This window comes from Balaenoptera physalus (genome assembly GCF_965194825.1).
Source record: "Balaenoptera physalus genome assembly, chromosome: 9".
NCBI lineage: Eukaryota > Metazoa > Chordata > Mammalia > Artiodactyla > Balaenopteridae > Balaenoptera > Balaenoptera physalus.
This window is the reverse complement of record NC_138888.1, coordinates 79386707-79530885: the sequence shown is the minus strand read 5'-3', so window position 1 is coordinate 79530885 and position 144179 is coordinate 79386707.

Sequence of the window (144179 nt, the reverse complement as noted above, 5' to 3'; positions counted from 1 at the left end):
CTACTCAACATTGTGTCATAACCTACATGGGAAAAGGATGCGAGGAAGAATAGATACCTGTATATGTGTGAAAGAACCACATCTGGCACACCTAGAACAAACAAACCATTGTAATCAAAGTTGCTGGGATAAAAAATTAAAAGTAAATTACAAATATGGACAAGAAGTAATGAGACATAAACTTAAAGGGCTTTTTCCTGGCATTTTCCATTCTAATATACAACCTACAACACCACTTCCATTAAGGCTCTGTTTCCCTAGTAACCAAATTTGGTAAAGGAGAAATGCTGCCACTTTGTGGCCGTTTCCTGCAAGAGCAGCTTTAAAGTCACAGCTAATGGTCACTTAACATTCACAAGGACTCAGGGCTGTAAAGGAAACTTGCCCTAAAAATTTGTGCTCAAGTAGAGAATGGACAAAAAAATTCAAAACAGGCAAATGTTTCAAGAAGAGATTATGAAGAGTTAAGTTTTACTTACACTCTTTTTAAAAAAAGGAAAATGGATAAAAGCTCAACCTCAGGGAGTGTTAGGCGCATGGAATCTAATCTACAAAAAGTTTCAACTTACACCAGTCGACTGACCATCAGCAAAATGTCTACAAACAATAAATGCTGAAGGGGTTTTAGAGAACTGTGTACCCCCTACCTGCTGGTGAGACATAAAGGGGTAACAGCCAATAGTGAGAACAGAAAGCAGCTGTGTTTAAAAGTAAAAATGGAGGTACCATTCAATCCAGCAGGGGCACCATTGGACCTCTCACCTGAGAACACAAGAATCGAGAAGACACAGGCCGCAAAAGCTGCAGTGCAGCCTTATTCACAATATCCAAGACAGTGAAGCAATCAAAATGTCCAACAACAGGTAAATGGATAAAGAAGAAATGGTCCATATACACAATGGAATATTAGCCATGGAAGACAATGAACCATTGCTATTTGAGGCACCACAAATGAGTCTGGAGATAATCACGAAAGATGAGGTAAGTTGGAAAGCAAAAGACCTGTATTCTATGATATCACTTATAGGCGTTATCTAATAACCGACACAAATGAACATATTTCCGCAGAGAAAGACACTCACAGATTTAGAAAACAAACTATGCTCATCTAAAACGAAAGGTGGGGGAATGGATAAATTAAGATTAGTGTTACTATATGTATACAAACACATATTATATACATATCACAAAAAGACCGACCATATAGCAAGGGAGGTCTGAAGAACCCTCAGTAACATTTTACATGGGAAGAGCATCTGTACTTGAATAGACAAATATAATGTACAAATGAACCAGATTGTGTACACCTCGGACAAATAATATTCTAAGTTTTACCCCAATTAAAAAAAAATTAAAACCAAGAAGAAATAATGAGACATAAACTTATGGGGGTTTCTCCACGCACATGCCACTGTAATTTACAACCTAGGCACATGACTTCCAGAAAGGCTCGGCTGCCTTACAACCCAGATTTGCGAATGGAGAAATGCTGCCTCCTTGAGGCCACTTCCCACAACAGCAGCTTTAAACCCATTGGTAAAGGTCACTAAATATGCACCACACTTGCAGTTCGGGAAATGAGACCTGCTCTCTAAAAAAACTCTGGGGTGGAAAATGGACCAAAAAATTCAAAAGAGGGCAACCTTCCAAGAAGACAATTTCAAGAGTTATATTGTACTCCCAATTGTTTCCTTTTTTTAACAGAAAAGAAAACGGAGGAGAAAAATGATGAGTTTTACGAATTTTCAAAGACATGCAAACCCATATTACAAAACCCTATCAGCTCACAGCAGCCAGTAGGGCCATTAGCATAAATGCTGCAAACAATAAATGCTGAAGCGATTGAGGAGAAATGTGTACCCTCGATTCTAAGGGGGACGTGCTAAGTGCCACTAATGAAACCACAAAGAAGGTGCTTGGAAAGGGAAAAACGGTGCTACCAGTCAGTCAATCACACCCACTGCTGGGCCTATCACCTGAGAAAATGAGAATCAAAAAGTCACAGGCTGGCAATCCTGCACTCCAACAATATTTACCATAGCCAACACTTGGAAGCAATGAAAATGTCCATCCACCGAGGAATGCACAAAGAAGAAGTGGTCCACGTACACAGTGGAAAATTACTTCAATAAAAAATAAAAATTAAATTTAAAAATCCAACAAAACTAAGGAGACATCAGCTTGTGTGGGTTTGTCCGGGCACACTCCACTCTAAATTATAACCGAGAAACACCACAGGCCGCAAGGGCTTTTCCCTAGTTACCAGGGTGGGGAACATAGAAAGGCTGCCGCCCTCTGGCAGTTACCTGCACAAGCAGTTTTAAAGCCTGTGCTAATGGTCATTTCATAGGAAGAAGTATTGCAGGACTGTAAATGAAACCTGCCCTCAAAATGTCTTCAGGGAGGTAATGGCCAAAACATTTCAAAATGTGACACATACTTCAAGAGAACACTTTGAAGAACTAAGGGGTAATCACAGCTTGAAAAATAAAAAGGACATGCCTTCCAGCTCAATTTCAACGGATCATGGGGCACATGCGAATTCAACCACAAAGAGGTATCAGCTCACACTTGTCAGAATAACCATCAGCAAGAAAACTACAAACAATAAATGCTGAAGGTGTTGTGGAGAAATGCATACCCTCAACTTCAAGGGGGACGTAAGCTGGAAAGGACCTCCAATGAGAACAGAATGGAGGTGCCTTAAAAAGGTAAACATTGAGCTACCATATGATCCAGCAGGCCCACTCCTCCACCTATAATCTAAGAAGAGAGAATTGGACAGACACAGGCAGGCAAATCTGCATAGCACATTATTACAATAGCCAAGATATGGAAGTAAACATAAAGTCTACCAACAGATGGGAGGACAAAAAGAACTCCTCCATGTACAGATAAAATATTCGCTAGTGAAAAAAATGAAACAATGCCATTTGCAGCACCGTAGATGAGTCTAGAAGTAATCACGCAACCTGTAGTAAGTGAGAAAGCAAAAGACACATATCCTATCATATCACTTTTAGGAGTTACTTAAAAATTGATACCAATGAAGATATTTCCACAGAGAAAGGCAGTCACAGATTCATTAAAAAACTTATGGTTCAACAAATAGAAAGGGATGAGGATTGGATACATTACCATATTGGGGTTAACAGAGATATACAAACCATGTGAAATATATAACCAGGAAAGACGTACGGAAGACCAGGAGAAGACTACTCAACATTGTGTCATAACCTACATGGGAAAAGGATGCGAGGAAGAATAGATACACGTATATGTGTGAAAGAACCACAACTTGCACACCTAGAACAAACAAACTATTGTAATCAAATTTGCTGGGATAAAAAATAAAAAGTAAATTACAAATATGAACAACAAGTAATGAGACATAAACATAAAGGGCTTTTTCCTGGCACATTCCACTCTAATTTACAACCTAGAACACCACTTCCATTAAGCCTCTGTTTCCCTAGTAACCAAAATTGGTAAAGGAGAAATGCTGCCACCTTGTGGCCGTTTCTTGCAAGAGCAGCTTTAAAGTCACAGCTAATGGTCACTTATCATTCACAAGGACTCAGGGCTGTAAAGGACACTTGCCCTAAAAATTTGTGCTGAAGTAGAGAATGGACAAAAAAATTCAAAACAGGCAAATGTTTCAAGAAGAGATTATGAAGAGTTAAGTTTTACTTACACTCTTTTTAAAAAAAAGGAAAATGGATAAAAGCTCAACCTCAGGGAGTGTTAGGCGCATGGAATCTAATCTACAAAAAGTTTCAACTTACACCAGTCGACTGACCATCAGCAAAATGTCTACAAACAATAAATGCTGAAGGGGTTTTAGAGAACTGTGTACCCCCTACCTGCTGGTGAGACGTAAAGGGGTAACAGCCAATAGTGAGAACAGAAAGCAGCTGTGTTTAAAAGTAAAAATGGAGGTACAATTCAATCCAGCAGGGGCACCATTGGACCTCTCACCTGAGAAGACAAGAATCGAGAAGACACAGGCCGCAAAAGCTGCAGTGCAGCCTTATTCACAATAGCCAAGCCAGTGAAGCAATCAAAATGTCCAACAACAGGTAAATGGATAAAAAGAAGTGGTCCATATACACAATGGAATATTAGCCATGGAAGACAATGAACCATTGCTATTTGAGGCACCACAAATGAGTCTGGAGATAATCACGAAAGATGAGGTAAGTTGGAAAGCAAAAGACCTGTATTCTATGATATCACTTATAGGCGTTATCTAATAACCGACACAAATGAACATATTTCCGCAGAGAAAGACACTCACAGATTTAGAAAACAAACTATGCTCATCTAAAACGAAAGGTGGGGGAATGGATAAATTAAGATTAGTGTTACTATATGTATAGAAACACATATTATATACATATCACAAAAAGACCGACCATATAGCAAGGGAGGTCTGAAGAACCCTCAGTAACATTTTACATGGGAAGAGCATCTGTACTTGAATAGACAAATATAATGTACAAATGAACCAGATTGTGTACACCTCGGACAAACAATATTCTAAGCTTTACCCCAATTAAAAAAAAATTAAAACCAAGAAGAAATAATGAGACATAAACTTATGGGGCTTTCTCCATGCACATTCCAATGTAATTTACAACCTAGGAACACGACTTCCAGAAAGGCTCTGCTGCCCTACTACCCAGATTTGGGAATGGAGAAATGCTGCCTGCTTCAGGCCACTTCCCACAACAGGAGATTTAAAACCCTTGCTAAAGGTCACTAAATATTCACCAAACTTGCAGTTTGGTAAATGACACCTGATCTCTAAAAAAAGTCTGAGGTGAAGATCGAACAAAAAATTCAAAAGAGGGCAGCCTTCCAAGAAGACAATATCAAGAGTTATATTGTACTCCCAATTGTTTCCTTTTTTTAACAGAAAAGAAAACCGCGGAGAAAAATGATGAGTTTTACGAATTTTCAAAGACATGCAAACCCAAATTACAAAACCCTATCAGCTCACAGGAGCCAGTAGGGCCATTAGCATAAATGCTGCAAACAATAAATGCTGAAGCGATTGAGGAGAAATGTGTACCCTCGATTCTAAGGGGGACGTGCTAAGTGCCACGAATGAAAACACAAAGAAAGTGCTTGAAAAGGGAAAAACGGTGCTACCAGTCAGTCAATCACACCCACTGCTGGGCCTATCACCTGAGAAAATGAGAATCAAAAAGTCACAGGCTGGCAATCCTGCACTCCAACAATATTTACCATAGCCAACACTTGGAAGCAATGAAAATGTCCATCAACCAAGGAATGCACAAAGAAGAAGTGGTCCACGTACACAGTGGAAAATTACTCCAATAAAAAATAAAAATTAAATTTAAAAATCCAACAAAAGTAAGGAGACATCAGCTTGTGTGGGTTTGTCCGGGCACACTCCACTCTAATTTATAACCGAGAAACACCACAGGCAGCACGGGCTTTTCCCTAGTTAACAGGGTGGGGAACATAGAAAGGCTGTCGCCCTCTGGCAGTTACCTGCAAAAGCAGTTTTAAAGCCTGTGCTAATGGTCATTTCATAGGAACAAGTACTGCAGAACTGTAAATGAAACCTGACCTCAAAATGTCTTCAGGGAGGTAATGGCCAAAACACTTCAAAATGTGACACATACTTTAAGAGAACACTTTGAAGAACTAAGGGGTAATCACAGCTTGAAAAATAAAAAGGACATGCCTTCAAGCTCAATTTCAACGGATTATGAGGCACATGCGAATTGAAACACAAAGAGGTATCAGCTCACACTTGTCAGAATAACCATCAGCAAGAAAACTACAAACAATAAATGCTGAAGGTGTTGTGGAAAAATGCATACCCTCAACTTCAAGTGGGACGTAAGTTGGAAAAGACCACCAATGAGAACAGAATGGAGGTGCCTTAAAAAGGTAAACATTGAGCTACCATATGATCCAGCAGGCCCACTCCTCCACCTATAATCTAAGAAGAGAGAATTGGAAAGACACAGGCAGGCAAATCTGCATTGCACAGTATTACAATAGCCAAGATATGGAAGTAAACAAAAGTCTACCAACAGATGGGAGGACAAAGAAGAACTCCTCCATGTACAACTGGAATATTCGCTAGTGAAAAAAATGAAACAATGCCATTTGCAGCACCATAGATGAGTCTAGACGTAATCACGCCACCTGTAGTAAGTGAGAAAGCAAAAGCCACATATCCTATCATATCACTTTTAGGAGTTACTTAAAAATTGATACCAATGAAGATATTTCCACAGAGAAAGGCAATCACAGATTCATTAAAAAACTTATGGTTCACCAAATAGAAAGGGATGAGGATTGGATACATTACCATATTGGGGTTAACAGAGATATAAAAACCATGTGAAATATATAACCAGGAAAGACGTACGGAAGACCAGGAGAAGATAACTCAACATTGTGTCATAACCTACATGGGAAAAGGATGCGAGGAAGAATAGATACCTGTATATGTGTGAAAGAACCACATCTTGCACACCTAGAACAAACAAACCATTGTAATCAAATTTGCTGGGATAAAAAATTAAAAGTAAATTACAAATATGGACAAGAAGTAATGAGACATAAACTTAAAGGGCTTTTTCCTGGCATTTTCCATTCTAATATACAACCTAGAACACCACTTCCATTAAGGCTCTGTTTCCCTAGTAACCAAATTTGGTAAAGGAGAAATGCTGCCACCTTGTGGCCGTTTCCTGCAAGAGCAGCTTTAAAGTCACAGCTAATGGTCACTTAACATTCACAAGGACTCAGGGCTGTAAAGGACACTTGCCCTAAAAATTTGTGCTGAAGTAGAGAATGGACAAAAAAATTCAAAACAGGCAAATGTTTCAAGAAGAGATTATGAAGAGTTAAGTTTTACTTACATTCTTTTTAAAAAAAGGAAAATGGATAAAAGCTCAACCTCAGGGAGTGTTAGACGCATGGAATCTAATCTACAAAAAGTTTCAACTTACACCAGTCGACTGACCATCAGCAAAATGTCTACAAACAATAAATGCTGAAGGGGTTTTAGAGAACTGTGTACCCTCTACCTGCTGGTGAGACATAAAGGGGTAACAGCCAATAGTGAGAACAGAAAGCAGCTGTGTTTAAAAGTAAAAATGGAAGTACCATTCAATCCAGCAGGGGCACCATTGGCCCTCTCATCTGAGAAGACAAGAATCGAGAAGACACAGGCCGCAAAAGCTGCAGTGCATCCTTATTCACAATATCCAAGACAGTGAAGCAATTAAAATGTCCAACAACAGGTAAATGGATAAAGAAGAAGTGGTCCATATACACAATGGAATATTAGCCATGGAAGACAATGACCCATTGCTCTTTGAGGCACGACAAATGAGTCTGGAGATAATCACGAAAGATGAGGTAAGTTGGAAAGCAAAAGACCTGTATTCTATGATATCACTTATAGGCGTTATGTAGTAACTGACACAAATGAACATATTTCCGCAGAGAAAGACACTCACAGATTTAGAAAACAAACTATGCTCATCTAAAACGAAAGGTGGGGGGAATAGATAAGTTAAGATTAGTGTTACTATATGTATACAAACTCATATTATATACATATCTCAAAAAGACCAACCATATAGCAAGGGAGGTCTGTGGAACCCTCTGTAACATTTTACATGGGAAGAGGCTCTGTACTTGAATAGACATATATAATGTACAAATGAACCAGATTGTGTTCACCTAGGACAAACAATATTCTAAGCTTTACCCCAATTAAAAAAAAAATTAAAACCAAGAAGAAATAATGAGACATAAACTTATGGGGCTTTCTCCATGCACATTCCAATGTAATTTACAACTTAGGAACACGACTTCCAGAAAGGCTCTGCTGCCCTAGTACCCAGATTTGGGAATGGACAAATGCTGCCTGCTTCAGGCCACTTCCCACAACAGGAGATTTAAAACCCTTGCTAAAGGTGACTAAATATTCACCAAACTTGCAGGTCGGTAAATGACACCTGCTCTCTAAAAAGAGTCTGAGGTGGAAAATCGACAAAAAAATTCAAAAGAGGGCAGCCTTCCAAGAAGACAATATCAAGACTTATATTGTACTCCCAAATGTTTCATTTTTTTAACAGAAAAGGAAACCGCGGAGAAAAATGATGAGTTTTACGAATTTTCAAAGACATGCAAACCCACATTACAAAACACTATCAGCTCACAGGAGCCAGTAGGGCCATTAGCAAAAATGCTGCAAACAATAAATGCTGAAGCGATTGTGGAGAAATGTGTACCCTCGATTCTAAGGGGGACGTGGTAAGTGCCACTAACGAAAACACAAAGAAGGTGCTTTGAAAAGGGGAAAACGTTGCTACCAGTCAGTCAATCACACCCACTGCTGGGCCTATCACCTGAGAAAATGAGAATCAAAAAGTCACAGGCTGGCAATCCCGCACTCCAACAATATTTACCATAGCCAACACTTGGAAGCAATGAAAATGTCCATCCACCGAGGAATGCACAAAGTAGAAGTGGTCCACGTACACAGTGGGAAATTACTCCAATAAAAAATAAAAATCAAAATTAAAAATCCAACAAAAGCAAGGAGACATCAGCTTGTGTGAGTTTGTCTGGGCACAGTCCACTCTAATTTATAATCGAGAAACACCACAGGCCGCAAGGGCTTTTCCCTAGTTACCAGGGTGGGGAACAAAAAAAGGCTGCCGCCCTCTGGCAGTTACCTGCAAAAGCAGCCTTAAAGCCTGTGCTAATGGTCATTTCATAAGAACAAGTACTGCAGAACTGTAAATGAAACCTGCCCTCAAAATGTCTTCAGGGAGGTAATGGCCAAAACATTTCAAAATGTGACACATACTTTAAGAGAACACTTTGAAGAACTAAGGGGTAATCACAGCTTGAAAAATAAAAAGGACATGCCTTCAAGCTCAATTTCAACGGATTATGAGGCACATGCGAATTCAACCACAAAGAGGTATCAGCTCACACTTGTCAGAGTAACCATCAGCAAGAAAACTACAAACAATAAATGCTGAAGGTGTTGTGGAAAAATGCATACCCTCAACTTCAAGTGGGACGTAATTTGGAAAGGACCACCAATGAGAACAGAATGGAGGTGCCTTAAAAAGGTAAACATTGAGCTACCATATGATCCAGCAGGCCCACTCCTCCACCTATAATCTAAGAAGAGAGAATTGGAAAGACACAGGCAGGCAAATCTGCATTGCACAATATTACAATAGCCAAGATATGGAAGTAAACAAAAGTCTACCAACAGATGGGAGGACAAAGAAGAACTCCTCCCTGTACAACTGGAATATTCGCTAGTGAAAAAAATGAAACAATGCCATTTGCAGCACCATAGATGAGTCTAGATGTAATCACGCCACCTGTAGTAAGTGAGAAAGCAAAAGCCACATATCCTATCATATCACTTTTAGGAGTTACTTAAAAATTGATACCAATGAAGATATTTCCACAGAGAAAGGCAATCACAGATTCATTAAAAAACTTATGGTTCACCAAATAGAAAGGGATGAGGATTGGATACATTACCATATTGGGGTTAACAGAGATATAAAAACCATGTGAAATATATAACCAGGAAAGACGTACGGAAGACCAGGAGAAGACTACTCAACATTGTGTCATAACCTACATGGGAAAAGGATGCGAGGAAGAATAGATACCTGTATATGTGTGAAAGAACCACATCTTGCACACCTAGAACAAACAAACCATTGTAATCAAATTTGCTGGGATAAAAAATTAAAAGTAAATTACAAATATGGACAAGAAGTAATGAGACATAAACTTAAAGGGCTTTTTCCTGGCATTTTCCATTCTAATATACAACCTACAACACCACTTCCATTAAGGCTCTGTTTCCCTAGTAACCAAATTTGGTAAAGGAGAAATGCTGCCACCTTGTGGCCGTTTCCTGCAAGAGCAGCTTTAAAGTCACAGGTAATGGTCACTTAACATTCACAAGGACTCAGGGCTGTAAAGGAAACTTGCCCTAAAAATTTGTGCTGAAGTAGAGAATGGACAAAAAAATTCAAAACAGGCAAATGTTTCAAGAAGAGATTATGAAGAGTTAAGTTTTACTTACACTCTTTTTAAAAAAAGGAAAATGGATAAAAGCTCAACCTCAGGGAGTGTTAGGCGCATGGAATCTAATCTACAAAAAGTTTCAACTTACACCAGTCGACTGACCATCAGCAAAATGTCTACAAACAATAAATGCTGAAGGGGTTTTAGAGAACTGTGTACCCTCTACCTGCTGGTGAGACATAAAGGGGTAACAGCCAATAGTGAGAACAGAAAGCAGCTGTGCTTAAAAGTAAAAATGGAGGTACCATTCAATCCAGCAGGGGCACCATTGGCCCTCTCATCTGAGAAGACAAGAATCGAGAAGACACAGGCCGCAAAAGCTGCAGTGCAGCCTTATTCACAATATCCAAGACAGTGAAGCAATCAAAATGTCCAACAACAGGTAAATGGATAAAGAAGAAATGGTCCATATACACAATGGAATATTAGCCATGGAAGACAATGAACCATTGCTATTTGAGGCACCACAAATGAGTCTGGAGATAATCACGAAAGATGAGGTAAGTTGGAAAGCAAAAGACCTGTATTCTATGATATCACTTATAGGCGTTATCTAATAACTGACACAAATGAACATATTTCCGCAGAGAAAGACACTCACAGATTTAGAAAACAAACTATGCTCATCTAAAACGAAAGGTGGGGGAATGGATAAATTAAGATTAGTGTTACTATATGTATACAAACACATATTATATACATATCACAAAAAGACCGACCATATAGCAAGGGAGGTCTGAAGAACCCTCAGTAACATTTTACATGGGAAGAGCATCTGTACTTGAATAGACAAATATAATGTACAAATGAACCAGATTGTGTACACCTCGGACAAATAATATTCTAAGCTTTACCCCAATTAAAAAAAAATTAAAACCAAGAAGAAATAATGAGACATAAACTTATGGGGCTTTCTCCATGCACATTCCAATGTAATTTACAACCTAGGAACACGACTTCCAGAAAGGCTCTGCTGCCCTACTAACCAGATTTGCGAATGGAGAAATGCTGCCTCCTTGAGGCCACTTCCCACAACAGCAGCTTTAAACCCATTGCTAAAGGTCACTAAATATGCACCACACTTGCAGTTCGGGAAATGAGACCTGCTCTCTAAAAAAACTCTGGGGTGGAAAATGGACCAAAAAATTCAAAAGAGAGCAACCTTCCAAAAAGACAATTTCAAGAGTTATATTGTACTCCCAATTGTTTCCTTTTTTTAACAGAAAAGAAAACGGCGGAGAAAAATGATGAGTTTTACGAATTTTCAAAGACATGCAAACCCATATTACAAAACCCTATCAGGTCACAGCAGCCAGTAGGGCCATTAGCATAAATGCTGCAAACAATAAATGCTGAAGCGATTGAGGAGAAATGTGTACCCTCGATTCTAAGGGGGACGTGCTAAGTGCCACTAATGAAAACACAAAGAAGGTGCTTGGAAAGGGAAAAACGGTGCTACCAGTCAGTCAATCACACCCACTGCTGGGCCTATCACCTGAGAAAATGAGAATCAAAAAGTCACAGGCTGGCAATCCTGCACTCCAAGAATATTTACCATAGCCAAAACTTGGAAGCCATGAAAATGTCCATCAACCGAGGAATGCACAAAGAAGAAGTGGTCCACGTACACAGTGGAAAATTACTCCAATAAAAAATAAAAATTAAATTTAAAAATCCAACAAAAGTAAGGAGACATCAGCTTGTGTGGGTTTGTCCGGGCACACTCCACTCTAATTTATAACCGAGAAACACCACAGGCAGCAAGGGCTTTTCCCTAGTTAACAGGGTGGGGAACATAGAAAGGCTGCCGCCCTCTGGCAGTTTCGTGCAAAAGCAGTTTTAAAGCCTGTGCTAATGGTCATTTCATAGGAACAAGTAATGCAGAACTGTAAATGAAACCTGCCCTCAAAATGTCTTCAGGGAGGTAATGGCCAAAACACTTCAAAATGTGACACATACTTTAAGAGAACACTTTGAAGAACTAAGGGGTAATCACAGCTTGAAAAATAAAAAGGACATGCCTTCAAGCTCAATTTCAACGGATTATGAGGCACATGCGAATTCAACCACAAAGAGGTATCAGCTCACACTTGTCAGAGTAACCATCAGGAAGAAAACTACAAACAATAAATGCTGAAGGTGTTGTGGAGAAATGCATACCCTCAACTTCAAGGGGGACGTAAGTTGGAAAGGACCACCAATGAGAACAGAATGGAGGTGCCTTAAAAAGGTAAACATTGAGCTACCATATGATCCAGCAGGCCCACTCCTCCACCTATAATCTAAGAAGAGAGAATTGGAAAGACACAGGCAGGCAAATCTGCATTGCACAGTATTACAATAGCCAAGATATGGAAGTAAACAAAAGTCTACCAACAGATGGGAGGACAAAGAAGAACTCCTCCCTGTACAACTGGAATATTCGCTAGTGAAAAAAATGAAACAATGCCATTTGCAGCACCATAGATGAGTCTAGATGTAATCACGCCACCTGTAGTAAGTGAGAAAGCAAAAGCCACATATCCTATCATATCACTTTTAGGAGTTACTTAAAAATTGATACCAATGAAGATATTTCCACAGAGAAAGGCAATCACAGATTCATTAAAAAACTTATGGTTCACCAAATAGAAAGGGATGAGGATTGGATACATTACCATATTGGGGTTAACAGAGATATAAATACCATGTGAAATATATAACCAGGAAAGACGTACGGAAGACCAGGAGAAGACTACTCAACATTGTGTCATAACCTACATGGGAAAAGGATGCGAGGAAGAATAGATACCTGTATATGTGTGAAAGAACCACATCTTGCACACCTAGAACAAACAAACCATTGTAATCAAATTTGCTGGGATAAAAAATTAAAAGTAAATTACAAATATGGACAAGAAGTAATGAGACATAAACTTAAAGGGCTTTTTCCTGGCATTTTCCATTCTAATATACAACCTAGAACACCACTTCCATTAAGGCTCTGTTTCCCTAGTAACCAAATTTGGTAAAGGAGAAATGCTGCCACTGTGTGGCCGTTTCCTGCAAGAGCAGCTTTAAAGTCACAGGTAATGGTCACTTAACATTCACAAGGACTCAGGGCTGTAAAGGAAACTTGCCCTAAAAATTTGTGCTGAAGTAGAGAATGGACAAAAAAATTCAAAACAGGCAAATGTTTCAAGAAGAGATTATGAAGAGTTAAGTTTTACTTACACTCTTTTTAAAAAAAGGAAAATGGATAAAAGCTCAACCTCAGGGAGTGTTAGGCGCATGGAATCTAATCTACAAAAAGTTTCAACTTACACCAGTCGACTGACCATCAGCAAAATGTCTACAAACAATAAATGCTGAAGGGGTTTTAGAGAACTGTGTACCCCCTACCTGCTGGTGAGACATAAAGGGGTAACAGCCAATAGTGAGAACAGAAAGCAGCTGTGTTTAAAAGTAAAAATGGAGGTACCATTCAATCCAGCAGGGGCACCATTGGACCTTTCACCTGAGAAGACAAGAATCGAGAAGACACAGGCCGCAAAAGCTGCAGTGCAGCCTTATTCACAATATCCAAGACAGTGAAGCAATCAAAATGTCCAACAACAGGTAAATGGATAAAGAAGAAATGGTCCATATACACAATGGAATATTAGCCATGGAAGACAATGAACCATTGCTATTTGAGGCACCACAAATGAGTCTGGAGATAATCACGAAAGATGAGGTAAGTTGGAAAGCAAAAGACCTGTATTCTATGATATCACTTATAGGTGTTATCTAATAACCGACACAAATGAACATATTTCCGCAGAGAAAGACACTCACAGATTTAGAAAACAAACTATGCTCATCTAAAACGAAAGGTGGGGGAATGGATAAATTAAGATTAGTGTTACTATATGTATACAAACACATATTATATACATATCACAAAAAGACCGACCATATAGCAAGGGAGGTCTGAAGAACCCTCAGTAACATTTTACATGGGAAGAGCATCTGTACTTGAATAGACAAATATAATGTACAAATGAACCAGATTGTGTACACCTCGGACAAACAATATTCTAAGCTTTACCCCAATTAAAAAAAAAATAAAACCAAGAAGAAATAATGAGACATAAACTTATGGGGCTTTCTCCATGCACATTCCAATGTAATTTACAACCTAGGAACACGACTTCCAGAAAGGCTCTGCTGCCCTACTACCCAGATTTGGGAATGGAGAAATGCTGCCTGCTTCAGGCCACTTCCCACAACAGGAGATTTAAAACCCTTGCTAAAGGTCACTAAATATTCACCAAACTTGCAGTTTGGTAAATGACACCTGCTCTCTAAAAAAAGTCTGAGGTGAAGATCGAACAAAAAATTCAAAAGAGGGCAGCCTTCCAAGAAGACAATATCAAGAGTTATATTGTACTCCCAATTGTTTCCTTTTTTTAACAGAAAAGAAAACCGCGGAGAAAAATGATGAGTTTTACGAATTTTCAAAGACATGCAAACCCAAATTACAAAACCCTATCAGCTCACAGGAGCCAGTAGGGCCATTAGCATAAATGCTGCAAACAATAAATGCTGAAGCGATTGAGGAGAAATGTGTATCCTCGATTCTAAGGGGGACATGCTAAGTGCCACGAATGAAAACACAAAGAAAGTGCTTGAAAAGGGAAAAACGGTGCTACCAGTCAGTCAATCACACCCACTGCTGGGCCTATCACCTGAGAAAATGAGAATCAAAAAGTCACAGGCTGGCAATCCTGCACTCCAACAATATTTACCATAGCCAACACTTGGAAGCAATGAAAATGTCCATCAACCAAGGAATGCACAAAGAAGAAGTGGTCCACGTACACAGTGGAAAATTACTCCAATAAAAAATAAAAATTAAATTTAAAAATCCAACAAAAGTAAGGAGACATCAGCTTGTGTGGGTTTGTCCGGGCACACTCCACTCTAATTTATAACCGAGAAACACCACAGGCAGCAAGGGCTTTTCCCTAGTTAACAGGGTGGGGAACATAGAAACGCTGCCGCCCTCTGGCAGTTTCGTGCAAAAGCAGTTTTAAAGCCTGTGCTAATGGTCATTTCATAGGAACAAGTACTGCAGAACTGTAAATGAAACCTGCCCTCAAAATGTCTTCAGGGAGGTAATGGCCAAAACACTTCAAAATGTGACACATACTTTAAGAGAACACTTTGAAGAACTAAGGGGTAATCACAGCTTGAAAAATAAAAAGGACATGCCTTCAAGCTCAGTTTCAACGGATTATGAGGCACATGCGAATTGAAACACAAAGAGGTATCAGCTCACACTTGTCAGAATAACCATCAGCAAGAAAACTACAAACAATAAATGCTGAAGGTGTTGTGGAAAAATGCATACCCTCAACTTCAAGGGGGACGTAAGTTGGAAAGGACCACCAATGAGAACAGAATGGAGGTGCCTTAAAAAGGTAAACATTGAGCTACCATATGATCCAGCAGGCCCACTCCTCCACCTATAATCTAAGAAGAGAGAATTGGAAAGACACAGGCAGGCAAATCTGCATTGCACAGTATTACAATAGCCAAGATATGGAAGTAAACAAAAGTCTACCAACAGATGGGAGGACAAAGAAGAACTCCTCCATGTACAACTGGAATATTCGCTAGTGAAAAAAATGAAACAATGCCATTTGCAGCACCATAGATGAGTCTAGACGTAATCACGCCACCTGTAGTAAGTGAGAAAGCAAAAGCCACATATCCTATCATATCACTTTTAGGAGTTACTTAAAAATTGATACCAATGAAGATATTTCCACAGAGAAAGGCAATCACAGATTCATTAAAAAACTTATGGTTCACCAAATAGAAAGGGATGAGGATTGGCTACATTACCATATTGGGGTTAACAGAGATATACAAACCATGTGAAATATATAACCAGGAAAGACGTACGGAAGACCAGGAGAAGACTACTCAACATTGTGTCATAACCTACATGGGAAAAGGATGCGAGGAAGAATAGATACCTGTATATGTGTGAAAGAACCACATCTTGCACACCTAGAACAAACAAACCATTGTAATCAAATTTGCTGGGATAAAAAATTAAAAGAAAATTACAAATATGGACAAGAAGTAATGAGACATAAACTTAAAGGGCTTTTTCCTGGCATTTTCCATTCTAATATACAACCTAGAACACCACTTCCATTAAGGCTCTGTTTCCCTAGTAACCAAATTTGGTAAAGGAGAAATGCTGCCACCTTGTGGCCGTTTCCTGCAAGAGCAGCTTTAAAGTCACAGGTAATGGTCACTTAACATTCACAAGGACTCAGGACTGTAAAGGAAACTTGCCCTAAAAATTTGTGCTGAAGTAGAGAATGGACAAAAAAATTCAAAACAGGCAAATGTTTCAAGAAGAGATTATGAAGAGTTAAGTTTTACTTACATTCTTTTTAAAAAAAGGAAAATGGATAAAAGCTCAACCTCAGGGAGTGTTAGACGCATGGAATCTAATCTACAAAAAGTTTCAACTTACACCAGTCGACTGACCATCAGCAAAATGTCTACAAACAATAAATGCTGAAGGGGTTTTAGAGAACTGTGTACCCTCTACCTGCTGGTGAGACATAAAGGGGTAACAGCCAATAGTGAGAACAGAAAGCAGCTGTGTTTAAAAGTAAAAATGGAGGTACAATTCAATCCAGCAGGGGCACCATTGGCCCTCTCATCTGAGAAGACAAGAATCGAGAAGACACAGGCCGCAAAAGCTGCAGTGCATCCTTATTCACAATATCCAAAACAGTGAAGCAATCAAAATGTCCAACAACAGGTAAATGGATAAAGAAGAAGTGGTCCATATACACAATGGAATATTAGACATGGAAGACAATGAACCATTGCTCTTTGAGGCACGACAAATGAGTCTGGAGATAATCACGAAAGATGAGGTAAGTTGGAAAGCAAAAGACCTGTATTCTATGATATCACTTATAGGCGTTATCTAGTAACTGACACAAATGAACATATTTCCGCAGAGAAAGACACTCACAGATTTAGAAAACAAACTATGCTCATCTAAAACGAAAGGTGGGGGGAATAGATAAGTTAAGATTAGTGTTACTATATGTATACAAACTCATATTATATACATATCTCAAAAAGACCGACCATATAGCAAGGGAGGTCTGTGGAACCCTCTGTAACATTTTACATGGGAAGAGGCTCTGTACTTGAATAGACATATATAATGTACAAATGAACCAGATTGTGTTCACCTAGGACAAACAATATTCTAAGCTTTACCCCAATTAAAACACTTTTAAAAACCAAGAAGAAATAATGAGACATAAACTTATGGGGGTTTCTCCACGCACATGCCACTGTAATTTACAACCTAGGCACACGACTTCCAGAAAGGCTCGGCTGCCCTACAACCCAGATTTGCGAATGGAGAAATGCTGCCTCCTTGAGGCCACTTCCCACAACAGCAGCTTTAAACCCATTGGTAAAGGTCACTAAATATGCACCACACTTGCAGTTCGGGAAATGAGACCTGCTCTCTAAAAAAACTCTGGGGTGGAAAATCGACCAAAAAATTCAAAAGAGGGCAACCTTCCAAGAAGACAATATCAAGAGTTATATTGTACTCCCAATTGTTTCCTTTTTTTAACAGAAAAGAAAACCGTGGAGAAAAATGATGAGTTTTACGAATTTTCAAAGACATGCAAACCGAAATTACAAAACCCTATCAGCTCACAGGAGCCAGTAGCGCCATTAGCATAAATGCTGCAAACAATAAATGCTGAAGCAATTGAGGAGAAACGTGTACCCTCGATTCTAAGGGGGACGTGCTAAGTGCCACGAATGAAAACACAAAGAAGGTGCTTGGAAAGGGAAAAACGGTGCTACCAGTCAGTCAATCACACCCACTGCTGGGCCTATCACCTGAGAAAATGAGAATCAAAAAGTCACAGGCTGGCAATCCTGCACTCCAACAATATTTACCATAGCCAACACTTGGAAGCAATGAAAATGTCCATCAACCGAGGAATGCACAAAGAAGAAGTGGTCCACGTACACAGTGGAAAATTACTCCAATAAAAAATAAAAATTAAATTAAAAAATCCAACAAAAGTAAGGAGACATCAGCTTGTGTGGGTTTGTCCGGGCACACTCCACTCTAATTTATAACCGAGAAACACCACAGGCCGCAAGGGCTTTTCCCTAGTTACCAGGGTGGGGAACATAGAAAGGCTGCCGCCCTCTGGCAGTTACCTGCAAAAGCAGTTTTAAAGCCTGTGCTAATGGTCATTTCATAGGAACAAGTACTGCAGAACTGTAAATGAAACCTGACCTCAAAATGTCTTCAGGGAGGTAATGGCCAAAACACTTCAAACTGTGACACATACTTTAAGAGAACACTCTGAAGAACTAATGGGTAATCACAGCTTGAAAAATAAAAAGGACATGCCTTCAAGCTCAATTTCAACGGATTATGAGGCACATGCGAATTCAACCACAAAGAGGTATCAGCTCACACTTGTCAGAAAAACCATCAGCAAGAAAACTACAAACAATAAATGCTGAAGGTGTTGTGGAGAAATGCATACCCTCAACTTCAAGGGGGACGTAAGTTGGAAAGGACCACCAATGAGAACAGAATGGAGGTGCCTTAAAAAGGTAAACATTGAGCTACCATATGATCCAGCAGGCCCACTCCTCCACCTATAATCTAAGAAGAGAGAATTGGAAAGACACAGGCAGGCAAATCTGCATTGCACAGTATTACAATAGCCAAGATATGGAAGTAAACAGAAGTCTACCAACAGATGGGAGGACAAAGCAGAACTCCTCCATGTACAACTGGAATATTCGCTAGTGAAAAAAATGAAACAATGCCATTTGCAGCACCGTAGATGAGTCTAGACGTAATTACGCCACCTGTAGTAAGTGAGAAAGCAAAAGCCACATATCCTATCATATCACTTTTAGGAGTTACTTAAAAATTGATACCAATGAAGATATTTCCACAGAGAAAGGCAATCACAGATTCATTAAAAAACTTATGGTTCACCAAATAGAAAGGGATGAGGATTGGATACATTACCATATTGGGGTTAACAGAGATATACAAACCATGTGAAATATATAACCAGGAAAGACGTACGGAAGACCAGGAGAAGACTACTCAACATTGTGTCATAACCTACATGGGAAAAGGATGCGAGGAAGAATAGATACCTGTATATGTGTGAAAGAACCGCATCTTGCACACCTAGAACAAACAAACCATTGTAATCAAATTTGCTGGGATAAAAAATTAAAAGTAAATTACAAATATGGACAAGAAGTAATGAGACATAAACTTAAAGGGCTTTTTCCTGGCATTTTCCATTCTAATATACAACCTAGAACACCACTTCCATTAAGGCTCTGTTTCCCTAGTAACCAAATTTGGTAAAGGAGAAATGCTGCCACCTTGTGGCCGTTTCCTGCAAGAGCAGCTTTAAAGTCACAGCTAATGGTCACTTAACATTCACAAGGACTCAGGGCTGTAAAGGAAACTTGCCCTAAAAATTTGTGCTGAAGTAGAGAATGGACAAAAAAATTCAAAGCAGGCAAATGTTTCAAGAAGAGATTATGAAGAGTTAAGTTTTACTTACACTCTTTATAAAAAAAGGAAAATGGATAAAAGGTCAACCTCAGGGAGTGTTAGACGCATGCAATCTAATCTACAAAAAGTTTCAACTTACACCAGTCGACTGACCATCAGCAAAATGTCTACAAACAATAAACGCTGAAGGGGTTTTAGAGAACTGTGTACCCTCTACCTGCTGGTGAGACATAAAGGGGTAACAGCCAATAGTGAGAACAGAAAGCAGCTGTGTTTAAAAGTAAAAATGGAGGTACCATTCAATCCAGCAGGGGCACCATTGGACCTCTCACCTGAGAAGACAAGAATCGAGAAGACAGAGGCCGCAAAAGCTGCAGTGCAGCCTTATTCACAATATCCAAGACAGTGAAGCAATCAAAATGTCCAACAACAGGTAAATGGATAAAGAAGAAGTGGTCCATATACACAATGGAATATTAGCCATGGAAGACAATGAACCATTGCTCTTTGAGGCACCACAAATGAGTCTGGAGATAATCACGAAAGATGAGGTAAGTTGGAAAGCAAAAGACCTGTATTCTATGATATCACTTATAGGCGTTATCTAATAACTGACACAAATGAACATATTTCCGCAGAGAAAGACACTCACAGATTTAGAACACAAACTATGCTCATCTAAAACGAAAGGTGGGGGGAATAGATAAGTTAAGATTAGTGTTACTATATGTATACAAACTCATATTATATACATATCTCAAAAAGACCGACCATATAGCAAGGGAGGTCTGCGGAACCCTCTGTTAACATTTTACATGGGAAGAGGATCTGTACTTGAATAGATATATATAATGTACAAATGAACCAGATTGTGTTCACCTAGGACAAACAATATTCTAAGCTTTACCCCAATTAAAAAAAAATTAAAACCAAGAAGAAATAATGAGACATAAACTTATGGGGCTTACTCCATGCACATTCCAATGTAATTGACAACCTTGGAACACGACTTCCAGAAAGGCTCTGCTGCCCTATTACCCAGATTTGGGAATGGAGAAATGCTGCCTGCTTCAGGCCACTTCCCACAACAGGAGATTTAAAACCCTTGCTAAAGGTCACTAAATATTCACCAAACTTGCAGTTCGGTAAATGACACCTGCTCTCTAAAAAACTCTGGGGTGGAAAATCGCCCAAAAAATTCGAAAGAAGGCAGCCTTCCAAGAAGACAATATCAAGAGTTATATTGTACTCCCAATTGTTTCCTTTTTTTAACAGAAAACAAAACGTCGAAGAAAAATGATGAGTCTTACGAATTTTCAAAGACATACAAACCCAAATTACAAAACCCTATCAGCTCACAGGAGCCAGAAGGGCCATTAGCATAAATTCTGCAAACAATAAATGCTGAAGCGATTGTGGAGAAATGCGTACCCTCGATTCTAAGGGGGACGTGGTAAGAGCCACGAATGAAAACTCAAAGCAGGTGCTTGGAAAGGGAAACACGGTGCTACCAGTCAATGAATCACACCCACTGCTGGGCATATCACCTGAGAAAATGAAAATCAAAAAGTCACAGGCTGGCAATCCTGCACTCCAACAATATTTACCATAGCCAACACTTGGAAACAATGAAAATGTCCATCATCCGAGGTATGCACAAAGAAGAAGTGATCCACGTACACAGTGGAAAATTACTCCAATAAAAAATAAAAATTAAATTTAAAAATCCAACAAAAGTAAGGAGACATCAGCTTGTGTGGGTTTGTCCGGGCACACTCCACACTAATTTATAACCGAGAAACACCACAGGCAGCAAGGGCTTTTCCCTAGTTACCAGGGTGGGGAACATAGAAAGGCTGCGGCCCTCTGGCAGTTACCTGCGAAAGCAGCTTTAAAGCCTGTGCTAATGGTCATTTCATAGGAACAAGTACTGCAGAACTGTAAATGAAACCTGCCCTCAAAATGTCTTCAGGGAGGTAATGGCCAAAACATTTCAAAATGTGACACATACTTTAAGAGAACACTTTGAAGAACTAAGGGGTAATCACAGCTTGAAAAATAAAAAGGACATGCCTTCAAGCTCAATTTCAGTGGATTATGAGGCACGTGCGAATTCAGCCACAAAGAGGTATCAGCTCACACTTGTCAGAATAACCATCAGCAAGAAAACTACAAACAATAAATGCTGAAGGTGTTGTAGAGAAATGCAAACCCTGAACTTCAAGGGGGATGTAACTTGGAAAGGGCCACGAAGTAGAACAGAATGGGGGTGCCTTAAAAAGGTAAACATTGAGCTACCATATGATCCAGCAGGCCCACTCCTCCACCTATATTCTAAGAAGAGAGAATTGGAAAGACACAGGCAGGCAAATCTGCATTGCACAGTATTACAATAGCCAAGATATGGAAGTAACCAAAAAGTACACCTACAGATGGGTGGACAAAGAAGTACTCCTCCATGTACAGATGGAATATTCGCTAGTGAAAAAATTGAAACAATGCCATTTGCAGCACCTTAGATGAGTCTAGACGTAATCACACCACCTGTAGTAAGTGAGAAAGTAAAGGACACATATCCTATCATATCACTTTCAGGAGTTACACAAAAATTGATACCAATGAAGATATTTCCACAGAGAAAGGCAATCACAGATTCATTAAAAAACTTATGGTTCACCAAATAGAAAGGGATGAGGGTTGGATACATTACCATATTGGGGTTAACAGAGATATACAAACCATGTGAAATATATAACCACCAAAGACGTACGGAAGACCAGGAGAAGACTACTCAACAATGTCTCATAACCTACATGGGAAAAGGATGTGAGGAAGAAAAGATACACGTATATGTGTGAAAGACACACATCTTGCACACCTAGCGCAAAAAAACCAATGTAATCAAATCTGCTGGGATAAAAAATAAAAAGTAAATTACAAATATGAACAAGAAGTAATGAGACAAAAACTTAAAGGGCTTTTTCCTGGCACGTTCCATTCTAATATACAACCTACAACACCACTTCCATTAAGGCTCTGTTTCCCTAGAAACCAAATTTGGCAAAGGAGAAATGCTGCCACCTTGTGGCCGTTTCCTGCAAGCGCAGCATTAAAGTCACAGCTAATGGTCACTTAACATTCACAAGGACTCAGGGCTGTAAGAGACACTTGCCCTAAATATTTGTGCTGAAGTAGGGAATGGACAAAAAAATTCACAACAGGCAAATGTTTCAAGAAGAGATTATGAAGAGTTAAGTTTTACTCACACTCTTTTTAAAAAAAAGGAAAATGGATAAAAGCTCAACCTCAGGGAGTGTTAGAAGCATGGAATCTAATCTACAAAAAGTTTCAACTTACACCAGTCGACTGACCATCAGCAAAAAGTCTACAAACAATAAATGCAGAAGGGGATTTAGAGAACTGTGTACCCTCGACCTTCTGGTGAGACATAAAGGGGTAACATCCAATGATGAGAAAAGAAAGGAGCTGTGTTTAAAAGTAAAAATGGAGTTTCCATTCAATCCCCAGGCGCAAAATTGGACCTCTAACCTGAGGAGACAAGAATCGAGAAGACACAGGCTGCAAAAGATGCAGTGCAGCCTTATTCACAATAGGCAAGACAGTGAAGGAATCAAACTGTGCAACAACAGGGGAATGGATAAAGAAGAAGTGGTCCATGTACACAATGGAATATTAGCCATGGAAGACAAAGAACCATTGCTCTTTGAGGCACCACAAATGAGTCTGCAGATAATCATGAAAGATGAGGTAAGTTGGAAAGCAAAAGACCTGTATTCTATGATATCACTTATAGACGTTATCTAATAACTGACACAAATGAACATATTCCACAGAGAAAGACACTCACAGATTTAGAAAACAAACTATGCTCATCTAATACGAAAGGTGGGGGGAATGGATAAATTAAGATTAGACTTACTATATGTATACAAACACATATTATATATATATATCTCAAAAAGACCGACCATATAGAAAGGAAAGTCTGCGGAACCTTCTGTAACATTTTACATGGGAAGAGGATCCGTAGTTGAATAGATATATATAATGTACAAATGAACCAGATTGTGTACACCTAGGACAAACAATATTCTAAGCATTACCACAAATAAAAAAAATTAAAACCAAGAAGAAATAATGAGACATAAACTTATGGGGGTTTCTCCATGCACATTCCAATGTAATTTACAACCTAGGAACACGACTTCCAGAAAGGCTCTGCTGCCCTAGTACCCAGATTTGGGAATGGAGGAATGCTGCCTGCTAGAGGCCACTTCCCACAACAGGAGCTTTAAAACCATTGCTAAAGGTCATTAAATATTCACCAAACTTGCAGTTCGGTAAATGACACCTGCTCTCTAAAAAAAGTCTGAGGTGGAAAATCGACCAAGAAATTCAAAAGAGGGCAACATTCCAAGAAGACAATATCAAGAATTATATTGTACTCCCAAATGTTTCCTTTTTTTAATAGAAAAGAAAACGGCGGTGAAAAATGATGAGTTTTACGAATTTTCAAAGCCATGCAAACCCAAATTCCAAGACCCTATCAGCTCACAGCAGCCAGTAGGTCTATTAGCATAAATGCTGCAAACAATAAATGCTGAAGCGATTGTCGAGACATGTGTACCCTCGATTCTAAGGGGGACGTGGTAAGAGCCACTAATGAAAACACAAAGAAGGTGCTTTGAAAAGGGAAAAACGGTGCTACCAGTCAGTCAATCACAACCACTGCTGGGCCTATCACCTGAGAAAATGAGAATCAAAAAGTCACAGGCTGGCAATCCTGCACTCCAACAATATTTACCATAGCCAACACTTGGAAGCAATGAAAATGTCCATCAACCGAGGAATGCACAAAGAAGAAGTGGTCCACGTACACAGTGGAAAATTACTCCAATAAAAAATAAAAATTAAATTTAAAAATCCAACAAAAGTAAGGAGACATCAGCTTGTGTGGGTTTGTCCGGGCACACTCCACTCTAATTTATAACCGAGAAACACCACAGGCCGCAAGGGCTTTTCCCTAGTTACCAGGGTGGGGAACATAGAAAGGCTGCCGCCCTCTGGGAGTTCCCTGCACAAGCAGTTTTAAAGCCTGTGCTAATGGTCATTTCATAGGAAGAAGTAATGCAGGACTGTAAATGAAACCTGCCCTCAAAATGTCTTGAGGGAGGTAATGGCCAAAACATTTCAAAATGTGACACATACTTTAAGAGAACACTTTGAAGAACTAAGGGGTAATCACAGCTTGAAAAATAAAAAGGACATGCCTTAAAGCTGAATTTCAACGGATTATGAGGCACATGCAAATTCAACCACAGAGAGGTATCAGCTCACACTTGTCAGAATAACCATCAGCAAGAAAACTACAAACAATAAATGCTGAAGGTTTTGTGGAGAAATGCATACCCTCAACTTCAATTGGGACGTAAGTTGGAAAGGACCACCAATGAGAACAGAATGGAGGTGCCTTAAAAAGGTAAACATTGAGCTACCATATGATCCAGCAGGCCCACTCCTCGACCTATAATCTAAGAATATAGAATTGGAAAGACACAGGCAGGCAAATCTGCATTGCACACTATTACAATAGCCAAGATATGGAGGTAACCAAAAAGTCTACCAACAGATGGGTAGACAAAGAAGAACTCCTCCATGTACAGATGGAATATTCACTAGTGAAAAAAATGAAACAATGCCATTTGCAGCACCACAGATGAGTCTAGTCGTAATCACGCCACCTGTAGTAAGTGAGAAAGCAAAAGACACCTATCCTATCATATCACTTTTAGGAGTTACTTAAAAATTGATACCAATGAAGATATTTCCACAGAGAAAGACAATCTCAGATTCATTAAAAAACTTATGCTTCACCAAATAGAAAGGGATGAGGATTGGATACATTACCATACTGGTGTTAACAGAGATATACAAAACATGTGAAATATATAACCACCAAAGACATACGGAAGACCAGGAGAAGACTACTCAACTTTGTGTCATAACCTACATGGGAAAAGGATGCGAGGAAGAATAGATACACGTTTATGTGTGAAAGAACCACATCTTGCACACCTAGAACAAACAAACCATTGTAATCAAATGTGCTGGGATAGAAAATAAAAAGTAAATTACAAATATGAACAAGAAGTAATGAGACATAAACTTGAAGGGCTTTTTCCTGGCACATTCCATTCTAATTTACAACCTAGAACACCACTTCCATTAAGGCTCTGTTTCCCCAGTTACCAAATCTAGTAAATGAGAAATGCTGCCACCTTGTGGCCATTTCCTGCAAGAGCAGCTTTAAACTCACAGCTAATGGTCACTTAACATTCACAAGGACTCAGGGCTGTAAAGGACACCTGCCCTAAAAACCTTTGTTGAAGTAGGGAATGGACAAAAAAATTCAAAACAGGCAAATGTTTCAAGAAGAGAGTATGAAGAGTTAAGTTTTACTCACACACTTTTAAAAAAAAAAGGTAAATGGATAAAAGCTCAACCTCAGGGAGTGTTAGACCTATGCAATCTAGTCTACAAAAAGTTTCAATTTACACCAGTCGACTGACCATCAGCAAAAAGTCTACAAACAATAAATGCTGAAGGGGTTTTAGAGAACCCTGTACCCTCTACCTGCTGGTGAGACGTAAAGGGATAGCAGCCAATAATGAGAACAGAAAGGAGCTGTGTTTAAAAGTAAAAATGCAGGTACCATTCAATCCAGCAGGTGCACCATTGGACCTTTCATTGAGAAGAGAAGTATCGAGAAGACACAGGCTGCAAAAGCTGCAGTACAGCCTTATTCACAATAGGCAAGACAGTGAAGCAATCAAAATGTCCAAAAAGAGGTGAATGGATAAAGAAGAAGTGGTCCATGTACACAATGGAATAATAGCCATGGAAAACAATGAACCATTGCTCTCTGAGGCACCACAAATGAGTCTGGAGATAATCACGATACATGAGGTAAGTCGGAAAGCAAAAGACCTATATTCTATGATATCACTTATAGGCGTTATCTAATAACTGACACAAATGAACATATTTCCACAGAGAAAGACACTCACGGACTTAGAAAACAAACTATGCTCATCTAAAAGGAAAGGTGTGGGGAATGGATAAATTAAGATTAGTGTTACTATATGTATACAAACACATATTATATACATATCACAAAAAGACCGACCATATAGCAAGGGAGGTCTGAAGAACCCTCAGTAACATTTTACATGGGAAGAGCATCTGTACTTGAATAGACAAATATAATGTACAAATGAACCAGATTGTGTACACCTCGGACAAACAATATTCTAAGCTTTACCCCAATTAAAAAACAATTTAAAACCAAGAAGAAATAATGAGACATGCACTTATGGGGGTTTCTCCATGCACAGTCCAATGTAATTTACAACCTAGGAACACGACTTCCAGAAAGGCTCTGCTGCCCTAGTACCCCGGTTTGGGAATGGAGAAATGCTGCCTGCTTCAGGCCACTTCCCACAACAGGAGATTTAAAACCATTGCTAAAGGTCACTAAATATGCACCACACTTGCAGTTCGGGAAATGAGACCTGCTCTCTAAAAAAACTCTGGGGTGGAAAATCGACCAAAAAATTCAAAAGAGGGCAACCTTCCAAGAAGACAATTTCAAGAATTATATTGTACTCCCAATTGTTTCCTTTTTGTAACAGAAAAGAAAACGGCGGAGAAAAATGATGAGTTTTACGAATTTTCAAAGACATGCAAACCCATATTACAAAACCCTATCAGCTCACAGCAGCCAGTAGGGCCATTAGCATAAATGCTGCAAACAATAAATGCTGAAGCGATTGAGGAGAAATGTGTACCCTCGATTCTAAGGGGGACGTCATAAGTGCCACTAATGAAAACACAAAGAAGGTGCTTCGAAAGGGAAAAACGGTGCTACCAGTCATTCAATCACACCCACTGCTGGGCCTATCACCTGAGAAAATGAGAATCAAAAAGTCACAGGCTGGCAATCCTGCACTCCAACAATATTTACCATAGCCAACACTTGGAAGCAATGAAAATGTCCATCAACCGAGGAATGCACAAAGAAGAAGTGGTCCACGTACACAGTGGAAAATTACTCCAATAAAAAATAAAAATTAAATTTAAAAATCCAAAAAAAGTAAGGAGACATCAGCTTGTGTGGGTTTGTCCGGGCACACTCCACTCTAATTTATAACCGAGAAACACCACAGGCCGCAAGGGCTTTTCCCTAGTTACCAGGGTGGGGAACATAGAAAGGCTGCCGCCCTCTGGGAGTTACCTGTACAAGCAGTTTTAAAGCCTGTGCTAATGGTCATTTCATAGGAAGAAGTAATGCAGGACTGTAAATGAAACCTGCCCTCAAAAAGTCTTGAGGGAGGTAATGGCCAAATCATTTCAAAATGTGACACATACTTTAAGAGAACACTTTGAAGAACTAAGGGGTAATCACAGCTTGAAAAATACAAAGGACATGCCTTCAAGCTGAATTTCAACGGATTATGAGGCACATGCGAATTCAACCACAGAGAGGTATCAGCTCACACTTGTCAGAATAACCATCAGCAAGAAAACTACAAACAATAAATGCTGAAGGTGTTGTGGAGAAATGCATACCCTCAACTTCAAGTGGGACGTAGGTTGGAAAGGACCACCCATGAGAACAGAATGGAGGTGCCTTAAAAAGGTAAACATTGAGCTACCATATGATCCAGCAGGCCCACTCCTCCACCTATAATCTAAGAAGAGAGAATTGGAAAGACACAGGCAGGCAAATCTGCATTGCACAGTATTACAATAGCCAAGATATGGAAGTAAACAAAAGTCTACCAACAGATGGGAGGACAAAGAAGAACTCCTCCATGTACAACTGGAATATTCGCTAGTGCAAAAAATGAAACAATGCCATTTGCAGCACCATAGATGAGTCTAGACGTAATCACGCCACCTGTAGTAAGTGAGAAAGCAAAAGCCACATATCCTATCATATCACTTTTAGGAGTTACTTAAAAATTGATACCAATGAAGATATTTCCACAGAGAAAGGCAATCACAGATTCATTAAAAAACTTATGGTTCACCAAATAGAAAGGGATGAGGATTGGATACATTACCATATTGGGGTTAACAGAGATATAAATACCATGTGAAATATATAACCAGGAAAGACGTACGGAAGACCAGGAGAAGACTACTCAACATTGTGTCATAACCTACATGGGAAAAGGATGCGAGGAAGAATAGATACCTGTATATGTGTGAAAGAACCACATCTTGCACACCTAGAACAAACAAACCATTGTAATCAAATTTGCTGGGATAAAAAATTAAAAGTAAATTACAAATATGAACAAGAAGTAATGAGACATAAACTTAAAGGGCTTTTTCCTGGCACGTTCCATTCTAATATACAACCTAGAACACCACTTCCATTAAGGCTCTGTTTCCCTAGTAACCAAATTAGGTAAAGGAGAAATGCTGCCACCTTGTGGCCGTTTCCTTCAAGAGCAGCTTTAACTTCACAGCTAATGGTCACTTAACATTCACAAGCACTCAGGGCTGTAAAGGACACCTGCCCTAAAAAACTGTGTTGAAGTAGAGAATGGACCAAAAAATTTAAAACAGGCAAATGTTTCAAGAGGAGATTATGAAGAGTTAAGTTTTACTTACACTCTTTTATAAAAAAAAGGAAACTGGATAAAAGCTCAACCTCAGGGACTGTTAGACCCATGCAATCTAATCTTTAAAAAGTTTCAACTTACACCAGTCGACTGACCATCAGCAAAATGTCTACAAACAATAAATGCTGAAGGGGTTTTAGAGAACTGTGTACCCTCTACCTGGTGGTGAGACGTAAAGGGGTAACAGCCAATAGTGAGAACAGAAAGCAGCTGTGTTTAAATGTAAATATGGAGGTACCGTTCAATCCAGTAGGGGCACCATTGGACCTCTCACCTGAGAAGACAAGTATCGAGAAGACACAGGCTGCAAAAGCTGCAGTACAGCCTTATTCACAATAGCCAAGACAGTGAAGCAATCAAAATGTCCAACAAGAGGTGAATGGATAAAGAAGAATTGGTCCATGTACACAATGGAATATTAGCCATGGAAAACAATGAACCATTGCTCTCTGAGGCACCACAAATGAGTTTGGAGATAGTCACGAAACATGAGATAAGTCCGAAAGCAAAAGACCTATATTCTATGATATCACTTATAGGCATTATCTAATAACTGACACAAATGAACATATTTCCACAGAGAAAGACACTCACGGACTTAGAAAACCTTGCTAAAGTTCACTAAATATGCACCTCACTTGCAGTTCGGGAAATGACACCTGCTCTCTAAAAACATTCTGGGCTGGAAAATCGACCAAAAAATTGAACAGAGGGCAAACTTCCAAGAAGACAATTTCAAGAATTATATTGTACTACCAATTGTTTCCTTTTTGTAACAGAAAAGAAAACGGCGGAGAAAAATGATGAGTTTTACGAATTTTCAAAGACATGCAAACCCATATTACAAAACGCTATCAGCTCACAGCAGCCAGTAGGGCCATTAGCATAAATGCTGCAAACAATAAATGCTGAAGCGATTGAGGAGAAATGTGTACCCTCGATTTTAAGGTGGACGTGATAAGTGCCACTAATGAAAACACAAAGAAGGTGCTTGGAAAGGGAAAAACGGTGCTACCAGTCATTCAATCACACCCAATGCTGGGCCTATCACCTGAGAAAATGAGAATCAAAAAGTCACAGGCCGGCAATCCTGCACTCCAACAATATTTACCATAGCCAACACTTGGAAGCAATGAAAATGTCCATCAACCGAGGAATGCACAAAGAAGAAGTGGTCCACGTACACAGTGGAAAATTACTCCAATAAAAAATAAAAATTAAATTTAAAAATCCAACAAAAGTAAGGAGACATCAGCTTGTGTGGGTTTGTCCGGGCACACTCCACTCTAATTTATAACCGAGAAACACCACAGGCCGCAAGGGCTTTTTCCTAGTTACCAGGGTGGGAAACATAGAAAGGCTGCCGCCCTCTGGGAGTTACCTGCACAAGCAGTTTTAAAGCCTGTGCTAATGGTCATTTCATAGGAAGAAGTAATGCAGGACTGTAAATGAAACCTGCCCTCAAAATGTCTTGAGGGAGGTAATGGCCAAAACATTTCAAAATGTGACACATACTTTAAGAGAACACTTTGAAGAACTAAGGGGTAATCACAGCTTGAAAACTAAAAAGGACATGCCTTAAAGCTGAATTTCAACGGATTATGAGGCACATGCGAATTCAACCACAGAGAGGTATCAGCTCACACTTGTCAGAATAACCATCAGCAAGAAAACTACAAACAATAAATGCTGAAGGTGTTGTGGAGAAATGCATACCCTCAACTTCAATTGGGACGTAAGTTGGAAAGGACCACCAATGAGAACAGAATGGAGGTGCCTTAAAAAGGTAAACATTGAGCTACCATATGATCCAGCAGGCCCACTCCTCGACCTATAATCTAAGAATATAGAATTGGAAAGACACAGGCAGGCAAATATGCATTGCACACTATTACAATAGCCAAGATATGGAGGTAACCAAAAAGTCTACCAACAGATGGGTAGACAAAGAAGAACTCCTCCATGTACAGATGGAATATTCACTAGTGAAAAAAATGAAACAATGCCATTTGCAGCACCACAGATGAGTCTAGTCGTAATCACGCCACCTGTAGTAAGTGAGAAAGCAAAAGACACCTATCCTATCATATCACTTTTAGGAGTTACTTAAAAATTGATACCAATGAAGATATTTCCACAGAGAAAGACAATCTCAGATTCATTAAAAAACTTATGCTTCACCAAATAGAAAGGGATGAGGATTGGATACATTACCATACTGGTGTTAACAGAGATATACAAAACATGTGAAATATATAACCACCAAAGATATACGGAAGACCAGGAGAAGACTACTCAACTTTGTGTCATAACCTACATGGGAAAAGGATGCGAGGAAGAATAGATACACGTTTATGTGTGAAAGAACCACATCTTGCACACCTAGAACAAACAAACCATTGTAATCAAATGTGCTGGGATAAAAAATAAAAAGTAAATTACAAATATGAACAAGAAGTAATGAGACATAAACTTGAAGGGCTTTTTCCTGGCACATTCCATTCTAATTTACAACCTAGAACACCACTTCCATTAAGGCTCTGTTTCCCCAGTTACCAAATCTAGTAAATGAGAAATGCTGCCACCTTGTGGCCATTTCCTGCAAGAGCAGCTTTAAACTCACAGCTAATGGTCACTTAACATTCACAAGGACTCAGGGCTGTAAAGGACACCTGCCCTAAAAAACTGTGTTGAAGTAGGGAATGGACAAAAAAATTCAAAACAGGCAAATGTTTCAAGAAGAGAGTATGAAGAGTTAAGTTTTACTCACACACTTTTAAAAAAAAAGGTAAATGGATAAAAGCTCAACCTCAGGGAGTGTTAGACCTATGCAATCTAGTCTACAAAAAGTTTCAATTTACACCAGTCGACTGACCATCAGCAAAAAGTCTACAAACAATAAATGCTGAAGGGGTTTTAGAGAACCCTGTACCCTCTACCTGCTGGGGAGACGTAAAGGGATAGCAGCCAGTAATGAGAACAGAAAGGAGCTGTGTTTAAAAGTAAAAATGGAGGTACCATTCAATCCAGCAGGTGCACCATTGGACCTCTCACTTGAGAAGAGAAGTATCGAGAAGACACAGGCTGCAAAAGCTGCAGTACAGCCTTATTCACAATAGGCAAGACAGTGAAGCAATCAAAATGTCCAAAAAGAGGTGAATGGATAAAGAAGAAGTGGTCCATGTACACAATGGAATAATAGCCATGGAAAACAATGAACCATTGCTCTCTGAGGCACCACAAATGAGTCTGGAGATAATCACAATACATGAGATAAGTCCAAAAACAAAAGACCTATATTCTATGATATCACTTATAGGCGTTATCTAATAACTGACACAAATGAACATATTTCCACAGAGAAAGACACTCACGGACTTAGAAAACAAACTATGCTCATCTAAAAGGAAAGGTGTGGGGAATGGATAAATTAAGATTAGTGTTACTATATGTATACAAACACATATTATATACATATCACAAAAAGACCGACCATATAGCAAGGGAGGTCTGAAGAACCCTCAGTAACATTTTACATGGGAAGAGCATCTGTATTTGAATAGACAAATATAATGTACAAATGAACCAGATTGTGTACACCTCGGACAAACAATATTCTAAGCTTTACCCCAATTAAAAAACAATTTAAAACCAAGAAGAAATAATGAGACATGCACTTATGGGGGTTTCTCCATGCACAGTCCAATGTAATTTACAACCTAGGAACACGACTTCCAGAAAGGCTCTGCTGCCCTAGTACCCCGGTTTGGGAATGGAGAAATGCTGCCTGCTTCAGGCCACTTCCCACAACAGGAGATTTAAAACCATTGCTAAAGGTCACTAAATATGCACCACACTTGCAGTTCGGGAAATGAGACCTGCTCTCTAAAAAAACTCTGGGGTGGAAAATCGACCAAAAAATTCAAAAGAGGGCAACCTTCCAAGAAGACAATTTCAAGAATTATATTGTACTCCCAATTGTTTCCTTTTTGTAACAGAAAAGAAAACGGCGGAGAAAAATGATGAGTTTTACGAATTTTCAAAGACATGCAAACCCATATTACAAAACCCTATCAGCTCACAGCAGCCAGTAGGGCCATTAGCATAAATGCTGCAAACAATAAATGCTGAAGCGATTGAGGAGAAATGTGTACCCTCGATTCTAAGGGGGACGTCATAAGTGCCACTAATGAAAACACAAAGAAGGTGCTTCGAAAGGGAAAAACGGTGCTACCAGTCATTCAATCACACCCACTGCTGGGCCTATCACCTGAGAAAATGAGAATCAAAAAGTCACAGGCTGGCAATCCTGCACTCCAACAATATTTACCATAGCCAACACTTGGAAGCAATGAAAATGTCCATCAACCAAGGAATGCACAAAGAAGAAGTGGTCCACGTACACAGTGGAAAATTACTCCAATAAAAAATAAAAATTAAATTTAAAAATCCAACAAAAGTAAGGAGACATCAGCTTGTGTGGGTTTGTCCGGGCACACTCCACTCTAATTTATAACCGAGAAACACCACAGGCCGCAAGGGCTTTTCCCTGGTTACCAGGGTGGGGAACATAGAAAGGCTGCCGCCCTCTGGCAGTTACCTGCACAAGCAGTTTTAAAGCCTGTGCTAATGGTCATTTCATAGGAAGAAGTAATGCAGGACTGTAAATGAAAACTGCCCTCAAAAAGTCTTGAGGGAGGTAATGGCCAAAACATTTCAAAATGTGACACATACTTTAAGAGAACACTTTGAAGAACTAAGGGGTAATCACAGCTTGAAAAATAAAAAGGACATGCCTTCAAGCTGAATTTCAACGGATTATGAGGCACATGCGAATTCAACCACAGAGAGGTATCAGCTCACACTTGTCAGAATAACCGTCAGCAAGAAAACTACAAACAATAAATGCTGAAGGTGTTGTGGAGAAATGCATACCCTCAACTTCAAGTGGGACGTAGGTTGGAAAGGACCACCAATGAGAACAGAATGGAGGTGCCTTAAAAAGGTAAACATTGAGCTACCATATGATCCAGCAGGCCCACTCCTCCACCTATAATCTAAGAAGAGAGAATTGGAAAGACACAGGCAGGCAAATCTGCATTGCACAGTATTACAATAGCCAAGATATGGAAGTAAACAAAAGTCTACCAACAGATGGGAGGACAAAGAAGAACTCCTCCATGTACAAGTGGAATATTCGCTAGTGCAAAAAATGAAACAATGCCATTTGCAACACCATAGATGAGTCTAGACGTAATCACGCCACTGTAGTAAGTGAGAAAGCAAAAGACACATATCCTATCATATCACTTTTAGGAGTTACTTAAAAATTGATACCAATGAAGATATTTCCACAGAGAAAGGCAATCACAGATTTATAAAAAAACTTATGGTTCACCAAATAGAAAGGAATGAGGATTGGATAATTTACCATATTGGGGTTAACAGAGATATACAAACCATGTGAAATATATATCCACCAAAGACGTACGGAAGACCAGGAGAAGACTACTCAACGTTGTGTCATAACCTACATGGGAAAAGGATGCGAGGAAGAATAGATACATGTATATGTGTGAAAGAACCACATCTTGCACACCTAGTACAAACAAACCATTGTAATCAAATTTGCTGGGATAAAAAATTAAAAGTAAATTACAAATATGAACAAGAAGTAATGAGACATAAACTTAAAGGGCTTTTTCCTGGCACGTTCCATTCTAATATACAACCTAGAACACCACTTCCATTAAGGCTCTGTTTCCCTAGTAACCAAATTAGGTAAAGGAGAAATGCTGCCACCTTGTGGCCGTTTCCTTCAAGAGAAGCTTTAACTTCACAGCTAATGGTCACTTAACATTCACAAGCACTCAGGGCTGTAAAGGACACCTGCCCTAAAAAACTGTGTTGAAGTAGAGAATGGACCAAAAAATTTAAAACAGGCAAATGTTTCAAGAGGAGATTATGAAGAGTTAAGTTTTACTTACACTCTTTTATAAAAAAAAGGAAACTGGATAAAAGCTCAACCTCAGGGAGTGTTAGACCCATGCAATCTAATCTTTAAAATGTTTCAACTTACACCAGTCGACTGACCATCAGCAAAATGTCTACAAACAATAAATGCTGAAGGGGTTTTAGAGAACTGTGTACCCTCTACCTGCTGGTGAGACATAAAGGGGTAACAGCCAATAGTGAGAACAGAAAGCAGCTGTGTTTAAATGTAAATATGGAGGTACCGTTCAATCCAGTAGGGGCACCATTGGACCTCTCACCTGAGAAGACAAGAATCGAGAAGACACAGGCTGCAAAAGCTGCAGTACAGCCTTATTCACAATAGCCAAGACAGTGAAGCAATCAAAATGTCCAACAAGAGGTGAATGGATAAAGAAGAATTGGTCCATGTACACAATGGAATATTAGCCATGGAAAACAATGAACCATTGCTCTTTGAGGCACCACAAATGAGTTTGGAGATAGTCACGAAACATGAGATAAGTCCGAAAGCAAAAGACCTATATTCTATGATATCACTTATAGGCGTTATCTAATAACTGACACAAATGAACATATTTCCACAGAGAAAGACACTCACTGACTTAGAAAACAAACTATGCTCATCTAAAAGGAAAGGTGTGGGGAATGGATAAATTAAGATTAGTGTTACTATATGTATACAAACACATATTATATACATATCTCAAAAAGACCGACCATAGTGCAAGGGAGGTGTGCGGAACCCTCTGTAACATTTTACATGGGAAGAGGATCTGTACTTGAATAGACATATATAATGTACAAATGAACCAGATTGTGTACACCTAGGACGAACAATATTCTAAGCTTTACCCCAATTAAAAAAAAATTTAAAACCAAGAAGAAATAATGAGATATAAACTTATGGGGCTTTCTCCATGCATATTCCAAAGTAATTTACAACCTAGGAACACGACTTCCAGAAAGGCTCTGCTGCCCTAGTACCCAGATTGGGGAATAGAGAAATGCTGCCTGCTTGAGGCCACTTCCCACAAGAGCAGCTTTAAACCCATTGCTAAAGGTCACTAAATATTCACGAAACTTGCAGTTCGGTAAATGACACCTGCTCTCTAAAAAAATTCTGGGCTGGAAAATCGACCAAAAAATTAAACAGAGGGTAACCTTCGAAGAAGACAATTTCAAGAGTTATATTGTATTCCCGATTGTTTCCTTTTTTTAAAAGAAAAGAAAACGGCGGAGAAAAATGATGTGTTTTATGAATTTTCAAAGACATGCAAACCCAAATTACAAAAACCTATCAGCTCACACAAGCCAGAAGGGCCATTAGCATAAATGCTGCAAACAATAAATGCTGGAGCGATTGTGGAGAAATGCGTACCCTCCATTCTAAGGGGGACGTGGTAAGAGCCACTAAGGAAAACACAAAGAAGGTGCTTTGAAAAGGGTAACACGGTGCTACCAGTCAATCAATCACACACACTGCTGGGACTATCACCTGACAAAATGAGTATCAAAAAGTCACAGGATGGCAATCCTGCACTCCAACACTATTTACCATAGCCAACACTTGGAAGCAATGAAAATGTCCATCAACCGAGGAATGCACAAAGTAGAAGTGGTCCACGTACACAGTGGAAAATTACTCCAATGAAAAATAAAAATTAAATTTAAAAATCCAATAAAAGTAAAGTGACATCAGCTTGTGTGGGTTTGTCCGGGCACACACCACTCTAATTTATAACCAAGAAAAACCACAGGCCACAAGGGCTTTTCCCTAGTTACCAGGGTGGGGAACATAGAAAGGCTGCCACCCTCTGGCAGTTACCTGCAAAAGCAGCTTTAAAGCCTGTGCTAATGGTCATTTCATAGGAAGAAGTAATGCAGGACTGTAAATGAAACCTGCCCTCAAAATGTCTTGAGGGAGGTAATGGCCAAAACATTTCAAAATGTGACAGATACTTTAAGAGAACACTTTGAAGAACTAAGGGGTAATCACAGCTTGAAAAATAAAAAGGACATGCCTTAAAGCTCAATTTCAACGGATTATGAGGCACATGCGAATTCAACCACAGAGAGGTATCAGCTCACACTTGTCAGAATAACCATCAGCAAGAAAACTAAAAACAATAAATGCTGAAGCTGTTGTGGAGAAAGGCATACCCTCAACATCAAGGGGGACATAACTTGGAAAGGGCCACGAATGAGAACAGAATGGCGGTGCCCTAAAAAGGTAAACACTGAGCTACCATATGATCCAGCAGGCCCACTCCTCGACCTATAATCTAAGAAGAGAGAATTGGAAAGACACAGGCAGGCAAATCTGCATTGCACACTATTACAATAGCCAAGATATGGAGGTAACCAAAAAGTCCACCAACAGATGGGTGGACAAAGAAGAACTCCTCCATGTACAGATGGAATATTCACTAGTGAAAAAAATGCAACAATGCCATTTGCAGCACCATAGATGAGTCTAGACGTAATCACGCCACCTGTAGTAAGTGAGAAAGCAAAAGACACATATCCTATCATATCACTTTTAGGAGTTACTTAAAAATTGATACCAAAGAAGATATTTCCACAGAGAAAGACAATCACAGATTCATTAAAAAACTTATGCTTCACGAAATAAAAAGGGATGAGATTTGGATACATTACCATTTTGGGATTTACAGAGATATACAAACCATGTCAAATATATAATCACGAAAGACGTACGGAAGACAAGGAGAAGACTACTCAACATTTGGTCATAACCTACATGGGAAAAGGATGCGAGGAATAACAGATACACGTATATGTGTAAAAGAACCACATTTGCACACCTAGAACAAACAAACCATTGTAATCAAATGTGCTGGGATAGAAAATTAAAAGTAAATTACAAATATGAACAAGAAGTAATGAGACATAAACCTGAAGGGCGTTTTCCTGGCACATTCCATTCTAATTTACAACCTAGAACACCACTACCATTAAGGCTCTGTTTCCCCAGTTACCAAATTTGGTAAAGGAGAAATGATGCCACCTTGTGGCCGTTTCCTGCAATAGCAGATTTAAACTCACAGCTAATGGTCACTTAACATTCACAAGGACTCAGGGCTGTAAAGGACACTTGCCCTAAAAAACTGTGCTGAAGTAGGGAATGGACCAAAAAATTCAAAAGAGGCAAATGTTTCAAGAGGAGAGTATAAATAGTTACGTTTTACTCACGCTCTTTTATAAAAAAAAGGAAAATGGATAAAAGCTCAACCTCAGGGAGTGTTAGACCCATGCAATCTAATCTATAATAAGTTTCAACTTACACTAGTCGACTGAACATCAGCAAAAATTCTACAAACAATAAATGCTGAAGGGGTTTTAGAGAACCCTGTACCCTCTACCTGCTGGTGAGACGTAAAGGGGTAACAGCCAAAAATGAGAACAAAAAGGAGCTGTGTTTAAAAGTAAAAATGGCGGTACCATTCAATCCAGCATGAGCACCATTGGACCTCTCACCTGAGAAGACAAGAATCGAGAGGACACAGGCCGCAAAAGCTGCAGTACAGCCTTATTCACAATAGCCAAGACAGTGAAGCAGTCAAAATGTCCAACAACAGGTGAATGGATAAAGAAGAAGTGGTCCATGTACACAATGGAATATTAGCCATGGAAAACAATGAACTATTGCTCTTTGAGGCACCACAAATGTGTTTGGAGATAGTCACAAAACATGAGATAAGTCCAAAAACAAAAGACCTATATTCTATGATATCACTTATAGGCGTTATCTAATAACTGACACAAATGAACATATTTCCACAGAGAAAGACACTCACTGATTTAGAAAACAAACTATGCTCATGTAAAAGGAAAGGTGCGGGGAATGGATAAATTTAGTGTTACTATATGTATAGAAACACATATTATATACATATCTCAAAAAGACCGACCATATAGCAAGGGAGGTGTGCGGAACCCTCTGTAACATTTTACATGGGAAGAGGATCTGTACTTGAATAGACATATATAATGTACAAATGAACCAGATTGTGTACACCTAGGACGAACAATATTCTAAGCTTTACCCCATTTAAAAACTAATTTAAAACCAAGAAGAAATAATGAGACATAAACTTATTGGGGTTTCTCCATGCACATTCCAATGTAATTTACAACCTAGGAACACGACTTCCAGAAAGGCTCTGCTGCCCTAGTACCCAGATTGGGGAATGGAGAAATGCTGCCTGCTTGAGGCCACTTCCCACAAGAGCAGCTTTAAACCCATTGCTAAAGTTCACTAAATAGTCACCAAACGTGGAGTTCGGTAAAAGACACCTGCTCTCTAAAAAAATTCTGGGGTGGAAAATCGACCAAAAATTTCAAAAGAGGGCAACCTTCCAAGAACACAATTTCAAGAGTTATATTGTACTCCCAATTGTTTCCTTCTTTTTAACAGTAAAGAAAACGGTGGAGAAAAATGATGAGTTTTACTAATTTTCAAAGACATGCAAACCCAAATTACAAAAACCTATCAGCTCACACCAGCCAGAAGGGCCATTAGTGTAAATGCTGCAAACAATAAATGCTGGAGCGATTGTGGAGAAATGCGTACCCTCGATTCTAAGGGGGACGTGGTAAGAGCCACTAAGGAAAACACAAAGAAGGTGCTTTGAAAAGGGTAACACGGTGCTACCAGTCAATCAATCACACACACTGCTGGGACTATCACCTGACAAAATGAGTATCAAAAAGTCACAGGATGGCAATCCTGCACTCCAACAGTATTTACCATAGCCAACACTTGGAAGCAATGAAAATGTCCATCAACCGAGGAATGCACAAAGTAGAAGTGGTCCACGTACACAGTGGAAAATTACTCCAATAAAAAATAAAAATTAAATTTAAAAATCCCACAAAAGTAAAGAGACATCAGCTTGTGTGGGTTTGTCTGGGCACACTCCACTCTAATTTATAACCGAGAAACACCACAGGCCGCAAGGGCTTTTCCATAAGTACCAGGGTGGGGAACATAGAAAGGCTGCCACCCTCTGGCAGTTACCTGCAAAAGCAGCTTTAAAGCCTGTGCTAATGGTCATTTCCTAGGAACAAGTACTGCAGGACTGTAAATGAAACCTGCCCTCAAAATGTCTTGAGGGAGGTAATGGCCAAAACATGTCAAAATGTGACACATACTTTAAGAGAACACTTTGAAGAACTAAGGGGTAATCACAGCTTGAAAAGTAAAAAGGACCTGCCTTAAAGCTCAATTTCAACGGATTATGAGGCACATGCGAATTCAACCACAAAGAGGTAGCAGCTCACACTTGTCAAAATAACCGTCAGCAAGAAAACTACAAACAATAAATGCTGAAGGTGTTGTGGAGGAATGCATACCCTGAACTTTAAGTGGGATGTAACTTGGAAAGAGCCACTAAAGAAAACAGAATGGAGGTGCCTTAAAAATGTGTACATTGATCTACCATATGACCCAGCAATCCCACTACTGGTTATACACCCACAGAAAACCATAATTCAAAAATACACATGCACCCGAATGTTTATTACAGCACTATTTACAATAGCCTGGTCATGGAAGCAACCTAAATGCCCATCAACAGACGAATGGATAAAGAAGTTGTGGTACATATATAGAATGGAATATTTCTCAGCCACAAAAAGGAACCAAATTGAGTCATTTGTTGTGACGTGGATGGATCTAGAGACTGTCATACAGAGTGAAGTCAGAAAGAGAAAAACAAATATCGTATATTAACGCATGTATGTGAAACCTAGAAAATTGGTACAGATGAGCCAGTTTGCAGGGCAGAAGTTGAGACACAGATGTAGAGCGCAGACACATGGACACCACGCGGGGGAAATGTGGTGGGGCGGGGATGGTGTTGTGCTGAATTGGGCGATTGGGATTGACATGTATACACTGATGTGTATAAAATTGATGACTGATAAGAACCTGCAGTATACAAAAACAAACAAAACAACTAATACTAAACTTTCATTCGTTTTTTTGTATGGAAATATGTTAATATAAATGTTTCAGACATTACATGAAATTTCTAAAAATCTTATATGTTCTGGTATAATGTTATAATTCATAATCCTAGTTATTACTTTAAAATGTATATCTCAGAAATAACTAATTTTCTTGTCAACTGCATTATTATAAACTTTCATCAAATCTTTAACCGTGGTCATTTTTAAGTCTTTTGTCATTTACAGACAGTTCTGGGTGTACTCTGATGCTTTTGCAAATATGTTCCTATAAAAGGGTTTCATCTTCATGAAATTCATGGAAAAGACTCTGACAAGTACAGGTTTCTGGTAACTCTACTGTACCGCTGAACTGAATAAATAAGCATTTTCAGAACTCTAATGATAAAACTAATGAACTCATAAAAGTGCTAACAAAAGATCAAGATGAAAAAAAATTAATTACATGGGACTGAGTGAATTGATGACGATAAGTATAATTTTTGTTACTTTCTGTTTGAATTAAAAAAAAATCCCACAAGGACTCAGAGGCAAAGAATATAAAAATCAATTTTCACTGCAAAGTAAAGCAGCTGCTACAGTGAAGGATTACTGAACTGAATGTCAATATTTTGACATAGTATGAGTGTGTTTCATGTTTGGTAATTGCAATCATTGTTGCTTTTGTTGTGATCATCCATGTACAATGCTTGATGTCAGTCTATTTATCTCTTATAAAAATAAAATACAGTGTGTGTGTTTGGAAAAAAAAAACGAATAAGAACTAATGAGACATAAACTTATGGGGATTTGACCTGGCAAACTCCATTCTAATTTACAACCTAAGACAACGACTTCCAGAAAGGCTCTGCTGCCCTAGTACTTAGATTGGGGAATGGCGAAATGCTGCCTCCTTTTGGCCGTTTCCCACAACAGCAGCTTTAAACCCACTGCAAACGGTCACTAAATATTCACCAACTGGCAGTTCTGTAAATGACACCTGCCCTCCAAAAAAATTCTGGGGTCAAAAATCGAACAAAAAATTCAAAAGAGGGCAAACTTCGAAGAAGATAATTTCAAGAGGTATATTGTGCTCACAGATTTTTCTTTTGATAAAAGAAAAAGATGTGGAAAAATGATGAATCTTAGGAATTTTGAAAGATATGCAAACCCAAATTACAAATACCTATCAGATCACAGCAGTCAGAATGGCCATCAGCAAAAATGGTGCAAACAATAAATGCTGAAGCGATTGTGGAGAAATGCGAACCCTCGCTTCTAAGGGGGACGTTGTAAAAGCCACTAATAAAAACACATTGGAGGTTCTTTGAAAGAGTAAACACTGAGTGACCAGTCCATCAATCACACCCACTGCTGGGCCTATCACCAGAGAAAATGAGAATCAAAAAGTCACAGGCTGGCAATCCTGCACTCCAGCAATATTCACCATAGGCAACACTTGGAAGCAATGAAAATGTCCATCAACCGAGGAATGCACCAAGAAGAAGTGGTCCATGTACACAATGGAATATTACTCCAATACTAAATATAAATTAAATTTAAAAAAACAAACAAACAAAAGTAAGGAGACATCAGCATTTGCGGGTTTATCCGGGCACATTGCACTCTAATTTATAACCGAGGAACACCACAGGCCAGAAGGTCTGTTTCCCTAGTTACCAGAGTGGGGAACGTAGAAAGGCTGCCGCCCTCTGGCCGTTACCTGCAAAAGCAGCTTTAAAGCCTGTGCTAATGGTCACTTCATATGAACAAGTAATGCAGGGCTGTAAATGAAAACTGCCCTCAAAATGTCTCGAGGGAGGTAATGGCCAAAAATTTTCAAAATGTGACACATACTTTAAGAAAACACCTTGAAGAACTAAGCTGTAATCACTGTTTGATAAATAAAAAGGACATTCTTTCAAGCTCAATTTCAACAGATTATTGGATACATGCAAATTCAACCACAAAGGGGTATCAGCTCACAACTGTCAGAATAACCCTCAGCAAGAAAACTACAAACAATAAATACTGAAGGTGTTTTGGAGAAATGCATGCCCTCAACTTTAAGTTGGACGTAACCTGGAAAGAGCCACTAATGAGAACTGAATGGTGGTGCCTTTAAAACGTACACACTGACTTACCATATGATACAGCAAGCCCACTCCTTGGACTATAACATAAAAAGATAGAACTGGAAAGACACAGGCAAGCAAATGTGTATTGCAGCAGTATTACAATAGCCAAGACATGGAGACAACCAAAAAGTCCATCAAGAGTTGCGTGGCCAAAGAGGAACTGGCACACGTACAGATGGAATATTAGCCAGGGAAAAAAATAAAACAATGCCATTTGCAGCACCATGTATGATTCTTGAGGTAATCAGGCAAATTGTACTAAGTCAGAAAGCAAAAGACACATATCCTATAATATCACTTATAGATCTTAGCTAAAAATTGATACCAATGAAGATATTTCCACAGAGAAATGCAATCACAGATTCACTAAACTAACTTATGGTTCACCAAATGGAAAGGTGTGAGGAGTGGATACATTAGGATATTGGGGTTAACATAGATATAGAAACAAATGTGAAATGTGTAATCACCAAAGACCTACGTAATACCAAAAGAAGATTACTCAACATTGTATCATAACCTACTTGGGAAAATGATCCAAAGAAGAATAGATATATGTATATGTGTGAAAGAACCACATCTTGCGCACCTAGAACAAACAAAACATTGTAATCAAATTTGCTCTGATAAAAAATAAAAATTAAATTAAAAAAAGAACAAGAAGTAATGAGAAATAAACTTAAGGGGCTTTTTGCTGGCACATTGCATTCTAATTTACAACCAGAACATGACTTCCATTAAGGCTCTGTCATCACTAATAAAGCAGCTTTATAATCAATGTTGAAGGTAGCTTAAAAGAAGCCTCACTAATTATTGATAGTAACAAGAAAACAAAGAAAAGTAAAAATCTCACTGCAAAAAGTATACATAGAGTAAGTCCAGGTAGATCAAACACTTATTAAACTTCTGTAAAGAATAAAAGACAACAGTAGTATGTTTTTTTTAAAAAGAGAGGGCCCAAATAAATCTGAAATGAAAGAGTTGATGTTACAACAGACCCCACAGAAATACAAAGTATCCTAAGATACACACAGGGTAACTCAGGGCTCAGATTGGACCGAGCCCACTCTCCAGTCCCCTGTACATGACTTACAGGAGCCTCAGGAACTGAGGAGGGGGTCCCTGAGGAGAGGCTCAAGATAGAATATGGTAGGCATTAACATGGCTCCATTCATCTTAAACATGCCTGAACTACATTCACACGAGATGATTTTGTCCTGTATGTACATCGGCAACTCTAGTTGGAACTGCAGATCTTTGGCTTCACCACCTCAACTGACAGCAATAGCTTCACCTGCTGTGGACCGTCTCCTATAGGATTTCTAGGACCACAAAGCATCGAAGCTTCACAGGACCCAGAGTCTGTGCGACTCCACGCAGAGTCTCAGAGTCTCAACTCCACTCAGATACTCCACTGTTGGAGGGCACACACAAAGTAGTGAGCACATCAGAACCCAGGGGAAGGAGCAGTGACCCCGTAGGAGAATGACCAGAACTACCTGATAGTTTTAGAGGGTCTCCTGCAGAGGCAGGTGGTAGCTGTGGCTGTGGCTCACCGTGAGGACAACGACACTGGCAGCAGAAGTTCTGGGAAATACTCCTTGGTGTAAGCCCTCCCAGAGTCCGCCATTAACCCCACCAAGAGCAAGGTAGGCTCCAGTGCTGGGTCACCTCAGGCGAAACTACCAACAGGGAGGGAACCCAGCCCCATGCATCAGCAGATAAGTGGATTAAACTTTTTATTAAAGTTTTATTTAATCTGCAGACAAGCAGATTAAAGCTTTGCCCACCAAAGCAACACCCAGCTCTACCCACCACCAGTCCCTCCCATCAGGAAGCTTGCACAAGCCTCTAAGATAGACTCATCCACTGGAGAGCAGACAGCAGAAGCAAGAAGAACTACAATTCTGCAGCCTGTGGAAGGAAAACCGCATTCACAGAAAGACAGACAAAATGAAAAGGCAGAGGACTTTATACCAGATTAAGGAACAAGATAAAACCCTAGGAAAAAAAACGAAATGAGGTGGAGATACGGAACCTTCCAGAAAAAGAATTCAGAATAATGATAGTGAACATGATCCAAGACTTGGCAAAAGAATGGAGGCAAAGATCGAGAAGATGCAAGAAATGCTTAACAAAGACCTAGAAGAATTAAGGAGCAAACACCTAGAAGAATTAAAGAACAAACAAACAGAGGTGAACAATATAATAACTGAAATGAAAAATACACCAGAAGGAATCAGTAGCAGAATAACTGTGGCAGAAGAACGGATAAGTGACCTGGAAGACAGAAAGGTGGAAATCACTGCCATGGAACAGAATAAAGAAAAAGAATGAAAATAAATGAAGACACCCTAAGAGTCCTCTGGGACAACATTAAACGCAACAACATTCACATCATAGGGGTCCCAGAAGGAGAAGAGAGAGAGAAAGGACCCGAGAATACATTTGAAGAGATTATAGTCGAAAACTTCCCTAGCATGGGAAAAGAAATAGCCACCCAAGTCCAGGAAGTGCAGAGAGTCCCAGTCAGGATAAATCAAAGGAGAAAAATGCCAAGACACATAGTAACCAAATTGACAAAAATTGAAGACAAAGAAAAATTATTGAAAGCAACAAGGGAAAAATGAGAAATAACATACAAGGGAACTCCCTTAAGGATAACAGCTGATTTCTCAGCAGAAAATCTACAAGCCAGAAGGGAGTGGCATAAATTTAAAGTGATGAAAGGGAAGAACCTACAACCAAGAGTACTCCACCCAGCAAGGATCTCATTCAGATTTGACAGAGAAATCATAAGCCCTACAGAAAAGCAAAAGCTAAGAGAATTCAGCACCATGAAACCAGCTCTACACCAAATGCTAAAGGAACTTCTTAAGTGGGAAACACAAGAGAAGAAAAGGACCCACCAAGACAAACCCATAACAATTAAGAAAATAGTAATAGGAACATACATATCAATAATTACCTTAAACGTGAATGGACTAAATGTTCCAACCAAAAGACACAGGCTCCCTGAATGGATACAAAAACAAGACCCATATATATGCTGTCTACAAGAGACCCATTTCAGACCTAGGGACACATACAGACTGAAAGTGAGGCGATGGAAAAATATATTCTATGCAAATGAAAATCAAAAGAAAGCTGGAGTAGCAATACTCATAGCAGATATAATAGACTTTAAAATAAAGAATGTTACAAGAGACAAGGAAAGACACTACATAATGGTCAAGGGATCAATCCAAGAAGAAGATATAACAATTATAAATATATATGTGCGCAACATAGGAGCACCTCAATACATAAGGCAACTGCTAACAGCTATAAAAGAGGAAATCAACAGTAACACAATAATAGCAGGGGACTTTAACAGCTCACTTACACCAGTGGAGATCATCCAGACAGAAAATTAATAAGGAAACACAAGCTTTAAATGACACAATAGACCAGATATAGTTAACTGATATTTATAGGACATTCCATCCAAAAACAGCAGATTACACGTTCTTCTCAACTGCACACAGAACATTCTCCAGGATAGATCACATCTTGGGTCACAAATAAAGCCTCAGTAAATTTAAGAAAACTGAAATCATATCAAGCAGCTGTTCCGACCACAATGCTATGAGATTAGAAATCAATAACAGGGACAAAACCGTAAAAAACACAAACACATGGAGGCTAAACAATACGTTACTAAATAACCAAGAGATCACTGAAGAAATAAAAGAGGAAATCAAAAACTACCTAGAGACAAATGACAAGAAACACACGATGATCCAAAACCTATGGGATGCAGCAAAAGCAGTTCTGAGAGGGAAGTTTATAGCAATACAAGCCTACCTCAAGAAACAAGAAAAATCTCAAATAAACAATCTAACCTTACACCTAGAGGAACTAGAGAAAGAAGAACAAAACCAAAAGTTAGTAGAATGAAAGAAATCATAAAGATCAAAGCAGAAATAAATGAAATAGAAGCAAAGAAAATGAAAGCAAAGATCAATAAAACTAAAAGCCGGTTCTTTGAGAAGATAAACAAAAATGATAAACCTTTAGCCAGACTCCAGAAAAAGAGGGAGAGGAATCAAATCAATAAAATTAGAAGTGAAAAAGGAAAAGTTACAACAGACACCACAGGAATACAAAGCACCCTAAGAGACTACTACAAGCAACTCTATGCCAATAAAATGGACAACCTGGAAGAAATGGACAAATTCTTATAAAGGGATAACCTTCCAAGACTGAACCAGGAAGAAATAGAAAATATGAAGAAACCTATCACAAGCAATGAAATTGAAACTGTGATTAAAAATCTTCCAACAAACAAAAGTCCAGAACCAGATGGCATCACAGGTGAATTCTGTCAAACATTTAGAGAAGAGCTAACACCCAACCTTCTCAAATTCTTCAAAACAATTGCAGGGGAAGGAACACTCCCAAACTCATTCTATGAGACCACCATCACCCTGATACCAAAACCAGACAAAGATACTACAAGGAAAGAAAATTATAGACCAATATCACTGATGAATATAGATGTAAAAATCCTCAACAAAATACTAGCAAACAGAATCGAACAACACATTAAAAGGATCAAACACCATGATCAAGTGGGGTTTATCCCAGGGATGCAAGGATTCTTCAATATACACAAAACAATGTGATAGACCATATTAACAAATTGTAGAATAAAACCATATGATCATCTCAATAGATGCAGGAAAAGATTTTGAGAAAATTCAACACCCATTTACGATAAAAACTCTGCAGAGTGTTGGCATAGAGGGAAACTACCTCAACATAATAAAGGCCATATATGACAAACCCACAGCAAACATCATCCTCAACGGTGAAAAACTGAAAACGTTTCCTCTAAGATTAGGAACAAGACGAGGATGTCCACTCTCACCACTACTATTCAACATAGTTTTGGAAGTCCTAGCCATGGCAATCAGAGAAGAAAAAGAAATAAAAGAAATACAAAAAGGAAAAGAAGAAGTAAAATTGTCACTGTTTGCAAATGACATCATATCATAGATAGAGAATCCTAAAGATGCCACCAGAAAAGCACTGGAGCTAATCAATGAATTTGGTAAAGTTGCAGGATACAAAATTAATGCACAGAAATTGCTTGCATTCCTATACACTAACAATGAAAGAACAGAAAGAGAAATTAAGGAAACGATCCCATTACCACTGCAACAAAAATAAAATACCTAGGAATAAACCTACCTAAGGAAGTAAAAGACCTGTACTCAGAAAACTATAAGACACTGATGAAAGAAATCAAAGATGATATAAACAGATGGAGACATATACCATGTTCTTGGATTAGAAGAATCAATATTGTGAAAATGACTATACTACCCAAAGCAATCTACAGATTCAATGCAATCCCTATCAAATTACCAATGGCATTTTCTACAGAACTAGAAAAAAAAATCTTAAAAATTGTAGGGAGACACAAAAGACCCCGGATAGCCAAAGCAGTCTTGAGGGGGAAAAAAAGAGCTGGAGGAATCAGACTTCCAGACTTCAGACTATATTACAAAGCTACAGTAATCAAGATAATATGGTAGTGGCACAAAAACAGAAATATAGATCAAGAGAACAGGATAGAAAGCACAGAGATAAACCCACGTACCTATGGTCCACTAATCTATGACAAAGGAGGCAAGGGTATACAATGGAGAAAAGACAGTGTCTTCAGTAAGTGGTGCTGGGAAAACTGGACAGCTACATGTAAAAGAATGAAATTAGAACACTCCCTAACACCATATACAAAAATAAACTCTAAATGGATTAGAGACCTAAATGTAAGACCAGCCACTATAAAACTCTTAGAGGAAAACATAAGCAGAACAGTCTATGACATAAATCACAGCAAGATCCTTTTTGACCCACCTCCTAGAGAAATGGAAATAAAAACAAAAATAAAAAAATGGGACTTAATGAAATTTAAAATCTTTGCACAGCAAAGGAAAACATAAGCAAGATGAAAAGAAAACCATCAGAATGGGAGAAAATATTTTCAAATGAAGCAAATGGCAAAGGATTAACCTCCAAAAAGCAGCTCCTGTAGCTCAATATCACAAAACCAAACAACCCAATCCAAAAATGGGCAGAAGACCTAAATAGACATTTCTCCAAAGAAGATATACAGGTTGCCAACAAACACATGAAAGGATGTTGAACATCACTAATTATTAGAGAAATGCAAATCAAAACTACAATGAGGTATCACCTCACACCAGTCAGAATGGCCATCATCAAAAATTCTACCAACAATAAATGCTGGAGAAGCATTTATTGGAGAAAAGGGAACCGTCTTGCACTGTTGGTGGGAATGTAAATTGATATAGCCACTAGGGAGAACGGTATGGGGGTTCCTTAAAAACTAAAAATAGAACAACCATACAACCCAGCAATCCCACTACTGGACATTTACCCTGAGAAAACCATAATTCAAAAAGAGTCATGTACCACAATGTTCATTGTAGCTCTATTTACAATAGCCAGGACATGGAAGCAACCTAAGTGTCCATCAACAGATAACTGGATAAAGAAGATGTGGCACATATATACAATGGAACATTATTCAGCCATAAAAAGAAACGAAACTGAGTTATTTGTAGTGAGGTGGATGGATCTAGAGTCTGTCCTGCAGAGTGAAGTAAGTCAGAAAGAGAAAAACAAATACCGTATGCTAACACATATATATGGAATCTAAAAGAAAAAAAGTTTATGAAAAACCTAGGGGCAGGAAAGGATTAAGGACACCGACGTAGAGAAAGGACTTGAGGACATGGGGAGGGGGAAGTGTAAGCTGGGACAAAGTGAGAGAGTGGTATGGACATATATACACTATCAAATGTAAAATTGATAGCTACTGGGAAGCAGCCACATAGCACAGGGAGATCAGCTCGGTGCTTTGTGACCACCTAAAGGGGTGGGATAAGGGAGTGAGAGGGAGGTGCAAGAGGGAGTGGATATGGTGTTATATGTATATGTATAGCTGATTCACTTTTTTATACAGCAGAAACTAACACACAATTGTAAAGCAATGATACTCCAATAAAGATGTAAAAGGAAAAAAAAAGAAAGCCCAGAGATAAACCTACACACCTATGGTCCACTAATTTATGACAAAGGAGGCAAGGATATACAATGGAGAAAAGACAGTCTCTTCAATAAGTGGTGCTGGGAAAAATGGACAACTACATGTAAAAGAATGAAATTAGAACACTCCCTAACACCATACACAAAAAATAAACTCAAAATGGATTAGAGACCGAAATGTAAGACCGGACACTCTAAAACTCTTAGAGGAAAACATAGGAAGAATACTCTTTGACAAAAATCACAACAAGATCTTTTTTGATCCACCTACTAGAGTAATGGAATAAAAAACAAAAATAAACAAAGGGGAGCAAATGAAACCTAAAAGCTTTTGCAAATCAAAGGAAACTACAAACAAGACGAAAAGACAACCTCAGAATGGGAGAAAATATTTGCAAACGAATCAATGGACAAAGGATTAATCTCCAATATATATAAACAGCACATGCAGCTCAACAGTAAAAAAACAAACAACCCAATCCAAAAATGGGCAGATGACGTAAATAGACATTTGTCCCGAGAAGACATACAGATGGCCAAGAAGCACATGAAAAGCTGCTCAACATCACTAATTATTAGAGAAATATAAACCAAAACTACAATGAGGTATCACCTCACACAAGTTAGAATGGGCATCATCAGAAAATCTACAAACAACAAATGCTGGAGAGGGTGTGGAGAAAAGGGAACCTTCTTACACTATTTGTGGGAATGTAAATTGATACAGTCACTATGGAGAACAGTATGGAGGTTCCTTAAAAAACTAAAAATAGGATTACCATATGACCCAGCAATCCCACTACTGGGCATATACCCAGAGAAAACCATAATTCAAAAAGTCACATTCACCACAATGTTCATTGCAGCACTATTTACAATAGCCAGGTCATGGAAGCAACCTAAATGCCCATAGATAGACAAATGGAAAATATGTGGTACATATATAAAATGGAATATTACTCAGCCATAAAAAGGAATGAAATTGGGTCATTTGTAGAGACGTGGAAAGATCTAGAGACTGTCATACAGAGTGAAGTAAGTCAGAAAAAGAAAAACAAATATCGTATATTAACGCATACATGTGGAACCTAGAAAAATGGTACAGATGAACCGGTTTGCAAGGCAGAAATAGAGACACAGATGTAGAGAACAAATGTATGGTCACCAAGGGGAGAAAGTGGCAGGGTGGTTGTGGTGGGATGAATTGCGAGCCTGGGATTGACATATATACACTTATATGTATAAAATAGATAACCAATAAGAACCTGCTGTATAAAAAAATGAATAAAATAAAATTTAAAAATTAAAAAATAATATTTAAAAACATAAAACAGAAAAAAAAGTTCTGTCCTTCCCATAGACGTATTTATATGAATGAATTATTTCCATGCTTATATCTATAAATACAAAAAGAGGAATAAAACTTACCTTGAACCAAAAAAGAAAAAAAAAAAACAGAACCCACTGGTCATACTGAGGAAAACCCTATCAGGGCACTTGCTCCAGTGGTAAACAATTCTGAAGTTGGTCAGAGGTGGGGAATCGTCTCCCATGCAGCCAGCAGCTCCCCCGCAAGGAGCGTCCTCATTGCAAAGCTGGGGGACCGTGAGGAGGTGTCTGAGTAAACGTGAGCTGAGCCTCAGGCCAGCTGCTGCTGAACTTTTCCCACCCTTCCCAGGTAAAACACCTGAATGTGTGCAAAGACTTTAAAGCCTAGAGGAAAGGGCTTGGAGTCACACCAGCGACAGCACGCAGGCCGACTTGGTGCCTGCAGGCCAGCCTGGATGGTCCTGGCCCCGGGCGCTCTTCTGGAAGCTTTCCATTTCCCTGCCTGAGGTACCCCTCCTGTCCCGGTCCCCACTGCTTTTTTCCTTCCTCACCTCTGCCCGGGGAGAAATTCCAGCAGCAGTTATTGGTGACACATCGTCTTCTTTAGCAGGTGGCAGCCCGGCAAATCCTGCAGAAAGTCCAGCAGAGCCCCACTCACACGGGGCCACTCATAGAGCCCTGGGCCCTACTCCCTCCCACCAGCACAACCCCGAGACTGCTGACGGGGCAGAGAATATGGCGTCAGGCACAGCTGCAGAGGCTTTTGCTGCCTGGAGGGGTATTTATATTGACCTCAACCCAGGCACACCTGGGAAGGGCTGGCCGGCCAGGTCAGGCTGCCCAGGTCAGCCAATCCTCGCCCCTCAGGGGCTCAGAGTTGCAGATAATGGGCCTTGCTGCACCGGCCAGATCCAAGGAACAGGTGTAGGGTCCCGATAGTCAGGACAGCCAAGGGGTGGCAGCCCTGGCTTGTTTTCTAATCATTTTATCTGGTCCATGAGTGGAAGACAACTTCAAGAACACCCTCTCCTAATGAGAGGAACCCAGGAGTCAGGGAGAGGAGGGTTGGTGGGTGGAGACAGAGGCCTGGTGCCCCGGCTGCAGTGGAAGCCCCTGGAAGACCAGGTGGAGGGAGGCCGCACAGAGTGAAGCCTAGGGTCACAGACATGTCAGAGCTGCTGTTTGTTAGTTCAAGCCCTGCTCTGAGGTGCTCTGTGTCAGCTCTGAGCGACAGGTGTGCTGGGGGTGCTCTGCAATGAGGGCTATGTGCACGGTTCCTGTGTGCCCAGCTCTGCCGGGGTACCTGTCCACGGGAGCTCCATATCCAGGGAGGGGCCTGCCCACGAGAGCCCCGTGAGCTGCTGGGTACCTGCCCAGGTGAGCTCCATATCCTGGGAGGGGCCTGCCCTCGAGAGCCCCGTGAGCTGCTGGGTACCTGCCCAGGTGAGCTCCATATCCTGGGAGGGGCCTGCCCTCGAGAGCCCCGTGAGCTGCTGGGTACCTGCCCAGGTGAGCCCCATATCCAGGGAGAGGCCTGCCCACGAGAGCCCCGTGAGCTGCTGGGTACCTGCCCAGGTGAGCTCCATATCCTGGGAGGGGCCTGACCACGAGAGCCCTGTGGGCTGCTGGGTACCTGCCCAGGTGAGCTCCATATCCTGGGAGGGGCCTGACCACGAGAGCCCACTGGGCTGCTGGCTACCTGCCCAGGTGAGCTCCATATCCTGGGAGGGGCCTGACAATGAGAGCCCCGTGGGCTGCTGGGGACCTGGTAAAGGACGCCAGGACAGTCAGTGAAGCCACAGAGGCTATACATCCAGTAGTTACTAATTCCTACACCCTGCTGGCCATTCTACCATCCACCAGGACATGGTATTCTGTATTAGACTTCAATGATGCCTTCTTCTGTATTCCATTAGTCCCAGAGTCACAAGAAATTTTGGCTGTGAGTGGCAGGACTCAACATACAACAAAAACAATACTGCTTGGCCGTCCTGCCCCAGGGGTTCAAAAATTCCCACACCATCTTTGGGGAAACGTTAGCTAAAACCCTAAAAGATCTACCTCTGGAGAAGTGAACCCTCCTTCAATATGCAGACGACATCCTGGGCTTCCCTGGTGGCACAGTGGTTGAGAATCTGCCTGCCAATGCAGGGGACACATGTTCGAGCCCTGGTCTGAGAAGATCCCATATGCCGCGGAGCAACTAGGCCCGTGAGCCACAATTACTGAGCCTGCGCGTCTGGAGCCTGTGCTCCACAATAAGAGAGGCTGCGATAGTGAGAGGCCCGTGCACTGCGATGAAGAGTGGCCCCCGCTTGCCACAACTAGAGAAAGCCCTCACACAGAAACGAAGACACAACACAGCCATAAATAAAAATAAATAAATTTAAAAAAAATATGCAGATGACATTCTGATCGCCAGCCCTACTAAGGAGGCCTCTGGACTACCTAGCCAATAAAAGATAGAAGGTGTCCAAGAAAAAGGCTCAAATGTCACAGACGAAGGTGACCTGCCTGCGCTTCATTCTCACAGAAGATCGGAGAAGCCCATCCCAGGAAAGGGAAGAAGCCATTTGCAGCCTCACCCTTCCTAAAACTAGAAGACAGCTTAGGGGTTCCTGGGGAGACTGGGGTTTGCTGCATCTGGATCCCTAACTACAGTCTAATACCTGGGCCTCTATATGAAACACTGAAAGGAAAAGATGATGATCCTTTTGAATAGAATCCAGAAGCGGCCTTTCAAGAATGGAAAGAGCAGTCAATTCAGACCCTTGCCCTGGACCTCCCTAATTTAGATAAACACTTTGACCTTTACATTCCTGGTCGAAGGCGAATCGCCCTTGGAGTTTTAGTGCCAAAACTGGGACCACTTGAAATGGAACAACGCAAGAATGCTCTCCAGGCATTGGCCAGCCACCCCATCCGACCAGGATACTGGGGGTATCTAAAAACCTGGAAATGAACAGCCCGCAAGGCCAGCTCCCTCCTAAGGGTAAAGGACGCCACTTGGTGATCCTAAACACCCACCATGCCCTGAAGTTGCAGGGATCGCTCCGTGGGCACAATGACCTCCAGTGAGGAGGCCCTCCAACTCCAACCTCCAGAGAGACAACCTGGGACAAAAGGCCCCCATGACGACTCGTGTGACCATCACTTGACCTGGAGCTTCTCTCAGAAAACCACAAGAGTGTGCCCCAAAAGAACAGACTATTGCTTGCAGGACTTACTGCACCCAGAGCGGACCTAATAAACCTGGCAGGGGACCCGTAAATAATGCTGCCACCATAGAAAAGCCTACAGACACCACGGTGATGGTGGCCAATGAGACCAGATGTACTCCTGGTTACTTCAAAAGGGCGGTGACTGAGTGGCCGTCATGGTCCTGGATCACCACCGGTCCTGGACTGTCTGGGAGTTGAGCAGGCAGGGCTCTGACACCTGGTGCTGTTTGTACGTTAATTCAGTGGCCTAACTGAAGAAAGCACAGAATACTGGTCAGAGCATCTAGGCTGGCAGAAACCGTCAGCCTAAGGGGTCCGAACCAATGTGGAGCAGGGTAAAACCGGCCCCCCCAGCGTCCCTGCGCATCTCTTTCCTGGACCCTTAAAGGTCATTAGAATCTATAAAACTTCCAACGCTGGTGCTCAGGCAGACGAGCAGTGAGGGAGGAGGCCTCGGGACAATCAACCTCACCTGGAGGCTGCTGGGGAGAAGTCCTGCCCCTCCCCCCGGGTATGAGGACACCCAACTCAGCACGAAGCATTTACAGAAGAGGTGTCTGCACCCTCAGCGCCCCAAGAATGTGGAATGGGACAAGAGGCAGAGGAGGGGTTTGTCACCGGCAAAGCCCATTAAAAATTCCTGGGAGATAAAAATAGAATCTGGGCAATAAAATAAAGTATAACCTCTTTTTTCCTTTGTGCTTATTCTAATTTCACTTGCTCCTAGGTTTCCACAGGCAGAGGTCCCACACCTGGCACTTCAGACCCGATTTCCTAGTGCAAAATGGCTGGGCCGACACCTCAGCTCTCGGGGCCCTGTGCAGACTCCGCCACATAGAGCCTGAGCTCCAGCCAACCCAGCCCTCGAGAGCTCCGCCCCGTCCCTCCTGCTGACGCTGACGGGATCCCTACACAGCAGCCCGGCCCACAGCCCGCGGGGGAGCGCACGCTCTCACCTCTTCATTCTCTGATCAAAATATAAAGTTTTCCTTTGCTTCTGAACCAAACTCAGTCTCGATCTGTTGGCTCCAATGACACTGGGCAGGGGGACCCTTGTTGGGGCCGACTCTGCAGGATCAGTAACAGAATTTGAGAACATTGTAACTTCAATGAACAGATGTGTGAGCCAAATATTGTAACTTCAATGAACAGATGTGTGAGCCAAATATTGTAACTTCAATGAACAGATGTGTGAGCCAAACTGTAGTTAACATAGAGCAGTGTATAAGGCTCGTGTAAAATAAGGTATTTCTAACACTTCCATTTGATATTTCCATCACTTTATTATAAGCAAGTTCAGTGGAGGGGTTTGTCATATTTGTCAGGTCAACATTAGAGAAATGCAGTGATTTCTTTCCAAGGATGTGGATCTACTAATCTTGGCTGAAGTTTCAATCATGTTTTGAATGATTTTCCATTGAAAATGATACCTCTCTTTCAGCTCCTAGATTTCTGAGAAGTATAAAATCTTGTATTTTTTTATTACCAAAGGGGAAAGGTGGGAGGAGGGATAAATTAACAGTTTCGGATTAACATATACACACTGCTATGTATAAAATATATCATCAACAAGGAACTGCTGTATAGCACAGGGAACTATACTCAATATTTTGTAATAACCACTATGGGGAAATAATCTGAAAAACAATAGATATGTATATCGACATCATCTATCAACTACAGATAAAATGGAAACTAAAGGAGGCTAATGGTGAGCGTTTCTGACCATGAAGACTTCAATCCTCTAAAGTTCGGACTCTGCCTACAGCCCAGTCACTTAATGAACATACATGTACCAGTAGCTTAAAAATTCCCCAGATTGGGGTTCGGGGAGACACTGATTTGAAAAAATCCCTGGTGTTCTCCTTACATACATGGGACCTTTCCTACAGCTAAAACATGACTGTGACACCCAGAAGATGGTACACGGTGGGATCAGGAAGATTTTGGGAAAGGCACCTCATCTCCTAATCCCCTGGTTGTCGGGTTAACCCCTCCAGCCTCTTTCCTAACATTCTCCACACTTGAGGATGTCAGCACCTTCAACATACTGCTGCACAGACTTTGGAATTTGTCCAGAGGATGAAGGGGAAGGAGGAGAAACAATGAGAGACAAGCCTTAGATGTTCAGACAGGCACAGGTCACTCTAATTTCAAATCAAAAAGAAGAATTAACCACAGGCGCAGCCTGCCCCAAAGAACCAGTATAAGGCCTAAAGAAATCCTGCGGTTTTGCAGCCAGCTCACAAAAAAGCGAGTTGAAAAATGGAGCTCAGGGGCACTGCAAATCACAAACATGCAGAATTATAAATGGTCACTCTCGTCCAAAAATATATTGAGGGAAGGCAACAAAGACGATTTGAAAGCAAGGCCGAATTGCTGGAAACAGATTTCAGGAGGGAGATTCGAATCGCCTTTAAAGCACAGGAAAAGCGGCAAAACCTCGACAATGATGCCCTTGGCCAAAAAGGGCGTATGCGTTTTTTCCTGAATATATTCAGGAAAAAACGCATACGTCCTTTTTGGCCAACCAAGCAACCTGGAAAGGCAACCCAGCGCTACAAAGAAGTCTCGCTTCCCATCGGTCAAAAGGGCCATGCTGAATAAAGTGTCAAAACCAGAAATGCAGGACAGGCCATGGAGAAACGGGAGCCTGGCTACGCTGATGGGCTGGATGTAAATTGCCAACAGCCACTCTGGAGAAGTGTACGGTGTGTCCTGAAACATCTAAGAAACTCAGCTTAGAGAGCATAGGGCACTTCCACTCATGGGCGTATAAATTGGGAAAACTAAAAATCAGCAAGACACAGGCACCCCAAAGTTTAGGGCTGCTCTGTTGACAAGAACCTCCACTTCGTTACACCTTAAATATCCCAGGAAAGAGAAAAATGGATAAAGAAGTTGTGGTCCTTATGTACAATGGAATATCACTCAGCCATGAAATCAACGTCATAAGGCTAGTAGCAGCATGATGAGTGGATTTAGGTACGACAATTCTAAGTGAAATAAGTCACACAGAAAACGACACTTATCATAAGATACCACTTATAGAGGAATGTAAAAACCGCTACCCTTGAACTAAATTTAAAAACAGAACAGAGTCACACGTTTAGAAAACACACTATGGCTGCTTAACGGGAAAGGTGAGGTGGGGTGATGCATAAAACAAGGGTTTCAAATTAGCTCAGATACCGTTCCATAAGGCCAATAAATAATAGACAAGACCTACTCCTTGCTCAGTGAATTGGACTCAACAACCCCTATTCACCGCCCAAGAATATATCTGAGTAGTAAGAATCTTAAAACCTATGTATTGATTTCTCTCTGTAAGTGAGTCAAGTGGGTGTAAAGCGGCAGAAACACAGCAGTGAAAAGCAGCTAAACCCCATTATAAAAATCAATTACTTTTAAAAACCCAAGAAACAAAGACAGTGAAAGAGAGAGAAATTCTTACAAAATTCGTTCAGGGGCTTTGATGCCAACTGGATTGACCATATCTAGACCCACAGCTGATGGAGACATAAGGGTGGACACTCTTGGGGCTGAGAGGTTTGGTGAGGTTGGGTGAGGAAACGCAGACCCTTTAAAGTAATACTGCGTGATATCCATCCCATGGGTCCCAAATCTCCAGGTTCAAGGGCATCTTCCTACATCGAAAACAGGCATGAGAAACCCAGAAGATGGTACACCGTGTGATCGGGAAAGGTTTCCAAAACGCACCTCATTTCTCATCTCCTTGTGCTCGGGTTCGCCATTCCAGCCGCTTTCCTAGCAATCTCCCTCCTTGGAGAATCAGCACCTTTAACCTCCTGTTCCGTACAGGTTGCAATTTGTCCTGAGGATGAACGGGAAGAGTGGGAACCAATGAGAGACTAGCTCTACGTGTTGGGACAGGCAAAGGTCACTCTACTTCCCCATCAGGAAGAAGAATTAACCACAGGCTCAGCCTGCCGCCCGGGACCAGAATAGGGCCTGAAGCAATCCTGCGCTTTTGCGGCCAGCTCCCAAGAAAGCGAGTTGAAAAATGGAGCTCAGGGGCACTGCCATTCACAAACCTGCAGACTTATAAATGATAACTCTCGTCCACAAATATATTGAGGGAAGGCAACGAAGAGGATTGGAAAGCAAGGCAGAATGGCAGGAAACAGATTTCAGGAGGGAGATTCGAATCGCCTTTAAAGCACAGGAAAAGTGGCAAAACCTCGACAATGATGCCGTTGGCCAAAAAGGGCGTATGCGTTTTTTCCTGAATATATTCAGGAAAAAACGCATACGCCCTTTTTGGCCAACCAAGCCACCTGGAAAGGCAAATCAGCGCTACAAAGAAGTCTCGCTTCCCATCGGTCAAAAGGGCCATGCTGAATAAAGTGTCAAAACCAGAAATGCAGGTCAGGCAACGGGGAAACGGGAGCCTGGCTACGCTGATGGGCGAGATGTAAATTGCCAACAGCCACTCTGGAGAAGTGTACGGTGTGTCCTGAAACATCTAAACAACTCGGCTTAGAGAGCACAGGGCCCTTCCACTCATGGGCGTATAAATTGGGAAAACTAAAAATCAGCAAGACACAGGCACCCCAAAGTTTAGGGCTGCTCTGTTGACAAGAACCTCCACTTCGTTACACCTTAAATATCCCAGGAAAGAGAAAAATGGATAAAGAAGTTGTGGTCCTTATGTACAATGGAATATCACTCAGCCATCAAATCAACGTCATAAGGCTAGTAGCAGCATGATGAGTGGATTTAGGTACGACGATTCTAAGTGAAATAAGTCACACAGAAAAAGACACTTATCATAAGATATCACTTATAGAGGGAATGTAAAAACCGCTACCCTTGAACTGAATTGCAAAACAGAAAAGAGTCACACGTTTAGAAAACACACTATGGCTGCTTAACGGGAAAGGTGAGGTGGGGTGATGCATAAAACAAGGGTTTCAAATTAGCTCAGATACCGTTCCATAAACCCAATATGTAATAGACAAGACCTACTCCTTGCTCAGTGAATTGGACTCAACACCCCCTATTCACCGCCCAAGAATATATCTGACTAGTAAGAATCTTAAAACCTATGTATTGATATCTCTCTGTAAGTGAGTCAAGTGGGTGTAAAGCGGCATAAACACAGCAGTAAAAAGCAGCTAAACTCCATTATAAAAATCAATTACTTTTAAAAACCCGTGAAACAAAGACAGTGAAAGAGAGAGAAATTCTTACAAAATTCGTTCAGGGGCTGTGATGCCACCTGGATTGACCATATCTAGACCCACAGCTGATTGAGACATAAGGGTGGACACTCTTGGGGCTGAGAGGTTTGGTGAGGTTGGGTGAGGAAACGCAGACCCTTTAAAGTAATACTGCGTGATATCCATCCCATGGGTCCCAAATCTCCAGGTTCAAGGGCATCTTCCTACATCGAAAACATGCATGAGAAACCCAGAAGATGGTACACCGTGTGATCGGGAAAGGTTTCTAAAACGCACCTCATTTCTCATCTCCTTGTGCTCGGGTTCGCCATTCCAGCTGCTTTACTAGCAATCTCCCTCCTTGAAGAATCAGCACCTTTAACCTCCTGTTCCGTACAGGTTGCAATTTGTCCTGAGGATGAACGGGAAGAGTGGGAACCAATGAGAGATTAGCTCTACGTGTTGGGACAGGCAAAGGTCACTCTACTTCCCCATCAGGAATAAGAATTAACCACAGGCTCAGCCTGCCGCCCGGGACCAGAATAGGGCCTGAAGAAATCCTGTGCTTTTGCGGCCAGCTCCCAAGAAAGCGAGTTGAAAAATGGAGCTCAGGCGCACTGCCATTCACAAACCTGCAGACTTATAAATGATATCTCTCGTCCACAAATATATTGAGGGAAGGCAACGAAGAGGATTGGAAAGCAAGGCAGAATGGCAGGAAACAGATTTCAGGAGGGAGATTCGAATCGCCTTTAAAGCACAGGAAAAGCGGCAAAACCTCGACAATGATGCCCTTGGCCAAAAAGGGCGTATGCGTTTTTTCCTGAATATATTCAGGAAAAAATGCATACGCCCTTTTTGGCCAACCAAGCAACCTGGAAAGGCAAATCAGCGCTACAAAGAAGTCTCGCTTCCCATCGGTCAAAAGGGCCATGCTGAATAAAGTGTCAAAACCAGAAATGCAGGACAGGCAACGGGGAAACGGGAGCCTGGCTACGCTGATGGGAGAGATGTAAATTGCCAACAGCCACTCTGGCGAACTCTACGGTGTGTCCTGAAACATCTAAACAACTCGGCTTAGAGAGCATAGGGCACTTCCACTAATGGGCGTATAAGTTGGGAAAACTAAAAATCAGCAAGACACAGGCAACCCAAAGTTTAGGGCTGCTCTTTTGGCAAGAACCTCCACTTCATTACACCTTAAATATCCCAGGAAAGAGAAAAAGAGATAAAGAAGTTGTGGTCCTTATGTACAATGGAATATCACTCAGCCATGAAATCAACGTCAAAAGGCTAGTAGCAGCATGATGAGTGGATTTAGGTACGACGATTCGAAGTGAAATAAGTCACACAGAAAAAGACAGTTATCATAAGATATCAGTTATACAGGGAATGTAAAACCCGCTACCCTTGAACTGAATTACAAAACAGAACAGAGTCACACGTTTAGAAAACACACTATGGCTGCTTAACGGGAAAGCTGAGGTGGGGTGATGCATAAAACAAGGGTTTCAAATTAGCTCAGATACCGTTCCAAAAACCCAATATGTAATAGACAAGACCTACTCCTTGCTCAGTGAATTGGACTCAACACCCCCTATTCCCCGCCCAAGAATATATCTGACTAGTAAGAATCTTAAAACCTATGTTTTGATATCTCTCTGTAAGTGAGTCAAGTGGGTGTAAAGCGGAAGAAACACAGCATTGAAAAGCAGCTAAACCCCATTATAAAAATCAATTAATTTTAAAAAACCGTGAAACAAAGACAGTGAAAGAGAGAGAAATTCTTACAAAATTCGTTCAGGGGCTGTGATGCCACCTGGATTGACCATATCTAGACCCACAGCTGATTGAGACATAAGGGTGGACACTCTTGGGGCTGAGAGGTTTGGTGAGGTTGGGTGAGGAAACGCAGACCCTTTAAAGTAATACTGCGTGATATCCATCCCATGGGTCCCAAATCTCCAGGTTCAAGGGCATCTTCCTACATCGAAAACATGCATGAGAAACCCAGAAGATGGTACACCGTGTGATCGGGAAAGGTTTCTAAAACGCACCTCATTTCTCATCTCCTTGTGCTCGGGTTCGCCATTCCAGCCGCTTTACTAGCAATCTCCCTCCTTGGAGAATCAGCACCTTTAACCTCCTGTTCCGTACAGGTTGCAATTTGTCCTGAGGATGAACGGGAAGAGTGGGAACCAATGAGAGACTAGCTCTATGTGTTGGGACAGGCAAAGGTCACTCTACTTCCCCATCAGGAAGAAGAATTAACCACAGGCTCAGCCTACCGCCCGGGACCAGAATAGGGCCTGAAGCAATCCTGCGCTTTTGCGGCCAGCTCCCAAGAAAGCGAGTTGAAAAATGGAGCTCAGGGGCACTGCCATTCACAAACCTGCAGACTTATAAATGATAACTCTCGTCCACAAATATATTGAGGGAAGGCAACGAAGAGGATTGGAAAGCAAGGCAGAATGGCAGGAAACAGATTTCAGGAGGGAGATTCGAATCGCCTTTAAAGCACAGGAAAAGCGGCAAAACCTCGACAATGATGCCGTTGGCCAAAAAGGGCGTATGCGTTTTTTCCTGAATATATTCAGGAAAAAACGCATACGCCCTTTTTGGCCAACCAAGCCACCTGGAAAGGCAAATCAGCGCTACAAAGAAGTCTCGCTTCCCATCGGTCAAAAGGGCCATGCTGAATAAAGTGTCAAAACCAGAAATGCAGGTCAGGCAACGGGGAAACGGGAGCCTGGCTACGCTGATGGGCGAGATGTAAATTGCCAACAGCCACTCTGGAGAAGTGTACGGTGTGTCCTGAAACATCTAAACAACTCGGCTTAGAGAGCATAGGGCCCTTCCACTCATGGGCGTATAAATTGGGAAAACTAAAAATCAGCAAGACACAGACACCCCAAACTTTAGGGCTGCTCTGTTGACAAGAACCTCCACTTCGTTACACCTTAAATATCCCAGGAAAGAGAAAAATGGATAAAGAAGTTGTGGTCCTTATGTACAATGGAATATCACTCAGCCATCAAATCAACGTCATAAGGCTAGTAGCAGCATGATGAGTGGATTTAGGTACGACGATTCTAAGTGAAATAAGTCACACAGAAAAAGACACTTATCATAAGATATCACTTATAGAGGGAATGTAAAAACCGCTACCCTTGAACTGAATTGCAAAACAGAGAAGAGTCACACGTTTAGAAAACACACTATGGCTGCTTAACGGGAAAGGTGAGGTGGGGTGATGCATAAAACAAGGGTTTCAAATTAGCTCAGATACCGTTCCATAAACCCAATATGTAATAGACAAGACCTACTCCTTGCTCAGTGAATTGGACTCAACACCCCCTATTCACCGCCCAAGAATATATCTGACTAGTAAGATTCTTAAAACCTATGTATTGATATCTCTCTGTAAGTGAGTCCAGTGGGTGTAAAGCGGCATAAACACAGCAGTAAAAAGCAGCTAAACTCCATTATAAAAATCAATTACTTTTAAAAACCCGTGAAACAAAGACAGTGAAAGAGAGAGAAATTCTTACAAAATTCGTTCAGGGGCTGTGATGCCACCTGGATTGACCATATCTAGACCCACAGCTGATGGAGACATAAGGGTGGACACTCTTGGGGCTGAGAGGTTTGGTGAGGTTGGGTGAGGAAACGCAGACCCTTTAAAGTAATACTGCGTGGTACCCATCCCATGGGTCCCAAATCTCCAGGTTCAAGGGCATCTTCCTACATCGAAAACATGCATGAGAAACCCAGAAGATGGTACACCGTGTGATCGGGAAAGGTTTCTAAAACGCACCTCATTTCTCATCGCCTTTTGCTCGGGTTCGCCATTCCAGCCGCTTTAGTAGCAATTTCCCTCCTTGGAGAATCAGCACCTTTAACCTCCTGTTCCGTTCAGGGAGCAAATTGTCCTGAGGATAAACGGGAAGAGGGGGAACCAATGAGAGACTAGCTCTAGGTGTTGGGACAGGCACAGGTCACTCGATTTTCCCATTAGAAAGAAGAATTAACCACAGGCTCAGCCTGCCGCCCAGGACCAGAATAGGGCCTGAAGCAATCCTGCGCTTTTGCTGCCAGCTCCCAAGAAAGCGAGTTGAAAAATGGAGCTCAGGGGCACTGCAATTCACAAACCTGCAGACTTATAATGATCACTCTCGTCCACAAATATATTGAGGGAAGGCAACGAGGAGGATTTGAAAGCGAGGCAGAATTGCAGGAAACAGATTTCAGGAGGGAGAATCGAATCGCCTTTAAAGCACAGGCAAAGCGGCAAAACCTCGACAATGATGCCCTTGGCCAAAAAGGGCGTATGCGTTTTTTCCTGAATATATTCAGGAAAAAACGCATACGCCCTTTTTGGCCAACCAAGCAACCTGGAAAGGCAAATCAGCGCTACAAAGAAGTCTCGCTTCCCATCGGTCAAAAGGGCCATGCTGAATAAAGTGTCAAAACCAGAAATGCAGGACAGGCAACGGAGAAACGGGAGCCTGGCTACGCTGATGGGCGAGATGTAAATTGCCAACAGCCACTCTGGAGAAGTGTACGGTGTGTCCTGAAACATCTAAACAACTCAGCTTAGAGAGCATAGGGCACTTCCACTCATGGGCGTATAAATTGGGAAAACTAAAAATCAGCAAGACACAGGCACCCCAAAGTTTAGGGCTGCTCTGTTGACAAGAACCTCCACTTCGTTACACCTTAAATATCCCAGGAAAGAGAAAAATGGATAAAGAAGTTGTGGTCCTTATGTACAATGGAATATCACTCAGCCATGAAATCAACGTCATAAGGCTTGTAGCAGCATGATGAGTGGATTTAGGTACGACGATTCTAAGTGAAATAAGTCACACAGAAAAAGACACTTATCATATCACTTATAGAGGGAATGTAAAAACCGCTACCCTTGAACTAAATTACAAAACAGAACAGAGTCCCACGTTTAGAAAACACACAATGGCTGCTTAACGGGAAAGGTGAGGTGGGGTGATGCATAAAACAAGGGTTTCAAATTAGCTCAGATACCGTTCCATAAACCCAATATGTAATAGACAAGACCTACTGCTTGCTCAGTGAATTGGACTCAACACCCCCTATTCACCGGCCAAGAATATATCTGACTAGTAAGAATCTTAAAACCTATGTATTGATATCTCTCTGTAAGTGAGTCAAGTGGGTGTAAAGCGGCATAAACACAGCAGTAAAAAGCAGCTAAACCCCATTATAAAAATCAATTACTTTTAAAAACCCGTGAAACAAAGACAGTGAAAGAGAGAGAAATTCTTACAACATTCGTTCAGGGGCTGTGATGCCACCTGGATTGACCATATCTAGACCCACAGCTGATTGAGACATAATGGTGGACACTCTTGGGGCTGAGAGGTTTGGTGAGGTTGGGTGAGGAAACGCAGACCCTTTAAAGTAATACTGCGTGATATCCATCTCATAGGTCCCAAATCTCCAGGTTCAAGGGCATCTTCCTACATCGAAAACATGCATGAGAAACCCAGAAGATGGTACACCGTGTGATCGGGAAAGGTTTCCAAAACGCACCTCATTTCTCATCTCCGTATGCTCGGGTTCGCCATTCCAGCCGCTTTAGTAGCAATCTCCCTCCTTGGAGAATCAGCACCTTTAACCTCCTGTTCCGGACAGGTTGCAATTTGTCCTGAGGATGAACGGGAAGAGTGGGAACCAATGAGAGACTAGCTCTAGGTGTTGGGACAGGCACAGGTCACTCTACTTTCCCATCAGGAAGAAGAATTAACCACAGGCTCAGCCTGCCGCCCGGGACCAGAATAGGGCCTGAAGCAATCCTGCGCTTTTGCGGCCAGCTCCCAAGAAAGCGAGTTGAAAAATGGAGCTCAGGGGCACTGCAATTCACAAACCTGCAGACTTATAAATGATAACTCTCGTCCACAAATATATTGAGGGAAGGCAGCGAAGAGGACTGCAAAGCAAGGCAGAATTGCAGGAAACAGATTTCAGGAGGGAGATTCGAATCGCCTTTAAAGCACAGGAAAAGCGGCAAAACCTCGACAATGATGCCCTTGGCCAAAAAGGGCGTATGCGTTTTTTCCTGAATATATTCAGGAAAAAACGCATACGCCCTTTTTGGCCAACCAAGCAACCTGGAAAGGCAAATCAGCGCTACAAAGAAGTCTCGCTTCCCATCGGTCAAAAGGGCCATGCTGAATAAAGTGTCAAAACCAGAAATGCAGGACAGGCCATGGAGAAACGGGAGCCTGGCTACGCTGATGGGAGGGATGTAAATTGCCAACAGCCACTCTGGAGAAGTGTACGGTGTGTCCTGAAACATCTAAGAAACTCAGCTTAGAGAGCACAGGGCACTTCCACTCATGGGCGTATAAATTGGGAAAACTAAAAATCAGCAAGACACAGGCACCCCAAAGTTTAGGGCTGCTCTGTTGACAAGAACCTCCACTTCGTTACACCTTAAATATCCCAGGAAAGAGAAAAATGGATAAAGAAGTTGTGGTCCTTATGTACAATGGAATATCACTCAGCCATGAAATCAACGTCATAAGGCTAGTAGCAGCATGATGAGTGGATTTAGGTACGATGATTCTAAGTGAAATAAGTCACACAGAAAAAGACACTTATCATAAGATATCACTTATAGAGGGAATGTAAAAACCGCTACCCTTGAACTGAATTACAAAACAGAACAGAGTCCCACGTTTAGAAAACACACTATGGCTGCTTAACGGGAAAGGTGAGGTGGGGTGATGCATAAAACAAGGGTTTCAAATTAGGTCAGATACCGTTCCATAAACCCAATATGTAATAGACAAGACCTACTCCTTGATCAGTGAATTGGACTCAACACCCCCTATTCACCGCCCAAGAATATATCTGACTAGTAAGAATCTTAAAACCTATGTTTTGATATCTCTCTGTTAGTGAGTCAAGTGGGTGTAAAGCGGCAGAAACACAGAAGTGAAAAGCAGCTAAACCCCATTATAAAAATCAATTACTTTTAAAAACCCGTGAAACAAAGACAGTGAAAGACAGGGAAATTCTTAAAATTCGTTCAGGGGCTGTGATGCCACCTGGATTGACCATATCTTGACCCACAGCTGATGGAGACAGAAGGGTGGACACTCTTGGGGCTGAGAGGTTTGGTGAGGTTGGGTGAGGAAACGCAGACCCTTTAAAGTAATACTGCGTGGTTCCCATCCCATGGGTCCCAAATCTCCAGGTTCAAGGGCATCTTCCTACATCGAAAACATGCATGAGAAACCCAGAAGATGGTACACCGTGTGATCGGGAAAGGTTTCCAAAACGCACCTCATTTCTTATCTCCTTATGCTCGGGTTCGCCATTCCAGCCGCTTTAGTAGCAATCTCCCTCCTTGGAGAATCAGCACCTTTAACCTCCTGTTCCGTACAGGTTGCAATTTGTCCTGAGGATGAACGGGAAGAGTGGGAACCAATGAGAGACTAGCTCTAGGTGTTGGGACAGGCACATGTCACTCTACTTCCCCATCAGGAAGAAGAATTAACCACAGGCTCAGCCTGCCGCCCGGCACCAGAATAGAGCCTGAAGAAATCCTGCGCTTTTGCGGCCAGCTCCCAAGAAAGCGAGTTGAAAAATGGAGCTCAGGGGCACTGCAATTCACAAACCTGCAGACTTATAAATGATAACTCTCGTCCACAAATATATTGAGGGAAGGCAACGAAGAGGATTGGAAAGCAAGGCAGAATTGCAGGAAACAGATTTCAGGAGGGAGATTCGAATCGCCTTTAAAGCACAGGAAAAGCGGCAAAACCTCGACAATGATGCCCTTGGCCAAAAAGGGCGTATGCGTTTTTTCCTGAATATATTCAGGAAAAAACTCATACGCCCTTTTTGGCCAACCAAGCAACCTGGAAAGGCAAATCAGCGCTACAAAGAAGTCTCGCTTCCCATCGGTCAAAAAGGCCATGCTGAATAAACTGTCAAAACCAGAAATGCAGGACAGGCCATTGAGAAACGGGAGCCTGGCTACGGTGATGGGAGGGATGTAAATTGCCAACAGCCACTCTGGAGAAGTGTACGGTGTGTCCTGAAACATCTAAAAAACTCAGCTTAGAGAGCACAGGGCACTTCCACTCATGGGCGTATAAATTGGGAAAACTAAAAATCAGCAAGACACAGGCACCCCAAAGTTTAGGGCTGCTCTGTTGACAAGAACCTCCACTTCGTTACACCTTAAATATCCCAGGAAAGAGAAAAATGGATAAAGAAGTTGTGGTCCTTATGTACAATGGAATATCACTCAGCCATGAAATCAACGTCATAAGGCTAGTAGCAGCATGATGAGTGGATTTAGGTACGACGATTCTAAGTGAAATAAGTCACACAGAAAAAGACACTTATCATAAGATATCACTTATAGAGGGAATGTAAAAACCGCTACCCTTGAACTGAATTACAAAACAGAACAGAGTCCCACGTTTAGAAAACACACTATGGCTGCTTAACGGGAAAGGTGAGGTGGGGTGATGCATAAAACAAGGGTTTCAAATTAGGTCAGATACCGTTCCATAAACCCAATATGTAATAGACAAGACCTACTCCTTGCTCAGTGAATTGGACTCAACAGCCCCTATTCACCGCCCAAGAATATATCTGACTAATAAGAATCTTAAAACCTATGTTTTCATATCTCTCTGTTAGTGAGTCAAGTGGGTGTAAAGCGGCAGAAACACAGAAGTGAAAAGCAGCTAAACCCCATTATAAAAATCAATTACTTTTAAAAACCCGTGAAACAAAGACCGTGAAAGACAGGGAAATTCTTAAAATTCGTTCAGGGGCTGTGATGCCACCTGGATTGACCATATCTTGACCCACAGCTGATGGAGACATAAGGGTGGACACTCTTGGGGCTGAGAGGTTTGGTGAGGTTGGGTGAGGAAATGCAGACCCTTTAAAGTAATACTGCGTGGTTCCCATCCCATGGGTCCCAAATCTCCAGGTTCAAGGGCATCTTCCTACATCGAAAACATGCATGAGAAACCCAGAAGATGGTACACCGTGTGATCGGGAAAGTTTTCCAAAACGCACCTCATTTCTCATCTCCTTATGCTCGGGTTCGCCATTCCAGCCGCTTTAGTAGCAATCTCCCTCCTTGGAGAATCAGCACCTTTAACCTCCTGTTCCGTACAGGTTGCAATTTGTCCTGAGGATGAACGGGAAGAGTGGGAACCAATGAGAGACTAGCTCTAGGTGTTGGGACAGGCACAGGTCACTCTACTTCCCCATCAGGAAGAAGAATTAACCACAGGCTCAGCCTGCCGCCCGGCACCAGAATAGGGCCTGAAGCAATCCTGCGCTTTTGCGGCCAGCTCCCAAGAAAGCGAGTTGAAAAATGGAGCTCAGGGGCACTGCAATTCACAAACCTGCAGACTTATAAATGATAACTCTCGTCCACAAATATATTGAGGGAAGGCAACGAAGAGGATTGGAAAGCAAGGCAGAATTGCAGGAAACAGATTTCAGGAGGGAGATTCGAATCGCCTTTAAAGCACAGGAAAAGCGGCAAAATCTCGACAATGATGCCCTTGGCCAAAAAGGGCGTATGCGTTTTTTCCTGAATATATTCAAGAAAAAACGCATACGCCCTTTTTGGCCAACCAAGCAACCTGGAAAGGCAAATCAGCGCTACAAAGAAGTCTCGCTTCCCATCGGTCAAAAAGGCCATGCTGAATAAAGTGTCAAAACCAGAAATGCAGGACAGGCCATGGAGAAACGGGAGCCTGGCTACGCTGATGGGAGGGATGTAAATTGCCAACAGCCACTCTGGAGAAGTGTACGGTGTGTCCTGAAACATCTAAAAAACTCAGCTTAGAGAGCACAGGGCACTTCCACTCATGGGCGTATAAATTGGGAAAACTAAAAATCAGCAAGACACAGGCACCCCAAAGTTTAGGGCTGCTCTGTTGACAAGAACCTCCACTTCGTTACACCTTAAATATCCCAGGAAAGAGAAAAATGGATAAAGAAGTTGTGGTCCTTATGTACAATGGAATATCACTGAGCCATGAAATCAACGTCATAAGGCTAGTAGCAGCATGATGAGTGGATTTAGGTACGACGATTCTAAGTGAAATAAGTCACACAGAAAAAGACACTTATCATAAGATATCACTTATAGAGGGAATGTAAAAACCGCTACCCTTGAACTGAATTACAAAACAGAACAGAGTCCAACGTTTAGAAAACACACTATGGCTGCTTAACGGGAAAGGTGAGGTGGGGTGATGCATAAAACAAGGGTTTCAAATTAGGTCAGATACCGTTCCATAAACCCAATATGTAATAGACAAGACCTACTCCTTGATCAGTGAATTGGACTCAACACCCCCTATTCACCGCCCAAGAATATATCTGACTAGTAAGAATCGTAAAACCTATGTTTTGATATCTCTCTGTAAGTGAGTCAAGTGGGTGTAAAGCGGCAGAAACACAGCAGTGAAAAGCAGCTAAACCCCATTATAAAAATCAATTACTTTTAAAAACCCGTGAAACAAAGACAGTGAAATAGAGGGAAATTCATACAAAATTCGTTCAGGGGCTGTGATGCCACCTGGATTGACCATATCTAGACCCACAGCTGATGGAGACATAAGGGTGGACACTCTTGGGGCTGAGAGGTTTGGTGAGGTTGGGTGAGGAAACGCAGACCCTTTAAAGTAATACTGCGTGGTTCCCATCCCATGGGTCCCGAATCTCCAGGTTCAAGGGCATCTTCCTACATCGAAAACATGCATGAGAAACCCAGAAGATGGTACACCGTGTGATTGGGAAAGGTTTCCAAAACGCACCTCATTTCTCATCTCCGTATGCTCGGGTTCGCCATTCCAGCCGCTTTAGTAGCAATCTCCCTCCTTGGAGAATCAGCACCTTTAACCTCCTGTTCCGTACAGGTTGCAATTTGTCCTGAGGATGAACGGGAAGAGTGGGAACCAATGAGAGACTAGCTCTAGGTGTTGGGACAGGCACAGGTCACTCTACTTTCCCATCAGGAAGAAGAATTAACCACAGGCTCAGCCTGCCGCCCGGGACCAGAATAGGGCCTGAAGCAATCCTGCGCTTTTGTGGCCAGCTCCCAAGAAAGCGAGTTGAAAAATGGAGCTCAGGGGCACTGCAATTCACAAACCTGCAGACTTATAAATGATAACTCTCGTCCACAAATATATTGAGGGAAGGCAACGAAGAGGATTGGAAAGCAAGGCAGAATTGCAGGAAACAGATTTCAGGAGGGAGATTCGAATCGCCTTTAAAGCACAGGAAAAGCGGCAAAACCTCGACAAAGATGCCCTTGGCCAAAAAGGGCGTATGCGTTTTTTCCTGAATATATTCAGGAAAAAACGCATACGCCCTTTTTGGCCAACCAAGCAACCTGGAAAGGCAAATCAGCGCTACAAAGAAGTCTCGCTTCCCATCGGTCAAAAGGGCCATGCTGAATAAAGTGTCAAAACCAGAAATGCAGGACAGGCCATGGAGAAACGGGAGCCTGGCTACGCTGATGGGAGGGATGTAAATTGCCAAAAGCCACTCTGGAGAAGTGTACGGTGTGTCCTGAAACATCTAAGAAACTCAGCTTAGAGAGCACAGGGCACTTCCACTCATGGGCGTATAAATTGGGAAAACTAAAAATCAGCAAGACACAGGCACCCCAAAGTTTAGGGCTGCTCTGTTGACAAGAACCTCCACTTCGTTACACCTTAAATATCCCAGGAAAGAGAAAAATGGATAAAGAAGTTGTGGTCCTTATGTACAATGGAATATCACTGAGCCATGAAATCAACGTCATAAGGCTAGTAGCAGCATGATGAGTGGATTTAGGTACGACGATTCTAAGTGAAATAAGTCACACAGAAAAAGACACTTATCATAAGATATCACTTATAGAGGGAATGTAAAAACCGCTACCCTTGAACTGAATTACAAAACAGAACAGAGTCCAACGTTTAGAAAACACACTATGGCTGCTTAACGGGAAAGGTGAGGTGGGGTGATGCATAAAACAAGGGTTTCAAATTAGGTCAGATACCGTTCCATAAACCCAATATGTAATAGACAAGACCTACTCCTTGATCAGTGAATTGGACTCAACACCCCCTATTCACCGCCCAAGAATATATCTGACTAGTAAGAATCGTAAAACCTATGTTTTGATATCTCTCTGTAAGTGAGTCAAGTGGGTGTAAAGCGGCAGAAACACAGCAGTGAAAAGCAGCTAAACCCCATTATAAAAATCAATTACTTTTAAAAACCCGTGAAACAAAGACAGTGAAATAGAGGGAAATTCATACAAAATTCGTTCAGGGGCTGTGATGCCACCTGGATTGACCATATCTAGACCCACAGCTGATGGAGACATAAGGGTGGACACTCTTGGGGCTGAGAGGTTTGGTGAGGTTGGGTGAGGAAACGCAGACCCTTTAAAGTAATACTGCGTGGTTCCCATCCCATGGGTCCCGAATCTCCAGGTTCAAGGGCATCTTCCTACATCGAAAACATGCATGAGAAACCCAGAAGATGGTACACCGTGTGATTGGGAAAGGTTTCCAAAACGCACCTCATTTCTCATCTCCGTATGCTCGGGTTCGCCATTCCAGCCGCTTTAGTAGCAATCTCCCTCCTTGGAGAATCAGCACCTTTAACCTCCTGTTCCGTACAGGTTGCAATTTGTCCTGAGGATGAACGGGAAGAGTGGGAACCAATGAGAGACTAGCTCTAGGTGTTGGGACAGGCACAGGTCACTCTACTTTCCCATCAGGAAGAAGAATTAACCACAGGCTCAGCCTGCCGCCCGGGACCAGAATAGGGCCTGAAGCAATCCTGCGCTTTTGTGGCCAGCTCCCAAGAAAGCGAGTTGAAAAATGGAGCTCAGGGGCACTGCAATTCACAAACCTGCAGACTTATAAATGATAACTCTCGTCCACAAATATATTGAGGGAAGGCAACGAAGAGGATTGGAAAGCAAGGCAGAATTGCAGGAAACAGATTTCAGGAGGGAGATTCGAATCGCCTTTAAAGCACAGGAAAAGCGGCAAAACCTCGACAAAGATGCCCTTGGCCAAAAAGGGCGTATGCGTTTTTTCCTGAATATATTCAGGAAAAAACGCATACGCCCTTTTTGGCCAACCAAGCAACCTGGAAAGGCAAATCAGCGCTACAAAGAAGTCTCGCTTCCCATCGGTCAAAAGGGCCATGCTGAATAAAGTGTCAAAACCAGAAATGCAGGACAGGCCATGGAGAAACGGGAGCCTGGCTACGCTGATGGGAGGGATGTAAATTGCCAAAAGCCACTCTGGAGAAGTGTACGGTGTGTCCTGAAACATCTAAGAAACTCAGCTTAGAGAGCACAGGGCACTTCCACTCATGGGCGTATAAATTGGGAAAACTAAAAATCAGCAAGACACAGGCACCCCAAAGTTTAGGGCTGCTCTGTTGACAAGAACCTCCACTTCGTTACACCTTAAATATCCCAGGAAAGAGAAAAATGGATAAAGAAGTTGTGGTCCTTATGTACAATGGAATATCACTGAGCCATGAAATCAACGTCATAAGGCTAGTAGCAGCATGATGAGTGGATTTAGGTACGACGATTCTAAGTGAAATAAGTCACACAGAAAAAGACACTTATCATAAGATATCACTTATAGAGGGAATGTAAAAACCGCTACCCTTGAACTGAATTACAAAACAGAACAGAGTCCAACGTTTAGAAAACACACTATGGCTGCTTAACGGGAAAGGTGAGGTGGGGTGATGCATAAAACAAGGGTTTCAAATTAGGTCAGATACCGTTCCATAAACCCAATATGTAATAGACAAGACCTACTCCTTGATCAGTGAATTGGACTCAACACCCCCTATTCACCGCCCAAGAATATATCTGACTAGTAAGAATCGTAAAACCTATGTTTTGATATCTCTCTGTAAGTGAGTCAAGTGGGTGTAAAGCGGCAGAAACACAGCAGTGAAAAGCAGCTAAACCCCATTATAAAAATCAATTACTTTTAAAAACCCGTGAAACAAAGACAGTGAAATAGAGGGAAATTCATACAAAATTCGTTCAGGGGCTGTGATGCCACCTGGATTGACCATATCTAGACCCACAGCTGATGGAGACATAAGGGTGGACACTCTTGGGGCTGAGAGGTTTGGTGAGGTTGGGTGAGGAAACGCAGACCCTTTAAAGTAATACTGCGTGGTTCCCATCCCATGGGTCCCGAATCTCCAGGTTCAAGGGCATCTTCCTACATCGAAAACATGCATGAGAAACCCAGAAGATGGTACACCGTGTGATTGGGAAAGGTTTCCAAAACGCACCTCATTTCTCATCTCCGTATGCTCGGGTTCGCCATTCCAGCCGCTTTAGTAGCAATCTCCCTCCTTGGAGAATCAGCACCTTTAACCTCCTGTTCCGTACAGGTTGCAATTTGTCCTGAGGATGAACGGGAAGAGTGGGAACCAATGAGAGACTAGCTCTAGGTGTTGGGACAGGCACAGGTCACTCTACTTTCCCATCAGGAAGAAGAATTAACCACAGGCTCAGCCTGCCGCCCGGGACCAGAATAGGGCCTGAAGCAATCCTGCGCTTTTGTGGCCAGCTCCCAAGAAAGCGAGTTGAAAAATGGAGCTCAGGGGCACTGCAATTCACAAACCTGCAGACTTATAAATGATAACTCTCGTCCACAAATATATTGAGGGAAGGCAACGAAGAGGATTGGAAAGCAAGGCAGAATTGCAGGAAACAGATTTCAGGAGGGAGATTCGAATCGCCTTTAAAGCACAGGAAAAGCGGCAAAACCTCGACAAAGATGCCCTTGGCCAAAAAGGGCGTATGCGTTTTTTCCTGAATATATTCAGGAAAAAACGCATACGCCCTTTTTGGCCAACCAAGCAACCTGGAAAGGCAAATCAGCGCTACAAAGAAGTCTCGCTTCCCATCGGTCAAAAGGGCCATGCTGAATAAAGTGTCAAAACCAGAAATGCAGGACAGGCCATGGAGAAACGGGAGCCTGGCTACGCTGATGGGAGGGATGTAAATTGCCAAAAGCCACTCTGGAGAAGTGTACGGTGTGTCCTGAAACATCTAAGAAACTCAGCTTAGAGAGCACAGGGCACTTCCACTCATGGGCGTATAAATTGGGAAAACTAAAAATCAGCAAGACACAGGCACCCCAAAGTTTAGGGCTGCTCTGTTGACAAGAACCTCCACTTCGTTACACCTTAAATATCCCAGGAAAGAGAAAAATGGATAAAGAAGTTGTGGTCCTTATGTACAATGGAATATCACTGAGCCATGAAATCAACGTCATAAGGCTAGTAGCAGCATGATGAGTGGATTTAGGTACGACGATTCTAAGTGAAATAAGTCACACAGAAAAAGACACTTATCATAAGATATCACTTATAGAGGGAATGTAAAAACCGCTACCCTTGAACTGAATTACAAAACAGAACAGAGTCCCACGTTTAGAAAACACACTATGGCTGCTTAACGGGAAAGGTGAGGTGGGGTGATGCATAAAACAAGGGTTTCAAATTAGGTCAGATACCGTTCCATAAACCCAATATGTAATAGACAAGACCTACTCCTTGATCAGTGAATTGGACTCAACACCCCCTATTCACCGCCCAAGAATATATCTGACTAGTAAGAATCGTAAAACCTATGTTTTGATATCTCTCTGTAAGTGAGTCAAGTGGGTGTAAAGCGGCAGAAACACAGCAGTGAAAAGCAGCTAAACCCCATTATAAAAATCAATTACTTTTAAAAACCCGTGAAACAAAGACAGTGAAAGAGAGAGAAATTCTTACAAAATTCGTTCAGGGGCTGTGATGCCGCCTGGATTGACCATATCTAGACCCACAGCTGATGGAGACATAAGGGTGGACACTCTTGGGGCTGAGAGGTTTGGTGAGGTTGGGTGAGGAAACGCAGACCCTTTAAAGTAATACTGCGTGATATCCATCCCATGGGTCCCAAATCTCCAGGTTCAAGGGCTTCTTCCTACATCGAAAACATGCATGAGAAACCCAGAAGATGGTACACCGTGTGATCGGGAAAGGTTTCCAAAACGCACCTCATTTCTCAGCTCCTTGTGCTCGGGTTCGCCATTCCAGCCGCTTTACTAGCAATCTCCCTCTTTGGAGAATCAGCACCTTTAACCTCCTGTTCCGTACAGGTTGCAATTTGTCCTGAGGATGAACGGGAAGAGTGGGAACCAATGAGAGAGTAGCTCTAGGTGTTGGGACAGGCACAGGTCACTCTACTTTCCCATCAGGAAGAAGAATTAACCACAGGCTCAGCCTGCCGCCCGGGACCAGAATAGGGCCTGAAGCAATCCTGCGCTTTTGCGGCCAGCTCCCAAGAAAGCGAGTTGAAAAATGGAGCTCAGGGGCACTGCAATTCACAAACCTGCAGACTTATAAATGATAACTCTCGTCCACAAATATATTGAGGGAAGGCAACGAAGAGGATTGGAAAGCAAGGCAGAATTGCAGGAAACAGATTTCAGGAGGGAGATTCGAATCGCCTTTAAAGCACAGGAAAAGAGGCAAAACCTCGACAATGATGCCCTTGGCCAAAAAGGGCGTATGCGTTTTTTCCTGAATATATTCAGGAAAAAACGCATACGCCCTTTTTGGCCAACCAAGCAACCTGGAAAGGCAAATCAGCGCTACAAAGAAGTCTCGCTTCCCATCGGTCAAAAGGGCCATGCTGAATAAAGTGTCAAAACCAGAAATGCAGGACAGGCCATGGAGAAACGGGAGCCTGGCTACGCTGATGGGAGGGATGTAAATTGCCAACAGCCACTCTGGAGAAGTGTACGGTGTGTCCTGAAACATCTAAAAAACTCAGCTTAGAGAGCACAGGGCACTTCCACTCATGGGCGTATAAATTGGGAAAATTAAAAATCAGCAAGACACAGGCACCCCAAAGTTTAGGGCTGCTCTGTTGACAAGAACCTCCACTTCGTTACACCTTAAATATCCCAGGAAAGAGAAAAATGGATAAAGAAGTTGTGGTCCTTATGTACAATGGAATATCACTCAGCCATGAAATCAACGTCATAAGGCTAGTAGCAGCATGATGAGTGGATTTAGGTACGACGATTCTAAGTGAAATAAGTCACACAGAAAAAGACACTTATCATAAGATATCACTTATAGAGGGAATGTATAAACCGCTACCCTTGAACTGAATTACAAAACAGAGCAGAGTCCCACGTTTAGAAAACACACTATGGCTGCTTAACGGGAAAGGTGAGGTGGGGTGATGCATAAAACAAGGGTTTCAAATTAGGTCAGATACCGTTCCATAAACCCAATATGTAATAGACAAGACCTACTCCTTGATCAGTGAATTGGACTCAACACCCCCTATTCACCGCCCAAGAATATATCTGACTAGTAAGAATCTTAAAACCTATGTTTTGATATCTCTCTGTAAGTGAGTCAAGTGTGTGTAAAGCGGCAGAAACACAGCAGTGAAAAGCAGCTAAACCCCATTATAAAAATCAATTACTTTTAAAAACCCGTGAAACAAAGACAGTGAAATAGAGAGAAATTCTTACAAAATTCGTTCAGGGGCTGTGATGCCGCCTGGATTGACCATATCTAGACCCACAGCTGATGGAGACATAAGGTTGGACACTCTTGGGGCTGAGAGGTTTGGTGAGGTTGGGTGAGGAAACGCAGACCCTTTAAAGTAATGCTGCGTGATATCCATCCCATGGGTCCCAAATCTCCAGGTTCAAGGGCATCTTCCTACATCGAAAACATGCATGAGAAACCCAGAAGATGGTACACCGTGTGATCGGGAAAGGTTTCCAAAACGCACCTCATTTCTCAGCTCCTTGTGCTCGGGTTCGCCATTCCAGCCGCTTTACTAGCAATCTCCCTCCTTGGAGAATCAGCACCTTTAACCTCCTGTTCCGTACAGGTTGCAATTTGTCCTGAGGATGAACGGGAAGAGTGGGAACCAATGAGAGACTAGCTCTAGGTGTTGGGACAGGCACAGGTCACTCTACTTCCCCATCAGGAAGAAGAATTAACCACAGGCTCAGCCTGCCGCCCGGGACCAGAATAGGGCCTGAAGCAATCCTGCGCTTTTGCGGCCAGCTCCCAAGAAAGCGAGTTGAGAAATGGAGCTCAGGGGCACTGCAATTCACAAACCTGCAGACTTATAAATGATAACTCTCGTCCACAAATATATTGAGGGAAGGCAACGAAGAGGATTGGAAAGCAAGGCAGAATTGCAGGAAACAGATTTCAGGAGGGAGATTCGAATCGCCTTTAAAGCACAGGAAAAGCGGCAAAACCTCGACAATGATGCCCTTGGCCAAAAATGGCGTATGCGGTTTTTCCTGAATATATTCAGGAAAAAACACATACGCCCTTTTTGGCCAACCAAGCAACCTGGAAAGGCAAATCAGCGCTACAAAGAAGTCTCGCTTCCCATTGGTCAAAAGGGCCATGCTGAATAAAGTGTCAAAACCAGAAATGCAGGACAGGCCATGGAGAAACGGGAGCCTGGCTACGCTGATGGGAGGGATGTAAATGGCCAACAGCCACTCTGGAGAAGTGTACGGTGTGTCCTGAAACATCTAAAAAACTCAGCTTAGAGAGCACAGGGCACTTCCACTCATGGGCGTATAAATTGGGAAAACTAAAAATCAGCAAGACACAGGGACCCCAAAGTTTAGGGCTGCTCTGTTGACAAGAACCTCCACTTCGTTACACCTTAAATATCTCAGGAAAGAGAAAAATGGATAAAGAAGTTGTGGTCCTTATGTACAATGGAATATCACTCAGCCATGAAATCAACGTCATAAGGCTAGTAGCAGCATGATGAGTGGATTTAGGTACGACGATTCTAAGTGAAATAAGTCACACAGAAAAAGACACTTATCATAAGATATCACTTATAGAGGGAATGTATAAACCGCTACCCTTGAACTGAATTACAAAACAGAACAGAGTCCCACGTGTAGAAAACACACTATGGCTGCTTAACGGGAAAGGTGAGGTGGGGTGATGCATAAAACAAGGGTTTCAAATTAGGTCAGATACCGTTCCATAAACCCAATATGTAATAGACAAGACCTACTCCTTGATCAGTGAATTGGACTCAACACCCCCTATTCACCGCCCAAGAATATATCTGACTAGTAAGAATCGTAAAACCTATGTTTTGATATCTCTCTGTAAGTGAGTCAAGTGTGTGTAAAGCGGCAGAAACACAGCAGTGAAAAGCAGCTAAACCCCATTATAAAAATCAATTACTTTTAAAAACCCGTGAAACAAAGACAGTGAAAGAGAGAGAAATTCTTACAAAATTCGTTCAGGGGCTGTGATTCCACCTGGATTGACCATATCTAGACCCACAGCAGATGGAGACATAAGGGTGGACACTCTTGGGGCTGAGAGGTTTGGTGAGGTTGGGTGAGGAAACGCAGACCCTTTAAAGTAATACTGCGTGATATCCATCCCATGGGTCCCAAATCTCCAGGTTCAAGGGCATCTTCCTACATCGAAAACATGCATGAGAAACCCAGAAGATGGTACACCGTGTGATCGGGAAAGGTTTCCAAAACGCACCTCATTTCTCATCTCCTTATGCTCGGGTTCGCCATTCCAGCCGCTTTACTAGAAATCTCCCTCCTTGGAGAATCAGCACCTTTAACCTCCTGTTCCGTACAGGTTGCAATTTGTCCTGAGGATGAACGGGAAGAGTGGGAACCAATGAGAGACTAGCTCTAGGTGTTGGGACAGGCACAGGTCACTCTACTTTCCCATCAGGAAGAAGAATTAACCACAGGCTCAGCCTGCCGCCCGGGACCAGAATAGGGCCTGAAGCAATCCTGCGCTTTTGCGGCCAGCTCCCAAGAAAGCGAGTTGAAAAATGGAGCTCAGGGGCACTGCAATTCACAAACCTGCAGACTTATAAATGATAACTCTCGTCCACAAATATATTGAGGGAAGGCAACGAAGAGGATTGGAAAGCAAGGCAGAATTGCAGGAAACAGATTTCAGGAGGGAGATTCGAATCGCCTTTAAAGCACGGGAAAAGCGGCAAAACCTCGACAATGATGCCCTTGGCCAAAAAGGGCGTATGCGTTTTTTCCTGAATATATTCAGGAAAAAACGCATACGCCCTTTTTGGCCAACCAAGCAACCTGGAAAGGCAAATCAGAGCTACAAAGAAGTCTCGCTTCCCAACGGTCAAAAGGGCCATGCTGAATAAAGTGTCAAAACCAGAAATGCAGGACAGGCCATGGAGAAATGGGAGCCTGGCTACGCTGATGGGAGGGATGTAAATTGCCAACAGCCACTCTGGAGAAGTGTACGGTGTGTCCTGAAACATCTAAAAAACTCAGCTTAGAGAGCACAGGGCACTTCCACTCATGGGCGTATAAATTGGGAAAACTAAAAATCAGCAAGACACAGGCACCCCAAAGTTTAGGGCTGCTCTGTTGACAAGAACCTCCACTTCGTTACACCTTAAATATCCCAGGAAAGAGAAAAATGGATAAAGAAGTTGTGGTCCTTATGTACAATGGAATATCACTCAGCCATGAAATCAACGTCATAAGGCTAGTAGCAGCATGATGAGTGGATTTAGGTACGACGATTCTAAGTGAAATAAGTCACACAGAATAAGACACTTATCATAAGATATCACTTATAGAGGGAATGTATAAACCGCTACCCTTGAACTGAATTACAAAACAGAACAGAGTCCCACGTTTAGAAAACACACTATGGCTGCTTAACGGGAAAGGTGAGGTGGGGTGATGCATAAAACAAGGGTTTCAAATTAGGTCAGATACCGTTCCATAAACCCAATATGTAATAGACAAGACCTACTCCTTGATCAGTGAATTGGACTCAACACCCCCTATTCACCGCCCAAGAATATATCTGACTAGTAAGAATCTTAAAACCTATGTTTTGATATCTCTCTGTAAGTGAGTCAAGTGTGTGTAAAGCGGCAGAAACACAGCAGTGAAAAGCAGCTAAACCCCATTATAAAAATCAATTACTTTTAAAAACCCGTGAAACAAAGACAGTGAAAGAGAGAGAAATTCTTACAAAATTCGTTCAGGGGCTGTGATGCCGCCTGGATTGACCATATCTAGACCCACAGCTGATGGAGACATAAGGGTGGACACTCTTGGGGCTGAGAGGTTTGGTGAGGTTGGGTGAGGAAACGCAGACCCTTTAAAGTAATACTGCGTGATATCCATCCCATGGGTCCCAAATCTCCAGGTTCAAGGGCATCTTCCTACATCGAAAACATGCATGAGAAACCCAGAAGATGGTACACCGTGTGATCGGGAAAGGTTTCCAAAACGCACCTCATTTCTCATCTCCTTGTGCTCGGGTTCGCCATTCCAGCCGCTTTAGTAGCAATCTCCCTCCTTGGAGAATCAGCACCTTTAACCTCCTGTTCCGTACAGGTTGCAATTTGTCCTGAGGATGAACGGGAAGAGTGGGAACCAATGAGAGACTAGCTCTAGGTGTTGTGACAGGCACAGGTCACTCTACTTTCCCATCAGGAAGAAGAATTAACCACAGGCTCAGCCTGCCGCCCGGGACCAGAATAGGGCCTGAAGCAATCCTGCGCTTTTGCGGGCAGCTCCCAAGAAAGCGAGTTGAAAAATGGAGCTCAGGGGCACTGCAATTCACAAACCTGCAGACTTATAAATGATAACTCTCGTCCACAAATATATTGAGGGAAGGCAACGAAGAGGATTGGAAAGCAAGGCAGAATTGCAGGAAACAGATTTCAGGGGGGAGATTCGAATCGCCTTTAAAGCACAGGAAAAGCGGCAAAACCTCGACAATGATGCCCTTGGCCAAAAAGGGCGTATGCGTTTTTTCCTGAATATATTCAGGAAAAAACGCATACGCCCTTTTTGGCCAACCAAGCAACCTGGAAAGGCAAATCAGTGCTACAAAGAAGTCTCGCTTCCCATCGGTCAAAAGGGCCATGCTGAATAAAGTGTCAAAACCAGAAATGCAGGACAGACCATGGAGAAACGGGAGCCTGGCTACGCTGATGGGAGGGATGTAAATTGCCAACAGCCACTCTGGAGAAGTGTACGGTGTGTCCTGAAACATCTAAAAAACTCAGCTTAGAGAGCACAGGGCACTTCCACTCATGGGCGTATAAATTGGGAAAACTAAAAATCAGCAAGACACAGGCACCCCAAAGTTTACGGCTGCTCTGTTGACAAGAACCTCCACTTCGTTACACCTTAAATATCCCAGGAAAGAGAAAAATGGATAAAGAAGTTGTGGTCCTTATGTACAATGGAATATCTCTCAGCCATCAAATCAACGTCATAAGGCTAGTAGCAGCATGATGAGTGGATTTAGGTACGACGATTCTAAGTGAAATAAGTCACACAGAAAAAGACACTTATCATAAGATATCACTTATAGAGGGAATGTATAAACCGCTACCCTTGAACTGAATTACAAAACAGAACAGAGTCCCACGTTTAGAAAACACACTATGGCTGCTTAACGGGAAAGGTGAGGTGGGGTGATGCATAAAACAAGGGTTTCAAATTAGGTCAGATACCGTTCCATAAACCCAATATGTAATAGACAAGACCTACTCCTTGATCAGTGAATTGGACTCAACACCCCCTATTCACCGCCCAAGAATATATCTGACTAGTAAGAATCTTAAAACCTATGTTTTGATATCTCTCTGTAAGTGAGTCAAGTGTGTGTAAAGCGGCAGAAACACAGCAGTGAAAAGCAGCTAAACCCCATTATAAAAATCAATTACTTTTAAAAACCCGTGAAACAAAGACAGTGAAAGAGAGAGAAATTCTTACAAAATTCGTTCAGGGGCTGTGATGCCGCCTGGATTGACCATATCTAGACCCACAGCTGATGGAGACATAAGGGTGGACACTCTTGGGGCTGAGAGGTTTGGTGAGGTTGGGTAAGGAAACGCAGGCCCTTTAAAGTAATACTGCGTGATATCCATCCCATGGGTCCCAAATCTCCAGGTTCAAGGGCATCTTCCTACATCGAAAACATGCATGAGAAACCCAGAAGATGGTACACCGTGTGATCGGGAAAGGTTTCCAAAACGCACCTCATTTCTCATCTCCTTGTGCTCGGGTTCGCCATTCCAGCCGCTTTAGTAGCAATCTCCCTCCTTGGAGAATCAGCACCTTTAACCTCCTGTTCCGTACAGGTTGCAATTTGTCCTGAGGATGAACGGGAAGAGTGGGAACCAATGAGAGACTAGCTCTAGGTGTTGTGACAGGCACAGGTCACTCTACTTTCCCATCAGGAAGAAGAATTAACCACAGGCTCAGCCTGCCGCCCGGGACCAGAATAGGGCCTGAAGCAATCCTGCGCTTTTGCGGCCAGCTCCCAAGAAAGCGAGTTGAAAAATGGAGCTCAGGGGCACTGCAATTCACAAACCTGCAGACTTATAAATGATAACTCTCGTCCACAAATATATTGAGGGAAGGCAACGAAGAGGATTGGAAAGCAAGGCAGAATTGCAGGAAACAGATTTCAGGAGGGAGATTCGAATCGCCTTTAAAGCACAGGAAAAGCGGCAAAACCTCGACAATGATGCCCTTGGCCAAAAAGGGCGTATGCGTTTTTTCCTGAATATATTCAGGAAAAAACGCATACGCCCTTTTTGGCCAACCAAGCAACCTGGAAAGGCAAATCAGCGCTACAAAGAAGTCTCGCTTCCCATCGGTCAAAAGGGCCATGCTGAATAAAGTGTCAAAACCAGAAATGCAGGACAGGCCATGGAGAAACGGGAGCCTGGCTACGCTGATGGGAGGGATGTAAATTGCCAACAGCCACTCTGGAGAAGTGTACGGTGTGTCCTGAAACATCTAAAAAACTCAGCTTAGAGAGCACAGGGCACTTCCACTCATGGGCGTATAAATTGGGAAAACTAAAAATCAGCAAGACACAGGCACCCCAAAGTTTACGGCTGCTCTGTTGACAAGAACCTCCACTTCGTTACACCTTAAATATCCCAGGAAAGAGAAAAATGGATAAAGAAGTTGTGGTCCTTATGTACAATGGAATATCACTCAGCCATGAAATCAACGTCATAAGGCTAGTAGCAGCATGATGAGTGGATTTAGGTACGACGATTCTAAGTGAAATAAGTCACACAGAAAAAGACACTTATCATAAGATATCACTTATAGAGGGAATGTATAAACCACTACCCTTGAACTGAAATACAAAACAGAACAGAGTCCCACATTTAGAAAACACACTATGGCTGCTTAAGGGGAAAGGTGAGGTGGGGTGATGCATAAAACAAGGGTTTCAAATTAGGTCAGATACCGTTCCATAAACCCAATATGTAATAGACAAGACCTACTCCTTGATCAGTGAATTGGACTCAACACCCCCTATTCACCGCCCAAGAATATATCTGACTAGTAAGAATCTTAAAACCTATGTTTTGATATCTCTCTGTAAGTGAGTCAAGTGGGTGTAAAGCGGCAGAAACACAGCATTAAAAAGCAGCTAAACCTCATTATAAAAATCAATTACTTTTAAAAACCCGTGAAACAAAGACAGTGAAAGAGAGAGAAATTCTTACAAAATTCGTTCAGGGGCTGTGATGCCACCTGGATTGACCATATCTAGACCCACAGCTGATGGAGACATAAGGGTGGACACTCTTGGGGCTGAGAGGTTTGGTGAGGTTGGGTGAGGAAACGCAGACCCTTTAAAGTAATACTGCGTGGTTCTCATCCCATGGGTCCCAAATCTCCAGGTTCAAGGGCATCTTCCTACATCGAAAACATGCAGGAGAAACCCAGAAGATGGTACACCGTGTGATCGGGAAAGGTTTCCAAAACGCACCTCATTTCTCATCTCCTTGTGCTCGGGTTCGCCATTCCAGCCGCTTTACTAGCCATCTCTCTCCTTGGAGAATCAGCACCTTTAACCTCCTGTTCCGTACAGGTTGCAATTTGTCCTGAGGATGAACGGGAAGAGTGGGAACCAATGAGAGACTAGCTCTAGGTGTTGGGACAGGCACAGGTCACTCTACTTTCCCATGAGGAAGAAGAATTAACCACAGGCTCAGCCTGCCGCCCGGGACCAGAATAGGGCCTGAAGCAATCCTGCGCTTTTGCGGCCAGCTCCCAAGAAAGCGAGTTGAAAAATGGAGCTCAGGGGCACTGCAATTCACAAACCTGCAGACTTATAAATGATAACTCTCGTCCACAAATATATTGAGGGAAGGCAACGAAGAGGATTGGAAAGCAAGGCAGAATTGCAGGAAACAGATTTCAGGAGGGAGATTCGAATCGCCTTTAAAGCACAGGAAAAGCGGCAAAACCTCGACAATGATGCCCTTGGCCAAAAAGGGCGTATGCGTTTTTTCCTGAATATATTCAGGAAAAAATGCCTACGCCCTTTTTGGGCAACCAAGCAACCTGGAAAGGCAAATCAGCGCTACAAAGAAGTCTCGCTTCCCATCGGTCAAAAGGGCCATGCTGAATAAAGTGTCAAAACCAGAAATGCAGGACAGGCCATGGAGAAACGGGAGCCTGGCTACGCTGATGGGAGGGATGTAAATTGCCAACAGCCACTCTGGAGAAGTGTACGGTGTGTCCTGAAACATCTAAAAAACTCAGCTTAGAGAGCACAGGGCACTTCCACTCATGGGCGTATAAATTGGGAAAATTAAAAATCAGCAAGACACAGGCACCCCAAAGTTTAGGGCTGCTCTGTTGACAAGAACCTCGACTTCGTTACACCTTAAATATCTCAGGTAAGAGAAAAATGGATAAAGAAGTTGTGGTCCTTATGTACAATGGAATATCACTCAGCCATGAAATCAACGTCATAAGGCTAGTAGCAGCATGATGAGTGGATTTAGGTACGACGATTCTAAGTGAAATAAGTCACACAGAAAAAGACACTTATCATAAGATATCACTTATAGAGGGAATGTATAAACCGCTACCCTTGAACTGAATTACAAAACAGAACAGAGTCCCACGTTTAGAAAACACACTATGGCTGCTTAACGGGAAAGGTGAGGTGGGGTGATGCATAAAACAAGGGTTTCAAATTAGGTCAGATACCGTTCCATAAACCCAATATGTAATAGACAAGACCTACTCCTTGATCAGTGAATTGGACTCAACACCCCCTATTCACCGCCCAAGAATATATCTGACTAGTAAGAATCTTAAAACCTATGTTTTGATATCTCTCTGTAAGTGAGTCAAGTGTGTGTAAAGCGGCAGAAACACAGCAGTGAAAAGCAGCTAAACCCCATTATAAAAATCAATTACTTTTAAAAACCCGTGAAACAAAGACAGTGAAAGAGAGAGAAATTCTTACAAAATTCGTTCAGGGGCTGTGATGCCACCTGGATTGACCATATCTAGACCCACAGCTGATGGAGACATAAGGGTGGACACTCTTGGGGCTGAGAGGTTTGGTGAGGTTGGGTGAGGAAACGCAGACCCTTTAAAGTAATACTGCGTGGTTCCCATCCCATGGGTCCCAAATCTCCAGGTTCAAGGGCATCTTCCTACATCGAAAACATGCATGAGAAACCCAGAAGATGGTACACCGTGTGATCGGGAAAGGTTTGCAAAACGCACCTCATTTCTCATCTCCTTATGCTCGGGTTCGCCATTCCAGGCGCTTTACTAGCAATCTCCCTTCTTGGAGAATCAGCACTTTTAACCTCCTGTTCCGTACAGGTTGCAATTTGTCCTGAGGATGAACGGGAAGAGTGGGAACCAATGAGAGACTAGCACTAGGTGTTTGGACAGACACAGGTCACTCTACTTTCCCATCAGGAAAAAGAATTAACCAAAGGCTCAGCCTGCCGCCCGGGACCAGAATAGGGCCTGAAGCAATCCTGCGCTTTTGCGGCCAGCTCCCAAGAAAGCGAGTTGAAAAATGGAGCTCAGGGGCACTGCAATTCACAAACCTGCAGACTTATAAATGATAACTGTCGTCCACAAATATATTGAGGGAAGGCAACGAAGAGGATTGGAAAGCAAGGCAGAATTGCAGGAAACAGATTTCAGGAGGGAGATTCGAATCGCCTTTAAAGCACAGGAAAAGCGGCAAAACCTCGACAATGATGCCCTTGGCCAAAAAGGGCGTATGCGTTTTTTCCTGAATATATTCAGGAAAAAACGCATACGCCCTTTTTGGCCAAGCAAGCAACCTGGAAAGGCAAATCAGCGCTACAAAGAAGTCTCGCTTCCCATCGGTCAAAAGGGCCATGCTGAATAAAGTGTCAAAACCAGAAATGCAGGACAGGCCATGGAGAAACGGGAGCCTGGCTACGCTGATGGGAGGGATGTAAATTGCCAACAGCCACTCTGGAGAAGTGTACGGTGTGTCCTGAAACATCTAAAAAACTCAGCTTAGAGAGCACAGGGCACTTCCACTCATGGGCGTATAAATTGGGAAAACTAAAAATCAGCAAGACACAGGCACCCCAAAGTTTACGGCTGCTCTGTTGACAAGAACCTCCACTTCGTTACACCTTAAATATCCCAGGAAAGAGAAAAATGGATAAAGAAGCTGTGGTCCTTATGTACAATGGAATATCACTCAGCCATGAAATCAACGTCATAAGGCTAGTAGCAGCATGATGAGTGGATTTAGGTACGACGATTCTAAATGAAATAAGTCACACAGAAAAAGACACTTATCATAAGATATCACTTATAGAGGGAATGTATAAACCGCTACCCTTGAACTGAATTACAAAACAGAACAGAGTCCCACGTTTAGAAAACACACTATGGCTGCTTAACGGGAAAGGTGAGGTGGGGTGATGCATAAAACAAGGGTTTCAAATTAGGTCAGATACCGTTCCATAAACCCAATATGTAATAGACAAGACCTACTCCTTGATCAGTGAATTGGACTCAACACCCCCTATTCACCGCCCAAGAATATATCTGACTAGTAAGAATCTTAAAACCTATGTTTTGATATCTCTCTGTAAGTGAGTCAAGTGTGCGTAAAGCGGCAGAAACACAGCAGTGAAAAGCAGCTAAACCCCATTATAAAAATCAATTACTTTTAAAAACCCGTGAAACAAAGACAGTGAAAGAGAGAGAAATTCTTACAAAATTCGTTCAGGGGCTGTGATGCCGCCTGGATTGACCATATCTAGACCCACAGCTGATGGAGACATAAGGGTGGACACTCTTGGGGCTGAGAGGTTTGGTGAGGTTGGGTGAGGAAACGCAGACCCTTTAAAATAATACTGCGTGATATCCATCCCATGGGTCCCAAATCTCCAGGTTCAAGGGCATCTTCCTACATCGAAAACATGCATGAGAAACCCAGAAGATGGTACACCGTGTGATCGGGAAAGGTTTCCAAAACGCACCTCATTTCTCATCTCCTTGTGCTCGGGTTCGCCATTCCAGCCGCTTTACTAGCCATCTCTCTCCTTGGAGAATCAGCACCTTTAACCTCCTGTTCCGTACAGGTTGCAATTTGTCCTGAGGATGAACGGGAAGAGTGGGAACCAATGAGAGACTAGCTCTAGGTGTTGGGACAGGCACAGGTCACTCTACTTTCCCATGAGGAAGAAGAATTAACCACAGGCTCAGCCTGCCGCCCGGGACCAGAATAGGGCCTGAAGCAATCCTGCGCTTTTGCGGCCAGCTCCCAAGAAAGCGAGTTGAAAAATGGAGCTCAGGGGCACTGCAATTCACAAACCTGCAGACTTATAAATGATAACTCTCGTCCACAAATATATTGAGGGAAGGCAACGAAGAGGATTGGAAAGCAAGGCAGAATTGCAGGAAACAGATTTCAGGAGGGAGATTCGAATCGCCTTTAAAGCACAGGAAAAGCGGCAAAACCTCGACAATGATGCCCTTGGCCAAAAAGGGCGTATGCGTTTTTTCCTGAATATATTCAGGAAAAAATGCCTACGCCCTTTTTGGGCAACCAAGCAACCTGGAAAGGCAAATCAGCGCTACAAAGAAGTCTCGCTTCCCATCGGTCAAAAGGGCCATGCTGAATAAAGTGTCAAAACCAGAAATGCAGGACAGGCCATGGAGAAACGGGAGCCTGGCTACGCTGATGGGAGGGATGTAAATTGCCAACAGCCACTCTGGAGAAGTGTACGGTGTGTCCTGAAACATCTAAAAAACTCAGCTTAGAGAGCACAGGGCACTTCCACTCATGGGCGTATAAATTGGGAAAATTAAAAATCAGCAAGACACAGGCACCCCAAAGTTTAGGGCTGCTCTGTTGACAAGAACCTCGACTTCGTTACACCTTAAATATCTCAGGTAAGAGAAAAATGGATAAAGAAGTTGTGGTCCTTATGTACAATGGAATATCACTCAGCCATGAAATCAACGTCATAAGGCTAGTAGCAGCATGATGAGTGGATTTAGGTACGACGATTCTAAGTGAAATAAGTCACACAGAAAAAGACACTTATCATAAGATATCACTTATAGAGGGAATGTATAAACCGCTACCCTTGAACTGAATTACAAAACAGAACAGAGTCCCACGTTTAGAAAACACACTATGGCTGCTTAACGGGAAAGGTGAGGTGGGGTGATGCATAAAACAAGGGTTTCAAATTAGGTCAGATACCGTTCCATAAACCCAATATGTAATAGACAAGACCTACTCCTTGATCAGTGAATTGGACTCAACACCCCCTATTCACCGCCCAAGAATATATCTGACTAGTAAGAATCTTAAAACCTATGTTTTGATATCTCTCTGTAAGTGAGTCAAGTGTGTGTAAAGCGGCAGAAACACAGCAGTGAAAAGCAGCTAAACCCCATTATAAAAATCAATTACTTTTAAAAACCCGTGAAACAAAGACAGTGAAAGAGAGAGAAATTCTTACAAAATTCGTTCAGGGGCTGTGATGCCACCTGGATTGACCATATCTAGACCCACAGCTGTTGGAGACATAAGGGTGGACACTCTTGGGGCTGAGAGGTTTGGTGAGGTTGGGTGAGGAAACGCAGACCCTTTAAAGTAATACTGCGTGGTTCCCATCCCATGGGTCCCAAATCTCCAGGTTCAAGGGCATCTTCCTACATCGAAAACATGCATGAGAAACCCAGAAGATGGTACACCGTGTGATCGGGAAAGGTTTGCAAAACGTACCTCATTTCTCATCTCCTTATGCTCGGGTTCGCCATTCCAGGCGCTTTACTAGCAATCTCCCTTCTTGGAGAATCAGCACTTTTAACCTCCTGTTCTGTACAGGTTGCAATTTGTCCTGAGGATTAACGGGAAGAGTGGGAACCAATGAGAGACTAGCACTAGGTGTTTGGACAGACACAGGTCACTCTACTTTCCCATCAGGAAAAAGAATTAACCAAAGGCTCAGCCTGCCGCTCGGGACCAGAATAGGGCCTGAAGCAATCCTGCGCTTTTGCGGCCAGCTCCCAAGAAAGCGAGTTGAAAAATGGAGCTCAGGGGCACTGCAATTCACAAACCTGCAGACTTATAAATGATAACTCTCGTCCACAAATATATTGAGGGAAGGCAACGAAGAGGATTGGAAAGCAAGGCAGAATTGCAGGAAACAGATTTCAGGAGGGAGATTCGAATCGCCTTTAAAGCACAGGAAAAGCGGCAAAACCTCGACAATGATGCCCTTGGCCAAAAAGGGCGTATGCGTTTTTTCCTGAATATATTCAGGAAAAAACGCATACGCCCTTTTTGGCCAAGCAAGCAACCTGGAAAGGCAAATCAGCGCTACAAAGAAGTCTCGCTTCCCATCGGTCAAAAGGGCCATGCTGAATAAAGTGTCAAAACCAGAAATGCAGGACAGGCCATGGAGAAACGGGAGCCTGGCTACGCTGATGGGAGGGATGTAAATTGCCAACAGCCACTCTGGAGAAGTGTACGGTGTGTCCTGAAACATCTAAAAAACTCAGCTTAGAGAGCACAGGGCACTTCCACTCATGGGCGTATAAATTGGGAAAACTAAAAATCAGCAAGACACAGGCACCCCAAAGTTTACGGCTGCTCTGTTGACAAGAACCTCCACTTCGTTACACCTTAAATATCCCAGGAAAGAGAAAAATGGATAAAGAAGCTGTGGTCCTTATGTACAATGGAATATCACTCAGCCATGAAATCAACGTCATAAGGCTAGTAGCAGCATGATGAGTGGATTTAGGTACGACGATTCTAAATGAAATAAGTCACACAGAAAAAGACACTTATCATAAGATATCACTTATAGAGGGAATGTATAAACCGCTACCCTTGAACTGAATTACAAAACAGAACAGAGTCCCACGTTTAGAAAACACACTATGGCTGCTTAACGGGAAAGGTGAGGTGGGGTGATGCATAAAACAAGGGTTTCAAATTAGGTCAGATACCGTTCCATAAACCCAATATGTAATAGACAAGACCTACTCCTTGATCAGTGAATTGGACTCAACACCCCCTATTCACCGCCCAAGAATATATCTGACTAGTAAGAATCTTAAAACCTATGTTTTGATATCTCTCTGTAAGTGAGTCAAGTGTGCGTAAAGCGGCAGAAACACAGCAGTGAAAAGCAGCTAAACCCCATTATAAAAATCAATTACTTTTAAAAACCCGTGAAACAAAGACAGTGAAAGAGAGAGAAATTCTTACAAAATTCGTTCAGGGGCTGTGATGCCGCCTGGATTGACCATATCTAGACCCACAGCTGATGGAGACATAAGGGTGGACACTCTTGGGGCTGAGAGGTTTGGTGAGGTTGGGTGAGGAAACGCAGACCCTTTAAAGTAATACTGCGTGATATCCATCCCATGGGTCCCAAATCTCCAGGTTCAAGGGCATCTTCCTACATCGAAAACATGCATGAGAAACCCAGAAGATGGTACACCGTGTGATCGGGAAAGGTTTCTAAAACGCACCTCATTTCTCATCTCCTTGTGCTCGGGTTCGCCATTCCAGCCGCTTTACTAGCCATCTCTCTCCTTGGAGAATCAGCACCTTTAACCTCCTGTTCCGTACAGGTTGCAATTTGTCCTGAGGATGAACGGGAAGAGTGGGAACCAATGAGAGACTAGCTCTAGGTGTTGGGACAGGCACAGGTCACTCTACTTTCCCATCAGGAAGAAGAATTAACCACAGGCTCAGCCTGCCGCCCGGGACCAGAATAGGGCCTGAAGCAATCCTGCGCTTTTGCGGCCAGCTCCCAAGAAAGCGAGTTGAAAAATGGAGCTCAGGGGCACTGCAATTCACAAACCTGCAGACTTATAAATGATAACTCTCGTCCACAAATATATTGAGGGAAGGCAACGAAGAGGATTGGAAAGCAAGGCAGAATTGCAGGAAACAGATTTCAGGAGGGAGATTCGAATCGCCTTTAAAGCACAGGAAAAGCGGCAAAACCTCGACAATGATGCCCTTGGCCAAAAAGGGCGTATGCGTTTTTTCCTGAATATATTCAGGAAAAAATGCCTACGCCGTTTTTGGCCAACCAAGCAACCTGGAAAGGCAAATCAGCGCTACAAAGAAGTCTCGCTTCCTATCGGTCAAAAGGGCCATGCTGAATAAAGTGTCAAAACCAGAAATGCAGGACAGGCCATGGAGAAACGGGAGCCTGGCTACGCTGATGGGAGGGATGTAAATTGCCAACAGCCACTCTGGAGAAGTGTACGGTGTGTCCTGAAACATCTAAAAAACTCAGCTTAGAGAGCACAGGGCACTTCCACTCATGGGCGTATAAATTGGGAAAACTAAAAATCAGCAAGACACAGGCACCCCAAAGTTTAGGGCTGCTCTGTTGACAAGAACCTCCACTTCGTTACTCCTTAAATATCCGAGGAAAGAGAAAAATGGATAAAGAAGTTGTGGTCCTTATGTACAATGGAATATCACTCAGCCATGAAATCAACGTCATAAGGCTCGTAGCAGCATGATGAGTGGATTTAGGTACGACGATTCTAAGTGAAATAAGTCACACAGAAAAAGACACTTATCATAAGATATCACTTATAGAGGGAATGTAAAAACCGCTACCCTTGAACTGAATTACAAAACAGAACAGAGTCCCACGTTTAGAAAACACACTATGGCTGCTTAACGGGAAAGGTGAGGTGGGGTCATGCATAAAACAAGGGTTTCAAATTAGCTCAGATACCGTTCCATAAACCCAATATGTAATAGACAAGACCTACTCCTTGCTCAGTGATTTGGACTCAACACCCCCTATTCACCGCCCAAGAATATATCTGACTAGTAAGAATCTTAAAACCTATGTATTGATATCTCTCTGTAAGTGAGTCAAGTGGGTGTAAAGCGGCATAAACACAGCAGTAAAAAGCAGCTAAACCCCATTATAAAAATCAATTACTTTTAAAAACCCGTGAAACAAAGACAGTGAAAGAGAGAGAAATTCTTACAAAATTCGTTCAGGGGCTGTGATGCCGCCTGGATTGACCATATCTAGACCCACAGCTGATGGAGACATAAGGGTGGACACTCTTGGGGCTGAGAGGTTTGGTGAGGTTGGGTGAGGAAACGCAGACCCTTTAAAGTAATACTGCGTGGTTCCCATCCCATGGGTCCCAAATCTCCAGGTTCAAGGGCATCTTCCTACATCGAAAACATGCATGAGAAACCCAGAAGATGGTACACCGTGTGATCGGGAAAGGTTTCCAAAACGCACCTCATTTCTCATCTCCTTGTGCTCGGGTTCGCCATTCCAGCCGCTTTACTAGCCATCTCTCTCCTTGGAGAATCAGCACCTTTAACCTCCTGTTCCGTACAGGTTGCAATTTGTCCTGAGGATGAACGGGAAGAGTGGGAACCAATGAGAGACTAGCTCTAGGTGTTGGGACAGGCACAGGTCACTCTACTTTCCCATCAGGAAGAAGAATTAACCACAGGCTCAGCCTGCCGCCCGGGACCAGAATAGGGCCTGAAGCAATCCTGCGCTTTTGCGGCCAGCTCCCAAGAAAGCGAGTTGAAAAATGGAGCTCAGGGGCACTGCAATTCACAAACCTGCAGACTTATAAATGATAACTCTCGTCCACAAATATATTGAGGGAAGGCAACGAAGAGGATTGGAAAGCAAGGCAGAATTGCAGGAAACAGATTTCAGGAGGGAGATTCGAATCGCCTTTAAAGCACAGGAAAAGCGGCAAAACCTCGACAATGATGCCCTTGGCCAAAAAGGGCGTATGCGTTTTTTCCTGAATATATTCAGGAAAAAACGCATACGCCCTTTTTGGCCAACCAAGCAACTTGGAAAGGCAAATCAGCGCTACAAAGAAGTCTCGCTTCCCATCGGTCAAAAGGGCCATGCTGAATAAAGTGTCAAAACCAGAAATGCAGGACAGGCCATGGAGAAAAGGGAGCCTGGCTACGCTGATGGGCGGGATGTAAATTGCCAACAGCCACTCTGGAGAAGTGTACGGTGTGTCCTGAAACATCTAAGAAACTCAGCTTAGATAGCATAGGGCACTTCCACTCATGGGCGTATAAGTTGGGAAAACTAAAAATCAGCAAGACACAGGAACCCCAAAGTTTAGGGCTGCTCTTTTGGCAAGAACCTCCACTTCATTACACCTTAAATATCCCAGGAAAGAGAAAAATGGATAAAGAAGCTGTGGTCCTTATGTACAATGGAATATCACTCAGCCATGAAATCAACGTCATAAGGCTATTAGCAGCATGATGAGTGGATTTAGGTACGACGATTCTAAGTGAAATAAGTCACACAGAAAAAAACACTTATCATAAGATATCACTTATAGAGGGAATGTATAAACCGCTACCCTTGAACTGAATTACAAAACAGAACAGAGTCCCACGTTTAGAAAACACACTATGGCTGCTTAACGGGAAAGGTGAGGTGGGGTGATGCATAAAACAAGGGTTTCAAATTAGGTCAGATACTGTTCCATAAACCCAATATGTAATAGACAAGACCTACTCCTTGATCAGTGAATTGGACTCAACACCCCCTATTCACCGCCCAAGAATATATCTGACAAGTAAGAATCGTAAAACCTATGTTTTGATATCTCTCTGTAAGTGAGTCAAGTGGGTGTAAAGTGGCAGAAACACAGCAGTGAAAAGCAGCTAAACCCCATTATAAAAATCAATTACTTTTAAAAACCCGTGAAACAAAGACAGTGAAAGAGAGAGAAATTCTTACAAAATTCGTTCAGGGGCTGTGATGCCGCCTGGATTGACCATATCTAGACCCACAGCTGATGGAGACATAAGGGTGGACACTCTTGGGGCTGAGAGGTTTGGTGAGGTTGGGTGAGGAAACGCAGACCCTTTAAAGTAATACTGCGTGATATCCATCCCATGGGTCCCAAATCTCCAGGTTCAAGGGCATCTTCCTACATCGAAAACATGCATGAGAAACCCAGAAGATGGTACACCGTGTGATCGGGAAAGGTTTCCAAAACGCACCTCATTTCTCATCTCCTTGTGTTCGGGTTCGCCATTCCAGCCGCTTTACTAGCAATCTCCCTCCTTGGAGAATCAGCACCTTTAACCTCCTGTTCCGTACAGGTTGCAATTTGTCCTGAGGATGAACGGGAAGAGTGGGAACCAATGAGAGACTAGCTCTAGGTGTTGGGACAGGCACAGGTCACTCTACTTTCCCATCAGGAAGAAGAATTAACCACAGGCTCAGTCTGCCGCCCGGGACCAGAATAGGGCCTGAAGCAATCCTGCGCTTTTGCGGCCAGCTCCCAAGAAAGCGAGTTGAAAAATGGAGCTCAGGGGCACTGCAATTCACAAACCTGCAGACTTATAAATGATAACTCTCGTCCACAAATATATTGAGGGAAGGCAACGAAGAGGATTGGAAAGCAAGGCAGAATTTAGGAAACAGATTTCAGGAGGGAGATTCGAATCGCCTTTAAAGCACAGGAAAAGCGGCAAAACCTCGACAATGATGCCCTTGGCCAAAAAGGGCGTATGCGTTTTTTCCTGAATATATTCAGGAAAAAACGCATACGCCCTTTTTGGCCAACCAAGCAACCTGGAAAGGCAAATCAGCGCTACAAAGAAGTCTCGCTTCCCATCGGTCAAAAGGGCCATGCTGAATAAAGTGTCAAAACCAGAAATGCAGGACAGGCCATGGAGAAACGGGAGCCTGGCTACGCTGATGGGAGGGATGTAAATTGCCAACAGCCACTCTGGAGAAGTGTACGGTGTGTCCTGAAACATCTAAAAAACTCAGCTTAGAGAGCACAGGGCACTTCCACTCATGGGCGTATAAATTGGGAAAACTAAAAATCAGCAAGACACAGGCGCCCCAAAGTTTAGGGCTGCTCTGTTGACAAAAACCTCCACTTCGTTACACCTTAAATATCCCAGGAAAGAGAAAAATGGATAAAGAAGTTGTGGTCCTTATGTACAATGGAATATCACTCAGCCATGAAATCAACGTCATAAGGCTAGTAGCAGCATGATGAGTGGATTTAGGTACGACGATTCTAAGTGAAATAAGTCACACAGAAAAAGACACTTATCATAAGATATCACTTATAGAGGGAATGTATAAACCGCTACCCTTGAACTGAATTACAAAACAGAACAGAGTCCCACGTTTAGAAAACACACTATGGCTGCTTAACGGGAAAGGTGAGGTGGGGTGATGCATAAAACAAGGGTTTCAAATTAGGTCAGATACCGTTCCATAAACCCAATATGTAATAGACAAGACCTACTCCTTGATCAGTGAATTGGACTCAACACCCCCTATTCACCGCCCAAGAATATATCTGACTAGTAAGAATCTTAAAACCTATGTTTTGATATCTCTCTGTAAGTGAGTCAAGTGTGTGTAAAGCGGCAGAAACACAGCAGTGAAAAGCAGCTAAACCCCATTATAAAAATCAATTACTTTTAAAAACCCGTGAAACAAAGACAGTGAAAGAGAGAGAAATTCTTACAAAATTCGTTCAGGGGCTGTGATGCCACCTGGATTGACCATATCTAGACCCACAGCTGTTGGAGACATAAGGGTGGACACTCTTGGGGCTGAGAGGTTTGGTGAGGTTGGGTGAGGAAACGCAGACCCTTTAAAGTAATACTGCGTGGTTCCCATCCCATGGGTCCCAAATCTCCAGGTTCAAGGGCATCTTCCTACATCGAAAACATGCATGAGAAACCCAGAAGATGGTACACCGTGTGATCGGGAAAGGTTTGCAAAACGTACCTCATTTCTCATCTCCTTATGCTCGGGTTCGCCATTCCAGGCGCTTTACTAGCAATCTCCCTTCTTGGAGAATCAGCACTTTTAACCTCCTGTTCTGTACAGGTTGCAATTTGTCCTGAGGATGAACGGGAAGAGTGGGAACCAATGAGAGACTAGCACTAGGTGTTTGGACAGACACAGGTCACTCTACTTTCCCATCAGGAAAAAGAATTAACCAAAGGCTCAGCCTGCCGCTCGGGACCAGAATAGGGCCTGAAGCAATCCTGCGCTTTTGCGGCCAGCTCCCAAGAAAGCGAGTTGAAAAATGGAGCTCAGGGGCACTGCAATTCACAAACCTGCAGACTTATAAATGATAACTCTCGTCCACAAATATATTGAGGGAAGGCAACGAAGAGGATTGGAAAGCAAGGCAGAATTGCAGGAAACAGATTTCAGGAGGGAGATTCGAATCGCCTTTAAAGCACAGGAAAAGCGGCAAAACCTCGACAATGATGCCCTTGGCCAAAAAGGGCGTATGCGTTTTTTCCTGAATATATTCAGGAAAAAACGCATACGCCCTTTTTGGCCAAGCAAGCAACCTGGAAAGGCAAATCAGCGCTACAAAGAAGTCTCGCTTCCCATCGGTCAAAAGGGCCATGCTGAATAAAGTGTCAAAACCAGAAATGCAGGACAGGCCATGGAGAAACGGGAGCCTGGCTACGCTGATGGGAGGGATGTAAATTGCCAACAGCCACTCTGGAGAAGTGTACGGTGTGTCCTGAAACATCTAAAAAACTCAGCTTAGAGAGCACAGGGCACTTCCACTCATGGGCGTATAAATTGGGAAAACTAAAAATCAGCAAGACACAGGCACCCCAAAGTTTACGGCTGCTCTGTTGACAAGAACCTCCACTTCGTTACACCTTAAATATCCCAGGAAAGAGAAAAATGGATAAAGAAGCTGTGGTCCTTATGTACAATGGAATATCACTCAGCCATGAAATCAACGTCATAAGGCTAGTAGCAGCATGATGAGTGGATTTAGGTACGACGATTCTAAATGAAATAAGTCACACAGAAAAAGACACTTATCATAAGATATCACTTATAGAGGGAATGTATAAACCGCTACCCTTGAACTGAATTACAAAACAGAACAGAGTCCCACGTTTAGAAAACACACTATGGCTGCTTAACGGGAAAGGTGAGGTGGGGTGATGCATAAAACAAGGGTTTCAAATTAGGTCAGATACCGTTCCATAAACCCAATATGTAATAGACAAGACCTACTCCTTGATCAGTGAATTGGACTCAACACCCCCTATTCACCGCCCAAGAATATATCTGACTAGTAAGAATCTTAAAACCTATGTTTTGATATCTCTCTGTAAGTGAGTCAAGTGTGCGTAAAGCGGCAGAAACACAGCAGTGAAAAGCAGCTAAACCCCATTATAAAAATCAATTACTTTTAAAAACCCGTGAAACAAAGACAGTGAAAGAGAGAGAAATTCTTACAAAATTCGTTCAGGGGCTGTGATGCCGCCTGGATTGACCATATCTAGACCCACAGCTGATGGAGACATAAGGGTGGACACTCTTGGGGCTGAGAGGTTTGGTGAGGTTGGGTGAGGAAACGCAGACCCTTTAAAGTAATACTGCGTGATATCCATCCCATGGGTCCCAAATCTCCAGGTTCAAGGGCATCTTCCTACATCGAAAACATGCATGAGAAACCCAGAAGATGGTACACCGTGTGATCGGGAAAGGTTTCCAAAACGCACCTCATTTCTCATCTCCTTGTGTTCGGGTTCGCCATTCCAGCCGCTTTACTAGCAATCTCCCTCCTTGGAGAATCAGCACCTTTAACCTCCTGTTCCGTACAGGTTGCAATTTGTCCTGAGGATGAACGGGAAGAGTGGGAACCAATGAGAGACTAGCTCTAGGTGTTGGGACAGGCACAGGTCACTCTACTTTCCCATCAGGAAGAAGAATTAACCACAGGCTCAGTCTGCCGCCCGGGACCAGAATAGGGCCTGAAGCAATCCTGCGCTTTTGCGGCCAGCTCCCAAGAAAGTGAGTTGAAAAATGGAGCTCAGGGGCACTGCAATTCACAAACCTGCAGACTTATAAATGATAACTCTCGTCCACAAATATATTGAGGGAAGGCAACGAAGAGGATTGGAAAGCAAGGCAGAATTTAGGAAACAGATTTCAGGAGGGAGATTCGAATCGCCTTTAAAGCACAGGAAAAGCGGCAAAACCTCGACAATGATGCCCTTGGCCAAAAAGGGCGTATGCGTTTTTTCCTGAATATATTCAGGAAAAAACGCATACGCCCTTTTTGGCCAACCAAGCAACCTGGAAAGGCAAATCAGCGCTACAAAGAAGTCTCGCTTCCCATCGGTCAAAAGGGCCATGCTGAATAAAGTGTCAAAACCAGAAATGCAGGACAGGCCATGGAGAAACGGGAGCCTGGCTACGCTGATGGGAGGGATGTAAATTGCCAACAGCCACTCTGGAGAAGTGTACGGTGTGTCCTGAAACATCTAAAAAACTCAGCTTAGAGAGCACAGGGCACTTCCACTCATGGGCGTATAAATTGGGAAAACTAAAAATCAGCAAGACACAGGCGCCCCAAAGTTTAGGGCTGCTCTGTTGACAAAAACCTCCACTTCGTTACACCTTAAATATCCCAGGAAAGAGAAAAATGGATAAAGAAGTTGTGGTCCTTATGTACAATGGAATATCACTCAGCCATGAAATCAACGTCATAAGGCTAGTAGCAGCATGATGAGTGGATTTAGGTACGACGATTCTAAGTGAAATAAGTCACACAGAAAAAGACACTTATCATAAGATATCACTTATAGAGGGAATGTATAAACCGCTACCCTTGAACTGAATTACAAAACAGAACAGAGTCCCACGTTTAGAAAACACACTATGGTTGCTTAACGGGAAAGGTGAGGTGGGGTGATGCATAAAACAAGGGTTTCAAATTAGGTCAGATACCGTTCCATAAACCCAATATGTAATAGACAAGACCTACTCCTTGATCAGTGAATTGGACTCAACACCCCCTATTCACCGCCCAAGAATATATCTGACTAGTAAGAATCTTAAAACCTATGTTTTGATATCTCTCTGTAAGGGAGTCAAGTGTGTGTAAAGCGGCAGAAACACAGCAGTGAAAAGCAGCTAAACCCCATTATAAAAATCAATTACTTTTAAAAACCCGTGAAACAAAGACAGTGAAAGAGAGAGAAATTCTTACAAAATTCGTTCAGGGGCTGTGATGCCGCCTGGATTGACCATATCTAGACCCACAGCTGATGGAGACATAAGGGTGGACACTCTTGGGGCTGAGAGGTTTGGTGAGGTTGGGTGAGGAAACGCAGACCCTTTAAAGTAATACTGCGTGATATCCATCCCATGGGTCCCAAATCTCCAGGTTCAAGGGCATCTTCCTACATCGAAAACATGCATGAGAAACCCAGAAGATGGTACACCGTGTGATCGGGAAAGGTTTCCAAAACGCACCTCATTTCTCATCTCCTTGTGCTCGGGTTCGCCATTCCAGCCGCTTTACTAGCAATCTCCCTCCTTGGAGAATCAGCACCTTTAACCTCCTGTTCCGTACAGGTTGCAATTTGTCCTGAGGATGAACGGGAAGAGTGGGAACCAATGAGAGACTAGCTCTAGGTGTTGGGACAGGCACAGGTCACTCTACTTTCCCATCAGGAAGAAGAATTAACCACAGGCTCAGCCTGCCGCCCGGGACCAGAATAGGGACTGAAGCAATCCTGCACATTTGCGGCCAGCTCCCAAGAAAGCGAGTTGAAAAATGGAGCTCAGGGGCACTGCAATTCACAAACCTGCAGACTTATAAATGATAACTCTCGTCCACAAATATATTGAGGGAAGGCAACGAAGAGGATTGGAAAGCAAGGCAGAATTGCAGGAAACAGATTTCAGGAGGGAGATTCGAATCGCCTTTAAAGCACAGGAAAAGCGGCAAAACCTCGACAATGATGCCCTTGGCCAAAAAGGGCGTATGCGTTTTTTCCTGAATATATTAAGGAAAAAACGCATACGCCCTTTTTGGCCAACCAAGCAACCTGGGAAGGCAAATCAGCGCTACAAAGAAGTCTCGCTTCCTATCGGTCAAAAGGGCCATGCTGAATAAAGTGTCAAAACCAGAAATGCAGGACAGGCCATGGAGAAACGGGAGCCTGGCTACGCTGATGGGAGGGATGTAAATTGCCAACAGCCACTCTGGAGAAGTGTACGGTGTGTCCTGAAACATCTAAAAAACTCAGCTTAGAGAGCACAGGGCACTTCCACTCATGGGCGTATAAGTTGGGAAAACTAAAAATCAGCAAGACACAGACACCCCAAAGTTTACGGCTGCTCTGTTGACAAGAACCTCCACTTCGTTACACCTTAAATATCCGAGGAAAGAGAAAAATGGATAAAGAAGTTGTGGTCCTTATGTACAATGGAATATCACTCAGCCATGAAATCAACGTCATAAGGCTAGTAGCAGCATGATGAGTGGATTTAGGTACGACGATTCTAAGTGAAATAAGTCACACAGAAAAAGACACTTATCATAAGATATCACTTATAGAGGGAATGTATAAACCACTACCCTTGAACTGAATTACAAAACAGAACAGAGTCCCACGTTTAGAAAACACACTATGGCTGCTTAAGGGGAAAGGTGAGGTGGGGAGATGCATAAAACAAGGGTTTCAAATTAGGTCAGATACCGTTCCATAAACCCAATATGTAATAGACAAGACCTACTCCTTGATCAGTAAATTGGACTCAACACCCCCTATTCACCGCCCAAGAATATATCTGACTAGTAAGAATCTTAAAACCTATGTTTTGATATCTCTCTGTAAGTGAGTCAAGTGGGTGTAAAGCGGCAGAAACACAGCAGTAAAAAGCAGCTAAACCTCATTATAAAAATCAATTACTTTTAAAAACCCGTGAAACAAAGACAGTGAAAGAGAGAGAAATTCTTACAAAATTCGTTCAGGGGCTGTGATGCCACCTGGATTGACCATATCTAGACCCACAGCTGATGGAGACATAAGGGTGAACACTCTTGGGGCTGAGAGGTTTGGTGAGGTTGGGTGAGGAAACGCAGACCCTTTAAAGTAATACTGCGTGGTTCCCATCCCATTGGTCCCAAATCTCCAGGTTCAAGGGCATCTTCCTACATCGAAAACATGCATGAGAAACCCAGAAGATGGTACACCGTGTGATCGGGAAAGGTTTGCAAAACGCACCTCATTTCTCATCTCCTTATGCTCGGGTTCGCCATTCCAGCCGCTTTACTAGCAATCTCCCTCCTTGGAGATTCAGCACTTTTAACCTCCTGTTCTGTACAGGTTGCAATTTGTCCTGAGGATGAACGGGAAGAATGGTACCAATGAGAGACTAGCACTAGGTGTTTGGACAGACACAGGTCACTGTACTTTCCCATCAGAAAGAAGAATTAACCACAGGCTCAGCCTGCCGCCCGGGACCAGAATAGGGCCTGAAGCAATCCTGCGCTTTTGCGGCCAGCTCCCAAGAAAGCGAGTTGAAAAATGGAGCTCAGGGGCACTGCAATTCACAAACCTGCAGACTTATAAATGATAACTCTCGTCCACAAATATATTGAGGGAAGGCAACGAAGAGGATTGGAAAGCAAGGCAGAATTGCAGGAAACAGATTTCAGGAGGGAGATTCGAATCGCCTTTAAAGCACGGGAAAAGCGGCAAAACCTCGACAATGATGCCCTTGGCCAAAAAGGGCGTATGCGTTTTTTCCTGAATATATTCAGGAAAAAACGCATACGCCCTTTTTGGCCAACCAAGCAACCTGGAAAGGCAAATCAGAGCTACAAAGAAGTCTCGCTTCCCATCGGTCAAAAGGGCCATGCTGAATAAAGTGTCAAAACCAGAAATGCAGGACAGGCCATGGAGAAACGGGAGCCTGGCTACGCTGATGGGAGGGATGTAAATTGCCAACAGCCACTCTGGAGAAGTGTACGGTGTGTCCTGAAACATCTAAAAAACTCAGCTTAGAGAGCACAGGGCACTTCCACTCATGGGCGTATAAATTGGGAAAACTAAAAATCAGCAAGACACAGGCACCCCAAAGTTTAGGGCTGCTCTGTTGACAAGAACCTCCACTTCGTTACACCTTAAATATCCCAGGAAAGAGAAAAATGGATAAAGAAGTTGTGGTCCTTATGTACAATGGAATATCACTCAGCCATGAAATCAACGTCATAAGGCTAGTAGCAGCATGATGAGTGGATTTAGGTACGACGATTCTAAGTGAAATAAGTCACACAGAATAAGACACTTATCATAAGATATCACTTATAGAGGGAATGTATAAACCGCTACCCTTGAACTGAATTACAAAACAGAACAGAGTCCCACGTTTAGAAAACACACTATGGCTGCTTAACGGGAAAGGTGAGGTGGGGTGATGCATAAAACAAGGGTTTCAAATTAGGTCAGATACCGTTCCATAAACCCAATATGTAATAGACAAGACCTACTCCTTGATCAGTGAATTGGACTCAACACCCCCTATTCACCGCCCAAGAATATATCTGACTAGTAAGAATCTTAAAACCTATGTTTTGATATCTCTCTGTAAGTGAGTCAAGTGGGTGTAAAGCGGCAGAAACACAGCATTAAAAAGCAGCTAAACCTCATTATAAAAATCAATTACTTTTAAAAACCCGTGAAACAAAGACAGTGAAAGAGAGAGAAATTCTTACAAAATTCGTTCAGGGGCTGTGATGCCACCTGGATTGACCATATCTAGACCCACAGCTGATGGAGACATAAGGGTGGACACTCTTGGGGCTGAGAGGTTTTGTGAGGTTGGGTGAGGAAACGCAGACCCTTTAAAGTAATACTGCGTGGTTCTCATCCCATGGGTCCCAAATCTCCAGGTTCAAGGGCATCTTCCTACATCGAAAACATGCATGAGAAACCCAGAAGATGGTACACCGTGTGATCGGGAAAGGTTTGCAAAACGCACCTCATTTCTCATCTCCTTATGCTCGCGTTCGCCATTCCAGCCGCTTTACTAGCAATCTCCCTTCTTGGAGAATCAGCACTTTTAAGCTCCTGTTCCGTACAGGTTGCAATTTGTCCTGAGGATGAACGGGAAGAGTGGGAACCAATGAGAGACTAGCACTAGGTGTTTGGACAGACACAGGTCACTCTACTTTCCCATCAGGAAGAAGAATTAACCACAGGCTCAGCCTGCCGCCCGGGACCAGAATAGGGCCTGAAGCAATCCTGCGCTTTTCCGGCCAGCTCCCAAGAAAGCGAGTTGAAAAATGGAGCTCAGGGGCACTGCAATTCACAAACCTGCAGACTTATAAATGATAACTCTCGTCCACAAATATATTGAGGGAAGGCAACGAAGAGGATAGGAAAGCAAGGCAGAATTGCAGGAAACAGATTTCAGGAGGGAGATTCGAATCGCCTTTAAAGCACAGGAAAAGGGGCAAAACCTCGACAATGATGCCCTTGGCCAAAAAGGGCGTATGCGTTTTTTCCTGAATATATTCAGGAAAAAACGCATACGCCCTTTTTGGCCAACCAAGCAACCTGGAAAGGCAAATCAGCGCTACAAAGAAGTCTCGCTTCCCATCGGTCAAAAGGGCCATGCTGAATAAAGTGTCAAAACCAGAAATGCAGGACAGGCCATGGAGAAAAGGGAGCCTGGCTACGCTGATGGGCGGGATGTAAATTGCCAACAGCCACTCTGGAGAAGTGTACGGTGTGTCCTGAAACATTTAAGAAACTCAGCTTAGATAGCATAGGGCACTTCCACTCATGGGCGTATAAGTTGGGAAAACTAAAAATCAGCAAGACACAGGAACCCCAAAGTTTAGGGCTGCTCTTTTGGCAAGAACCTCCACTTCATTACACCTTAAATATCCCAGGAAAGAGAAAAATGGATAAAGAAGCTGTGGTCCTTATGTACAATGGAATATCACTCAGCCATGAAATCAACGTCATAAGGCTAGTAGCAGCATGATGAGTGGATTTAGGTACGACGATTCTAAGTGAAATAAGTCACACAGAAAAAGACACTTATCATAAGATATCACTTATAGAGGGAATGTATAAACCGCTACCCTTGAACTGAATTACAAAACAGAACAGAGTCCCACGTTTAGAAAACACACTATGGCTGCTTAACGGGAAAGGTGAGGTGGGGTGATGCATAAAACAAGGGTTTCAAATTAGGTCAGATACCGTTCCATAAACCCAATATGTAATAGACAAGACCTACTCCTTGATCAGTGAATTGGACTCAACACCCCCTATTCACCGCCCAAGAATATATCTGACTAGTAAGAATCTTAAAACCTATGTTTTGATATCTCTCTGTAAGTGAGTCAAGTGTGTGTAAAGCGGCAGAAACACAGCAGTGAAAAGCAGCTAAACCCCATTATAAAAATCAATTACTTTTAAAAACCCGTGAAACAAAGACAGTGAAAGAGAGAGAAATTCTTACAAAATTCGTTCAGGGGCTGTGATGCCGCCTGGATTGACCATATCTAGACCCACAGCTGATGGAGACATAAGGGTGGACACTCTTGGGGCTGAGAGGTTTGGTGAGGTTGGGTGAGGAAACGCAGACCCTTTAAAATAATACTGCGTGATATCCATCCCATGGGTCCCAAATCTCCAGGTTCAAGGGCATCTTCCTACATCGAAAACATGCATGAGAAACCCAGAAGATGGTACACCGTGTGATCGGGAAAGGTTTCCAAAACGCACCTCATTTCTCATCTCCTTGTGCTCGGGTTCGCCATTCCAGCCGCTTTACTAGCCATCTCTCTCCTTGGAGAATCAGCACCTTTAACCTCCTGTTCCGTACAGGTTGCAATTTGTCCTGAGGATGAACGGGAAGAGTGGGAACCAATGAGAGACTAGCTCTAGGTGTTGGGACAGGCACAGGTCACTCTACTTTCCCATCAGGAAGAAGAATTAACCACAGGCTCAGCCTGCCGCCCGGGACCAGAATAGGGCCTGAAGCAATCCTGCGCTTTTGCGGCCAGCTCCCAAGAAAGCGAGTTGAAAAATGGAGCTCAGGGGCACTGCAATTCACAAACCTGCAGACTTATAAATGATAACTCTCGTCCACAAATATATTGAGGGAAGGCAACGAAGAGGATTGGAAAGCAAGGCAGAATTGCAGGAAACAGATTTCAGGAGGGAGATTCGAATCGCCTTTAAAGCACAGGAAAAGCGGCAAAACCTCGACAATGATGCCCTTGGCCAAAAAGGGCGTATGCGTTTTTTCCTGAATATATTCAGGAAAAAATGCCTACGCCCTTTTTGGGCAACCAAGCAACCTGGAAAGGCAAATCAGCGCTACAAAGAAGTCTCGCTTCCCATCGGTCAAAAGGGCCATGCTGAATAAAGTGTCAAAACCAGAAATGCAGGACAGGCCATGGAGAAACGGGAGCCTGGCTACGCTGATGGGAGGGATGTAAATTGCCAACAGCCACTCTGGAGAAGTGTACGGTGTGTCCTGAAACATCTAAAAAACTCAGCTTAGAGAGCACAGGGCACTTCCACTCATGGGCGTATAAATTGGGAAAATTAAAAATCAGCAAGACACAGGCACCCCAAAGTTTAGGGCTGCTCTGTTGACAAGAACCTCGACTTCGTTACACCTTAAATATCTCAGGTAAGAGAAAAATGGATAAAGAAGTTGTGGTCCTTATGTACAATGGAATATCACTCAGCCATGAAATCAACGTCATAAGGCTAGTAGCAGCATGATGAGTGGATTTAGGTACGACGATTCTAAGTGAAATAAGTCACACAGAAAAAGACACTTATCATAAGATATCACTTATAGAGGGAATGTATAAACCGCTACCCTTGAACTGAATTACAAAACAGAACAGAGTCCCACGTTTAGAAAACACACTATGGCTGCTTAACGGGAAAGGTGAGGTGGGGTGATGCATAAAACAAGGGTTTCAAATTAGGTCAGATACCGTTCCATAAACCCAATATGTAATAGACAAGACCTACTCCTTGATCAGTGAATTGGACTCAACACCCCCTATTCACCGCCCAAGAATATATCTGACTAGTAAGAATCTTAAAACCTATGTTTTGATATCTCTCTGTAAGTGAGTCAAGTGTGTGTAAAGCGGCAGAAACACAGCAGTGAAAAGCAGCTAAACCCCATTATAAAAATCAATTACTTTTAAAAACCCGTGAAACAAAGACAGTGAAAGAGAGAGAAATTCTTACAAAATTCGTTCAGGGGCTGTGATGCCGCCTGGATTGACCATATCTAGACCCACAGCTGATGGAGACATAAGGGTGGACACTCTTGGGGCTGAGAGGTTTGGTGAGGTTGGGTGAGGAAACGCAGACCCTTTAAAGTAATACTGCGTGATATCCATCCCATGGGTCCCAAATCTCCAGGTTCAAGAGCATCTTCCTACATCGAAAACATGCATGAGAAACCCAGAAGATGGTACACCGTGTGATCGGGAAAGGTTTCTAAAACGCACCTCATTTCTCATCTCCTTGTGCTCGGGTTCGCCATTCCAGCCGCTTTACTAGCCATCTCTCTCCTTGGAGAATCAGCACCTTTAACCTCCTGTTCCGTACAGGTTGCAATTTGTCCTGAGGATGAACGGGAAGAGTGGGAACCAATGAGAGACTAGCTCTAGGTGTTGGGACAGGCACAGGTCACTCTACTTTCCCATCAGGAAGAAGAATTAACCACAGGCTCAGCCTGCCGCCCGGGACCAGAATAGGGCCTGAAGCAATCCTGCGCTTTTGCGGCCAGCTCCCAAGAAAGCGAGTTGAAAAATGGAGCTCAGGGGCACTGCAATTCACAAACCTGCAGACTTATAAATGATAACTCTCGTCCACAAATATATTGAGGGAAGGCAACGAAGAGGATTGGAAAGCAAGGCAGAATTGCAGGAAACAGATTTCAGGAGGGAGATTCGAATCGCCTTTAAAGCACAGGAAAAGCGGCAAAACCTCGACAATGATGCCCTTGGCCAAAAAGGGCGTATGCGTTTTTTCCTGAATATATTCAGGAAAAAATGCCTACGCCGTTTTTGGCCAACCAAGCAACCTGGAAAGGCAAATCAGCGCTACAAAGAAGTCTCGCTTCCTATCGGTCAAAAGGGCCATGCTGAATAAAGTGTCAAAACCAGAAATGCAGGACAGGCCATGGAGAAACGGGAGCCTGGCTACGCTGATGGGAGGGATGTAAATTGCCAACAGCCACTCTGGAGAAGTGTACGGTGTGTCCTGAAACATCTAAAAAACTCAGCTTAGAGAGCACAGGGCACTTCCACTCATGGGCGTATAAATTGGGAAAACTAAAAATCAGCAAGACACAGGCACCCCAAAGTTTACGGCTGCTCTGTTGACAAGAACCTACACTTCGTTACACCTTAAATATCCGAGGAAAGAGAAAAATGGATAAAGAAGTTGTGGTCCTTATGTACAATGGAATATCACTCAGCCATGAAATCAACGTCATAAGGCTCGTAGCAGCATGATGAGTGGATTTAGGTACGACGATTCTAAGTGAAATAAGTCACACAGAAAAAGACACTTATCATAAGATATCACTTATAGAGGGAATGTAAAAACCGCTACCCTTGAACTGAATTACAAAACAGAACAGAGTCCAACGTTTAGAAAACACACTATGGCTGCTTAACGGGAAAGGTGAGGTGGGGTCATGCATAAAACAAGGGTTCCAAATTAGCTCAGATACCGTTCCATAAACCCAATATGTAATAGACAAGACCTACTCCTTGCTCAGTGATTTGGACTCAACACCCCCTATTCACCGCCCAAGAATATATCTGACTAGTAAGAATCTTAAAACCTATGTATTGATATCTCTCTGTAAGTGAGTCAAGTGGGTGTAAAGCGGCAGAAACACAGCAGTGAAAAGCAGCTAAACCCCATTATAAAAATCAATTACTTTTAAAAACCCGTGAAACAAAGACAGTGAAAGAGAGAGAAATTCTTACAAAATTCGTTCAGGGGCTGTGATGCCGCCTGGATTGACCATATCTAGACCCACAGCTGATGGAGACATAAGGGTGGACACTCTTGGGGCTGAGAGGTTTGGTGACGTTGGGTGAGGAAACGCAGACCCTTTAAAGTAATACTGCGTGATATCCATCCCATGGGTCCCAAATCTCCAGGTTCAAGGGCATCTTCCTACATCGAAAACATGCATGAGAAACCCAGAAGATGGTACACCGTGTGATCGGGAAAGGTTTCCAAAACGCACCTCATTTCTCATCTCCTTGTGTTCGGGTTCGCCATTCCAGCCGCTTTACTAGCAATCTCCCTCCTTGGAGAATCAGCACCTTTAACCTCCTGTTCCGTACAGGTTGCAATTTGTCCTGAGGATGAACGGGAAGAGTGGGAACCAATGAGAGACTAGCTCTAGGTGTTGGGACAGGCACAGGTCACTCTACTTTCCCATCAGGAAGAAGAATTAACCACAGGCTCAGTCTGCCGCCCGGGACCAGAATAGGGCCTGAAGCAATCCTGCGCTTTTGCGGCCAGCTCCCAAGAAAGCGAGTTGAAAAATGGAGCTCAGGGGCACTGCAATTCACAAACCTGCAGACTTATAAATGATAACTCTCGTCCACAAATATATTGAGGGAAGGCAACGAAGAGGATTGGAAAGCAAGGCAGAATTTAGGAAACAGATTTCAGGAGGGAGATTCGAATCGCCTTTAAAGCACAGGAAAAGCGGCAAAACCTCGACAATGATGCCCTTGGCCAAAAAGGGCGTATGCGTTTTTTCCTGAATATATTCAGGAAAAAACGCATACGCCCTTTTTGGCCAACCAAGCAACCTGGAAAGGCAAATCAGCGCTACAAAGAAGTCTCGCTTCCCATCGGTCAAAAGGGCCATGCTGAATAAAGTGTCAAAACCAGAAATGCAGGACAGGCCATGGAGAAACGGGAGCCTGGCTACGCTGATGGGAGGGATGTAAATTGCCAACAGCCACTCTGGAGAAGTGTACGGTGTGTCCTGAAACATCTAAAAAACTCAGCTTAGAGAGCACAGGGCACTTCCACTCATGGGCGTATAAATTGGGAAAACTAAAAATCAGCAAGACACAGGCGCCCCAAAGTTTAGGGCTGCTCTGTTGACAAGAACCTCCACTTCGTTACACCTTAAATATCCCAGGAAAGAGAAAAATGGATAAAGAAGTTGTGGTCCTTATGTACAATGGAATATCACTCAGCCATGAAATCAACGTCATAAGGCTAGTAGCAGCATGATGAGTGGATTTAGGTACGACGATTCTAAGTGAAATAAGTCACACAGAAAAAGACACTTATCATAAGATATCACTTATAGAGGGAATGTATAAACCGCTACCCTTGAACTGAATTACAAAACAGAACAGAGTCCCACGTTTAGAAAACACACTATGGTTGCTTAACGGGAAAGGTGAGGTGGGGTGATGCATAAAACAAGGGTTTCAAAATAGGTCAGATACCGTTCCATAAACCCAATATGTAATAGACAAGACCTACTCCTTGATCAGTGAATTGGACTCAACACCCCCTATTCACCGCCCAAGAATATATCTGACTAGTAAGAATCTTAAAACCTATGTTTTGATATCTCTCTGTAAGGGAGTCAAGTGTGTGTAAAGCGGCAGAAACACAGCAGTGAAAAGCAGCTAAACCCCATTATAAAAATCAATTACTTTTAAAAACCCGTGAAACAAAGACAGTGAAAGAGAGAGAAATTCTTACAAAATTCGTTCAGGGGCTGTGATGCCGCCTGGATTGACCATATCTAGACCCACAGCTGATGGAGACATAAGGGTGGACACTCTTGGGGCTGAGAGGTTTGGTGACGTTGGGTGAGGAAACGCAGACCCTTTAAAGTAATACTGCGTGATATCCTTCCCATGGGTCCCAAATCTCCAGGTTCAAGGGCATCTTCCTACATCGAAAACATGCATGAGAAACCCAGAAGATGGTACACCGTGTGATCGGGAAAGGTTTCTAAAACGCACCTCATTTCTCATCTCCTTGTGCTCGGGTTCGCCATTCCAGCCGCTTTACTAGCCATCTCTCTCCTTGGAGAATCAGCACCTTTAACCTCCTGTTCCGTACAGGTTGCAATTTGTCCTGAGGATGAACGGGAAGAGTGGGAACCAATGAGAGACTAGCTCTAGGTGTTGGGACAGGCACAGGTCACTCTACTTTCCCATCAGGAAGAAGAATTAACCACAGGCTCAGCCTGCCGCCCGGGACCAGAATAGGGCCTGAAGCAATCCTGCGCTTTTGCGGCCAGCTCCCAAGAAAGCGAGTTGAAAAATGGAGCTCAGGGGCACTGCAATTCACAAACCTGCAGACTTATAAATGATAACTCTCGTCCACAAATATATTGAGGGAAGGCAACGAAGAGGATTGGAAAGCAAGGCAGAATTGCAGGAAACAGATTTCAGGAGGGAGATTCGAATCGCCTTTAAAGCACAGGAAAAGCGGCAAAACCTCGACAATGATGCCCTTGGCCAAAAAGGGCGTATGCGTTTTTTCCTGAATATATTCAGGAAAAAATGCCTACGCCCTTTTTGGGCAACCAAGCAACCTGGAAAGGCAAATCAGCGCTACAAAGAAGTCTCGCTTCCCATCGGTCAAAAGGGCCATGCTGAATAAAGTGTCAAAACCAGAAATGCAGGACAGGCCATGGAGAAACGGGAGCCTGGCTACGCTGATGGGAGGGATGTAAATTGCCAACAGCCACTCTGGAGAAGTGTACGGTGTGTCCTGAAACATCTAAAAAACTCAGCTTAGAGAGCACAGGGCACTTCCACTCATGGGCGTATAAATTGGGAAAATTAAAAATCAGCAAGACACAGGCACCCCAAAGTTTAGGGCTGCTCTGTTGACAAGAACCTCGACTTCGTTACACCTTAAATATCTCAGGTAAGAGAAAAATGGATAAAGAAGTTGTGGTCCTTATGTACAATGGAATATCACTCAGCCATGAAATCAACGTCATAAGGATAGTAGCAGCATGATGAGTGGATTTAGGTACGACGATTCTAAGTGAAATAAGTCACACAGAAAAAGACACTTATCATAAGATATCACTTATAGAGGGAATGTATAAACCGCTACCCTTGAACTGAATTACAAAACAGAACAGAGTCCCACGTTTAGAAAACACACTATGGCTGCTTAACGGGAAAGGTGAGGTGGGGTGATGCATAAAACAAGGGTTTCAAATTAGGTCAGATACCGTTCCATAAACCCAATATGTAATAGACAAGACCTACTCCTTGATCAGTGAATTGGACTCAACACCCCCTATTCACCGCCCAAGAATATATCTGACTAGTAAGAATCTTAAAACCTATGTTTTGATATCTCTCTGTAAGAGAGTCAAGTGTGTGTAAAGCGGCAGAAACACAGCAGTGAAAAGCAGCTAAACCCCATTATAAAAATCAATTACTTTTAAAAACCCGTGAAACAAAGACAGTGAAAGAGAGAGAAATTCTTACAAAATTCGTTCAGGGGCTGTGATGCCGCCTGGATTGACCATATCTAGACCCACAGCTGATGGAGACATAAGGGTGGACACTCTTGGGGCTGAGAGGTTTGGTGAGGTTGGGTGAGGAAACGCAGACCCTTTAAAGTAATACTGCGTGGTTCCCATCCCATGGGTCCCAAATCTCCAGGTTCAAGGGCATCTTCCTACATCGAAAACATGCATGAGAAACCCAGAAGATGGTACACCGTGTGATCGGGAAAGGTTTCCAAAACGCACCTCATTTCTCATCTCCTTGTGCTCGGGTTCGCCATTCCAGCCGCTTTACTAGCCATCTCTCTCCTTGGAGAATCAGCACCTTTAACCTCCTGTTCCGTACAGGTTGCAATTTGTCCTGAGGATGAACGGGAAGAGTGGGAACCAATGAGAGACTAGCTCTAGGTGTTGGGACAGGCACAGGTCACTCTACTTTCCCATCAGGAAGAAGAATTAACCACAGGCTCAGCCTGCCGCCCGGGACCAGAATAGGGCCTGAAGCAATCCTGCGCTTTTGCGGCCAGCTCCCAAGAAAGCGAGTTGAAAAATGGAGCTCAGGGGCACTGCAATTCACAAACCTGCAGACTTATAAATGATAACTCTCGTCCACAAATATATTGAGGGAAGGCAACGAAGAGGATTGGAAAGCAAGGCAGAATTGCAGGAAACAGATTTCAGGAGGGAGATTCGAATCGCCTTTAAAGCACAGGAAAAGCGGCAAAACCTCGACAATGATGCCCTTGGCCAAAAAGGGCGTATGCGTTTTTTCCTGAATATATTCAGGAAAAAACGCATACGCCCTTTTTGGCCAACCAAGCAACTTGGAAAGGCAAATCAGCGCTACAAAGAAGTCTCGCTTCCCATCGGTCAAAAGGGCCATGCTGAATAAAGTGTCAAAACCAGAAATGCAGGACAGGCCATGGAGAAAAGGGAGCCTGGCTACGCTGATGGGCGGGATGTAAATTGCCAACAGCCACTCTGGAGAAGTGTACGGTGTGTCCTGAAACATCTAAGAAACTCAGCTTAGATAGCATAGGGCACTTCCACTCATGGGCGTATAAGTTGGGAAAACTAAAAATCAGCAAGACACAGGAACCCCAAAGTTTAGGGCTGCTCTTTTGGCAAGAACCTCCACTTCATTACACCTTAAATATCCCAGGAAAGAGAAAAATGGATAAAGAAGCTGTGGTCCTTATGTACAATGGAATATCACTCAGCCATGAAATCAACGTCATAAGGCTATTAGCAGCATGATGAGTGGATTTAGGTACGACGATTCTAAGTGAAATAAGTCACACAGAAAAAAACACTTATCATAAGATATCACTTATAGAGGGAATGTATAAACCGCTACCCTTGAACTGAATTACAAAACAGAACAGAGTCCCACGTTTAGAAAACACACTATGGCTGCTTAACGGGAAAGGTGAGGTGGGGTGATGCATAAAACAAGGGTTTCAAATTAGGTCAGATACTGTTCCATAAACCCAATATGTAATAGACAAGACCTACTCCTTGATCAGTGAATTGGACTCAACACCCCCTATTCACCGCCCAAGAATATATCTGACAAGTAAGAATCGTAAAACCTATGTTTTGATATCTCTCTGTAAGTGAGTCAAGTGGGTGTAAAGTGGCAGAAACACAGCAGTGAAAAGCAGCTAAACCCCATTATAAAAATCAATTACTTTTAAAAACCCGTGAAACAAAGACAGTGAAAGAGAGAGAAATTCTTACAAAATTCGTTCAGGGGCTGTGATGCCGCCTGGATTGACCATATCTAGACCCACAGCTGATGGAGACATAAGGGTGGACACTCTTGGGGCTGAGAGGTTTGGTGAGGTTGGGTGAGGAAACGCAGACCCTTTAAAGTAATACTGCGTGATATCCATCCCATGGGTCCCAAATCTCCAGGTTCAAGGGCATCTTCCTACATCGAAAACATGCATGAGAAACCCAGAAGATGGTACACCGTGTGATCGGGAAAGGTTTCCAAAACGCACCTCATTTCTCATCTCCTTGTGCTCGGCTTCGCCATTCCAGCCGCTTTACTAGCAATCTCCCTCCTTGGAGAATCAGCACCTTTAACCTCCTGTTCCGTACAGGTTGCAATTTGTCCTGAGGATGAACGGGAAGAGTGGGAACCAATGAGAGACTAGCTCTAGGTGTTGGGACAGGCACAGGTCACTCTACTTTCCCATCAGGAAGAAGAATTAACCACAGGCTCAGTCTGCCGCCCGGGACCAGAATAGGGCCTGAAGCAATCCTGCGCTTTTGCGGCCAGCTCCCAAGAAAGCGAGTTGAAAAATGGAGCTCAGGGGCACTGCAATTCACAAACCTGCAGACTTATAAATGATAACTCTCGTCCACAAATATATTGAGGGAAGGCAACGAAGAGGATTGGAAAGCAAGGCAGAATTTAGGAAACAGATTTCAGGAGGGAGATTCGAATCGCCTTTAAAGCACAGGAAAAGCGGCAAAACCTCGACAATGATGCCCTTGGCCAAAAAGGGCGTATGCGTTTTTTCCTGAATATATTCAGGAAAAAACGCATACGCCCTTTTTGGCCAACCAAGCAACCTGGAAAGGCAAATCAGCGCTACAAAGAAGTCTCGCTTCCCATCGGTCAAAAGGGCCATGCTGAATAAAGTGTCAAAACCAGAAATGCAGGACAGGCCATGGAGAAACGGGAGCCTGGCTACGCTGATGGGAGGGATGTAAATTGCCAACAGCCACTCTGGAGAAGTGTACGGTGTGTCCTGAAACATCTAAAAAACTCAGCTTAGAGAGCACAGGGCACTTCCACTCATGGGCGTATAAATTGGGAAAACTAAAAATCAGCAAGTCACATGCACCCCAAAGTTTACGGCTGCTCTGTTGACAAGAACCTCCACTTCGTTACACCTTAAATATCCCAGGAAAGAGAAAAATGGATAAAGAAGTTGTGGTCCTTATGTACAATGGAATATCTCTCAGCCATCAAATCAACGTCATAAGGCTAGTAGCAGCATGATGAGTGGATTTAGGTACGACGATTCTAAGTGAAATAAGTCACACAGAAAAAGACACTTATCATAAGATATCACTTATAGAGGGAATGTATAAACCGCTACCCTTGAACTGAATTACAAAACAGAACAGAGTCCCACGTTTAGAAAACACACTATGGCTGCTTAACGGGAAAGGTGAGGTGGGGTGATGCATAAAACAAGGGTTTCAAATTAGGTCAGATACCGTTCCATAAACCCAATATGTAATAGACAAGACCTACTCCTTGATCAGTGAATTGGACTCAACACCCCCTATTCACCGCCCAAGAATATATCTGACTAGTAAGAATCTTAAAACCTATGTTTTGATATCTCTCTGTAAGTGAGTCAAGTGGGTGTAAAGCGGCAGAAACACAGCATTAAAAAGCAGCTAAACCTCATTATAAAAATCAATTACTTTTAAAAACCCGTGAAACAAAGACAGTGAAAGAGAGAGAAATTCTTACAAAATTCGTTCAGGGGCTGTGATGCCACCTGGATTGACCATATCTAGACCCACAGCTGATGGAGACATAAGGGTGGACACTCTTGGGGCTGAGAGGTTTTGTGAGGTTGGGTGAGGAAACGCAGACCCTTTAAAGTAATACTGCGTGGTTCTCATCCCATGGGTCCCAAATCTCCAGGTTCAAGGGCATCTTCCTACATCGAAAACATGCATGAGAAACCCAGAAGATGGTACACCGTGTGATCGGGAAAGGTTTGCAAAACGCACCTCATTTCTCATCTCCTTATGCTCGGGTTCGCCATTCCAGCCGCTTTACTAGCAATCTCCCTTCTTGGAGAATCAGCACTTTTAACCTCCTGTTCCGTACAGGTTGCAATTTGTCCTGAGGATGAACGGGAAGAGTGGTAACCAATGAGAGACTAGCACTAGGTGTTTGGACAGACACAGGTCACTCTACTTTCCCATCAGGAAGAAGAATTAACCACAGGCTCAGCCTGCCGCCCGGGACCAGAATAGGGCCTGAAGCAATCCTGCGCTTTTCCGGCCAGCTCCCAAGAAAGCGAGTTGAAAAATGGAGCTCAGGGGCACTGCAATTCACAAACCTGCAGACTTATAAATGATAACTCTCGTCCACAAATATATTGAGGGAAGGCAACGAAGAGGATAGGAAAGCAAGGCAGAATTGCAGGAAACAGATTTCAGGAGGGAGATTCGAATCGCCTTTAAAGCACAGGAAAAGGGGCAAAACCTCGACAATGATGCCCTTGGCCAAAAAGGGCGTATGCGTTTTTTCCTGAATATATTCAGGAAAAAACGCATACGCCCTTTTTGGCCAACCAAGCAACCTGGAAAGGCAAATCAGCGCTACAAAGAAGTCTCGCTTCCCATCGGTCAAAAGGGCCATGCTGAATAAAGTGTCAAAACCAGAAATGCAGGACAGGCCATGGAGAAAAGGGAGCCTGGCTACGCTGATGGGCGGGATGTAAATTGCCAACAGCCACTCTGGAGAAGTGTACGGTGTGTCCTGAAACATTTAAGAAACTCAGCTTAGATAGCATAGGGCACTTCCACTCATGGGCGTATAAGTTGGGAAAACTAAAAATCAGCAAGACACAGGAACCCCAAAGTTTAGGGCTGCTCTTTTGGCAAGAACCTCCACTTCATTACACCTTAAATATCCCAGGAAAGAGAAAAATGGATAAAGAAGCTGTGGTCCTTATGTACAATGGAATATCACTCAGCCATGAAATCAACGTCATAAGGCTAGTAGCAGCATGATGAGTGGATTTAGGTACAACGATTCTAAGTGAAATAAGTCACACAGAAAAAGACACTTATCATAAGATATCACTTATAGAGGGAATGTATAAACCGCTACCCTTGAACTGAATTACAAAACAGAACAGAGTCCCACGTTTACAAAACACACTATGGCTGCTTAACGGGAAAGGTGAGGTGGGGTGATGCATAAAACAAGGGTTTCAAATTAGGTCAGATACCGTTCCATAAACCCAATATGTAATAGACAAGACCTACTCCTTGATCAGTGAATTGGACTCAACACCCCCTATTCACCGCCCAAGAATATATCTGACTAGTAAGAATCTTAAAACCTATGTTTTGATATCTCTCTGTAAGTGAGTCAAGTGTGTGTAAAGCGGCAGAAACACAGCAGTGAAAAGCAGCTAAACCCCATTATAAAAATTAATTACTTTTAAAAACCCGTGAAACAAAGACAGTGAAAGAGAGAGAAATTCTTACAAAATTCGTTCAGGGGCTGTGATGCCGCCTGGATTGACCATATCTAGACCCACAGCTGATGGAGACATAAGGGTGGACACTCTTGGGGCTGAGAGGTTTGGTGAGGTTGGGTGAGGAAACGCAGACCCTTTAAAATAATACTGCGTGATATCCATCCCATGGGTCCCAAATCTCCAGGTTCAAGGGCATCTTCCTACATCGAAAACATGCATGAGAAACCCAGAAGATGGTACACCGTGTGATCGGGAAAGGTTTCCAAAACGCACCTCATTTCTCATCTCCTTGTGCTCGGGTTCGCCATTCCAGCCGCTTTACTAGCCATCTCTCTCCTTGGAGAATCAGCACCTTTAACCTCCTGTTCCGTACAGGTTGCAATTTGTCCTGAGGATGAACGGGAAGAGTGGGAACCAATGAGAGACTAGCTATAGGTGTTGGGACAGGCACAGGTCACTCTACTTTCCCAACAGGAAGAAGAATTAACCACAGGCTCAGCCTGCCGCCCGGGACCAGAATAGGGCCTGAAGCAATCCTGCGCTTTTGCGGCCAGCTCCCAAGAAAGCGAGTTGAAAAATGGAGCTCAGGGGCACTGCAATTCACAAACCTGCAGACTTATAAATGATAACTCTCGTCCACAAATATATTGAGGGAAGGCAACGAAGAGGATTGGAAAGCAAGGCAGAATTGCAGGAAACAGATTTCAGGAGGGAGATTCGAATCGCCTTTAAAGCACAGGAAAAGCGGCAAAACCTCGACAATGATGCCCTTGGCCAAAAAGGGCGTATGCGTTTTTTCCTGAATATATTCAGGAAAAAATGCCTACGCCCTTTTTGGGCAACCAAGCAACCTGGAAAGGCAAATCAGCGCTACAAAGAAGTCTCGCTTCCCATCGGTCAAAAGGGCCATGCTGAATAAAGTGTCAAAACCAGAAATGCAGGACAGGCCATGGAGAAACGGGAGCCTGGCTACGCTGATGGGAGGGATGTAAATTGCCAACAGCCACTCTGGAGAAGTGTACGGTGTGTCCTGAAACATCTAAAAAACTCAGCTTAGAGAGCACAGGGCACTTCCACTCATGGGCGTATAAATTGGGAAAATTAAAAATCAGCAAGACACAGGCACCCCAAAGTTTAGGGCTGCTCTGTTGACAAGAACCTCGACTTCGTTACACCTTAAATATCTCAGGTAAGAGAAAAATGGATAAAGAAGTTGTGGTCCTTATGTACAATGGAATATCACTCAGCCATGAAATCAACGTCATAAGGCTAGTAGCAGCATGATGAGTGGATTTAGGTACGACGATTCTAAGTGAAATAAGTCACACAGAAAAAGACACTTATCATAAGATATCACTTATAGAGGGAATGTATAAACCGCTACCCTTGAACTGAATTACAAAACAGAACAGAGTCCCACGTTTAGAAAACACACTATGGCTGCTTAACGGGAAAGGTGAGGTGGGGTGATGCATAAAACAAGGGTTTCAAATTAGGTCAGATACCGTTCCATAAACCCAATATGTAATAGACAAGACCTACTCCTTGATCAGTGAATTGGACTCAACACCCCCTATTCACCGCCCAAGAATATATCTGACTAGTAAGAATCTTAAAACCTATGTTTTGATATCTCTCTGTAAGTGAGTCAAGTGTGTGTAAAGCGGCAGAAACACAGCAGTGAAAAGCAGCTAAACCCCATTATAAAAATCAATTACTTTTAAAAACCCGTGAAACAAAGACAGTGAAAGAGAGAGAAATTCTTACAAAATTCGTTCAGGGGCTGTGATGCCGCCTGGATTGACCATATCTAGACCCACAGCTGATGGAGACATAAGGGTGGACACTCTTGGGGCTGAGAGGTTTGGTGAGGTTGGGTGAGGAAACGCAGACCCTTTAAAGTAATACTGCGTGATATCCATCCCATGGGTCCCAAATCTCCAGGTTCAAGGGCATCTTCCTACATCGAAAACATGCATGAGAAACCCAGAAGATGGTACACCGTGTGATCGGGAAAGGTTTCTAAAACGCACCTCATTTCTCATCTCCTTGTGCTCGGGTTCGCCATTCCAGCCGCTTTACTAGCCATCTCTCTCCTTGGAGAATCAGCACCTTTAACCTCCTGTTCCGTACAGGTTGCAATTTGTCCTGAGGATGAACGGGAAGAGTGGGAACCAATGAGAGACTAGCTCTAGGTGTTGGGACAGGCACAGGTCACTCTACTTTCCCATCAGGAAGAAGAATTAACCACAGGCTCAGCCTGCCGCCCGGGACCAGAATAGGGCCTGAAGCAATCCTGCGCTTTTGCGGCCAGCTCCCAAGAAAGCGAGTTGAAAAATGGAGCTCAGGGGCACTGCAATTCCCAAACCTGCAGACTTATAAATGATAACTCTCGTCCACAAATATATTGAGGGAAGGCAACGAAGAGGATTGGAAAGCAAGGCAGAATTGCAGGAAACAGATTTCAGGAGGGAGATTCGAATCGCCTTTAAAGCACAGGAAAAGCGGCAAAACCTCGACAATGATGCCCTTGGCCAAAAAGGGCGTATGCGTTTTTTCCTGAATATATTCAGGAAAAAATGCCTACGCCGTTTTTGGCCAACCAAGCAACCTGGAAAGGCAAATCAGCGCTACAAAGAAGTCTCGCTTCCTATCGGTCAAAAGGGCCATGCTGAATAAAGTGTCAAAACCAGAAATGCAGGACAGGCCATGGAGAAACGGGAGCCTGGCTACGCTGATGGGAGGGATGTAAATTGCCAACAGCCACTCTGGAGAAGTGTACGGTGTGTCCTGAAACATCTAAAAAACTCAGCTTAGAGAGCACAGGGCACTTCCACTCATGGGCGTATAAATTGGGAAAACTAAAAATCAGCAAGACACAGGCACCCCAAAGTTTACGGCTGCTCTGTTGACAAGAACCTCCACTTCGTTACACCTTAAATATCCGAGGAAAGAGAAAAATGGATAAAGAAGTTGTGGTCCTTATGTAAAATGGAATATCACTCAGCCATGAAATCAACGTCATAAGGCTCGTAGCAGCATGATGAGTGGATTTAGGTACGACGATTCTAAGTGAAATAAGTCACACAGAAAAAGACACTTATCATAAGATATCACTTATAGAGGGAATGTAAAAACCGCTACCCTTGAACTGAATTACAAAACAGAACAGAGTCCCACGTTTAGAAAACACACTATGGCTGCTTAACGGGAAAGGTGAGGTGGGGTCATGCATAAAACAAGGGTTTCAAATTAGCTCAGATACCGTTCCATAAACCCAATATGTAATAGACAAGACCTACTCCTTGCTCAGTGATTTGGACTCAACACCCCCTATTCACCGCCCAAGAATATATCTGACTAGTAAGAATCTTAAAACCTATGTATTGATATCTCTCTGTAAGTGAGTCAAGTGGGTGTAAAGCGGCATAAACACAGCAGTAAAAAGCAGCTAAACCCCATTATAAAAATCAATTACTTTTAAAAACCCGTGAAACAAAGACAGTGAAAGAGAGAGAAATTCTTACAAAATTCGTTCAGGGGCTGTGATGCCGCCTGGATTGACCATATCTAGACCCACAGCTGATGGAGACATAAGGGTGGACACTCTTGGGGCTGAGAGGTTTGGTGAGGTTGGGTGAGGAAACGCAGACCCTTTAAAGTAATACTGCGTGATATCCATCCCATGGGTCCCAAATCTCCAGGTTCAAGGGCATCTTCCTACATCGAAAACATGCATGAGAAACCCAGAAGATGGTACACCGTGTGATCGGGAAAGGTTTCTAAAACGCACCTCATTTCTCATCTCCTTGTGCTCGGGTTCGCCATTCCAGCCGCTTTACTAGCCATCTCTCTCCTTGGAGAATCAGCACCTTTAACCTCCTGTTCCGTACAGGTTGCAATTTGTCCTGAGGATGAACGGGAAGAGTGGGAACCAATGAGAGACTAGCTCTAGGTGTTGGGACAGGCACAGGTCACTCTACTTTCCCATCAGGAAGAAGAATTAAACACAGGCTCAGCCTGCCGCCCGGGACCAGAATAGGGCCTGAAGCAATCCTGCGCTTTTGCGGCCAGCTCCCAAGAAAGCGAGTTGAAAAATGGAGCTCAGGGGCACTGCAATTCACAAACCTGCAGACTTATAAATGATAACTCTCGTCCACAAATATATTGAGGGAAGGCAACGAAGAGGATTGGAAAGCAAGGCAGAATTTAGGAAACAGATTTCAGGAGGGAGATTCGAATCGCCTTTAAAGCACAGGAAAAGCGGCAAAACCTCGACAATGATGCCCTTGGCCAAAAAGGGCGTATGCGTTTTTTCCTGAATATATTCAGGAAAAAACGCATACGCCCTTTTTGGCCAACCAAGCAACTTGGAAAGGCAAATCAGCGCTACAAAGAAGTCTCGCTTCCCATCGGTCAAAAGGGCCATGCTGAATAAAGTGTCAAAACCAGAAATGCAGGACAGGCCATGGAGAAAAGGGAGCCTGGCTACGCTGATGGGCGGGATGTAAATTGCCAACAGCCACTCTGGAGAAGTGTACGGTGTGTCCTGAAACATCTAAGAAACTCAGCTTAGATAGCATAGGGCACTTCCACTCATGGGCGTATAAGTTGGGAAAACTAAAAATCAGCAAGACACAGGAACCCCAAAGTTTAGGGCTGCTCTTTTGGCAAGAACCTCCACTTCATTACACCTTAAATATCCCAGGAAAGAGAAAAATGGATAAAGAAGCTGTGGTCCTTATGTACAATGGAATATCACTCAGCCATGAAATCAACGTCATAAGGCTATTAGCAGCATGATGAGTGGATTTAGGTACGACGATTCTAAGTGAAATAAGTCACACAGAAAAAAACACTTATCATAAGATATCACTTATAGAGGGAATGTATAAACCGCTACCCTTGAACTGAATTACAAAACAGAACAGAGTCCCACGTTTAGAAAACACACTATGGCTGCTTAACGGGAAAGGTGAGGTGGGGTGATGCATAAAACAAGGGTTTCAAATTAGGTCAGATACTGTTCCATAAACCCAATATGTAATAGACAAGACCTACTCCTTGATCAGTGAATTGGACTCAACACCCCCTATTCACCGCCCAAGAATATATCTGACAAGTAAGAATCGTAAAACCTATGTTTTGATATCTCTCTGTAAGTGAGTCAAGTGGGTGTAAAGCGGCAGAAACACAGCAGTGAAAAGCAGCTAAACCCCATTATAAAAATCAATTACTTTTAAAAACCCGTGAAACAAAGACAGTGAAAGAGAGAGAAATTCTTACAAAATTCGTTCAGGGGCTGTGATGCCGCCTGGATTGACCATATCTAGACCCACAGCTGATGGAGACATAAGGGTGGACACTCTTGGGGCTGAGAGGTTTGGTGACGTTGGGTGAGGAAACGCAGACCCTTTAAAGTAATACTGCGTGATATCCATCCCATGAGTCCCAAATCTCCAGGTTCAAGGGCATCTTCCTACATCGAAAACATGCATGAGAAACCCAGAAGATGGTACACCGTGTGATCGGGAAAGGTTTCTAAAACGCACCTCATTTCTCATCTCCTTGTGCTCGGGTTCGCCATTCCAGCCGCTTTACTAGCAATCTCCCTCCTTGGAGAATCAGCACCTTTAACCTCCTGTTCCGTACAGGTTGCAATTTGTCCTGAGGATGAACGGGAAGAGTGGGAACCAATGAGAGACTAGCTCTAGGTGTTGGGACAGGCACAGGTCACTCTACTTTCCCATCAGGAAGAAGAATTAACCACAGGCTCAGCCTGCCGCCCGGGACCAGAATAGGGACTGAAGCAATCCTGCGCTTTTGCGGCCAGCTCCCAAGAAAGCGAGTTGAAAAATGGAGCTCAGGGGCACTGCAATTCACAAACCTGCAGACTGATAAATGATAACTCTCGTCCACAAATATATTGAGGGAAGGCAACGAAGAGGATTGGAAAGCAAGGCAGAATTGCAGGAAACAGATTTCAGGAGGGAGATTCGAATCGCCTTTAAAGCACAGGAAAAGCGGCAAAACCTCGACAATGATGCCCTTGGCCAAAAAGGGCGTATGCGTTTTTTCCTGAATATATTAAGGAAAAAACGCATACGCCCTTTTTGGCCAACCAAGCAACCTGGGAAGGCAAATCTGCGCTACAAAGAAGTCTCGCTTCCTATCGGTCAAAAGGGCCATGCTGAATAAAGTGTCAAAACCAGAAATGCAGGACAGGCCATGGAGAAACGGGAGCCTGGCTACGCTGATGGGAGGGATGTAAATTGCCAACAGCCACTCTGGAGAAGTGTACGGTGTGTCCTGAAACATCTAAAAAACTCAGCTTAGAGAGCACAGGGCACTTCCACTCATGGGCGTATAAATTGGGAAAACTAAAAATCAGCAAGACACAGGCACCCCAAAGTTTACGGCTGCTCTGTTGACAAGAACCTCCACTTCGTTACACCTTAAATATCCGAGGAAAGAGAAAAATGGATAAAGAAGTTGTGGTCCTTATGTACAATGGAATATCACTCAGCCATGAAATCAACGTCATAAGTCTCGTAGCAGCATGATGAGTGGATTTAGGTACGACGATTCTAAGTGAAATAAGTCACACAGAAAAAGACACTTATCATAAGATATCACTTATAGAGGGAATGTAAAAACCGCTACCCTTGAACTGAATTACAAAACAGAACAGAGTCCCACGTGTAGAAAACACACTATGGCTGCTTAACGGGAAAGGTGAGGTGGGGTCATGCATAAAACAAGGGTTTCAAATTAGCTCAGATACCGTTCCATAAACCCAATATGTAATAGACAAGACCTACTCCTTGCTCAGTGATTTGGACTCAACACCCCCTATTCACCGCCCAAGAATATATCTGACTAGTAAGAATCTTAAAACCTATGTATTGATATCTCTCTGTAAGTGAGTCAAGTGGGTGTAAAGCGGCATAAACACAGCAGTAAAAAGCAGCTAAACCCCATTATAAAAATCAATTACTTTTAAAAACCCGTGAAACAAAGACAGTGAAAGAGAGAGAAATTCTTACAAAATTCGTTCAGGGGCTGTGATGCCGCCTGGATTGACCATATCTAGACCCACAGCTGATGGAGACATAAGGGTGGACACTCTTGGGGCTGAGAGGTTTGGTGAGGTTGGGTGAGGAAACGCAGACCCTTTAAAGTAATACTGCGTGATATCCATCCCATGGGTCCCAAATCTCCAGGTTCAAGGGCATCTTCCTACATCGAAAACATGCATGAGAAACCCAGAAGATGGTACACCGTGTGATCGGGAAAGGTTTCTAAAACGCACCTCATTTCTCATCTCCTTGTGCTCGGGTTCGCCATTCCAGCCCATTTACTAGCCATCTCTCTCCTTGGAGAATCAGCACCTTTAATCTCCTGTTCCGTACAGGTTGCAATTTGTCCTGAGGATGAACGGGAAGAGTGGGAACCAATGAGAGACTAGCTCTAGGTGTTGGGACAGGCACAGGTCACTCTACTTTCCCATCAGGAAGAAGAATTAACCACAGGCTCAGCCTGCCGCCCGGGACCAGAATAGGGCCTGAAGCAATCCTGCGCTTTTGCGGCCAGCTCCCAAGAAAGCGAGTTGAAAAATGGAGCTCAGGGGCACTGCAATTCACAAACCTGCAGACTTATAAATGATAACTCTCGTCCACAAATATATTGAGGGAAGGCAACGAAGAGGATTGGAAAGCAAGGCAGAATTGCAGGAAACAGATTTCAGGAGGGAGATTCGAATCGCCTTTAAAGCACAGGAAAAGCGGCAAAACCTCGACAATGATGCCCTTGGCCAAAAAGGGAGTATGCGTTTTTTCCTGAATATATTCAGGAAAAAATGCCTACGCCCTTTTTGGCCAACCAAGCAACCTGGAAAGGCAAATCAGCGCTACAAAGAAGTCTCGCTTCCTATCGGTCAAAAGGGCCATGCTGAATAAAGTGTCAAAACCAGAAATGCAGGACAGGCCATGGAGAAACGGGAGCCTGGCTACGCTGATGGGAGGGATGTAAATTGCCAACAGCCACTCTGGAGAAGTGTACGGTGTGTCCTGAAACATCTAAAAAACTCAGCTTAGAGAGCACAGGGCACTTCCACTCATGGGCGTATAAATTGGGAAAATTAAAAAACAGCAAGACACAGGCACCCCAAAGTTTACGGCTGCTCTGTTGACAAGAACCTCCACTTCGTTACACCTTAAATATCCCAGGAAAGAGAAAAATGGATAAAGAAGTTGTGGTCCTTATGTACAATGGAATATCACTCAGCCATGAAATCAACGTCATAAGGCTAGTAGCAGCATGATGAGTGGATTTAGGTACGACGATTCTAAGTGAAATAAGTCACACAGAAAAAGACACTTATCATAAGATATCACTTATAGAGGGAATGTATAAACCACTACCCTTGAACTGAATTACAAAACAGAACAGAGTCCCACGTTTAGAAAACACACTATGGCTGCTTAAGGGGAAAGGTGAGGTGGGGTGATGCATAAAACAAGGGTTTCAAATTAGGTCAGATACCGTTCCATAAACCCAATATGTAATAGACAAGACCTACTCCTTGATCAGTAAATTGGACTCAACACCCCCTATTCACCGCCCAAGAATATATCTGACTAGTAAGAATCTTAAAACCTATGTTTTGATATCTCTCTGTAAGTGAGTCAAGTGGGTGTAAAGCGGCAGAAACACAGCAGTAAAAAGCAGCTAAACCTCATTATAAAAATCAATTACTTTTAAAAACCCGTGAAACAAAGACAGTGAAAGAGAGAGAAATTCTTACAAAATTCGTTCAGGGGCTGTGATGCCACCTGGATTGACCATATCTAGACCCACAGCTGATGGAGACATAAGGGTGAACACTCTTGGGGCTGAGAGGTTTGGTGAGGTTGGGTGAGGAAACGCAGACCCTTTAAAGTAATACTGCGTGGTTCCCATCCCATTGGTCCCAAATCTCCAGGTTCAAGGGCATCTTCCTACATCGAAAACATGCATGAGAAACCCAGAAGATGGTACACCGTGTGATCGGGAAAGGTTTGCAAAACGCACCTCATTTCTCATCTCCTTATGCTCGGGTTCGCCATTCCAGCCGCTTTACTAGCAATCTCCCTCCTTGGAGAATCAGCACTTTTAACCTCCTGTTCTGTACAGGTTGCAATTTGTCCTGAGGATGAACGGGAAGAATGGTAACCAATGAGAGACTAGCACTAGGTGTTTGGACAGACACAGGTCACTGTACTTTCCCATCAGGAAGAAGAATTAACCACAGGCTCAGCCTGCCGCCCGGGACCAGAATAGGGCCTGAAGCAATCCTGCGCTTTTGCGGCCAGCTCCCAAGAAAGCGAGTTGAAAAATGGAGCTCAGGGGCACTGCAATTCACAAACCTGCAGACTTATAAATGATAACTCTCGTCCACAAATATATTGAGGGAAGGCAACGAAGAGGATTGGAAAGCAAGGCAGAATTTAGGAAACAGATTTCAGGAGGGAGATTCGAATCGCCTTTAAAGCACAGGAAAAGCGGCAAAACCTCGACAATGATGCCCTTGGCCAAAAAGGGCGTATGCGTTTTTTCCTGAATATATTCAGGAAAAAACGCATACGCCCTTTTTGGCCAACCAAGCAACTTGGAAAGGCAAATCAGCGCTACAAAGAAGTCTCGCTTCCCATCGGTCAAAAGGGCCATGCTGAATAAAGTGTCAAAACCAGAAATGCAGGACAGGCCATGGAGAAAAGGGAGCCTGGCTACGCTGATGGGCGGGATGTAAATTGCCAACAGCCACTCTGGAGAAGTGTACGGTGTGTCCTGAAACATCTAAGAAACTCAGCTTAGATAGCATAGGGCAATTCCACTCATGGGCGTATAAGTTGGGAAAACTAAAAATCAGCAAGACACAGGAACCCCAAAGTTTAGGGCTGCTCTTTTGGCAAGAACCTCCACTTCATTACACCTTAAATATCCCAGGAAAGAGAAAAATGGATAAAGAAGCTGTGGTCCTTATGTACAATGGAATATCACTCAGCCATGAAATCAACGTCATAAGGCTATTAGCAGCATGATGAGTGGATTTAGGTACGACGATTCTAAGTGAAATAAGTCACACAGAAAAAGACACTTATCATAAGATATCACTTATAGAGGGAATGTATAAACCGCTACCCTTGAACTGAATTACAAAACAGAACAGAGTCCCACGTTTAGAAAACACACTATGGCTGCTTAACGGGAAAGGTGAGGTGGGGTGATGCATAAAACAAGGGTTTCAAATTAGGTCAGATACTGTTCCATAAACCCAATATGTAATAGACAAGACCTACTCCTTGATCAGTGAATTGGACTCAACACCCCCTATTCACCGCCCAAGAATATATCTGACAAGTAAGAATCGTAAAACCTATGTTTTGATATCTCTCTGTAAGTGAGTCAAGTGGGTGTAAAGCGGCAGAAACACAGCAGTGAAAAGCAGCTAAACCCCATTATAAAAATCAATTACTTTTAAAAACCCGTGAAACAAAGACAGTGAAAGAGAGAGAAATTCTTACAAAATTCGTTCAGGGGCTGTGATGCCGCCTGGATTGACCATATCTAGACCCACAGCTGATGGAGACATAAGGGTGGACACTCTTGGGGCTGAGAGGTTTGGTGAGGTTGGGTGAGGAAACGCAGACCCTTTAAAGTAATACTGCGTGATATCCATCCCATGGGTCCCAAATCTCCAGGTTCAAGGGCATCTTCCTACATCGAAAACATGCATGAGAAACCCAGAAGATGGTACACCGTGTGATCGGGAAAGGTTTCCAAAACGCACCTCATTTCTCATCTCCTTGTGCTCTGGTTCGCCATTCCAGCCGCTTTACTAGCAATCTCCCTCCTTGGAGAATCAGCACCTTTAACCTCCTGTTCCGTACAGGTTGCAATTTGTCCTGAGGATGAACGGGAAGAGTGGGAACCAATGAGAGACTAGCTCTAGGTGTTGGGACAGGCACAGGTCACTCTACTTTCCCATCAGGAAGAAGAATTAACCACAGGCTCAGCCTGCCGCCCGGGACCAGAATAGGGACTGAAGCAATCCTGCGCTTTTGCGGCCAGCTCCCAAGAAAGCGAGTTGAAAAATGGAGCTCAGGGGCACTGCAATTCACAAACCTGCAGACTTATAAATGATAACTCTCGTCCACAAATATATTGAGGGAAGGCAACGAAGAGGATTGGAAAGCAAGGCAGAATTGCAGGAAACAGATTTCAGGAGGGAGATTCGAATCGCCTTTAAAGCACAGGAAAAGCGGCAAAACCTCGACAATGATGCCCTTGGCCAAAAAGGGCGTATGCGTTTTTTCCTGAATATATTAAGGAAAAAACGCATACGCCCTTTTTGGCCAACCAAGCAACCTGGGAAGACAAATCAGCGCTACAAAGAAGTCTCGCTTCCTATCGGTCAAAAGGGCCATGCTGAATAAAGTGTCAAAACCAGAAATGCAGGACAGGCCATGGAGAAACGGGAGCCTGGCTACGCTGATGGGAGGGATGTAAATTGCCAACAGCCACTCTGGAGAAGTGTACGGTGTGTCCTGAAACATCTAAAAAACTCAGCTTAGAGAGCACAGGGCACTTCCACTCATGGGCGTATAAATTGGGAAAACTAAAAATCAGCAAGACACAGGCACTCCAAAGTTTACGGCTGCTCTGTTGACAAGAACCTCCACTTCGTTACACCTTAAATATCCGAGGAAAGAGAAAAATGGATAAAGAAGTTGTGGTCCTTATGTACAATGGAATATCACTCAGCCATGAAATCAACGTCATAAGGCTCGTAGCAGCATGATGAGTGGATTTAGGTACGACGATTCTAAGTGAAATAAGTCACACAGAAAAAGACACTTATCATAAGATATCACTTATAGAGGGAATGTAAAAACCGCTACCCTTGAACTGAATTACAAAACAGAACAGAGTCCCACGTTTAGAAAACACACTATGGCTGCTTAACGGGAAAGGTGAGGTGGGGTCATGCATAAAACAAGGGTTTCAAATTAGCTCAGATACCGTTCCATAAACCCAATATGTAATAGACAAGACCTACTCCTTGCTCAGTGATTTGGACTCAACACCCCCTATTCACCGCCCAAGAATATATCTGACTAGTAAGAATCTTAAAACCTATGTATTGATATCTCTCTGTAAGTGAGTCAAGTGGGTGTAAAGCGGCATAAACACAGCAGTAAAAAGCAGCTAAACCCCATTATAAAAATCAATTACTTTTAAAAACCCGTGAAACAAAGACAGTGAAAGAGAGGGAAATTCTTACAAAATTCGTTCAGGGGCTGTGATGCCACCTGGATTGACGATATCTAGACCCACAGCTGATGGAGACATAAGGGTGGACACTCTTGGGGCTGAGAGTTTTGGTGAAGTTGGGTGAGGAAACGCAGACCCTTTAAAGTAATACTGCGTGGTTCCCATCCCATGGGTCCCAAATCTCCAGGTTCAAGGGCATCTTCCTACATCGAAAACATGCATGAGAAACCCAGAAGATGGTACACCGTGTGATCGGGAAAGGTTTCCAAAACGCACCTCATTTCTCATCTCCTTGTGCTCGGGTTCGCCATTCCAGCCGATTTACTAGCCATCTCTCTCCTTGGAGAATCAGCACCTTTAACCTCCTGTTCCGTACAGGTTGCAATTTGTCCTGAGGATGAACGGGAAGAGTGGGAACCAATGAGAGACTAGCTCTAGGTGTTGGGACAGGCACAGGTCACTCTACTTTCCCATCAGGAAGAAGAATTAACCACAGGCTCAGCCTGCCGCCCGGGACCAGAATAGGGCCTGAAGCAATCCTGCGCTTTTGCGGCCAGCTCCCAAGAAAGCGAGTTGAAAAATGGAGCTCAGGGGCACTGCAATTCACAAACCTGCAGACTTATAAATGATAACTCTCGTCCACAAATATATTGAGGGAAGGCAACGAAGAGGATTGGAAAGCAAGGCAGAATTGCAGGAAACAGATTTCAGGAGGGAGATTCGAATCGCCTTTAAAGCACAGGAAAAGCGGCAAAACCTCGACAATGATGCCCTTGGCCAAAAAGGGCGTATGCGTTTTTTCCTGAATATATTCAGGAAAAAACGCATACGCCCTTTTTGGCCAACCAAGCAACCTGGAAAGGCAAATCAGCGCTACAAAGAAGTCTCGCTTCCCATCGGTCAAAAGGGCCATGCTGAATAAAGTGTCAAAACCAGAAATGCAGGACAGGCCATGGAGAAACGGGAGCCTGGCTACGCTGATGGGAGGGATGTAAATTGCCAACAGCCACTCTGGAGAAGTGTACGGTGTGTCCTGAAACATCTAAAAAACTCAGCTTAGAGAGCACAGGGCACTTCCACTCATGGGCGAATAAATTGGGAAAACTAAAAATCAGCAAGACACAGGCGCCCCAAAGTTTAGGGCTGCTCTGTTGACAAGAACCTCCACTTCGTTACACCTTAAATATCCCAGGAAAGAGAAAAATGGATAAAGAAGTTGTGGTCCTTATGTACAATGGAATATCACTCAGCCATGAAATCAACGTCATAAGGCTAGTAGCAGCATGATGAGTGGATTTAGGTACGACGATTCTAAGTGAAATAAGTCACACAGAAAAAGACACTTATCATAAGATATCACTTATAGAGGGAATGTATAAACCGCTACCCTTGAACTGAATTACAAAACAGAACAGAGTCCCACGTTTAGAAAACACACTATGGTTGCTTAACGGGAAAGGTGAGGTGGGGTGATGCATAAAACAAGGGTTTCAAATTAGGTCAGATACCGTTCCATAAACCCAATATGTAATAGACAAGACCTACTCCTTGATCAGTGAATTGGACTCAACACCCCCTATTCACCGCCCAAGAATATATCTGACTAGTAAGAATCTTAAAACCTATGTTTTCATATCTCTCTGTAAGTGAGTCAAGTGGGTGTAAAGCGGCAGAAACACAGCAGTGAAAAGCAGCTAAACCCCATTATAAAAATCAATTACTTTTAAAAACCCGTGAAACAAAGACAGTGAAAGAGAGAGAAATTCTTACAAAATTCGTTCAGGGGCTGTGATGCCGCCTGGATTGACCATATCTAGACCCACAGCTGATGGAGACATAAGGGTGGACACTCTTGGGGCTGAGAGGTTTGGTGAGGTTGGGTGAGGAAACGCAGACCCTTTAAAGTAATACTGCGTGATATCCATCCCATGGGTCCCAAATCTCCAGGTTCAAGGGCATCTTCCTACATCGAAAACATGCATGAGAAACCCAGAAGATGGTACACCATGTGATCGGGAAAGGTTTCCAAAACGCACCTCATTTCTCATCTCCTTGTGCTCGGGTTCGCCATTCCAGCCGCTTTACTAGCAATCTCCCTCCTTGGAGAATCAGCACCTTTAACCTCCTGTTCCGTACAGGTTGCAATTTGTCCTGAGGATGAACGGGAAGAGTGGGAACCAATGAGAGACTAGCTCTAGGTGTTGGGACAGGCACAGGTCACTCTACTTTCCCATCAGGAAGAAGAATTAACCACAGGCTCAGCCTGCCGCCCGGGACCAGAATAGGGCCTGAAGCAATCCTGCGCTTTTGCGGCCAGCTCCCAAGAAAGCGAGTTGAAAAATGGAGCTCAGGGGCACTGCAATTCACAAACCTGCAGACTTATAAATGATAACTCTCGTCCACAAATATATTGAGGGAAGGCAACGAAGAGGATTGGAAAGCAAGGCAGAATTGCAGGAAACAGATTTCAGGAGGGAGATTCGAATCGCCTTTAAAGCACGGGAAAAGCGGCAAAACCTCGACAATGATGCCCTTGGCCAAAAAGGGCGTATGCGTTTTTTCCTGAATATATTAAGGAAAAAACGCATACGCCCTTTTTGGCCAACCAAGCAACCTGGGAAGGCAAATCAGCGCTACAAAGAAGTCTCGCTTCCTATCGGTCAAAAGGGCCATGCTGAATAAAGTGTCAAAACCAGAAATGCAGGACAGGCCATGGAGAAACGGGAGCCTGGCTACGCTGATGGGAGGGATGTAAATTGCCAACAGCCACTCTGGAGAAGTGTACGGTGTGTCCTGAAACATCTAAAAAACTCAGCTTAGAGAGCACAGGGCACTTCCACTCATGGGCGTATAAATTGGGAAAACTAAAAATCAGCAAGACACAGGCACCCCAAAGTTTACGGCTGCTCTGTTGACAAGAACCTCCACTTCGTTACACCTTAAATATCCCAGGAAAGAGAAAAATGGATAAAGAAGTTGTGGTCCTTATGTACAATGGAATATCACTCAGCCATGAAATCAACGTCATAAGGCTCGTAGCAGCATGATGAGTGGATTTAGGTACGACGATTCTAAGTGAAATAAGTCACACAGAAAAAGACACTTATCATAAGATATCACTTATAGAGGGAATGTAAAAACCGCTACCCTTGAACTGAATTACAAAACAGAACAGAGTCCCACGTTTAGAAAACACACTATGGCTGCTTAACGGGAAAGGTGAGGTGGGGTCATGCATAAAACAAGGGTTTCAAATTAGCTCAGATACCGTTCCATAAACCCAATATGTAATAGACAAGACCTACTCCTTGCTCAGTGATTTGGACTCAACACCCCCTATTCACCGTCCAAGAATATATCTGACTAGTAAGAATCTTAAAACCTATGTATTGATATCTCTCTGTAAGTGAGTCAAGTGGGTGTAAAGCGGCATAAACACAGCAGTAAAAAGCAGCTAAACCCCATTATAAAAATCAATTACTTTTAAAAACCCGTGAAACAAAGACAGTGAAAGAGAGAGAAATTCTTACAAAATTCGTTCAGGGGCTGTGATGCCGCCTGGATTGACCATATCTAGACCCACAGCTGATGGAGACATAAGGGTGGACACTCTTGGGGCTGAGAGGTTTGGTGAGGTTGGGTGAGGAAACGCAGACCCTTTAAAGTAATACTGCGTGATATCCATCCCATGGGTCCCAAATCTCCAGGTTCAAGGGCATCTTCCTACATCGAAAACATGCATGAGAAACCCAGAAGATGGTACACCGTGTGATCGGGAAAGGTTTCCAAAACGCACCTCATTTCTCATCTCCTTGTGCTCGGGTTCGCCATTCCAGCCGCTTTACTAGCAATCTCCCTCCTTGGAGAATCAGCACCTTTAACCTCCTGTTCCGTACAGGTTGCAATTTGTCCTGAGGATGAACGGGAAGAGTGGGAACCAATGAGAGACTAGCTCTAGGTGTTGGGACAGGCACAGGTCACTCTACTTTCCCATCAGGAAGAAGAATTAACCACAGGCTCAGCCTGCCGCCCGGGACCAGAATAGGGCCTGAAGCAATCCTGCGCTTTTGCGGCCAGCTCCCAAGAAAGCGAGTTGAAAAATGGAGCTCAGGGGCACTGCAATTCACAAACCTGCAGACTTATAAATGATAACTCTCGTCCACAAATATATTGAGGGAAGGCAACGAAGAGGATTGGAAAGCAAGGCAGAATTGCAGGAAACAGATTTCAGGAGGGAGATTCGATTCGCCTTTAAAGCACGGGAAAAGCGGCAAAACCTCGACAATGATGCCCTTGGCCAAAAAGGGCGTATGCGTTTTTTCCTGAATATATTCAGGAAAAAACGCATACGCCCTTTTTGGCCAACCAAGCAACCTGGAAAGGCAAATCAGCGCTACAAAGAATTCTCGCTTCCTATCGGTAAAAAGGGCCATGCTGAATAAAGTGTCAAAACCAGAAATGCAGGAGAGGCCATGGAGAAACGGGAGCCTGGCTACGCTGATGGGAGGGATGTAAATTGCCAACAGCCACTCTGGAGAAGTGTACGGTGTGTCCTGAAACATCTAAAAAACTCAGCTTAGAGAGCACAGGGCACTTCCACTCATGGGCGTATAAATTGGGAAAACTAAAAATCAGCAAGACACAGGCACCCCAAAGTTTACGGCTGCTCTGTTGACAAGAACCTCCACTTCGTTACACCTTAAATATCCCAGGAAAGAGAAAAATGGATAAAGAAGTTGTGGTCCTTATGTGCAATGGAATATCACTCAGCCATGAAATCAACGTCATAAGGCTAGTAGCAGCATGATGAGTGGATTTAGGTACGACGATTCTAAGTGAAATAAGTCACACAGAAAAAGACACTTATCATAAGATATCACTTATAGAGGGAATGTAAAAACCGCTACCCTTGAACTGAATTACAAAACAGAACAGAGTCCCACGTTTAGAAAACACACTATGGCTGCTTAACGGGAAAGGTGAGGTGGGGTCATGCATAAAACAAGGGTTTCAAATTAGCTCAGATACCGTTCCATAAACCCAATATATAATAGACAAGACCTACTCCTTGCTCAGTGATTTGGACTCAACACCCCCTATTCACCGCCCAAGAATATATCTGACTAGTAAGAATCTTAAAACCTATGTATTGATATCTCTCTGTAAGTGAGTCAAGTGGGTGTAAAGCGGCAGAAACACAGCAGTAAAAAGCAGCTAAACCCCATTATAAAAATCAATTACTTTTAAAAACCCGTGAAACAAAGACAGTGAAAGAGAGAGAAATTCTTACAAAATTCGTTCAGGGGCTGTGATGCCGCCTGGATTGACCCTATCTAGACCCACAGCTGATGGAGACATAAGGGTGGACACTCTTGGGGCTGAGAGGTTTGGTGAGGTTGGGTGAGGAAACGCAGACCCTTTAAAGTAATACTGCGTGATATCCATCCCATGGGTCCCAAATCTCCAGGTTCAAGGGCATCTTCCTACATCGAAAACATGCATGAGAAACCCAGAAGATGGTACACCGTGTGATCGGGAAAGGTTTCCAAAACGCACCTCATTTCTCATCTCCTTGTGCTCGGGTTCGCCATTCCAGCCGCTTTACTAGCAATCTCCCTCCTTGGAGAATCAGCACCTTTAACCTCCTGTTCCGTACAGGTTGCAATTTGTCCTGAGGATGAACGGGAAGAGTGGGAACCAATGAGAGACTAGCTCTAGGTGTTGGGACAGGCACAGGTCACTCTACTTTCCAATCAGGAAGAAGAATTAACCACAGGCTCAGCCTGCCGCCCGGGACCAGAATAGGGCCTGAAGCAATCCTGCGCTTTTGCGGCCAGCTCCCAAGAAAGCGAGTTGAAAAATGGAGCTCAGGGGCACTGCAATTCACAAACCTGCAGACTTATAAATGATAACTCTCGTCCACAAATATATTGAGGGAAGGCAACGAAGAGGATTGGAAAGCAAGGCAGAATTGCAGGAAACAGATTTCAGGAGGGAGATTCGAATCGCCTTTAAAGCACAGGAAAAGCGGCAAAACCTCGACAATGATGCCCTTGGCCAAAAAGGGCGTATGCGTTTTTTCCTGAATATATTCAGGAAAAAACGCATACGCCCTTTTTGGCCAACCAAGCAACCTGGAAAGGCAAATCAGCGCTACAAAGAAGTCTCGCTTCCTATCGATCAAAAGGGCCATGCTGAATAAAGTGTCAAAACCAGAAATGCAGGACAGGCCATGGAGAAACGGGAGCCTGGCTACGCTGATGGGAGGGATGTAAATTGCCAACAGCCACTCTGGAGAAGTGTACGGTGTGTCCTGAAACATCTAAAAAACTCAGCTTAGAGAGCACAGGGCACTTCCACTCATGGGCGTATAAATTGGGAAAACTAAAAATCAGCAAGACACAGGCACCCCAAAGTTTACGGCTGCTCTGTTGACAAGAACCTCCACTTCGTTACACCTTAAATATCCGAGGAAAGAGAAAAATGGATAAAGAAGTTGTGGTCCTTTTGTACAATGGAATATCACTCAGCCATGAAATCAATGTCATAAGGCTCGTAGCAGCATGATGAGTGGATTTAGGTACGACGATTCTAAGTGAAATAAGTCACACAGAAAAAGACACTTATCATAAGATATCACTTATAGAGGGAATGTAAAAACCGCTACCCTTGAACTGAATTACAAAACAGAACAGAGTCCCACGTTTAGAAAACACACTATGGCTGCTTAACGGGAAAGGTGAGGTGGGGTCATGCATAAAACAAGGGTTTCAAATTAGCTCAGATACCGTTCCATAAACCCAATATGTAATAGACAAGACCTACTCCTTGCTCAGTGATTTGGACTCAACACCCCCTATTCACCGCCCAAGAATATATCTGACTAGTAAGAATCTTAAAACCTATGTATTGATATCTCTCTGTAAGTGAGTCAAGTGGGTGTAAAGCGGCATAAACACAGCAGTAAAAAGCAGCTAAACCCCATTATAAATATCAATTACTTTTAAAAACCCGTGAAACAAAGACAGTGAAAGAGAGAGAAATTCTTACAAAATTCGTTCAGGGGCTGTGATGCCGCCTGGATTGACCATATCTAGACCCACAGCTGATGGAGACATAAGGGTGGACACTCTTGGGGCTGAGAGGTTTGGTGAGGTTGGGTGAGGAAACGCAGACCCTTTAAAGTAATACTGCGTGATATCCATCCCATGGGTCCCAAATCTCCAGGTTCAAGGGCATCTTCCTACATCGAAAACATGCATGAGAAACCCAGAAGATGGTACACCGTGTGATCGGGAAAGGTTTCCAAAACGCACCTCATTTCTCATCTCCTTGTTCTCGGGTTCGCCATTCCAGCCGCTTTACTAGCAATCTCCCTCCTTGGAGAATCAGCACCTTTAACCTCCTGTTCCGTACAGGTTGCAATTTGTCCTGAGGATGAACGGGAAGAGTGGGGACCAATGAGAGACTAGCTCTAGGTGTTGGGACAGGCACAGGTCACTCTACTTTCCCATCAGGAAGAAGAATTAACCACAGGCTCAGCCTGCCGCCCGGGACCAGAATAGGGCCTGAAGCAATCCTGCGCTTTTGCGGCCAGCTCCCAAGAAAGCGAGTTGAAAAATGGAGCTCAGGGGCACTGCAATTCACAAACCTGCAGACTTATAAATGATAACTCTCGTCCACAAATATATTGAGGGAAGGCAACGAAGAGGATTGGAAAGCAAGGCAGAATTGCAGGAAACAGATTTCAGGAGGGAGATTCGAATCGCCTTTAAAGCACGGGAAAAGCGGCAAAACCTCGACAATGATGCCCTTGGCCAAAAAGGGCGTATGCGTTTTTTCCTGAATATATTCAGGAAAAAATGCATACGCCCTTTTTGGCCAACCGAGCAACCTGGAAAGGCAAATCAGCGCTACAAAGAAGTCTCGCTTCCTATCGGTAAAAAGGGCCATGCTGAATAAAGTGTCAAAACCAGAAATGCAGGACAGGCCATGGAGAAACGGGAGCCTGGCTACGCTGATGGGAGGGATGTAAATTGCCAACAGCCACTCTGGAGAAGTGTACGGTGTGTCCTGAAACATCTAAAAAACTCAGCTTAGAGAGCACAGGGCACTTCCACTCATGGGCGTATAAATTGGGAAAACTAAAAATCAGCAAGACACAGGCACCCCAAAGTTTACGGCTGCTCTGTTGACAAGAACCTCCACTTCGTTACACCTTAAATATCCCAGGAAAGAGAAAAATGGATAAAGAAGTTGTGGTCCTTATGTACAATGGAATATCACTCAGCCATGAAATCAACGTCATAAGGCTCGTAGCAGCATGATGAGTGGATTTAGGTACGACGATTCTAAGTGAAATAAGTCACACAGAAAAAGACACTTATCATAAGATATCACTTATAGAGGGAATGTATAAACCGCTACCCTTGAACTGAATTACAAAACAGAACAGAGTCCCACGTTTAGAAAACACACTATGGCTGCTTAACGGGAAAGGTGCGGTGGGGTCATGCATAAAACAAGGGTTTCAAATTAGCTCAGATACCGTTCCATAAACCCAATATGTAATAGACAAGACCTACTCCTTGCTCAGTGATTTGGACTCAACACCCCCTATTCACCGCCCAAGAATATATCTGACTAGTAAGAATCTTAAAACCTATGTATTGATATCTCTCTGTAAGTGAGTCAAGTGGGTGTAAAGCGGCATAAACACAGCAGTAAAAAGCAGCTAAACCCCATTATAAAAATCAATTACTTTTAAAAACCCGTGAAACAAAGACAGTGAAAGAGAGAGAAATTCTTACAAAATTCGTTCAGGGGCTGTGATGCCGCCTGGATTGACCATATCTAGACCCACAGCTGATGGAGACATAAGGGTGGACACTCTTGGGGCTGAGAGGTTTGGTGAGGTTGGGTGAGGAAACGCAGACCCTTTAAAGTAATACTGCGTGATATCCATCCCATGGGTCCCAAATCTCCAGGTTCAAGGGCATCTTCCTACATCGAAAACATGCATGAGAAACCCAGAAGATGGTACACCGTGTGATCGGGAAAGGTTTCCAAAACGCACCTCATTTCTCATCTCCTTGTGCTCGGGTTCGCCATTCCAGCCGCTTTACTAGCAATCTCCCTCCTTGGAGAATCAGCACCTTTAACCTCCTGTTCCGTACAGGTTGCAATTTGTCCTGAGGATGAACGGGAAGAGTGGGAACCAATGAGAGACTAGCTCTAGGTGTTGGGACAGGCACAGGTCACTCTACTTTCCAATCAGGAAGAAGAATTAACCACAGGCTCAGCCTGCCGCCCGGGACCAGAATAGGGCCTGAAGCAATCCTGCGCTTTTGCGGCCAGCTCCCAAGAAAGCGAGTTGAAAAATGGAGCTCAGGGGCACTGCAATTCACAAACCTGCAGACTTATAAATGATAACTCTCGTCCACAAATATATTGAGGGAAGGCAACGAAGAGGATTGGAAAGCAAGGCAGAATTGCAGGAAACAGATTTCAGGAGGGAGATTCGAATCGCCTTTAAAGCACAGGAAAAGCGGCAAAACCTCGACAATGATGCCCTTGGCCAAAAAGGGCGTATGCGTTTTTTCCTGAATATATTCAGGAAAAAACGCATACGCCCTTTTTGGCCAACCAAGCAACCTGGAAAGGCAAATCAGCGCTACAAAGAAGTCTCGCTTCCCATCGGTCAAAAGGGCCATGCTGAATAAAGTGTCAAAACCAGAAATGCAGGACAGGCCATGGAGAAACGGGAGCCTGGCTACGCTGATGGGAGGGATGTAAATTGCCAACAGCCACTCTGGAGAAGTGTACGGTGTGTCCTGAAACATCTAAAAAACTCAGCTTAGAGAGCACAGGGCACTTCCACTCATGGGCGTATAAATTGGGAAAACTAAAAATCAGCAAGACACAGGCACCCCAAAGTTTACGGCTGCTCTGTTGACAAGAACCTCCACTTCGTTACACCTTAAATATCCGAGGAAAGAGAAAAATGGATAAAGAAGTTGTGGTCCTTATGTACAATGGAATATCACTCAGCCATGAAATCAACGTCATAAGGCTCGTAGCAGCATGATGAGTGGATTTAGGTACGACGATTCTAAGTGAAATAAGTCACACAGAAAAAGACACTTATCATAAGATATCACTTATAGAGGGAATGTAAAAACCGCTACCCTTGAACTGAATTACAAAACAGAACAGAGTCCCACGTTTAGAAAACACACTATGGCTGCTTAACGGGAAAGGTGCGGTGGGGTCATGCATAAAACAAGGGTTTCAAATTAGCTCAGATACCGTTCCATAAACCCAATATGTAATAGACAAGACCTACTCCTTGCTCAGTGATTTGGACTCAACACCCCCTATTCACCGCCCAAGAATATATCTGACTAGTAAGAATCTTAAAACCTATGTATTGATATCTCTCTGTAAGTGAGTCAAGTGGGTGTAAAGCGGCATAAACACAGCAGTAAAAAGCAGCTAAACCCCATTATAAAAATCAATTACTTTTAAAAACCCGTGAAACAAAGACAGTGAAAGAGAGAGAAATTCTTACAAAATTCGTTCAGGGGCTGTGATGCCGCCTGGATTGACCCTATCTAGACCCACAGCTGATGGAGACATAAGGGTGGACACTCTTGGGGCTGAGAGGTTTGGTGAGGTTGGGTGAGGAAACGCAGACCCTTTAAAGTAATACTGCGTGATATCCATCCCATGGGTCCCAAATCTCCAGGTTCAAGGGCATCTTCCTACATCGAAAACATGCATGAGAAACCCAGAAGATGGTACACCGTGTGATCGGGAAAGGTTTCCAAAACGCACCTCATTTCTCATCTCCTTGTGCTCGGGTTCGCCATTCCAGCCGCTTTACTAGCAATCTCCCTCCTTGGAGAATCAGCACCTTTAACCTCCTGTTCCGTACAGGTTGCAATTTGTCCTGAGGATGAACGGGAAGAGTGGGAACCAATGAGAGACTAGCTCTAGGTGTTGGGACAGGCACAGGTCACTCTACTTTCCAATCAGGAAGAAGAATTAACAACAGGCTCAGCCGGCCGCCCGGGACCAGAATAGGGCCTGAAGCAATCCTGCGCTTTTGCGGCCAGCTCCCAAGAAAGCGAGTTGAAAAATGGAGCTCAGGGGCACTGCAATTCACAAACCTGCAGACTTATAAATGATAACTCTCGTCCACAAATATATTGAGGGAAGGCAACGAAGAGGATTGGAAAGCAAGGCAGAATTGCAGGAAACAGATTTCAGGAGGGAGATTCGAATCGCCTTTAAAGCACAGGAAAAGCGGCAAAACCTCGACAATGATGCCCTTGGCCAAAAAGGGCGTATGCGTTTTTTCCTGAATATATTCAGGAAAAAACGCATACGCCATTTTTGGCCAACCAAGCAACCTGGAAAGGCAAATCAGCGCTACAAAGAAGTCTCGCTTCCTATCGGTCAAAAGGGCCATGCTGAATAAAGTGTCAAAACCAGAAATGCAGGACAGGCCATGGAGAAACGGGAGCCTGGCTACGCTGATGGGAGGGATGTAAATTGCCAACAGCCACTCTGGAGAAGTGTACGGTGTGTCCTGAAACATCTAAAAAACTCAGCTTAGAGAGCACAGGGCACTTCCACTCATGGGCGTATAAATTGGGAAAACTAAAAATCAGCAAGACACAGGCACCCCAAAGTTTACGGCTGCTCTGTTGACAAGAACCTCCACTTCGTTACACCTTAAATATCCGAGGAAAGAGAAAAATGGATAAAGAAGTTGTGGTCCTTATGTACAATGGAATATCACTCAGCCATGAAATCAACGTCATAAGGCTCGTAGCAGCATGATGAGTGGATTTAGGTACGACGATTCTAAGTGAAATAAGTCACACAGAAAAAGACACTTATCATAAGATATCACTTATAGAGGGAATGTAAAAACCGCTACCCTTGAACTGAATTACAAAACAGAACAGAGTCCCACGTTTAGAAAACACACTATGGCTGCTTAACGGGAAAGGTGCGGTGGGGTCATGCATAAAACAAGGGTTTCAAATTAGCTCAGATACCGTTCCATAAACCCAATATGTAATAGACAAGACCTACTCCTTGCTCAGTGATTTGGACTCAACACCCCCTATTCACCGCCCAAGAATATATCTGACTAGTAAGAATTTTAAAACCTATGTATTGATATCTCTCTGTAAGTGAGTCAAGTGGGTGTAAAGCGGCATAAACACAGCAGTAAAAAGCAGCTAAACCCCATTATAAAAATCAATTACTTTTAAAAACCCGTGAAACAAAGACAGTGAAAGAGAGAGAAATTCTTACAAAATTCGTTCAGGGGCTGTGATGCCGCCTGGATTGACCATATCTAGACCCACAGCTGATGGAGACATAAGGGTGGACACTCTTGGGGCTGAGAGGTTTGGTGAGGTTGGGTGAGGAAATGCAGACCCTTTAAAGTAATACTGCGTGATATCCATCCCATGGGTCCCAAATCTCCAGGTTCAAGGGCATCTTCCTACATCGAAAACATGCATGAGAAACCCAGATGATGGTACACCGTGTGATCGGGAAAGGTTTCCAAAACGCACCTCATTTCTCATCTCCTTGTGCTCGGGTTCGCCATTCCAGCCGCTTTACTAGCCATCTCCCTCCTTGGAGAATCAGCACCTTTAACCTCCTGTTCCGTACAGGTTGCAATTTGTCCTGAGGATGAACGGGAAGAGTGGGAACCAATGAGAGACTAGCTCTAGGTGTTGGGACAGGCACAGGTCACTCTACTTTCCAATCAGGAAGAAGAATTAACCACAGGCTCAGCCTGCCGCCCGGGACCAGAATAGGGCCTGAAGCAATCCTGCGCTTTTGCGGCCAGCTCCCAAGAAAGCGAGTTGAAAAATGGAGCTCAGGGGCACTGCAATTCACAAACCTGCAGACTTATAAATGATAACTCTCGTCCACAAATATATTGAGGGAAGGCAACGAAGAGGATTGGAAAGCAAGGCAGAATTGCAGGAAACAGATTTCAGGAGGGAGATTCGAATCGCCTTTAAAGCACAGGAAAAGCGGCAAAACCTCGACAATGATGCCCTTGGCCAAAAAGGGCGTATGCGTTTTTTCCTGAATATATTCAGGAAAAAACGCATACGCCCTTTTTGGCCAACCAAGCAACCTGGAAAGGCAAATCAGCGCTACAAAGAAGTCTCGCTTCCTATCGGTCAAAAGGGCCATGCTGAATAAAGTGTCAAAACCAGAAATGCAGGACAGGCCATGGAGAAACGGGAGCCTGGCTACGCTGATGGGAGGGATGTAAATTGCCAACAGCCACTCTGGAGAAGTGTACGGTGTGTCCTGAAACATCTAAAAAACTCAGCTTAGAG